General features: G+C 42.3%; 4 protein-coding genes and 2 pseudogenes across 9 annotated transcripts; 3 read left to right on the top strand and 3 right to left on the bottom strand.

The window, feature by feature from the left end:
• Positions 1-59870: 59870 nt before the first annotated feature.
• LOC311127431 (galactosylceramide sulfotransferase-like) lies at positions 59871-60687 on the bottom strand (annotated as a pseudogene). Its single transcript has 2 exons — positions 60475-60687; positions 59871-60338 (listed from the first exon to the last, which is right to left on the bottom strand). The product of its transcript is annotated as a galactosylceramide sulfotransferase-like (transcript).
• A 16490-nt stretch (positions 60688-77177) lies between these two features.
• On the top strand, positions 77178-80613 carry LOC311127655 (serine/arginine-rich splicing factor 9-like). Of its 3 annotated transcripts, none has more exons than XM_084159494.1 (5): positions 77178-77476; positions 78152-78635; positions 78814-79010; positions 79582-79754; positions 79874-80613. In XM_084159494.1, the coding sequence occupies exons 2-5, from the start codon at positions 78478-78480 to the stop codon at positions 80105-80107; spliced, it is 762 nt and encodes a 253-aa protein (XP_084015620.1). In that variant the 5' UTR covers positions 77178-77476; positions 78152-78477; the 3' UTR covers positions 80108-80613. The 3 variants fall into 3 exon arrangements, with proteins under 3 accessions (XP_084015620.1, XP_084015622.1, XP_084015621.1); XM_084159496.1 differs by having other exon boundaries at positions 77185-77476; positions 78456-78635; XM_084159495.1 differs by lacking the exon at positions 77178-77476 and having other exon boundaries at positions 77721-78635.
• Positions 80614-80798: 185 nt separating this feature from the next.
• On the bottom strand, positions 80799-82120 carry triap1 (TP53 regulated inhibitor of apoptosis 1). The gene is made up of 2 exons (XM_084159499.1): positions 81847-82120; positions 80799-81517 (listed from the first exon to the last, which is right to left on the bottom strand). The coding sequence occupies exons 1-2, from the start codon at positions 81991-81993 to the stop codon at positions 81440-81442; spliced, it is 225 nt and encodes a 74-aa protein (XP_084015625.1). The 5' UTR covers positions 81994-82120; the 3' UTR covers positions 80799-81439.
• A 176-nt stretch (positions 82121-82296) lies between these two features.
• On the bottom strand, positions 82297-102934 carry sgsm1b (small G protein signaling modulator 1b). The gene is made up of 23 exons (XM_084159199.1): positions 102878-102934; positions 102729-102772; positions 100617-100692; positions 97763-97925; positions 97481-97630; positions 91086-91153; positions 90578-90720; positions 90346-90477; positions 90079-90200; positions 89884-89951; positions 89630-89793; positions 88205-88334; positions 87596-87787; positions 87340-87485; positions 86997-87125; positions 86701-86877; positions 86490-86552; positions 84893-86338; positions 84486-84693; positions 84282-84391; positions 84066-84162; positions 83605-83772; positions 82297-83358 (listed from the first exon to the last, which is right to left on the bottom strand). Exons 1-23 carry the CDS (start codon positions 102882-102884, stop codon positions 83270-83272), a joined length of 4092 nt encoding a protein of 1363 aa, XP_084015325.1. The 5' UTR covers positions 102885-102934; the 3' UTR covers positions 82297-83269.
• A 1438-nt stretch (positions 102935-104372) lies between these two features.
• Positions 104373-131623, top strand: LOC311127362 (ARF GTPase-activating protein GIT2-like). 2 transcript variants are annotated; one of them, XM_084159201.1, is made up of 20 exons: positions 104373-104602; positions 105784-105917; positions 106529-106641; positions 106858-106963; positions 107095-107181; positions 107294-107424; positions 107734-107828; positions 107908-107953; positions 115043-115094; positions 115177-115249; positions 116287-116384; positions 116525-116636; positions 116766-116920; positions 119887-120039; positions 120593-120802; positions 121022-121111; positions 121865-121944; positions 122088-122267; positions 129098-129161; positions 129442-131623. In XM_084159201.1, exons 1-20 carry the CDS (start codon positions 104545-104547, stop codon positions 129649-129651), a joined length of 2247 nt encoding a protein of 748 aa, XP_084015327.1. In that variant the 5' UTR covers positions 104373-104544; the 3' UTR covers positions 129652-131623. The 2 variants fall into 2 exon arrangements, with proteins under 2 accessions (XP_084015327.1, XP_084015328.1); XM_084159202.1 differs by lacking the exon at positions 121022-121111.
• Positions 131624-131687: 64 nt separating this feature from the next.
• On the top strand, positions 131688-139978 carry LOC311127365 (glycolipid transfer protein-like; annotated as a pseudogene). Its single transcript has 5 exons — positions 131688-131883; positions 138200-138258; positions 138374-138507; positions 138664-138824; positions 139800-139978. The product of its transcript is annotated as a glycolipid transfer protein-like (transcript).
• The last annotated feature ends 4201 nt before the right edge of the window (positions 139979-144179 follow it).

Genomic DNA, 144179 nt, shown 5'->3' with positions numbered 1-144179 from the left:
GGATTTCTGGAGGATAGTTCAGGCCTTCATAGGGAAACAAGCATTCTGATGAACAAACAAACAAGCAAAAGAGCACTTGGAATGGAGGTGGGAACATTCTGAACATTGAGAGAGTATCTTAAAAAGAGACTGCCTTTAAAAAGCAACAAATCCCTTTGAAAACGGCCTATGTGGCATCAATATAGTTATTCTATTGTCAAAATTGACTACAAAGTGTAAATAGGATAATTTTGGTAATAAAGTCAGTTTAGTCTAAAACAGAGATTGGAACATCCGTGCGTCACAATGGGTAAATATGAAGGATGGGTTTTAATTTTACGATGTCCATTTGTCCACTAACATGGAGTGAACAGCTGCGGTGATTGTTCTCATTCCAATAGCATAGACAGTGAAACAGACCAGCCCAGCAACTCCGATGTTTACATAAGACAATATGTAGTAAATTTTTTTACTTGAGAAATACTGCACCAAACACCTTAGTTAGATGTAAAATTGTGCAACTAAAACATCCTCGGCAAAAACTTCAACATTTATTACAGATTTCTTGAGTTATCTTAGATTCATTCTGGAGATTTTGAGGAAGTGACTTAGGCTTCCACGTAGGGTTGGGCGTTATCCAGATTTTCACATCATCACACCGTCCTTCTCTCATCCTGGGATTTATGGTATTACCAGCTTAGTACACAAGGGGCACCAAAGAACGCAACAAAAAAAAGCCCAATGGGCGTCTATTACCAGAATGCTAACAGAATTAGCACAAGTAATAGCACATTTCCATGGAGGCTGCTAGCTAAAGAAGCTAACGAGCACAAACAAAAAAAGACAGGCAGTCCAGCTCATAACGTTATACATACATAGGTAGAAGCTACCGAATGTCATTTTGGGTGAGTTTGGACATTTACAAGCAAATGTGAACAAGAGACATTGTGTAAATGAACAGAACTTGCTCTGGAGCAGCACGTTTACACACTGTGTCTGTGTGGAGTCTCGATTCTCTAGGGAAATGGGCCTGCCTGCTCTGCTCCGAGAAGATATGGGAGGAGCAGACTGACGGAGAACTGAGAGGAGAAAAAATGCAAGGAAATCAAAAGATAGCAGTGGCAGCTGTACAGATAACTCATCCAAAGGGCTGACTTCTCGAACATGGCAGAAAGCCAACACCTTATTAATTTAGCCACTTACTTAGATAACTAGCAAATTAAACTTAGGGGTCGCGTTAACACAGAATTATTTTGTTTTTCACGCAGGAAAAAAGGATAAAACGCATTGGATGAGAATTCAGGAAAGGACATTCTATCAGCAGACAGCACTCTGACTGATGTGTAGCTACTTTTCTCCAGTACTTTTCTCGGTGTAGCCAGCCTACCTTTCTTCAATAAAATGAAATGAAGCTGGCTATATTCTTTCTATGAAAAATAGAAATATGATGGCCATGCATAGTTTTTGCAAAACAATGCCTTGCTTTTTCATTGTAAACTCATTTAACCTACTTGTGTGGCTGCCAGCCAAATGCTGTTGCGCTTCTGTTGTCATCTGATGAAAATGAAGCTATTTTCTGCTGAATGTGATACACTAATATATTTTCTGTGAAGGAAAACTATAGTTGCACTTCCCTGGTTACTCTATTGAAGCAAAAAAACACTGTTGACTTTTAATATACAACGCGAACCCTGTCAATACACAGCTGGACTCACCTGCTCCCGCTTTCTCCAGTTGTGCTATTTACAAATAAACACTTGATTTGCTCAACTGTTCTGGGGAACTACTGTAAGCTTCATAATGTTAAATAATGTGACAGGTGAAATGAAGAACACAATCTGCTTTATCTTTTCACATATTTTACAAGATGACTGCAGGTATTTACTTAAAAAGTAGCTACAAATATTAAATTGTATAGAAAAACTTCAAATAAATACTTTCAACGGTACTAAAGGTATTGAAAAACCATCCTGTGGCTATTTCCAAATACCCCGGTATACGGTATATACAGTATATCACGTCTACAGTGTCTCATGGGGTGCAAACATCATTAACCAAACGAGGAATCGGTCAGGATACAAACCTCCCAGACTGAAATCTCGTTTTTCGAATGAGGAACAGAAAAACATAAGTGCCAATCAGCGTGGTCAGTGGCTCTTTAAAGTGGAACTGACATCGTTTTAACTACTTTGCAGATACGAAAGAGACAATCATAATATCAGTCAAAAAGATCAATTCCCAGTTTATGCTACAAAACCAACTTTATAAGAGGTTTTAAAAATAACATATATTTTACAAAAACATCCATGATGTACAGTAAGGCATTGTTGGCAGAATAGATGGATGCAGTTCAATGCATGATTAATATAGCTAATTCACCAATACATTTCTTGGTAGTCGAACAAATATTGCTAACAGGTTGTAAATCACAGCTAGCCTATACCACAAGTCAGTCATAACGTCGTTAATAGGCAAGCTTATCTACAGTGGGGAAAAAAAGTATTTAGTCAGCCGCCAATTGTGCAAGTTCTCCCACTTAAAAAGATGAGAGAGGCCTGTAATTTTCATCATACGTACACATCAACTATGACAGACAAATTGAGAAAAAGAAATCCAGAAAATCACATTGTAGGATTTTTTATGAATTTATTAGCAAATTATGGTGGAAAATAAGTATTTGGTCACCTACAAACAAGCAAGATTTCTGGGTCTCACAGACCTGTAACTTCTTCTTTAAGAGGCTCCTCTGTCCTCCACTCGTTACCTGTATTAATGGCACCTGTTTGAACTTGTTATCAGTATAAAAGACACCTGTCCACAACCTCAAACAGTCACACTCCAAACTCCACTATGGCCAAGACCAAAGAGCTGTCAAAGGACACCAGAAACAAAATTGTAGACCTGCACCAGGCTGGGAAGACTGAATCTGCAATAGGTAAGCAGCTTGGTTTGAAGAAATCAACTGTGGGAGCAATTATTAGGAAATGGAAGACATACACACGCAAGATCTCACCCCGTGGGGTCAAAATGATCACAAGAACGGTGAGCAAAATTCCCAGAACCACACGGGGGGACCTAGTGAATGACCTGCAGAGAGCTGGGACCAAAGTAACAAAGCCTACCATCAGTAACACACTACGCCGCCAGAGACTCAAATCCTGCAGTGCCAGACGTGTCCCCCTGCTTAAGCCAGTACATGTCCAGGCCCGTCTGAAGATTGCTAGAGTGCATTTGGATGATCCAGAAGAGGATTGGGAGAATGTCAGATGAAACCAAAATAGAACTATTTGGTAAAAACTCAACTCGTCGTGTTTGGAGGACAAAGAATGCTGAGTTGCATCCAAAGAACACCATACCTACTGTGAAGCATGGGGGTGGAAACATCATGCTTTGGGGCTGTTTTTCTGCAAAGGGACCAGGACGACTGATCCGTGTAAAGGAAAGAATGAATGGGGCCATGTATCGTGAGATTTTGAGTGAAAACCTCCTTCCATCAGCAAGGGCATTGAAGATGAAATGTGGCTGGGTCTTTCAGCATGGCAATGATCCCAAACACACCGCCCGGGCAACGAAGGAGTGGCTTCGTAAGAAGCATTTCAAGGTCCTGGAGTGGCCTAGCCAGTCTCCAGATCTCAACCCCATAGAAAATCTTTGGAGGGAGTTGAAAGTCCGTGTTGCCCAGCGACAGCCCCAAAACATCACTGCTCTAGAGGAGATCTGCTTGGAGGAATGGGCCAAAATACCAGCAACAGTGTGTGAAAACCTTGTGAAGACTTACAGAAAACGTTTGACCTGTGTCATTGCCAACAAAGGGTATATAACAAAGTATTGAGAAACGTTTGTTATTGACCAAATACTTATTTTCCACCATAATTTGCAAATAAATTCATTAAAAATCCTACAATGTGATTTTCTGGAATTTTTTTTCTCATTTTGTCTGTCATAGTTGACCACTGGTTTGGTGCGGGAAGCAGGAACAGGCCGGACCGGGCTGGCGACACGCACCACAGTCTTGGTGCGGGGAGCAGGAACAGGCCGGACCGGGCTGGCGACGCGCACCACTAGCTTGGTGCGGGGAGCAGGAACGGGCCGGACCGGGCTGGCGATGCGCACCACTGGTTTGGTGCGGGAAGCAGGAACAGGCCGGACCGGGCTGGCGACGCGCACCACAGGCTTGGTGCGATGGACAGGAACAGGCCGGACCGGGCTGGCGACGCGCACCACAGGCTTGGTGCGAGGGACAGGAACAGGCCGGACCGGGCTGGCGACGCGCACCACAGGCTTGGTGCGAGGGACAGGAACAGGCCGGACCAGGCTGGCGACGCGCACCACAGGCTTGGTGCGAGGGACAGGAACAGGCCGGACCGGGCTGGCGACGCGCACCACAGGCTTGGTGCGAGGGACAGGAACAGGCCGGACCGGGCTGGCTACGCGCACCACAGGCTTGGTGCGGGGAGCAGGAACGGGCCGGACCGGGCTGACGACGCGCACCACAGGCTTGGTGCGAGGGACAGGAACAGGCCGGGCTGGACTGTGGAGACGGACTGGAGGTCTGGAGCGGAGAGCTGACACAACCCGTCCTGGCTGAATGCCTATTTCCACACAATCTGTGTGAGGCATCAGCAGAGGACGTACAGGGCTGTGCACTCGTACTGGCACTACAGCACGTGGCACTGGCGCAGGATATCCGGGACCGAGGAGGGGTACTGGAGGCCACGAGCATTGAGCCGGCACACTCCGTCCTGGCTGCATGCCCACCTTAGCACGACACGTGCGTGGTGCTAGCACAGGACGTACAGGACTGTGCCGGAACACTCGCGGCACAGTACGTGGCTCCGCATAACACGGAACCTACCCAGTCTCACGCTGCCTAGCCTGAGTACGGGGAGTTGGCTCTGCTCTACCTCTAGGCTCCGCCAACCACCCTTCCAGCCCCCCAAACCTGGTGGCCTCCTCTCCTAGTCCGCCGATTCGCCCTGTAGCTGCCTCCAGCAGCCCCATCGTCCACGGCGTGTGCCCCCCCAAAAAATTTTTTGGGGGTTGCCTCTCGCGTGTCCGACGTCGGCATGGTTGGCGCCGTTTCTCCTCTCCTGCCTGGGCATTTACTTTTGCCCATGGCCCTCTGCCCGCGAATATGTCCTCCCAAGACCACCATTCGCCCACCTGGGACATCGCCAACTTCTCCTCCTGGGCACGCTGCTTGGTCCTCTGGAGGTGGGATCTTCTGTCACGATCGTTAACAGATGAAGCGGACCAAGGCGCAGCGTGATAAGCGTACATACTTTATTTGTGTACACACACGAACCAAAACAATAAACCAAACGATACGTGAAGTCCTAGGTTATACACAAAACCTTACGGAACAAGATCCCACAAAACTAACATGCCAAAATGCTGCCTAAGTATGGTCCCCAATCAGAGACAATGAGCTACAGCTGTCTCTGATTGGGAACCACCCTGGCCAACATAGATATAAACGATCTAGAACAAAAGCATAGAAAATGTAACAGAAACTCCACACCCTGGCTCAACATTTAAGAGTCCCCCGAGCCAGGGTGTGACAGTGCTATGATTATGGGACAAAATACTTAACTTTTGACTACTTTAATACACATGTAAGTGAATTTGTCCCAATACTTTTGGTCCCCTAAAATGGGGGGACTATGTACAAATTTGTAATTTCTAAACAGTTCACCCGATTTGGATGAAAATACACTCAAATTAAAGCTGACAGTCTGCACTAACCTCATAGTCGTTGTATCATTTCAAATCGAAAGTGCTGGAGTACAGAGCCAAAACAACAACAATTTGTCACTGTCCCAATACTTTTGGAGCTCACTGTATCTATCGGTGCATTATTTAAATAAGTGCTTTCATCAAGAGGCACATACACATCATTCTAGAGCAGAGTGCATCGTTCAAGAGGTCACCATGGAGATGAAGATGGATGCATTCTCTAAGCATTGTTTCACAGACCTTGCCATCACTTATCCTGAAAATGTTACAAGTGAGTCAGGAAAAAATCAATTCAAAAATCAATTGCTAAGAGAATCCCAGAGACTTTGAGGGCAGACTTCATCCTAAAAGCGAACAAGGAAATGAAAGGATAACTTTTGTTCTACACGGATGAGCCTAATGCTGGGCACACAGCTCTCCACAAGCCCAACAATGAACTTAAAATATCAGAAAACAGAGCAATGAGGCAATTGTACATTGATTCCACCCCCAAATGTAAAATTTATCTTTATAATAACGGCACTGTGATGGTTCAAGGTTCGGAGGCCAGTCTGGATACATTTGTCCTGTACTTTAATCCAATTAAACCTCTTGTTGCCAAACTCAAAACCTGCACCAAATTGCCTACAACAGCCTCCATTTCCTTTGTGTCCCAGGATGTAGTCCCCAGTGTCCCTCTCCTTCCCCCGCCTGCAGCACACATAGCCCTCTGCATGCCACTCTCACATGTGACACCTGCAGTATCACAATATCTCAGAGAGGAAGAGATCAGCCTGGTGCGTCAGCATAGGGATGAAATCTGGGAGTGGCAGTAGGCTATCAGGTGCATTGAGGAGGACAACCAGTCCCTCAGGTTGGAAGTGCGCAGAGTACGAGAGGAACTGTCCACCACTGTCAATATAAGCTATCTCCAGGACCTGCAGAAGGAGCTACAAGATCTAAGGCAGGAATTGGTCAGCCACCACCCGTAAAAACCCATAAACCAACCCAACCAACCAATCTACCAACCCAGCTGACCCCCTCCACCCCAGTCTCACTCTCACAGCCTGTGATTGCTCCCACTCCAGCCATCCTCCACAGGCCTGATAAGACTTCTGACATTGTATGAGTGGTGGCAAAGTTGTGGTGCCCCACATCTGAGAGAGCCATGGAGCTCCTGACCATGGCCCAGCTTGGCTCACCAAGCCTTATCATTGTACATAACTGGAACCTATGACCTGCATGCTCAACAGGAAAGGTGGCCACATCACTTGGGAGGGTGATGGAGAGGGCCTCTACCACCTTTCCAGATGCTAGGATTGTAAATTCCACCCTGCTCCGGAGGAGGGGTTTTCACCCTGCCACCATCGAGAGGATAAATGCCAGCCTCTCCCAGTACTGTGCTAAATGGCCAAATGGCCCACCATCCCACCCTTAGTCTGGACTGTCTGTATGATAATGTACACTTGATCAAAGAGGCTGTTCCCACGTTGCTCTGGGTGGCCAGTCATCCTCACCCCACAGAAGCAGCAGAACAACCACCAACTCCCTGAGACAACTCAGACGCCCCTTTAGACCTGCATCCGGTGGTGCCTCACACTGCCCTCTACACCACCCACTTCAATTCCCCCACAACCTCCCTCCCATGTTACCAGACCAGGCCCGCCTCAGCAGAGCACAACCAGACCCGGCCCACCAAAGCACAGCTTTACCAGACCAGGCCCACCTCAGCACGGCACAACCAAACCCGGCCCATCACAGCACAGCTCTACTAGACCCGGCCCAGAACAGCACAGCTCTTCTAGACCCGGCCCATCACAGCACAGTTCTACTAGACTCTGCCCATCACAGCACAGCTCTACTAGACCTGGCCCAGAACAGCACAGCTCTATCAAACCAGGCCCACCTCAACTCAGCCCAGCTCTACACAGCACCGACCACTACCTTAGGGTCTGGCAAAACACCACATGATGCAGTCCACACCATGTATCATTCACATCATCAGCCCTCAAATGCTGAGAGTTTGGAGCTTTGCCAGCCACACTGCCCTCTACACCACCCTGCTCAATTCCCCCCACAACCTCCCTCCCAGGCTAGTTTTGGTTACCCTCCCTACTCCTATCCCTAGGACAGGCCTGGGACCCTCCTGCCCCCCCATGGTAGCCCCAACCTTGCAACAGGAGCTACGCCAAGTCCTCCTCTGCACACCCAGAATGGAGCATCAGAAGCCACTCCGGTCCCCTGCAGCAGCTCCACTCCTTTGGCGGGAGCTTCATCCATGTGGACTGAGCTCTGCCAACACTGCTCACCCAGTTCCCGCCCCAGCCACTGCATCCAGCGACATGAGGGAGGTCTGTTGAATGCTCAGTCTGCTCTACTCTCATGTGGTTGGCCAGGGACCTTGGCAAAATCTCAGCTCACTCAACAAATAGCTGCAGATGACTCTATGCCTGTTACCTCTTATGGGAATGAGCTGAATACCCCCTCTGACTTTACATTTCCTTGGGGAATTGGGCTAATGCACTTAGATGTGCCAAGTATGGTTTAAAAAAATGACACAATATACATTTGGGTACAGGACTCTTGTCCTGACATTCTGGTTCTCTCGGAAACATGGTTAAATGGTTCTGTATCTGATAAACACATTGAAGTAAATTATTAGAATATATTTAGATATGACAAATTACAGAAAGGGGGATGAGTGGCCATATACTGTATGTAAAATCTAATTTAATGGTGTCCCAATCTTTAAAGATTTATGTTCCTAAGAAATGTGAGCTCCTGGTTGTAGATGTGTCCATATTTATTTGTTACTGGGATTTACCGTCCCCCTGCTGCCGTGGCGATTACTATTGGTGCCACATCTGAGTGTTTTCCACCTTTTCTGTCCTCGGAGTTGGTTATTTTAGGGGATTTAAATCTGGATTAGCTATCCCCGGTCTCACATCAGTTTAAGAATATATGCATTGATTTTAATCTGACTCAATTGATCTCAAAACCCACATGGCTAAATGTGATAGACCCTGTTTATTCCTCATTGAGTGATTTAATTCTTACTAATAATCCCCATAAATATTTGTCTAGTGGAGTATTTGCATATGATATCAGTGATCATTGTTCCATAGCATGTATTAGAGATAACAAGCAGCAAAATACTAATCGTTGTTTAACAAGATGCATTTTTTTAAAGCTTTCTCCTCTGGGGTTTTTACATGACCTGTTCTACTCTGATTTAGCCACTGTCTCCTGTATTCCTGACTCTGAGTTGGCTCTAGAAAATGTATCCTCCATACAGTATAATAACTGATGATTTAAACATACAGTATGTACTTTGGATGATGTCCATATTGATCGTGTCCCTGCTTACACATATCTGGGCATCTGGATAGATTAAAAGCTGTCTTTTAAAAAGCATATTGATGAGTTAGTTAAGAAGCTGAGATTAAGAATGGGATTCTTCTGTAGGTCATGCCTCTCTCTAAATAATAGAAAGCAGATTATTCAGTTGATGTTCCCATCTGTCCTAGACTATGGCAACATCATCTACACTGAACAAAAATACAAACGCAACATGTAGTGTTGGTCCCATGTTTCATGAGTTGAAATAAAAGATCCCAGAAAGTTTCCATACCACATTTCTCTCAAATGTTGTGCACAAATTTCTTTACATCCCTGTTAGTGAGCATTTCTCCTTCGCCAAGATAATCTATCCACCTGACAGGTGTGGCATATCAAGAAGCTGGTTAAACATCATGATCATTACACAGGTGCACCTCGTGCTGGGGACAATAAAAAGCCAATCTAAAATGTGCAGTTTTGTCACACAACAAAATGCCACAGATGTTTTGAGGGAGCGTGCAATTGGCATGCTGACTGCAGGAATGTCCACCAGACCTGTTGCCAGACATTGAATGTTAATTTCTCTACCATAAGCCGCCTCCAACGTTGTTTTAGAGAATTTGACAGTACGTCCAACTGGCTTCACAACCGCAGACCGTTGTGTGGGCAAGCGGTTTGCTGATGTCATGGTGGCGGTGGGGTTATGCTATGGGCAGGCATAAGCTACGGACAATGAACACAATTGCATTTTATTCATGGCAATTCGAATGCACAGAGATCCCGTGACGAGATCCTGAGGCCCATTGTCGTGCCATTCATCTGCCGCCATCACCTCATGTTTCAGCATGATAATGTACGGCCCCATGTCGTTATGGATTTGTACACAATTCCTGGAAGCTGAAAATGTCCCAGTTCTTCAATGGCCTGCATAGTCACCAGACATGCCATTGAGCATGTTTGGGATGCTCTGGATCAACGTGTACGACAGAGTGGGACAACATTCCTCAGGCCACAATCAACAGCCTGATCAACTCTATGCGAAGGAGATGTGTCGCGCTGCATGAGGCAAATGGTGGTCACACCAGACACTGACTGGTTTTCTGATCCACTTCCTTACCTTTTTTTAAAGGTATCTGTATTACCAGTCATGTGAAATCCATAGATTAGGGGCTAATTAATTAATTAATTTGACTGATTTCCTTATATCGACTGTAACTCAGTAAAGTCTTTGAAATTGTTGCATGTTGCATTTATATTTTTGTTCAATATATATGAACGCAGCTACCAGTTCATTAAAGCTGTTAGATGCAGTTTATCACAGTGCATTGCACTTTAAGTACTGCATTCTCTACCAGAAAGTTGGTTGGCTCTCTTTGATGTCACGTAGGTTGATACATTGCTATGTTTTCATGTTGATACATTGCTATGTTTTCATGTTGATACATTGCTATGTTTTCATGTATAAAGACCATTTACAAAGACTTCCACTGTACCTAACATCATTACTAAACTTTAGACTTATGAATTACCACACCCGGTCTCAGGGATGCCTAACTCTGGAAATGCCTTTGGTCTCTACTGAGTTAACTAAAAGCTGATTTACCTTTCTTGCATCTTATTTGTTGAAAAATCTTCCAAATGTTCTTACATTTTATGTTTTGGTGCCTCTAGGGTAATTCAGAAGGCTGATTATTACTGATGAATGTGTTTGTTTTTTATGACCGTGTTTTTCTTTCTGCTTGCATTTTGTATTTATAATTTCTGTATTTTCTGTAATTTCTGAAATTCAGGGCTCTTCTGTAAAAGAGACCTTGGTCTCAGTATGACTCCCTGATAAAATAAAGGTTAAATAAAATTAAAAATTAAATGAAAGGTTAATGCGCTGTGTGACTTTCACAGCGGTGGGGGCAGATGTTTTGATTAAGAGAGACCTTTAGAAAATATGCAAATGTTCTCTAACACTAAACATACAAATATGTATTTTACAGTTATAAAGAAAGTGAAATCTTATAGTTAGTAATTTTATAATTTGATTATACTATATTTAGAAAGCATATAAGTCATTTCAAGCCTTACTCATTTGGTTTTGTTGAACAGGAAATACATAATATCAAATATTTCATATTTTCATATTTTTATCTTATTTGTACTTGAGCTTGTGTCCTCAAAATGTACTACACCTTAGCAATTTATAGTTATATTTATTGTTACCAGAAAGGTGAGATTTTAACCTATCTTGGAGTATGCAGCATTTAACTGGTTTAATGGTTGAAAACGTTGTGATAGACATTTGGTATAAACAAAAAATCTGACATTGTTTTCCATTGAAATTTGTTTTTGCTTTTAGATAGTTGGAAGCATAGCGATAACACATTTGAAATTCAACTAACTTTTGGGTGGGTGAATATAGGTTGTAATCTCATTGATCAAAGTTTCAACCAAATATTACCCAATAATCCATGTTGAAATGACTTGGTGTGCCCAGTGGGACAGTATTGTATTAAAACATATGGTAATAGCAACTAACTCATATGGAATGGAAGATGAATCACACAATACAGTGGCTTACGAAAGTATTCAACCCCCTTGGCATTTTTCCTATTTTGTTGCCTTACAACCTGGAATTAAAATTGATTTTGGGGGGGTTTGTATCATTTGATTTACACAACATGCCTACCACTTTGAAGATGCAAAATATTTTTATTGTGAAACAAACAAGAAATAAGACAAAAAAGTATACTTTGTAGAGCCACCTTTTGCAGCAATTACAGCTGCAAGTCTCTTGGGGTATGTCTCTATAAGCTTGGCACATCTAGCCACTGGGATTTTTGCCCATTCTTTAAGGCAAAATTGCTCCAGCTCCTTCAAGTTGGATGGGTTCCGCTGGTGTACAGCAATCTTTAAGTCATACCACAGATTCTCAATTGGATTGAGGTCTGGGCTTTGACTAGGCCATTCCAAGACATTTAAATGTTTCCCCTTAAACCACTCGAGTGTTGCTTTAGCAGTATGCTTAGGGTCATTGTCCTGCTGGAAGGTGAACCTCCGTCCCAGTCTCAAATCTCTGGAAGACTGAAATAGGTTTCCCTCAAGAATGTCCCTGTATTTAGCGCCATCCATCATTCCTTCAATTCTGACCAGTTTCCCAGTCCCTGCCGATGAAAAACGATGGTGTTCTCGGGGTGATGAGAGGTGTTGGATTTGCGCCAGACATAGCATTTTCCTTGATGGCCAAAAAGCTCAATTGTAGTCTCATCTGACCAGAGTACCTTCTTTCATATGTTTGGGGAGTCTCCCACATGCCTTTTGGCGAACACCAAATGTGTTTGCTTATTTTTTTCTCTAAGCAATGGCAATTTTCTGGCCACTCTTCCGTAAAGCCCAGCTCTGCGGAGTGTACGGCTTAAAGTGGTCCTATGGACAGATACTCCAATCTACTCTGTGGAGCTTTGCAGCTCCTTCAGGGTTAATTTTTTGTCTCTTTGTTGCCTCTCTGATTAATGCCCTCCTTGCCTGGTCCATGAGTTTTGGTGGGCGGCCCTCTCTTGGCAGGTTTGTTGTGGTGCCATATTCTTTCCATTTTTTAATAATGGATTTAATGGTGCTCCGTGGGATGTTCAAAGTTTCAGATATTTTTTTATAACCCAACCCTGATCTGTACTTCTCCACAACTTTGTCCCTGACCTGTTTGGAGAGCTCCTTGGTCTTCATGGTGCTGCTTGCTTGGTGGTGCTCCTTGCTTAGTAGTGTTGCTGACTCTGGGGCCTTTCAGAACAGGTGTATATTTACTGAGATCATGTGACAGATCATGTGACACTTAGATTAAACACAGGTAGACTTTATTTAACTAATTATGTGACTTCTGAAGGTAATTGGTGACACCAGATCTTATTTAGGGGCTTCATAGCAAAGGGGGTGAATACATATGCATTCACCACTTTTCCGTTATTTATTTTTTTGACTTTTCTGAAACAAGTAATTTTTTTTATTTGACTTCACCAATTTGGACTATTTTGTGTATGTCCATTCCATGAAATCCAAATAAAAATCAATAAATTACAGGTTGTAATGCAACAAAATAGGAAAAACGCCAAGGGGGATGAATACTTTTGCAAGGCACTGTATATAAATAAAAAATATCCACTTTCAAGCAAAAAAGTAAACATTACAGCGACTGCATGCTCATTGAATAATAAGTGTTGAACTCAATACACAGGATGTGATGGCAATGAAATGTCCCAACAACTGTAATGGGTAGTTCTGTCATGAATTGTTCCTTTTACCAGCTAATAGAAGTTATCTGATTCGAGTTCTCATCCCTACTTGACAACTAAACTACTGCAGCTTGCAGTTCAATGTTCTAAAATGGATGCAGGCAAAGAAAAATTGATTCATTGTGTAAATGACACGCCCATTATTTGGTACCTGTTAACTTTTGGTTGGATCTTTCATAAAAGTTCATGGTGGCAAGAGTTTATAAGGGATGTCCTCTTCTTTAAGAAGTGCTGTCTGCCTTTCATTTGTTTTTGCCCTGTTTATTCTATTACAGACACCTTAATGCATACTTTTAAATAATATGTGAGCTAAACATTAAAAATATATACAGTGGGGAGAACAAGTATTTGATACACTGCCGATTTTGCAGGTTTTCCTACTTACAAAGCATGTAGAGGTCTGTAATTTTTATCATAGGTACACTTCAACTGTGAGAGACGGAATCTAAAACAAAAATCCAGAAAATCACATTGTATGATTTTTAAGTAATTAATTTGCTTTTTATTGCATGACATAAGTATTAGATACATCAGAAAAGCAGAACTTAATATTTGGTACAGAAACCTTTGTTTGCAATTACAGAGATCAAACGTTTCCTGTAGGTCTTGACCAGGTTTGCACACACTGCAGCAGGGATTTTGGCCCACTCCTCCATACAGACCTTCTCCAGATCCTTCAGGTTTCGGGGCTGTCGCTGGGCAATACGGACTTTCAGCTCCCTCCAAAGATTTTCTATTGGGTTCAGGTCTGGACACTGGCTAGGCCACTCCAGGACCTTGAGATGCTTCTTACGGAGCCACTCCTTAGTTGCCCTAGCTGTGTGTTTCGGGTCGTTGTCATGCTGGAAGACCCAGCCACGACCCATCTTCAATGCTCTTACTGAGGGAAGGAGGTTGTTGGCCAAGATCTCGCGATACATGGCCCCATCCATCCTCCCCTCAATACGGTGCAGTCGTCCTGTCCCCTTTGCAGAAAAGCATCCCCAAATAATGATGTTTCCACCTCCATGCTTCACGGTTGGGATGGTGTTCTTGGGGTTGTACTCATCCTTCTTCTTCCTCCAAACACGGCGAGTGGAGTTTAGACCAAAAAACTATATTTTTGTCTCATCAGACCACATGACCTTCTCCCATTCCTCCTCTGGATCATCCAGATTGTCATTGGCAAACTTCAGACGGGCCTGGACATGCGCTGGCTTGAGCAGGGGGACCTACGTCGTAGTGTGTTACTAATGGTTTTCTTTGAGACTGTGGTCCCAGCTCTCTTCAGGTCATTGACCAGGTCCTGCCGTGTAGTTCTGGGCTGATCCCTCACCTTCCTCATGATCATTGATGCCCCACGAGGTGAGATCTTGTATGGAGCCCCAGACCGAGGGTGATTGACCGTCATCTTGAACCTCTTCCATTTTCTAATAATTGCGCCAACAGTTGTTGCCTTCTCACCAAGCTGCTTGCCTATTGTCCTGTAGCCCATCCCAGCCTTGTGCAGGTCTACAATTTTATCCCTGATGTCCTTACACAGCTCTCTGGTCTTGGCCATTGTGGAGAGGTTGGAGTCTGTTTGATTGAGTGTGTGGACAGGTGTCTTTTATACAGGTAATGAGTTCAAACAGGTGCAGTTAATACAGGTAATGAGTGGAGAACATGAGGGCTTCTTAAAGAAAAACTAACAGGTCTGTGAGAGCCGGAATTCTTACTGGTTGGCAGGTGATCAAATACTTATGTCATGCAATAAAATGCAAATTAATTACTTAAAAATCATACAATGTGATTTTCTGGATTTTTGTTTTAGATTCCGTCTCTCACAGTTGTGTACCTATGATAAAAATTACAGACCTCTACATGCTTTGTAAGTAGGAAAACCTGCAAAATCGGCAGTGTATCAAATACTTGTTCTCCCCACTGTATATACATACAGTATATATATATATACAAATATTTTATAAAGTTCTAATCTTACTGTCCCCACTTCAACAACAAAATACTTCAAAACATGTAATTTCCTCCTCATTATGTATGAGGCTAGTAGAATAGCATCTCTCCATTGAATACATGCGGTTGACGTCAACAACACTCATCGAATATTCAAAGAAGTATTAAAATAATGAGATGTATCCACCAATCCAAAGAAAGGATAGGCCGCTTTGTGGACAACGACTCCCATTGTCAGGGCGGAGAGACAAGTATCTTGTCAGTAAATCCATAATCTTTGCCAAAACATAGCATCAGCAATCCAGGGTTTATATGCATCATTGGTCATTAGTGGGTCGTAACTCTATGTCCAACGTAAAATGCGTTCTACACTGGACCTAAAAATTATACCTGTTGCATTATACCTAGTACATTTTAATTTTTACATTTTAATCGTTTAGCAGACGCTCTTATCCAGAGCGACTTACAGTTAGTGAGTACATACATTTTTCATACTGGCCCCCCGTGGGAATCGAACCCACAACCCTGGCATTGCAAGTGCCAGGCTCTACCAACTGAGCTAGTAGAGAGCAGACGTAGGGTTTTAAATTGGGACTATATTCATCATGTTAGGCACAGAAAATAATATCAATCTACAGTTGAAGTCGGAAGTTTACATACACCTTAGCCAAATACATTTAAACTCAGTTTTTCACAATTCCTTATATTTAATCCTAGTAAAAATTCCCTGTCTTAGGTCAGTTACGATCACCACTTTATTTTAAGAATCTGAAATGTCAGAATAATAGTAGGGAGAATGATTTATTTCAGCTTTTATTTCTTTCATCAAATTCCCAGTGGGTCAGAAGTTTACATACACTCAATTAGTATTTGGTAGCATTGCCTTTAAATGGTTTAACTTGGGTCAAATGTTTAGGGTAGCCTTCCACAAGCTTCCCACAATGAGTTGGGTGAATTTTGGCCCATTCCTCCTGACAGAGCTGGTGTAACTGAGTCAGGTTTGTAGGCCTCCTTGCTCGCATACGCTTTTTCAGTTCTGCCACAAATTTTCTATAGGATTGAGGTCAGGGCTTTGTGATGGCCACTCCAATACCTTGACTTTGTTGTCCTTAAGCCATTTTGCCATGACTTTGGAAGTATGCTTGGGGTCATTGTCCATTTGGAAGACCATTTGCGACCAAGCTTTAACGTCCTGACTGATGTCTTGAGATGTTGCTTCAATGTATCCACATCATTTTCTATCCTCATGATGCCATCTATTTTGTGAAGTGCACCAGTCTCTCCTGCAGCAAAGCACCCCCACAGCATGATGCTGCCACCCCCATGCTTCACGGTTGGAATGGTGTTCTTCGGCTTGCAAGCAACCCCCCTTTTCCTCCAAACATTTTTGTTAATTCAGACCAGAGGACATTTCTTAAAAAAGTACGATCTTTGTCCCATTGTGCAGTTGCAAACCATAGTCTGGCTTTTTTATGGCGGTTTTGGAGCAGTGGCTTCTTCCTTGCTGAGTGACCTTTCAGGTTATGTCGATATAGGACTTGTTTTACTGTGGATATAGATTATTTTGTACCTGTTTCCTCCAGCATCTTCACAAGGTCCTTTGCTGTTGTTCTGGGATTGAATTTGCACTTTTCGCACCAAAGTACGTTCAACTCTAGGAGACCGAACGCGTCTCCTTCCTGAGCGGTATGACGGCTGCATGGTCCCATGGTGTTTATACTTACGTACTATTGTTTGTACAGATGGACATGGTACCTTCAGCCGTTTGTAAATTCCTCCCAAGGATGAACCAGACTTGTGGAGGTCTACCATTTTTGTTCTGAGGTCTTGGCTGATTTCTTTTGATTTTCCCATGATGTCAAGCAAAGAGGCACTGAGTTTGAAGGTAGGCCTTGAAATACATCCACAGGTACACCTCCAATTGACTCAAATGATGTAAATTAGCCTATCAGAAGCTTCTAAAGCCATGACATCATTTTCTGGAATTTTCCAAGCTGTTTTAAGTTACAGTCAATTTAGTGTATGTAAACTTCTGACCCACTGGAATTGTGATACAGTGAATTATAAGTGAAATAATCTGTCTGTAAACAATTGTTGGAAAAATTACTTGTGTCATGCACAAAGTAGATGTCTTAACCGACTTGCCAATACTATAGTTTGTTAACATGAAATTTGTAGAGTGGTTGAAAAACGAGTTTTAATGACTCCAACCTAAGTGTATGTAAACTTCCGACTTCAACTGTATATATACAGGACCAGTTAGGGCTGTTGAGGTGACCATATTACTGCCACACCGGCGGTCACGAGTCATGAAGGCAGTCAAATTCCACATGACCATTTAGTCACAGTAATTAGGCTTCTCCAAGCTCTGATGCTGCTGCTGGTCATTAGTAGCCTACCAACCTTGCTAACTGCCTGGTACTCAGCACTCTATTGTCCCTCTAATCACTCTGACATCAATGCAAATGTGTTCGAAAATCTAATCAAAAACTTAATGAGAGCCCATGAGCTCATGTTTTGCAACATTTCTATAGGCTATGCAATTGAGTGATGGCTGCTAATAAAAATACTAGGATCAAATCAGCTTTCTATAGGCTAGGCCTACTGTATTTATTTCTCAACTTTCCTAATATTAAGCACATTGCTTATATTTATAGGAGTATAGCCTATTTGGCTGGCATGAAAATAAACCACGGGGGAAATCGTCCTCCATTCGCTATTTAAGTGCATAGATTACATGTATTTTTCCAGCTGCTTCTGTTTCGATAAAGGTGGATGATAATGGTCCATTCTAAATCAAAACAAATGTCACACATATATTATTTAGTATATGAAAAGACAAGATTACATCAAGAAAAGTCTGATGGGTGAATATATTAGCCTATCACTTGTGACTTATATATTATCACTTGTGAATGATGACCAGCATACATTTTTTTGCGACATTTTCGAATCATAGTCGCACACCTCATGTAGCCTAGCCCATAGACCTATATGTTTTAATCACAACTTAAAGTGGCCAAAGAACTTCTTAAAATTTAGCATATTAATCCGCTTTACAAGGGGTGTAGAGCCTAACTTGCATATATAAGCAACACGTGAGTTTCAAGTTTGGGGAAGATAATATTCACCATAAAAAGGCACCTTTATAATGAAAGCATTACATGCATAATTGCATTTGCGGTAACTTTTGATAATGGTGTTTTCCGCTAATGAAACATTTGCGCTTATAGCGTACTACCATGTGCGCATTGCTGCGCTTATAACTTGAAGAAATAGCCTAATAGTTTCAAAATTTTAAGGTAAACGTTCTGATCTGTTGCGTCAGCCACATTGCATAAATAAGGTTTTTTGATGCTAGTGGTTGTATTAATTTGGGATCTATCGCATCGCACAACTGTCGCAGACTATGTTTGGAATATAAACAAAGCAGAGCTCATTCCTTTCAAGCGACTTTTTTCAAATCATCATTAGAATCTCATCATGCAGCCTTACAATGTATTAAAAATCAAAACATATAGCCCAACGTTTGTAGAACAACTAAAGTTAAATTAATAAGTGGTCTAAGGCACTGCATCGCAGTGCTAGCTGTGCCACTAGAGATCCTGGTTCCAATCCAGCCGGCCGCGACCGGGAGACCCATGGGGCGGCGCACAATTGGCCCAGCGTCGTCCAGGGTAGGGGAGGGAATGGCTGGCAGGGATGTAGCTCAGTTGGTAGAGCATGGCATTTGCAACGCCAGGGTTGTGGGTTCGATTCCCACGTGGGGCCAGTATAAAAACGTATGTATGCACTCACTAACTGTAAGTCGCTCTGGATAAGAGCATCTGCTAAATGACGTAAAATGTAATGACTCTAAATTAAGCATAGGGGAGGATCTATTTATTTGTTAACCGCTCAACACAGAATAGCCGCATGTGCGCACTACCTCAAATTCTTTGTAGAAAATATTTAGATTTTATTCAGCTTTGTTCAATTGTACTCTTCATACTATAAAATAATATAAAATAATGCCACGGAATTATAAGCAAATCTTGTCTGCTAAATTAACTTGTGTAGCCCACTGCCATTTGGCATAGCCACATCAGGACCTAACATAAGGACAACTCGAGAGAATGCTATTCTTTTCTTCTGAAATAGACTACATTTTCTTCATATCATGCTTCTTTAGACCTGTCTAAAATAAATAATGTATTTATTGTGAAGGTGTAGGCTATATTACATGGATTTACTACTTTTTTAAATGGCATGTAGGCTATGTGTGGACGCCAGGAGATGCTGTCGTATCGAGTGAGTGGTGGCAATTATTGCTGATGAACAAAGGAGTCCGCTCATACTGAACGTTGATCATAAGGTTTATTCAGATCACAAGCTTCAGCATAAGTGACAGGTGACATGACACCCGGAGAACGGCGCCTCAGATTGGAATGGCCGTTCTGCCCTTTCTGTGTCTAGCCCCTATTTATAAACAATGCAAAAAGATGGTCCCTCTTCTGGCCAATCACCAGTCTCCCCTGTCTACAACACACTTCCTGTCTGTTGTATGTGACGTTACACTAAAACATTCCCTCTTGATACTAAAATCAACATTCTTTCAGTTCCATTTAAAAAACATAATCTCAATACACGACATATCCCCCCTTCGAGACGAACAGTCTCGAAAACAAACAGAATAGGATTATGACAAGTAACAATTTATCTTATTGAGTATCTTTAACATTAAACCAAAAACATTATTCTCTAGAGTGTAAATACCTTTCTATGAAATAACTGTTTATGAAGTGTGAATACATTACTATGAAATATGAACAAATCTCTATGGAGTGTAAGAGCGAAAAACTGTCCGGCAGCCATCTTTTCAGATATCCATCCATCAATCAAGACAGTAAAATTCTCTCACGGTCCCTCTGCCCCAGGCAACCACCTAGATACTCCAAATAAACTCATAAACCATGTAAATGCATTTGAAACTATGATGCAATTAAATACACATGTAAGCCCCTGCAAACAAAATCCTATCCAAAAGATATCCACTGTAAGGCTGGTCAACCCATTGGACCCTAAAGTGGAACTCTCCCTGCCTAAATTCCCTGTCCCTAAACATCACCGAAATAAACAAAAACATCTAAGATCCTCACATGTATTCAATAACATCAAATATCATTCTACAAAAATTAATACCTAAGAATATGACACAATTATGTATTACACATGTCTATATTTCATTGCAGACACTGGAATGTAGTCCACTACACTTCATCTCCCCGTAGTCTCGACTTCCAATGGATTTGTTGATGATGGAATCGGCCACACCCTCCTTGTTTCATCTCCTCCAGTCATATTGTCCCTTCCCATGTTCCCCCAAATGCTTCTGGAAGAAAAGAAAAAACCAAACAGTATCTTTTGCAAAACAACACTTTCAAATTAAACATCAATATCAACTAAGAATATAAAAATGCTATATAAATGATATATGAATCACATTATCCTCTTCCCCCCTTGATTCATAAAATCATACTAAAATCACCCCAATATTGATTTTTTTTTTTTTTTTTTAATGATCAAAACATCAAAAATGATATTTATCCATTCAGTTCCACTTGTCCATCTTCATCCAGATCAGGAACAGTCAACACCGGCATCTGAGTGTTGTCTCCAGGCATCACTCTCCAACCTATCTCAATATCATAGCTTTCTCAAAGGTCAGTAACAAATTACAAACATCACACACAGTGTTATCAAAGCTGCCATTAAATGTAACCCATCACTGCCCCTACTGGCCCTACCTGATCTTGCAACCAAGTCTTCTCAGATCTCCCAAACGCATCCCTTATATTCTTCAATGCATATATATAACCCTAGTGATAATATCTGAACTATCTGGACTCAAAGTATACCTAATATTATCAATATGATCTTCCCAAATGTTACACCATACCATGGAAAAAGTCCCCCCTTCTCCCTTAGATTTATCCTTCAATGATAGGCTTGAAGACTATGACATGTAGCCATGTCTCTTTTCATCCAATTTCAAATATAGCTTCAGATTTCTGTCCGGTGCTACCCCTCTTATAATGGTAAAAACCTCATATGGAAGCTTCAACGTTGACATGTAACAACATCCTGTCTATCCATAGGGTAAGAATATATATGCTTTATCACCACAAACCCTCAAAATATCTCTAAAATTCCCCATAGTCACATTGTCAGGCAAAAGCTAATATTTTACCATCAAAGTCCTGCTCTTCTTACTAACTGGTACATAAAAAGTAACATATTTCTCATTACTACACTTAAGGTCATGCATACCCAAAGTTATCATATAACATCACAATCTGATATTCCCATAAACATACCCCTTACCTCATATGTTTTATTAGAACCAAACAACTTTTAGCCCTCAATGGTTACACCTCAAATGCTTCAGGGTTTGCTGTTACCTGATTTTACTTTCCATCTACCAAATGCACCCAAGTTAATTCACTTAACCCAATACCACCTAACCCTAGGCTTAAACAAATGTTTTGACAACGACATTATTTTATCTGTTACTGATTGTTGTTGCTGATACCACAGTCATGACAACGCATAAGACTGACACATACTTGATAGAGGTCGAGCGACCGTCTCTAAATTCTCAACAGACATGGACCCTCAAGATTCCTCACTGATATTACAGAATGAATTAACCGCTGGAACCAAAGATTCCTACCTTCCCATCTCTAATTTTCACAACAGAAGAATCAAACTACATGCATTTAGTTTCTCTCTTCCCTAACGAGCGGTACTGATCAGATACCTCTCCTTGTCTGTCATTAAAATCAAAGACCTCATCCTGTACCTCCATGATGAATATATATTCTCTCTACTACTATCTGTTCTCCTATTTTAACCCTATTCGTCTTGCTACCCCCTTTAATTTCAGAAAAGTTGTTGTCGTTGTCATACTTCCTACATTTGCTATTGCCATCGTATCATTAATCCCTTCCAAAGTTACCATTAAAGTAGTTGATTTAGTTGATGTATCAACCTTAATTATTTCTAGTAGGAAAGCTACCGATATCCTATGTGTATTATTTACTGTTGGAGTGACTACTGTAACATATTCTTCCTGAACTCCTTTGGTGACTGTGAAACTTCAACAGATTTCAAATCTTCCATCATAAGCGTTACGTTATGAATTACATAGCCTTTTAACCAATAATTCTTAACCGGAACAAATTCTAATGCTTGCCCTAGATAAGTATACTTCTTCTCCATAATTATCTCTCCATGTGGGAGGAACGTCCCCATCCTAACCCTAATAAGTATTTTTTCCCCTAAAATTGGTGCTGGAGCTATTGGTTCCCTTATAATCAAATGCGATACATTTATGGCTTTAATAACTATCAATGTTGAAAGAGTTAAATTGCTTCTCACTGTTGTTTTAATAGACTGAAGTGTTAATGTCCTTAGTTACTTCTAGTTTTTTCCCAAAGCTTTGAAGTCTTTGCTTGTACTTCCATCTATCACCACTAGTGTCACTTTTTCCCAACTCTCAGTCCTATCTCTAATCCCTGACTTTCAAACTTTTGATTATAAAAAATACACCTATAATTACCTTGATCTCCCTGCTGGGAACTGTAACTATAGATACTCAATCACCCTCAATCTTCTCTTATCATTCAGCAACACATACTTTCTCAATGCATCTGCTCCTAACAGATCTAAACTCCTACCATATCTTCCCACTAAACTTTAAAATGTCCTTCACTACTGTTCTCTCTCTCTCTTACTACTAACTTTGAAACTTAGCTTACTGTCTTAGAGTTCCTTCAACCTAATTCTCCTAACTTATTTTAATCTAATCTTTTCTCCTAACCTTTAAAAACCTTTTCCACTGATTTATTCACAAAATCCCTTTACCACCAAATTTTTAGAATATGTGATTGGGAAAGTCCCCACCTGCTTCTGACTTTTTTACACACAGACTTGGCAAACGACTAAACACCTTTTAGCCTAGCCTGAAATCTCTTAGTGTAAGAATGTAACCCAGAATAACAGTCACCCCTTTTAACTTTATTTTCCAGACAGATTGTCTAATAGACAGTCTAATAGATTATCATCCTTCCTATGATATTATCTTTTTAAGCCAATATGATTCCCAAAAACCCTACTTTTTTAACATCTTCTACCAGACAGCCGTTTAGTGTACATCCTATTGTACAATTCAATTTAAACAATGCATCTCTTCCCAACAATGCAATAACAGTATCTTCTAATATTAGTACCTTAAGAGTAATTAACTGTTTTACTACCTCAAATCCCTATCCTAATTAGTTAATTCTACATAGTGAGATGTTTAACCTCTTTAGGCTGAACACAGATAAGTTTTTCCACTATTCACCATTCTTCTCATAGTCCTCCGGTTTTTACTTCAATTGTTAGATATTTTCTTCCTAATTGGTGCTACCAGCTGACACCCCCCTTTGTATCTTCTAGGCACTAACAGGTGATCTTCACTTGCTCCTTTATCTTCCTCTGTTGTTTTCCCCTGGCGCATTTCCATCACAGGTAAAGTGACCAACCTGTCCATAATTATAACAGTCTTCTGAAAGTTGCTGGAAGTGTAGCTGAAATCTTCCTCCTCCTTCTAAGCCTTCTCGTCCTCTTCCTCTCCAATTCTGTGTCTGTCCAGAAACTGGCTGTGGATATGGAACACCTGGTACCCCCCTTGGCTGGTACAATTGCATTTGATATTGTTCAGTTGAAGCTGTAACAGTGATTGTTGATTTGGTTCACTCTGATTCTTCCTAACCAAAGCTTCTCTTCTCCTTCTTCTTCTCCAATTCTTGGGATCCTTTTCTCAGCAGTTTCTCCTCTTCTGTATCTTCAGCTGTGTTACTTCTTCTAAACTATTTGCTTTATCCAGGCATGATAAGCATCGGTCTATATCTCCTTCTATTTCTTCTGTGCCAGTCCTTGTAGGACAAACTCCTTTTGAATACACAGCACCTTCAGTCTCCTCTTTCTCGCTGTCTTCATCTGAACTCGAATCTCTTGTATCCTTCTTCCTTCAACTTCCATCAGAGATCAAATCTCTAGTATCCTTCTTCTTTCCTCTCTTGCCAACTTCCTTCTGATCACAGAGTCATATCCACCCATGATCTCTTCTCAATCACTCTCATCTTCATCATCCTCGTCCTCTTTAACCTCACTCTTCTCTTCCAGACATCTCATTTTCTTCCTTCAGGAGTTTTGGATTCATCTTCAGTGTCGTTTCTGCTTGTCCTCTATCTATTATTCATCTTCATCTCTGATGCAACAATCACCCTCCTGGATGATCACTGGAAGCTGAGGATAAACATCCCTAAGCTCTACTTCCTTCTCGTAAGGTGGGTGTCTTTTTGCTGAATCCGTATGTGAGAAAGGTATACTAACTTCTGCCCTTAGTTTTTCTAACACTACTTTAGTTAAAGGATTACTAATTTTTCCCTATATCAACCGGTGTAATGACTTTTATAGCCTTGATGTCGTTTTTCCCCATTGTAACAACCCTTTTATATTCCTTTATCGTGAAATATTTTATTTTAGACTATATAGCCTATGGCTTCCCCCCTCTAATTATTAATATAAACCTAACAACTCCAAAAAAATAAATAATAATAATACTTTTTTTTCCCCCCCCCAAAATCAAATCAACTAAAATATGAATATTAAAAAATTCAATTAAATGTTTTATTCAAAAACCATTTCTAATTAAAATAAAAAATCAATTAAAAATTATGAATAATTTAAAACCAATTCTTTATTTCTATATCCTAACTTACCCATTTATCAATTAAATCAAATCAAATCAAATTTTATTGGTCACATGCGCCGAATACAACAGGTGCAGACATTGCAGTGAAATGCTTACTTACAATTAGTGGCTATCTTAATCCATCAAATGCAAGTAGTCAACTCCCTTGCTCTATAAGCACGTAATTATCTTAAATTTACAGAATAATGTCAGTCCTTGATTCCCAACACATCTGTAATTAACCCCCGTGATGCACATAGCCTCCAAAATGCAATTTTTATTCAAATGAGTATTTGCCAAGCCTATGTGAAATTGTCATACCATCACATATTTTGTGAACTAGCCTGATATCTGATCCGATCCTCTGCCGCGTCACGTGATGTCACGTCAGCACTTCCTGTATCTCCTCTCTCTCTCTCTCTCCTGTCGTATGTCCTATTGCTCCTCTCATATGACAAAAGAACATACACAGAAAAATATTTTAGTAGTTAATGCAATCACTGAGTATTTCCAACCATTCAATATTCGTTCGTTCTACATTCGCTCTAAGAATTAACTCAGGAATAATGATCGATCGCTCAAAAACATTTTATTTAATTTTAATCGTCTTTTAATTATTTAATTCAATTTATTATAATCCGTTACCATATATCTAATTTATAAATTCAATAGGTCACAAAACAAGTTTCATCTTTAACCATCCGCCGATGTAACAACTAGAAGATTCGTGTTAAAATCTCTCCTCTGTCTGTCTATTTCTCCCCCTGCAGGGTAACCCCAGATGGGACCTATGACCCTTACCCACAATGCCGTGTTTGTAGTTTTAGCAAATAACCTCATGTCGTAGTTTTAGCGCCGTAAAATCATGCACATGCGCACATCCATTCAAAAATACTTAATCACCGTGGAAGGGAGATTTTCTACTCCCTCCCCAAACAGACAGTTAACAGTCCCGCTTTGCCTCCGTTTTCCCCTCATAGTCAAACAACATTTAACAGCGCTCACAAAACATATAACCTGACTTACACACACAGAGACAAGTTTAAGAGACTTTAATCCATCGCAATGGGGTCTCTAAGGATATCTGTTAGCATGTAGCACGCAACACAATTAGCATTTAGCCTTAGCATTAACATTAGCCGCTATGTACAATGTAGCATGACCCACACTCCAGCATTTAGAATTAACCTTAGCCGCTATGTACCATGTGGCCTGAAACACAATCAAGCATTTAGAATTAGCCTTAGCCTTTAGCTAACTGCGGCCTACCACGCCATAAGTACCCTGCATTGTGCCCAAATCATTATCCATATATCCCCGTCTAACTTTATGCTGCCTTGAGCCATGAATATCATATCGAGCGGTTACCCCCAACATATCTCCCGTCGGCTATAAGAGGAGTATAACATACAATATAATCGTTCACGTCATAGTTCCAAGAACCAACCTGACAAAGTCTAATACGTCGCCCGGATTTGTAGCCCACTCCTGCGAGTCGCCTCGTTTCGAGGTCTTTCCAGATTCACAATGCCCTAAATATGTATACGTATTCCAGCTTTTATTCACTACCAATCCATTGTTCTAGACTTCCTATTATTTACCGTTTACCCATCAACCAAATTTAGAATATTTATTTCAGCCTCCTAGTCAACAGCAATAACGCCACCCGAGGCACGGTCGTATGGTACATCTCTCCAGTGTACACAAGCAGAATCCAATCTAACAAGCTCCAAAGCGGTAAGAAAAACTCACCCTTGTCTGGCCATTGCTTCAAAGCGAGTTAGCCTGGCGGCTGAATGAAACAAAGGAGATTTGCAGACCAGCCCCACGTTGGGCGCCATTTGTCGTATCGAGTGAGTGGTGGCAATTATTGCTGATGAACAAAGGAGTCCGCTCATACTGAACGTTGATCATAAGGTTTATTCAGATCACAAGCTTCAGCATAAGTGACAGGTGACATGACACCCGGAGAACGGCGCCTCAGATTGGAATGGCCGTTCTGCCCTTTCTGTGTCTAGCCCCTATTTATAAACAATGCAAAAAGATGGTCCCTCTTCTGGCCAATCACCAGTCTCCCCTGTCTACAACACACTTCCTGTCTGTTGTATGTGACGTTACACTAAAACATTCCCTCTTGATACTAAAATCAACATTCTTTCAGTTCCATTTAAAAAACATTTAACAACGTCATAATCTCAATACACGACAATGCTAAATGTGTTTATGTTAATTAAGGGTCAATTACTGTGAGACCGACAGTTATTTGCTTGACAATCACTGGCTGACGAAGTTTCGTGACCACCACAGCCCTAGTACCAGTCAAAAGTTTGGACAGGGTTTTTCTTAATTTTTACTATTTTCTACATTATATAAAAATAGTGAAGATATCAAAACTATGAAATAACACATAAGGAATCATGTAGTAACCAAAAAAGTGTTAAACAAATCAAAATATATTTTATATTTGAGATTCTTCAAAGTAGCCACCCTTTGCTTGATGACAGCTTTGCACACTCTTGGCATTCTCTTAACCAGCTTCATGAAGTAGTCACCTGGAATGATATCCGCATGTGTGGTTCCCACCGTGAAGCATGGAGGAGGTGGTGTGATGGTGTGGGGGTGCTTTGCTGGTGACACTGTCAGTGATTTATTTAGAATTCAAGGCACAATTAACCAGCATGGCTATCACAGCATTCTGCAGCGATACACCATCCCATCTGGTTTGCGCTTAGTGGGACTATCATTTGTTTTTCAACAGGACAGTGACCCAAAACACACCTCCAGGCTATGTAAGTCTATTTGACCAAGAAGGAGAGTGATGGAGTGCTGCATCAGATGACCTGGCCTCCACAATCACCCGACCTCAACCCAATTGAGATGATTTGTGATGTGTTGGACCACAGAGTGAAGGAAAAACAGCCAACAAGTGCTCAGCATACGTGGGAACAAACTCCTTCAAGACTGTTGGAAAAGCATTCCTCATGAAGCTGGTTGAGAGAATGCCAAGAGTGTGCAAAGCTGTCATCAAGACAAATGGTGGCTACTTTAAAGAATCTAAAATCTAAAATATATTTTGATTTGTTTGACACTTTTTTGGTTACTACGATTCCATATGTGTTATTTTATAGTTTTGATGTCTTCACTATTATTCTACAATGTAGAAAACAGTAAAACTAAAGAAAAACCCTTGAATGAGTAGGTGTGTCCAAACTTTTGACTGGTACTGTATGTCTCGTGTTCATATTTCACAACCTCCAGACTTTTCGAGTTGCCTATGCGCGAGTCAATAGCAAAATTATTCACTTGATTTATGATACATTATAAACTGGGTGGTTCGAGCCCTGAATGCTGATTGGCTGACAGCCATGGTATATCAGACCATATACCACGGGTATGTCAAAACATTTATTTTTACTGCTCTAATTACGTTGGTAACCAGTTTATAATAGCAATAAAACACCTAGGGGGTTTCTGTTATAGGGCCAATATACCACTGCTAAAGGCTGTATCCAGGCACTCCGCGTTGCATTGTGCTTAAGAACAGCCCTTAGCCGTGGTATATTAGCCATATTCCACACCCCCTCGGGCCTTATTGCTTAATTATAGTATGCTAAGCATTTCTGATCAGTGATAGATTAGCGAACTAATAGATTAGCTACCACCTCCACTTATTTTCCCAGCCAGAGATCAAATAATCAAATATACAAACGAAGATTCAGTGAAACAAAATCCATTGATTGATTATCAGGCAAGTTGGGAGCTTTTGGTTGGGATATAGGCTAGGCTACTAAGTTAACAAGTTACTTGTTATACTAGGCTACATAAAATGTAGCAAAACGTTCTGATCAGTGCTAATAGATAAGCAAACTAGGTAGACTAAAGATTATCATCATGAGCACTCACCTCAATATACAGCTAACATTTTTCTAACCTAATTGTAACCAAATATCCAAATGGAGATTCAGTAAAAACCTAAATCTGATATTGATTGATTTATCAATACAGGTCCCCACGCTTGTCTCAAAGCAGCGCAATGGCGCTGTCCCAATCAAAACGGTGCTGAAATTATAGTTAACCACACATGACTATTGGTTTAAATTATTTAAAAAGGTTGGATGACTTTGGGAGTTTCAGTAAGCAACAATATGATAAATGCCTTCGTTGGCATTAGCCTACTTTATTCAAATTATTTCGTCATTCAGTGATATTCTTTCCCACAGCAATTATTTATTGATCCATTCAGTTGTGGTTAAAGAAAACATGCATGCATACTGCTGGGCTTTGTGAAGTGATGGGGGATGTGACATGCCACGCAATGTTTCGAACTGCCATGAGGATGGTAACAGCCTAGTAATGGGCGCTGCTTAGCAACCATCATTATGAAGCATCAAATCTCATGAACGCGCATCGCTTACGATGGATTTAGCTACGACTAGTCTTATTTCTGGTTGGTGCAACAGGTGTAAATTCTGATCCTCAAGTCTGAATTAGCCTGGGTAAGCAACAATATATTTAGAAAATCCATTCACTGAAATTCTTCACGCTCTGTCGAGTTGGTTGTTGATCATTGCTAGACAGCCATTTTCAAGTCTTGCCATAGATTTTCAAGCCGATTTAAGTCAAAACTGTAACGAGGCCACTAAGGAACATTCAATGTCGTCTTGGTAAGCAACTCCAGTGTATATTTGAACTTGTGTTTTAGGTTATTGTCCTGCTGAAAGGTGAATTTGTCTTCTAGTGTCTGTTGAAAAGCAGTCTAAACCATTCCCATTGTCCCGCTACTGCAGGCCCCCGGGACGAGGCCTCCAGAGGGCCTGGAAAACACATCTCACACCCAGTCTGTCCCTCTCCACCTGGGAACCCAACCTTTCCCAGAGCCCCAGCCTTGGAGCGCAGGTGTGGACCCTGCTACAAGGCCCGAGTGGGGATTTTCAGAGCCTGATACAACACATCCATCACAAGGCAGTGTAGATTTGTGGTGGTTGGTACTGTAGTGTTATGGTTGTGTCTCTCTCTGGCGGGAGGTAAGCTTGGCTTATATGGCTTATATACATAGTTTAACCTTTGTCGAGTAAAGCTTAAACTATGTATTTAGATTGTAGTTAGGTATTGTAGGTAGTTATCGTGGGTTGTTGTATGTAATTATAGTGGGTAAGTGTTGTATTCGGCTGAGCCCGGTGAAGCATGAAGCTAGCTAACCCACTACCTGGACTAGCTAGCGGGTAGCTACTGGTAACTATTAGCAACTGTGGATAGTTGTTTCACGCCTGAGAGTACCTGTAATTACGCCAGCTAGCTGCCTACAATAATTACATACAATAATGCCTACAATTCAGCTGTTTTTCTAACTTCATTGTCTGAAGCGTTAACGTTAGGTAGTAACTACTACTACTGTGCTCGAAATGTAGCTAGCTTGTTGCTACCTGGATAGCTACTAAACAATAGCTGGAACGACCTAGCTAACAGACGCGAACTGGCCGAATCGATTCAGTGGCTAGCTTTGCACTTGGCTAGCTAACAGTAGCTGCTAGGGGTAAGTTATAACCTACATTTGTGTTTTGTTTTTACATACTGGTAGCCAGAGTCGTTCAAGAGAATTCGGAACATGGGTGACTAGTTAACGTTAGCTTGGCTCTCTCTGTGTGTTTCATGCCGTCGGAGGAGGGGTGGTTCATTGGCAGAGAGCAATGGCTAGCTAGTATGCTAACTATTCTAGCTAACTAACTGGCTGAATAAGTTGACGACGGACTCGCTCAAGCTGTCGGGACTAACCCACAACGTTAGACACGGACATGAATGATCTGCTTGGCGTGTTGACACACTGGTGGTTTGTTGTGGCCGAGTATTGGTGCTAAACTGTGTTGTTGGAGGCCGGCATGCTAGCTGGCTGTGGCGTCATATGACTAGGTGCCCTGGACGGTTTTCACGGAAGAATACTGTACCAAGTTAGCTAGCTGAATAAACTAAGTTAGTCTATTCCTAGAAAACATTCAACCGCTGTAGTTTACAACAATTATAGTTTCTGAGGTGGAAGTTGGGAGAGTTATATTTGGGTGTTTCAGTGAAACGTAAGTGAGGGAGGCCCCGCTCTCTCGCTTTCCCAGATGTTTAGTTCATTTCATTCCGATCTCCTTTTCATTATTGTAGGCATTTTCTGTAGCCTGTCAACTATGCCTCTGTCTATCCCTGTTCTCTCCTCTCCGCACAGGCTATACAAATGCCTCACACCGCGTGGCTGCTGCCTCTCTAACCTGGTGGTCCCTGCACGCACGACCCACGTGGAGTTCCAGGTCTCCGGCAGCCTCTGGAACTGCCGTTCTGCGGCCAACAAGGCAGAGTTCATCTCAGCCTATGCTACCCTCCAGTCTCTCGACTTCTTGGCGCTGACGGAAACATGGATTACCACTGAAAACACTGCTACTCCTACTGCTCTCTCCTCGTCTGACCATGTGTTCTCGCATATCCCGAGAGCATCTGGTAAGCGGGGTGGTGGCACAGGAATCCTCATCTCTCCCAAATGGACATTCTCTCTTTTTCCCCTGACCCATCTGTCTATCTCCTCATTTGAATTCCATGCTGTCACAGTCACTAGCCCATTCAAGCTTAACATCCTTGTCATTTATCGCCCTCCAGGTTCGATTGGAGAGTTCATCAATGAGCTTGACGCCTTGATAAGTTCCTTTCCTGAGGATGGCTCACCCCTCACATTTCTGGGTGACTTCAACCTCCCTACGTCCACAATTGACTCATTTCTCTCTGCCTCCTTCTTTCCACTCCTCTCCTCTTTTGACCTCACCCTCTCACCGTCCCCCTCTACTCACAAGGCAGGCAATACGCTTGACCTCATCTTTACTAGATGCTGTTCTTCTACTAATCTCACTGCAACTCCCCTCCATGTCTCCGACCACTACTTTGTATCCTTTTCTCTCTCGCTCTCTTCCAACACTACTCACTCTGCCCCTACTCAGATGGTAATGCGCCGTCGCAACCTTCGCTCTCTCTCTCCCGCTACTCTCTCCTCTTCCATCCTATCATCTCTTCCCTCTGCTCAATCCTTCTCCCTCCAATCTCCTGATTCTGCCTCCTCAACCCTCCTCTCCTCCCTTTCTGCATCCTTTGACTCTCTATGTCCCCTATCCTCCCGGCCGGCTCGGTCCTCCCCTCCTGCTCCGTGGCTTGACGACTCAGGGCTCCGGGCAGCCGAGCGGAAATGGAGGAAAACTAGACTCCCTGCGGACCTGGCATCTTTTCACTCCCTCCTCTCTACATTTTCTTAATCTGTTTCTGCTGCTAAAGCCACTTTCTACCACTCTAAATTCCAAGCATCTGCCTCTAACCCTAGGAAGCGCTTTGCCACCTTCTCCTCCCTGCTGAATCCTTCCCCCCCCCCCCTCCCTCCTCCCTCTCTGTGGATGACTTCGTCAACCATTTTGAAAAGAAGGTTGACGACATCCGATCCTCGTTTGTTAAGTCAAATGACACTGCTGGTCCTGCTCACACTGCCCTACCCTATGCTTTGACTTCTTTCTCCCCTCTCTCTCCAGATGAAATCTTGCGACTTGTGACGGCCGGCCGCCCAACAATCTGCCCGCTTGACCCTATCCCCTCCTCTCTTCTCCAGACCATCTCCGGTGACCTTCTCCCTTACCTCACCTCGCTCATCAACTCATCCTTGACCGCTGGCTATGTCCCTTCCATCTTCAAGAGAGCGAGAGTTGCACCCCTTCTCAAAAAACCAACACTCGATCCCTCTGATGTCAACAACTACAGAGCAGTATCCCTTCTTTCTTTTCTCTCCAAAACTCTTGAGCGTGCCATCTTTAGCCAACTCTCTTGCTATCTCTCTCAGAATGACCTTCTTGATCCAAACCAGTCAGGTTTCAAGACTGGTCATTCAACTGAGACTGCTCTTCTCTGTGTCACGGAGGCTCTCCGCACTGCTAAAGCTAACTCTCTCTCCTCTGCTCTTGTCCTTCTAGACCTGTCTGCTGCCTTTGATACTGTGAACCATCAGATCCACCTCTCCACCCTCTCCGAGTTGGGCATCTCCGGCCCGGCTCACTCTTGGATTGCGTCCTTCCTGACCGGTCGCTCCTACCAAGTGGCGTGGTGAGAATCACGTGCTCTCACCACTGGTGTCCCCCAGGGCTCAGTTCTAGGCCCTCTCCTATTCTCGCTATACACCAAGTCACTTGGCTCTGTCATATCCTCACATTGCTACGCAGACGACACACAACTAATCTTCTCCTTTCCCCCTTCTGATAACCAGGTGGCGAATCGCATCTCTACATGTCTGGCAGACATATCAGTGTGGATGACGTATCACCACCTCAAGCTGAACCTCGGCAAGATGGAGCTGCTCTTCCTCCCGGGGAAGGACTGCCCGTTCCATGATCTCGCCATCACGGTTGACAACTCCGTTGTGTCCTCCTCCCAGAGTGTGAAGAGCCTTGGCGTGACCCTGGACAACACCCTGTCGTTCTCCGCTAACATCAAGGCGGTGACCCGATCCTGTAGGTTGGTTGACGAAGTCATCCACAGAGAGCGAGGAGGGGGGGGGGGGGAGGATTCAGCAGGGAGGAGAAGGTGGCAAATAGCTTCCTAGGGTTATAGGCAGATGCTTGGAATTTAGAGTGGTAGAAAGTGGCTTTAGCAGCAGAAACAGATGAAGAAAATGTAGAGAGGAGGGAGTGAAAAGATGCCAGGTCCGCCAGGTCTCTCACGTCACCCCGCTCCTCCGCACACTCCACTGGCTTCACTGCAAATTTTTATTTTTATATATATATATATATATATATATATTTTTTGTAAAGTGGTTATCCCACTGACTATAAGGTGAATGCACCAATTTGTAAGTCTGGATAAGAGCGTCTGCTAAATGACGTAAATGTAAATGTAAATGTTTTCTTCTAGGATTTTGCCTGTGCTGAGCTCTGTTCCGTTTATTTTTATCCTAAAAATCTCCCTTGCCGATGACAAGCATACCCATAACATGATGAAGCCACCACCATGCTTGAAAATATGAAAAGTGGTACTCAGTGATGTGTTGTTTGATTTGCCCCGAACATAACACGCAAAACTGAAAGCGCAAACCACCGCATTTAACCATGGCAAGGTGACTGGGAATATGGCAGAATACAAACAGTGTAGCTACTCACTCCGCAAGGCAATTAAATTGGCAAAACATAGGTGTAGAGACAAAGTGGAGTCGCAATTCAACGGCTCAGACATGAGACGTATGTGGCAGGGTCTACAGACAATCACGGACTACAAAAGGAAAACCAGCCACATTGCCGACACCGACGTCTCGCTTCCAGACAAGCTAAACACCTTCTTCGCCCGCTTTGAGGATAACACAGTGCCACCAACGAGGCCCACTACCAAGGACTGTGGCCTCTCCTTCTCCGTGGCTGACGTGAGTAAGACATTTAAGCATGTTAATCCCCGCAAGGCTGCCGGCCCAGACGGCATCCCTAGCCGCGTCCTCAGAGCATGTGCAGACCAGCTGGCTGGTGTGTTTACAGACATATTCAATCTCTCCCTTTCCCAGTCTGCTGTTCCCACATGCTTCAAGATGGCAACCATTGTTCCTGTACCCAAGAAAGCAAAGGTAACTGATCTAAATGACTATCGCCCCGTAGCACTCACCTCTGTCATCATGAAGTGCTTTGAGAGACTAGTCAAGGATGATATCACCTCTACCTTACCTGTCACCCTAGACCCACTTCAATTTGCTTACCGCCCCAATAGATCCACAGACGATGCAATCACAATCACACTGCACACTGCCCTATCCCATCTGGACAAGAGGAATACCTATGTAAGAATGCTGTTCATTGACTATAGCTCAGCATTCAACACCATAGTACCCTCCAAGCTCATCATTAAGCTCGAGGCCCTGGGTCTGAACCCCGCCCTGTGCAACTGGGTCCTGGACTTCCTGATGGGCCACTCCCAGGTGGTGAAGGTAGGAAACAACATCTCCACTTCGCTGATCCTCAACACTGGGGCCCCACAAGGGTCTGTGCTCAGCCCCTTCCTGTACTCCCTGTTCACCCATGACTGCGTGGCCAAGCACGTCTCCAACTCAATCATCAAGTTTGCAGACGACACAACAGTAGTAGGCTTGATTACAAACAATGACGAGACCGCCTACAGGGAGGAGGTGAAGGCTCTGGGAGTGTGGTGCCAGGAAAGTAACCTCTCACTCAACGTCAACAAAACAAAGGAAATGATCGTGGACTTCAGGAAACAGCAGAGGGTGCACCCCCCTATCCACATCGACGGGACCGCAGTGGAGAAGGTGGAAAGCTTCAAGTTCCTTGGCGTACACATCACCGACAAACTTAAATGGTCCACCCACGCTGACAGTGTGGTGAAGAAGGCGCAACAGAGCCTCTTCAACCTCAGGAGGCTGAAGAAATTCGGCTTGGCACCTAAAACCCTCACAAACATTTACAGATGCACAATTGAGAGCATCCTGTCGGGCTGTATCACCACCTGGTACGGCAACTGCACCGCCCGCAACCGCAGGGCTCTCCAGAGGGTGGTGCGGTCTGCCAAAACGCATTACCGGGGGCAAACTACCCGCCCTCCAAGACACCTACAGCACCCGATGTCACAGGAAGGTCAAAAAGATAATCAAGGACATCAACCACCCGAGCCACTGCCTGTTCACCCCGTTATCATCCAGAAGGCGAGGTCAGTACAGGTGCATCAAAGCTGGGACAGAGAGAATGAAAAACAGCTTCTATCTCAAGGCCATCAGATTGTTAAATAGCCATCACTAGCACATTAGAGGCTGCTGCTGCCTACTGAACTTCACTGGCCATTTTAAGAAATGGAACACTAGTCACTTTAATAATGTTTACATATCTTGCACTACTCATCTCATATGTATATACTGTATTCTATTCTATAATATTCTACTGTATCTTAGTCCATGCCGCTCTGTCATTGCTTGTCCATATATTTATATATTCTTAAATTCCATTCCTTACTAGTTTTATGTTGTGAAATTGTTAGATATTACTTGTTAGATATTACTGCACTGTCGGAGCTAGAAGCACAAGCATTTCACTACACCCGCTATAACATCTGCTAAACACGTGTATGTGACAAATAAAATTTGATTTGATTTGTATTCAGGACATAAAGTTAATTTCTTTGCCACATGTTTTGCAGTTTTACTTTAGTGCCTTATTGCAAACAGGATGCAGGTCTTGGACCTTTCTGTACAGACTTCTTTCATTTCACTATGTCAATTCGGTTAGTATTGTAGAGTAACTACAATGCTGTTGATCCATCCTCAGTTTTTTTCTATCACAGCCATTAAACTCTGTAACTGTTTTAAAGTCACCAACACATGGTGAAATCCCTGAGCAGTTTCCTTCCTATCGGCAACTGAGTTAGGAAGGACGCCTGTATCTTTGTAGTGATTGGGTGTGTAGATACACCATCCAAAGTGTAATTTATAACTTCACCATGCTCAAAGGGATATTCAATGTCAGATTGTTTTTATTTTACCAATAGGTGCCCTTCCTTGCAAGGCATTGGAAAACCTGCCTGGTCGTTGTGGTTGAATCTGTGTTTGAAATTGTCAGCTTGAGTGAGGGACCTTACAGATCATTAAGGGATATTTTGTGTAGTAATGGGTTCCTGCTTGGAGAATGATGAGGAGGATGAGATGGCCATGGTAATCTTACATCCTTTCATCCTGAACGCCCTCCCAGGGGCTGCAGCAGGGCGCATGTAAGGGTTGGTGTGAGGTGTGACCCAGGTGCAGTGCAGGTTAGACAGTAGGCAGTAGGCAGAGATGGTGAAACAAGGAATTTTACTGATGGTCCCGAAGCCAGGTACAAAATTACGGACTTTACACACACAAAAAAGGCGGAGCAAATAAGACTCCAAAGAACAGGCAGACAGCCAAAAATACGAAATACTAACTATGACTGAAATAATAAATAAACAGGGAGAACACTTCTCACGTACCTGTCCATACGTCCCGCGATCAGACACTGATTAGTACTGCTTGTTAGTACTGCTGCACCTTCAGGAATGTGAAATTCTGTCTGCCCTTCTCTCTGTTTCTCACAACCAGCAGGACTCCCTGACTGTGCTTAGATCCCCCCTTTCATATCCAAACATTGACGCAAATTCACTGAGAATACATTACATAGGATGAAGATGAAGAAACAAGACTCCGGGCCGCAGCTCCATACTACTAGTCAGACATAGAGAACCTATACTATATACTCTTTGTTGGGGTGAGTTTGACGTGGGGGGTCCATGGGTGGCTTTTGACCATTTCTTTGGATTCCTCATTGCTAGAAAAAAGTTTGGTTAAACTGTAACAAGGTGAGTAGGACGGAGCCAGGCGCAGGAGGTGTGAATCCAAAGAATAAGGTATATTAGCCAATACAGCAGCAATGCGTAAACCAAATACAGTGCAACTTAAATGTGTACTGGGAAAACAAAACACACAGGTGAATATCCCGGCGATAAAAGTAACATAATGCTCAACACGAGCTAGCGACACCTACACACACACAATAACACACAAAGACATGAGGGAGCAGAGGGAATAATTATACAGAGACTGATGAGGAGATATGTACCAGGTGTGTGTGAAAAACAAGACAAAACAAATGGAATTATGAAAAGAGGAGTGGCAGTGGCTAGAAGGCCGGTTACGACGAACACCGAAGCCTGTCCGAACAAGGAGATGAGGCAGCTTCGGAGGGAGTTGTGAAATCAATCAGATGTTAGGTACTATAAATCCTATAAATTAAAATGGCCAATTTGGGTGCAATCAATTAGCTTAATTTCTCAGAGATCATTTATATACTGAACAAAAATATTAATGCAACATGCAACAATTTTAAAGATTTTACTGAGTTACAGTTCAAAAAAGGAAATCAGTCAATTCAAATAAATAAATTAGGCCTAATCTATGGATTTCCGATGACTGTGGATACAGATATGCATCTGTTGGTCACAGCTACCTTTAAAAAAAGGTAGGGGAGTGGATCAGAAAACCAGTCAGTATCTGGTGTTACCACCATTTCCCTCATGCAGCGAGACACATCTCCTTCACATAGAGTTGAAGAGGCTGTTGATTGTGGCCTGTGGAATTTTGTCCCACTCCACTTCAATGGCTGTGCGAAGTTTCTATATATTGGCGGGAACTAGAACACGCTGTCCAGAGCCAGAGCCAGAGCATCCCAAACATTCTCAATGGGTGACATGCCTTGTGAATATGCAGGTCATTGAAGAACTGGGACATTTACAGCTTCCAGGAATTGTGTACAAATCCATGTAACATGGGGCCATACATTATCACGCTGAAACATGAGGTGATGGCGGCGGATTAATGGCACGATAAAGGGCCTCAGGATCTCATCACGGTATCTCTGTGCATTGAAATTGGCATGAATAAAATGCAATTGTGTTCATTGTCCGTAGATTATGCCTGCTCATACCATTACCTCATCACCATCACGTGGCACTCTGTTCACAATGTTGACATCAGCAAACCGCTCACCCACATGTCACCATACACGTGGCGTGCAGTTGTGAGGCCAGTTGGATGTACTGCCAAATTCTCTATAACAACGTTGGAGGCGGTTTATGGTAGAGAAATTAACATTAATTTCTCTTGCAACAGCTCAGGTGGACATTCCTGCAGTCAGCATGCCAATTGCATGCTCCCTCAAAACTTGAGACACATGTAGCATTGTGTTGTGTGACAAAACTGCACATTTTAGAGTGGCCTTTTGTTGTCCCCAGCACAAAGTGCACCTGTGTAATTGTCATGCTGTTTAATCAGCTTCTTGATATGCCACACCTGTCAGGTGGATGGATTATTTTGGCAAAGGAGAAATGCTCACTAACAGGGATGTAAACAAATTTGTGTACAACATTTGAGAGAAATAAGCTTTTTGTGCGTATAGAACATTTCTGGTATCTTATATTTCAGCTCATGAAACATGGGACCAACACTTTACATTCTGTGTTTATATTTTTGTTCAGTGTATTTCAACAAAATAATGTTGCAGGAATACTAATCTTATCTGTTTCTAACGACAAACAATTTCAGAACAATCCGAGATGGTGGGTGTCGAAATCCTCTTTCTTGTGCTTTTTGAGGTGAAACAACCCTGTAATGAGTTAACATCATGCCATAAGCTGGCTGGGTGTCGTAGGGTGTTGTTGGACTTGCTATATTGCATTCATATCAGTTTTTCATGAATCAATTGCATAGTTCAATTAATTGAAGGAAGGTAACAAAAAGGTCAGAATTCAATTCACAATTCCATTGTAATTTTCATTTCCTGATTAAAAATTATCTTGGTCTTATGTCTTGTGCACTTCTGTGGACTGCATTGTTTGATTGGCTGATAAGCATGCATATATGGTTACATAAGCTCATTACTGGTCTGCAAAGGTGGAAACAATTAATCTCTTTAAAATCACTTAAGAATAATGGCCTGATGTAGATGAAATATATGTATTTTTTTCATTTCCGGTATCATGTCTATTTAACAGTCCATTTGTGCTAGCTTTTATATCTTAATTATCCCATGTTCAAATAACTCAATTAGTCATATCTATCTTCAGATAGCACAGTAAATCCTTATGCATTGCAACATGGTTTACATGGTCAAATTTGTCTCCATCTGTGCCCAGTACTTTACCAGTAGCCTACCTGAGTATCTGAGTATAACGGGTCCTGTTTTGTCTCTCTGAGGAGTTCAGCTGATTCAACAGAGTCAATATTTCCAAAGGTTACTCCACATTCCTTAGCTCACTCAGTCCTTGGACGTGGACAAGGTTTCTGTCCAAATATAAATGATTTATTGTCAGTAACAAATGCTCTGCCTAACGACTGCCATTTCAAACTAATTAAATGACTATCGGAAGGACAAGACCAGCTTGTCAAAGATATATTCATTGTTGCAACAAACAAACCCGCTGCCCAGGATAAGGGAAGAAATAATATATTTTCCCACTATTAGATTTTTCTTTAGTGTAGATTACCAGTCAAAGCATTCCTGGCATAACTTGAGTGATGAGTGATAAATTGGCGGCGGAGGAAATGGCATCCGTTTTCCTTACCAAATGTGATATGTTGTGTGTTTTTTTGCGCTGATCTTAACTTGTTTTTGTATATAATGTTTTAGTCATCGTTTCCTATGACCCAAAAAAACTTCTGGACATCAGAACAGCTATCACTAACCTTGATTTGGACGAGGACTTCAACTTCATTGAGGAGGCGACACTCGTAGAAGGCAAAGACAGTGCTATGGAGGAGTGTGTCTCTTTATTAACAACAGCTGGTGCGCAATCTCTAATATTAAGGAAGTTTCGAGGTTCTGCTCACCTGAGTTAGAATACCTCATGATAAGTTGTAGACCATACTATTTACCAAGAGAGTTATTTTTCGTAGCTATCTATTTATCACCACAAACCACTGCTGGCACTAGGACCGCACTCAACGAGCTGTATAGGGCCATAAGCAAACAAGAACATGCTCATCCAGAGGCGGCGCTCCTAGTGGTCGGTGATTTTAATGCAGGAAAACTGAAATTCTTCCAGCATGTCACCTGTGCAACTAGAGGGATAAAAACTCTAGATCATCTTTACTCCATACACAGAGACGCATACAAAGTTCTCCCCTGCCCTCCATTTGGCAAATCGGTCCATAACTCTATCCTCAGGATTCATGCTTACAAGCAAAAACTCAAACAGGAAGGACCACTGATGTGCTCAATACGGAAATGGTCCAATGAAGCGGATGCTAAGCTACAGGACTGTTTCGCTAGCACACACTGGAATATGTTCCTGGATTCATCCGATGGCATTGAGGAGTTTACCACATCATTCACCAGCTTCATTAATAAGTGCATCAGCTACGTTGACCCCACAGTGACCATACATATCCCAACCAGAAGCCATGGATTACAGGCAACATCCGCAACATACTCAAAGCATGCGCTGACCAGCTGGCAAGTGTCTTTACTGACATTTTCAACCTCTCTCTGACCCAGTCTGTAATACCTACATGTTTCAAGCAAACCACCATATTCCCTGTGCCTAAGAATGCCAAGGTAACCTGTCTAAATGACTACTGCCCTGTAGCGCTCACATCTGTAGCCATGAAATGCTTTGAAAGTCATGGCTCACATCAACGCCATCATCCCAGAAACCCTGGACCCACTCCAATTCGTATACCACCCCAACAGATCCACAGATTACGCAATCTCTATTGCACTCCACACTTCTCTTTCCTACCTAGACAAAAGGAACACCTACGTGAGAATGCTGTTCATTGACTACAACTGACTACAGCGTTCAACACCATAGTGCCCTTCAAGCTCATCACTAAGCTAAGGACCCTGGGACTGAACACCTCCCTCTGCAACTGGATCCTGGACTTCCTGACAGGCCGCCCCCAGGTGGTGAGGGTAGGCAACAACACATCCGCCACACTGACCCTCAACACAGGGGCCCCTCAGGGTTGCATGCTCAGTCCTCTCCTGTACTCCCTGTTCATCCACGACTTCGTGGCCAAGCATGACTCCAACAGTATCATTAAGTTTGCCGATGACACAACGGTGGCTTGATCACCGACGACGATGAGACAGCCTATAGGAAGGAGGTCAGAGACCTGGCAGTGTGGTGCCAGGACGACAACCTCTCCCTCAACGTGGGCAAGACAAAGGAGCTTATCACGAACTACAGCAAACGGAGGGCCGAACACGCCCCCATTCACATCGACGGAGCTGTAGTAGAGCGGGTCGAGAGCTTCAAGTTCCTCGGTGTCCACATCACTAAGGAACTGTCATAGTCCAAACACACCATCACAGTCGTGAAGAGGGCATGACAACGCCTCTTCCCCCTCAGGAGGCTGAAAAGATTTGGCATGAGCCCTAAGATCCTCAAAAAGTTTTACAGCTGCACCACTGAGAGTATCTTGACTGGCTGCATCACCGTTTGGTATGGCAACTGCTCGGCATCCGATCGCAAGGCACTACAGAGGGTCGTGCATACAGCCCAGTACATCACTGGGGTCGAGCTCCCTGTCATCCAGGACCTCTATACCAGGCGGTGTCAGAGGAAGGCCCTATAAATTGTCGAAGACTCCAGCCACCCAAGGCATAGACTGTTCTCTCTGCTACCACACGGCAAGCGGTACGTGAGCGCCAAGTCTGTGACCAAAAGGCACCTGAACAGCTTCTACCCCCAAGCCATAAGACTGCTGAACAGTTAATCAAATGGCTACCCGGACAATTTACATTGACCCTCTTTATTATTTATTGATTTATCTTAATTGTTTTGCACTGACTCTATGCACACTCACTAGACTCTATCCACACACTCACACATACTACACTGACACTCCAACACACACTCACACACACTATATACGCTCACACACACACACACACACATATTGACGCCACACACACACACACACACACACACACTCGCACATAGACACACTTTACATACGCTGCTGCTATTCTGTTTATTATATATCCTGATTGCCTAGTCACTTTTACCCCTACTTACATGTACATACTGTATTACCTCAATTACCTCAACTACTTCGTACCCCTGCACATTGACTCTGTACTGGTACTCCTTGTATATAGCCTCGTTATTGTTTTTATCCTGTTGCTATTTCCTTTTTTTAGGCAAATATTTGTCTTACTTTTTAACTCTGCACTGTTGCGAATGGGCTCGTATGTGAGCATTTCACTGTAAAGCCTACAGATGTTGTATTCAGCGCAAGTGACCAATAACATTTGATTTGGTTTTGATAACTTGCCAAACAACTGCATTGTGTATAGAAACTGTTGGAAAAATACTAATTTAGTCTTCATTTTTCATAGCATGTTAATAATGTAACTATGCGCTGTTCCATGACTACGACATTATTAGAAAATACTCACCATTGCAATTGTTCAGCTCTTAAGTTCTCCATTATGAGAATGTTTGCCAAATGTGTTGTTTTGTGGGATATCGTGGACTGAGTTCCTGTGTGAGAAAACATATAGTAGTTTTATTTTAATTTAATTTTAAAAAAAATAGTTTTTAGGGGGTAGATCAGCTTTAATATTGCTGATAAGATTGTAGCTTCCATCAATGTAATTGTCTGCATCATTTCCAATCCCCCATATATATTTTTTGTAAATATATATATACACACACACATCTTTTTAAAATATATTTTCCTTTATTATTTTCCACTAACCCTACCACCCCTCCCCTAATTGGAGGAAACTTGTGATAAGGTGGTGTTGAAGGAGTCAGGTTCAGGAGGGTAAATCACAGAAACAGGCTTTAAATCGGAAAAATACAGGTTTACGCAGAAATGCGTCAAATACACTCCAGGGCACAAAACAGGTGCACTGGAAAATACAAGACACACGGGAAAATACTCCCGTCGATACCAAATACAAGAGCTCCACCGAGCTACTAACCTCCACAACAAACAATCACCCACAAGGGCAAGGGGGCAGAGGGAACACTTATACATGGACTAATTAGGGGAATAGAACCAGGTGTGTGTGATTGACAAGACAATTTATATGATGATGCAGTGGTTAGTCCTCCGGTGACGACGAACGCCAAAGCCTGCCCGAACAAGGAGGGGAGGCAGCCTCGGCGGAAGTCGTGACAAAACTAATGAACAACAACACTTAGGCTTCTACTCCAGCTTATACATAATACATACATTTTACAGACACAATCTATTTTACAATAGTTTGTTTGTTTGTTTTTACTCCTGTCCTTCCTCTACCCTCAACCTCTCCCATCTACAGTGGGGGAAAAAAGTATTTAGTCAGCCACCAATTGTGCAAGTTCTCCCACTTAAAAAGATGAGAGAGGCCTGTAATTTTCATCATAGGTACACGTCAACTATGACAGACAAAATGAGAAAAAAAATCAAAAAATCACATTGTAGGATTTTTTATGATTTTATTTGCAAATTATGGTGGAAAATAAGTATTTGGTCAATAACAAACGTTTCTCAATACTTTGTTATATACCCTTTGTTGGCAATGACACAGGTCAAACGTTTTCTGTAAGTCTTCACAAGGTTTTCACACACTGTTGCTGGTATTTTGGCCCATTCCTCCATGCAGATCTCCTCTAGAGCAGTGATGTTTTGGGGCTGTCGCTGGGCAACACGGACTTTCAACTCCCTCCAAAGATTTTCTATGGGGTTGAGATCTGGAGACTGGCTAGGCCACTCCAGGACCTTGAAATGCTTCTTACGAAGCCACTTCTTCGTTGCCCGGGCGGTGTGTTTGGGATCATTGTCATGCTGAAAGACCCAGCCACGTTTCATCTTCAATGCCCTTGCTGATGGAAGGAGGTTTTCACTCAAAATCTCACGATACATGGCCCCATTCATTCTTTCCTTTACACGGATCAGTCGTCCTGGTCCCGTTGCAGAAAAACAGCCCCAAAGCATGATGTTTCCACCCCCATGCTTCACAGTAGGTATGGTGTTCTTTGGATGCAACTCAGCATTCTTTGTCCTCCAAACACGACGAGTTGAGTTTTTACCAAAAAGTTATATTTTGGTTTCATCTGACCATATGACATTCTCCCAATCCTCTTCTGGATCATCCAAATGTACTGGCTTAAGCAGGGGTACACGTCTGGCACTGCAGGATTTGAGTCCCTGGCGGCGTAGTGTGTTACTGATGGTAGGCTTTGTTACTTTGGTCCCAGCTCTCTGCAGGTAATTCACTAGGTCCCCCCGTGTGGTTCTGGGATTTTTGCTCACCGTTCTTGTGATCATTTTGACCCCACGGGGTGAGATCTTGCGTGGAGCCCCAGATCGAGGGAGATTATAAGTGGTCTTGTATGTCTTCCATTTCCTAATAATTGCTCCCACAGTTGATTTCTTCAAACCAAGCTGCTTACCTATTGCAGATTCAGTCTCCCCAGCCTGGTGCAGGTCTACAATTTTGTTTCTGGTGTCCTTTGACAGCTCTTTGGTCTTGGCCATAGTGAAGTTTGGAGTGTGACTGTTTGAGGTTGTGGACAGGTGTCTTTTATACTGATAACAAGTTCAAACAGGTGCCATTAATACAGGTAACGAGTGGAGGACAGAGGAGCCTCTTAAAGAAGAAGTTACAGGTCTGTGAGAGCCAGAAATCTTGCTTGTTTGTAGGTGACCAAATACTTATTTTCCACCATAATTTGCAAATAAATTCATTAAAAATCCTACAATGTGATTTTCTGGAGAAAAAAATTCTCAATTTGTCTGTCATAGTTGACGTGTACGTATGATGAAAATTACTGGCCTCTCTCATCTTTTTAAGTGGGAGAACTTGCACAATTGGTGGCTGACTAAATACTTTTTTCCCCCACTGTATAACATTCTATTGGTTGCAAGAATTTTGTATAATAATGACGTTTTGAATCCGGCGTCGTTTTGCGTATCATTTCATAAACCATCTACCATGGAATCGGTACATCGAAAATCTCTTCCCAACTATTTTGCAATCTATATGGCACAGCTGTCAATTTTTTGGTCCTTAAATGAAACTGGTATATATTTTTATTTATCACAATTATCTTTAACCAATTTTGGTCTTTAATGCAGGGCTGACAGACAAGTTCCTTACTTTTTCCCCCTTCCATTAGTAGTTCCTAATGTGTCCTACTGTATGAGTCAACAATCCTGTTTTGATGCTTTAATGCTTCTACCCCCTCCGGTGTCCCCCATGATTGATACTATATATCCTCCATTCATCAAACAATTTTGCACATGTTGCAGTTCACACAGAGGACAACTGGGACTCCTTCCTCTGAGCAGAACCCTGGAAGAAGAGGCACTGCAGTGATTGGTACATCGTTCCTTAGGAGACCTCTACTCCCACTCATAATAACACCTTTCTTAGCTGCCTGCAATCCCTACAAGAGCATCTGCAGGATGATATAAATACCTGCCCAAATTATTCTCCAGTCCATAGCACAAGTCTTCAACACAACCCCAAGCAGCTTAGGACTCAGAGTATACAGGATCCAAGTCTCCATCCCATCACTTTAAAAAATCTAATGGGGATTCTTGAATCCCTATAAAGCACACTGCAGATAATACTACACCCTGAAGACTGCTGCATCTGAAATGCTTTTAAACATGGCCAAGAATAAACTGTGCCTACTCTGCCCACAGTTTTCAAGATGCTGGATGGACACCTAGAACATGCAAGTAAGGGGTCAGGGGCATCAGATTAGACCAACATTGATTGGACAGATACTACATAGATTTAACGGATATGCAGATCTTATAATATGTGATTGTCACAAGACACGCTTCCATATGCAGTATACAGTATCTCATCTTCATGCGATTGTTCTCAGCATGTTGAGTTCTGAATACATACACCATTGTGTGTTTTCTTTTATTCAGCTAGTGTTTCTCACTTGCATGATTCAGTAGGTAAGACTTAATTTGGAATACAATGTATTCTACTCAATAGACAAACAAGCCGTCTCACTGGCAAGACGTTAGCACTGAGTCTCAGTGGAACTGAGCCGGTACTACACGCCTCACCTCAACCGTACAGACTGTATATATTTACTCTGTCTGCTCAGATGCAGTAAATAGCCACTAAACTGTCTGGCTGAGTAGAGTTTAGAAAATGAATAGTGTTCTTGGTTCAGAATGATTTCTTGTTATAGTCAATAACACCCACACACTCTGACATGTTATGGTTACACAACCCACCATTACGACTTGCACTTTGCCACCTTGGAAAAAACAACAACAAAACACCATTGAAATAAAGGCAGTAATAAATTGAAGGCACTATATCTGCACATTTCCACTGAATCTCGTGCAGCACCTAGAGGTCAATGAGGCAATACATCACCTGCCTCATGCCACCTTGGACCAGACATGTGAATTAAATGTGGTGTGTGTTAGCAATCAGGATTTTTCTTTGACTATGCGAGAGGTCAAACACCCTTTATAATTGGCCTCTAGCAAACTGGTGGAGAGAGAGAGTGTTTGTTGTAATAGGCGGCCAGATTATATTCTGTAGGCTACCAACATCTCTCACGAACTCACTGCAAAACTGTGTGTGTGTGTATGTGTTCAGCTCCTGCTTGCGTGGTTGCACCTCTACAACCTCTGCCCGGCTGCCCACCTCCATCTAAACCGATGGGGGAACCCACTTGCCTTTTAGCTTCCATTACTCCTCTCTCCGTTCTACCTCCTGAATCTTTCACAGTCCCTGAATTGTTTTTTATGCTTCCAGTGTTCTTCTGGTCGCTGTTATTATGCTATTTTTGAATGGGTACTACTGTTGTCTGCTGATTCAGTGGGCAGTATTGATGGTGATGGTGAACACATAATACAGTGCATTTGTGCCACTGTCATCCTCAATTTTACTCCTGGAATGTAGTTTATTCATCGTCATCAAGTATCATGGCATACATTATTCAATTATTGTACTTAGATGAACCTTCTCTACTGTAACTACAACATGACAACTGAGAGACGTTCTCAATGTTTGCTCTTTATTCTAGTTAGATCACGGTATTTTGACTTAACTGTTTTAACAATCATCTTCATTTAACCAGGTGAATGGAATATCGAAACTTGCTGATATTGTATTAAGACCAAACTTAAGTAATACTGAAATTGATATAAACTGGAACATTACTGCTAGAAGTAGGCCTACTGAATATCGACTGAAAGCACCCAACCTTGGTTCTAAACTGGCACCCTGACTGGACCACTGAGGTCATGAGACAACACAACAAGGTCACACACCAACATTATTCCCTCACTGAAACCTATAGTAATGTAATGCCATGTTCACTAAGCCATATGAAATATGACAGGCCAATTGAAATACTGCTGTGAGACCACAGTCTGATAATCCATGAGAATTAGATATGGCACCAGGATACTCTCTCCTCTCACCTTTTTTCACTCCAGTCCAGTCAGCAAAACATAGAATGTAAGGGGTGAAAAACAAAGGGGATTGCATTCCCCAAGGTCCATGAGAGTTTACCTGTATTTTGGTCTGGCTCTTGATTAGTGGACTTCTTCTGATTGGACAATCCCTTGGCAATGGTGTCATCCTCTAATAGCTCGAAGCAGCAGAGATTTGCATAGGCCTACTTGTACATTTACAAAAACAAAAAACTGTGGAAAATCTAGGATTGTTGTCAAATATAACTTCTGAGATTTGATCTCCTAGGCCTATCTACCCACTGGGCAAAGACGTCATTTCAAAGTCTAGTTTTGATTTACGTATGGTTGAGTTGTCAACTAACTTGAATTCAACTTGAAAACAACAAAAAATGTGCTAATGTTTGTTCATGTTGCGATTTCAAGCGGATATTCTTACTGCTAGACGTTATACAGAATATCACATGCGAGTTCAAATTTTAACAACGTTTTTTAGAGTTTAAATTTACATTGTATCATATCGCCGACCTGTAGGCTAAGCCTACACTCGCCACTGCTGTTTTGTGGACTCTGGACTGGATTGAAGAGTACGCGTGCAGGTCACAATAGTATATCCAGCAGGTGAGTGCGCTCAGTAATTAGAATGTTCTATGTTAAGGGGTATTTAATATCATCAGGCTATTCTTTGAATGTCTGTCGTATTATGTCCTCAGATGTTGAAATGTATTATCTATTGACCATTGAAATGACAACTATTGAGAACTACCTTATTGATTATAGCGTGATTGACTAAATACCTGTTTAATTGCATTTAGGATTGTCCCATTGTTAGGGCTGGGCATTTAACCGGTTGCTCATTCCAGGCAAGACCTTATATGTATTGAAAAAATATATAAACGCAACATGCAACAATTTCAAAGATTTTACTGAGTTACAGTTCATATAAGGAAATCAGTCAATTTAAATGAATTAATTAGGCCCTAATCTATGGATTTCACATGACTGGGAATACAGATATGCATCTGTTGGTCACAGATACCTAAAAAAGGTAGGAGGTGCATAATTGGCCCAGCGTCGTCTGGGTTAGGGGAGGGTTTGGCCGGCTGGGATGTCCTTGTCCCATCGCGCTCTAGCGACTCCTTGTGACGGCCGGGCGCATGCACGCTGACTTCGGTCGCCAGCTGTACGGTGTTTCCTCCGACACATTGGTGCGGCTGGCTTCCGGGTTAAGCGAGCACTGTGTCAAGAAGCAGTGCGGTTTGGCGGGGTCGTGTTTCGCCTCTCCCAAGTCCGTACGGGAGTTGCAGTGATGGGACAAGACTAGAACTACCAATTCGATATCACAAAATAGGGGAGAAAAAGGGGTAAAAAATGTTTATTTTTATTTTTTATAAATTGTCCGTAGCTTATGCCTGCCCAAACCATAACCCCACCGCCACCATGGGGCACTCTGTTCACAACGTTGACATAAGCAAACCGCTCGCCCACACGAAGCCATACACGTGGTCTGCGGTTATGAGGCCGGTTGGACATACTGCCAAATTCTCTAAAGCAACATTGGAGGCAGCTTATAGCAGAGAAATTTACATTAAATTCTCTGGCAACGGTTCTGGTGGACATTCCTGCAGTCAGCATGTCAATTGCACGCTCTCTCAAAACATGATACATCTCTGGCATTGTGTTATGTAACAAAACTGCACATTTTAGAGTGGCCTTTCATTGTCCCCAGCGCAAGGTGCACCTGTGTAATGATCATGTAGTTTAATCAGCTTTTCGATATGCCAAACCTGTCAGGTGGATGGATTATCTTAGCAAACAAAAAATGCTCACTAACAGGGATGTAAACAAATTTGAGAGAAATAAGCTTTTTGTGCTATGGAACATTTCTGCTCATGAAACATGGGACCAACACTTTACATGTTGCATTTATATTTTTGTTCAGATACATGTTGAATTGGGGGTCATCTGCTTCAGGTCCCTCAATAGGTTACATTTCTGTGTACATTTTCCAATGTTAATCACTTGACATGTTTCTTGGGTGTTGCATGTTTTACATCCATTCTGGCCTGATGAAAATTTGATCTTGCTGTATGTCATTCATTTATACATTAAATTATTGAATATCATGTGCTCAGCAGAGCAGTTTCACTGCCTGGTTGTGCTAAGACTGTCTTTGCACTGCCAAACACGTAGGCAGGTGAGGAAATGCCTTGGCAACATCTGCTTAACTGCTAGTGCATCTCAACTACTTGGTGTTTCTAATGTAACCTTTGACAATCTCAAGCCTCACTGAATTTTGAATTTCCACTTCCTCTCAAGCAAATCAACAGTTATGCCTGTTGGTGAATTTTTATGTAATTCTTTAAGGCGTAGCTGATATAATGGTTAACAGATTGATTATTTCAAACTATTCTGAAACAAGAATGGTAGAGGATAATCGTTATATATAATGGAAAACACTCAGGCTTAGATGAAAAATGAATGATCTCTGAGTTAGCACGAATTGTTTTGTTGAATAATAAAATGTATCTGAAATGCCTTAAGATGTTACAGAGGGTTCAGAAAGTTTTATTTAATTGAGAAAGCTTTCCAGGAAACCACACTTCTCCAGGTTATGCTGAATTCAGAGAGGCTGCTCCTTACGGGCTTCGATCCTTCCTAGAGATGGCATGTTTTCTCATGCTGGACCACTAGAATAAAATAAGAAAATAAAATATTGATGTCACAAGTTCACGCTGGGTGGAGGCGTTATTGCCAAACATTTTAAAGGTTGGTGGTTTAGAAAGGGGTTAATTATGCTTTTCAAATAAGATTGACACATAAACTAAAACATTCTGACACCTTTCAAATAAGTGTTGTGTTCCTTTGCCAGACATTCTATCCATTGTTTCAGGTTTCAGGGGTTAAAGTAAATCCACTCCCACCCACACTCTGAGGTGGTGCTATTTAAAGGGGCTGTATTGTATGGACAGCTTCCATTAGATTGAAGGTGAGAACGCTCTTTTATTTTCTATTTCTATAAATAATTTATGGCCTACCAATATGACAACTGCACATAAGAGTGTTGCAAGTTGCATACGCACACCCATTGCTGCTATACAGTATAACATTCGGATACTTTTTACAAATGATGCACTTCAGACAAAAAACGAACATTGCCACCCACGTACATCAGTAAATGTAGTAACATGCTCATTAAGGAAATCTAAATCAAAGACAGTATTAGGAGGTCTAAAACACTGTTCACTTCCCCCCAGACATCCTCTGGATCTTCCTTCAGATAGAGATTTCATGGCCAGGCCAGCATCACAGAACCTGCAGCTCTGCTGCCTAGAAACAACGAAAGCCATTCCTCTATTGTCTCATCTTAACTAGCCCTGGGGGACTGGGGAAAACGGAGGCTCAGTGGAAAAGCGAGGTGACAAATATGAAAACCCTTAAATCTCACTCTTATGTTTATCAGGCTGTAAAAGTCCACTGGATAGGTTGCTGTTGGCTGGAACTGTCACAAGATTGAGAGCGAAGAAAATATGTAAAGACAGAGAGAATAGGGGGAGAGAGAGCGAGAGAGAGAAAGAGAGAGAGAAAGAGAGATTGGAACTTTTGTGAGTGTAATGTTTACTGTTCATTTTTCATTGTTTATTTCACTTTTGTTTATTATCTATTTCACTTGCTTTGGCAATGTAAACATATGTTTCCCATGCCAATAAAGCCCCTTAAATGGAAATTGAGAGAGAGAGAGAGAGAGAAAGAGAGAGGGGAGAGAGAGGTAGAAGTTAACTGAAGAGCATCGACAGCAGTGAATTATAGAATGAGATGGGCGCTGGGGGTTTGTTTATCTAGAGTGAAAGTCAGAATATGTGTTTGTGAGTGGAATAGCAAGCAGTGTGAGGTGGTGTGTCGAAATCACTGATGCCAAGGGGGGTGGGGGTGGGATGAAGGGCAGAGCGTGGGTAAGAGACACAAATATTTCATTACCCCTCCTCACCATTAGCAAGAAATGAATTAAATAAATCAAGCTTTAATAGGTCAGGTATAGAAATCAAGCCATCATTCATTCAATATTCCTTATAACGCGAGGTGTGCACCACAGGAGTTAGGTGGCACTTTAATTGTGGAGGACGGGCTCGTGGTAATGGCTGGAGCGGAATTAGTGGAATGGTGTCAAATACATCAAACTCATGTTTTCAATGTGTTTGATGCCATTCCATTCGCTCCGTTTGAGCCATTATTATGAGCTGTCCTCCCCTCAGTAGGTTGATGACATTGCTTGTTCGTGACATGAAGCAGGTTCTAGGTATTGATTGTGTGGGTGTTGTTTTTCATGTTATCAGATGTGCTAGTCTCTCTTTGATCCCTGTCGTTCTGCATTCAGAGCACTACAGCACATCTGTCCCAATCACACAGACTCATGGCGTCGCAAGAAAACTCTGTATTATGAGTGGGGCTGCATGAACATGAGCTATAGACAATGGAAAATCACAGCCAAGTTGTCAGTTATGTGCCCAAAACATTACTAGACTACAGAACAAGTTAATATTCCTGGGCAAAATAAATAAATGCTGAATTGGTTTGTCTCACTTATTGTTTGCACACAAATAATTGCTAATCTCCTTCAGAGGTGTGAAAAGGAGCCTCTGGTTAGGTAATGTGTGGGAACTGCAAGAGCAATGTGTGAGAGCAGGTCTTCCATGGTAGCAATACTCAATGACCCCCCAAACCAAGTCAGCACAGATTTCACTCTAATGACCTTTGATAAGAGGTTGAGGCTGTCCGGGAAGTTCTCAGAAATCTGGTCCACTGTAGCGTTTATAGAAATGCATCCTGGTGGCCTATAGAATGGCAAATAGCAGTGGTCCTGCCATTTCATGGAGTTTAATTAGACAGGTGTTAAAAGACTGCCGGAAATGGTGCTCCCACAGGGATAAAAAGGCATAGGCAGAGTTTTCCATTCTATCTCAATGGGGATCGTTGTAAGATTTTCTATTAATCTACTGTTGAAGTCGGAAGTTTACATACACTTAGGATGGAGTCATTAAAATGTGTTCTTCAACCACTCCACAACTTTCTTGTTAACAAACATTCATTTTGGCAAGTCGGTTAGGACATCTACTTTGTGCATGACACAAGTAATTTTTCCAACAGTTGTTTACAGACAGAATATTTCACTTAAAATTCACTGTATCACAATTCCAGTGGGTCAGAAGTTTACATACACTAAGTTGACTGTGCCTTTAAACAGCTTGGAAAATTCCAGAAAATGATGTCATGGCTTTAGAAGCTTCTAATAGACTATTTGACATCATTTGAGTCAATTGGAGGTGTACCTGTGGATGTATTTCAAGGCCTACCTTCAAACTCAGTGCCTCTTTGCTTGACATCATGGGAAAATAAAAATAAATCAGCCAAGACCTCAGAAAGAAAATAATAGACTTCCACAAGTCTGGTTCATCCTTGGGAGCAATTTCAAAATGCCTGAAGGTACCACGTTCATCTGTACAAACAATAGTGCGCAAGTAAAAACACCATGGGACCACGCAGCCGTCATACTGCTCAGGAAGGAGACGCGTTCTGTCTCCTAGATATTAACGTACTTTGGTGCGAAAAGTGCAAATCAATCCCAGAACAACAGCAAAAGACCTTGTGAAGATGCTGGAGGAAACAGGTACAAAAGTATCTATATCCACAGTAAAACAAGTCCTATATCGACATAACCTGAAAGGCCGCTCAGCAAGGAAGAAGCCACTGCTCCAAAACCGCCATAAAAATGCCAGACTATGGTTTGCAACCGCATATGGGGACAAAGATCGTACTTTTTGGAGAAATGTCCTCTGGTCTGATGAAACAAAAATAGAACGGTTTTGCCATAATGACCATCGTTATGTTTGGAGGAAAAAGGGGAAGCTTGCAAGCCGAAGAACACCATCCCAACCGTGAAGCACGGGGGTGGCAGCATCATGCTGTGGGGGTGCTTTGCTGCAGGAGGCTCTGGTGCACTTCACAAAATAGATGGCATCATGAGGAAGGAAAATTATGTGGATATATTGAAGCAACATCTCAAGACATCAGTCAGGAAGTTAAAGCTTGGTCACAAATGGGTCTTCCAAATGGACAATGACCCCAAGCATACTTCCAAAGTTGTGGCAAAATGGCTTAAGGACAACAAAGTCAAGGTATTGGAGTGGCCATCACAAAGCCCTGACCTCGATCCTATAGAAAATGTGTGGGCAGAACTCAAAAAGCGTGTGCGAGCAAGGAGGCCTACAAACCTGACTCAGTTACACCAGCTCTGTCAGGAGGAATGGGCCAAAATTCACCCAACTTATTGTGGGAAGCTTGTGGAAGGCTACCCGAAACGTTTGACCCAAGTTAAACAATTGAAAGGCAATGCTACCAAATACTACTTCAGTGTATGTAAACTTGTGACCCACTGGGACTGTGATGAAATTAATAAAAGCTGAAATAAATCATTCTCTGTGACATTTCACATTCTTAAAATAAAGTGGTGATCCTAACTGACCGAAGACAGGTTTTTTTTACTAGGATTAAAAGACAGGAATTGTGAAAAACTGAGTTTAAATGTGTTTGGCGAAGGTGTATGTAAACTTCCGACTTCAACTGTACATTCTGAATTCCTTTTTTTTGTTAATTGATTATGTGACAATATACAGTATTTTTCATACTTCATGGGTGAGAAAAATCTGGTATAAGGAGATGTTCCATTTTACAAGACATTAACAAACATTATTTTGTCCACCTGGGATTCAAACTGGCAACAGATTTAATCTTCTCCATGGCAGACCGGATGGCTGTGTTGGCAAACATTTGAAAGTTAAGTGCAAATCACTTAAACTGCAGTTCCACCAACCAACAAAGACAATGAAGCTGCTTTGGAGCCCTAGCATGATTTCTTTATTACCACCAATAAAATAATCCTGCAGAGATACAATATAACACTAATAGTGTTCTATTTAATTATGTGAACACCTCATCAACACAACACTGTTGATCTTTGGCCAATGAGAGTCTATCTCTACAGTGAACACCTAGCATCAGCATACATTTCACTATGGCTTGGCTGATAACATTTTTTCAGGTGTTATTTACTCAGACTTGAAAGGGACTCTGTCAGGGAATCTTCTTGTCTGTGTCACTCAACCTGCATGCGTTCCCTGTCTCTCTTCTCTGAGCGAAGGATCACAGCCACCCATCAACAGCTCTGTTTTACCTGCATGTTCCAACTGAAGGTCAGGAGTGGAATATGTTTCCCCTGACGTGATAAGATTCATATTTACCTAACTGCCAAAACAAAATGGGATTTGCTTATGGTGTTTGACATCTGTAGGGGGCAGAAAACTTCCACTCTTCAAACAGATAGAGGTATATGAATATCAAGGTCCATGGACGTGAAGGAGTATACACACAATAACACAGAGATAGATATTGACATAGAGATTTTATAAATAGAAATGAATGCAGGGGAATCGATATGAGCACTAAAGACTAGAGGGAATGGGTTTGAATACAGGAATGAGGTGGGATATGAATGCAAACAGAATTGATATGAGTACCAGTGTTCTGGAATAGATCTGAACCCAGAGATGCAGGAGTGATATCTGACACTAGAATGCAGTGATGAATATTAGAGAGAGTAAACATTGTGGGCAATCGCTCTCTTAACAGCCTCACCCTGAAAACTCACTGAATGCATAAATTATGTTTTATCCGCCTCTCCAGCTTGATCCACTAAGTTCAGCTTCACAGCTCTTTAATAAGGAGCATCTATTAACCAAAAGAAAATGAATCCGTGAGTCATGTCATCCAGGGAAAAACATGGGAATAGTAATTTGTTGCAAAGCCAAGAATCAAGATGATTTCCTGCAGGAAAAAAACTCTGATGCACAACGAATGCAGGCAGAAAAGGAACCTACAGAGACTTATTTGAAACAAATAACTCTTAATAAATATAAAATGAGTGCAATTATTTGGGTGTCCCCCTTTAGATTTGATCATTTGCAGCAAATTGTGCGTTGTGCGTAACTGATCGATGTGGGCAATTAGGAATTTCTATCCAGGGCTGTCTGTTGATCCATGTCCTCCAGTAGTTTTCTTCCTGATTTAATGCAACAACAAAGGAAGTTGGCCAGAGGTCAGCCTTTGTTCAGGTAACATGTTAAGAGTGGAAGCAGGTAACATGTTAAGAGTGGAGGCACACACACTATGTCTGACAGTGACAGATGTAGTCAAATTCATGTATAATCCACTATATAAAGTGTATTAACTATTAAGATGTTATGGTCACAAATTATATGTCAAACAAAATAAAAGCATTATCAGACCATGTTGTTTTCTAATTTATATCCTAATCGATTATACATGGTCATTCATTTGTTTAAAATTGTTTCACACAGTTGAAGTCGGAAGTTTACATACACCTTAGCCAAATACATTTAAACTCGTTTTTTCACAATTCCTGACATTTAATCCTAGTAAATATTCCCTGTCTTAGGTCAGTTAGGATCACCACTTTATTTTAAGAATGTGAAATGTCAGAATAATAGTAGAGAGAATGATTTATTTAAGCTTTTATTTCTTTCATCACAGTCCCAGTTGGTCAGAAGTTTACATACACTCAATTAGTATTTGGTAGCATTGCCTTTAAATTGTTTAACTTGGGTCAAACGTTTCAGGTAGCCTTCCACAAGCTTCCCATAATAAATTGGGTGAATTGTGGCCCATTCCTCCTGACAGAGCTGGTGTAACTGAGTCAGGTTTGTAGGCCTCCTTGCTCGCACACACTTTTTCAGTTCTGCCCACACATTTTCTATAGGATTGAGGTCAGGGCTTTGTGATGGCCACTCCAATACCTTGACTTTGTTGTCCTTAAGCCATTTTGCCACAACTTTGGAAGTATGCTTGGGGTCATTGTCCATTTGGAAGACCCATTTGTGACCAAGCTTTAACTTCCTGACTGATGTCTTGAGATGTTGCTTCAATATATCCACATCATTTTCCTTCCTCATAATGCCATCTATTTTGTGAAGTGCACCAGTCCCTCCTGCAGCAAAGCACCCCCACAGCATGATGCTGCCACCCCCGTCCCTCATGGTTGGGATGGTGTTCTTCGGCTTGCAAGCAACCCCCTTTTTCCTCAAAAAATAACGATGGTCATTATGGCCAAACAGTTATTTTTTGTTTCATCAGACCAGAGGACATTTCTCAAAAAGTACGATCTTTGTCCCCATGTGCAGTTGCAAACCGTAGTCTGACTTTTTTATGGCGGTTTTGGAGCAGTGGCTTCTTCCTTGCTGAGCGGCCTTTCAGGTTTTGTCGATATAGGACTCGTTTTACTGTGGATATAGATACTTTTGTACCTGTTTCCTCCAGCATCTTCACAAGGTCCTTTGCTGTTGTTCTGGGATTGATTTGCACTTTTCGCACCAAAGTACGTTCATCTCTAGGAGACAGAACGCGTCTCCTTCCTGAGCGGTATGACGGCTACGTGGTCCCATGGTGTTTATACTTGCGTACTATTGTTTGTACAGATGAACGTGGTACCTTCAGGCGTTTTGAAATTGCTCCCAAGGATGAACCAGAGTTGTGGAGGTCTACAATTGTTTTTCTGAGGTCTTGGCTGATTTATTTTGATTTCCCCATGATGTCAAGCAAAGAGGCACTGAGTTTGAAGGTAGGCCTTGAAATACATCCACAGGTACACCTCCAATTGACTCAAATGATGTCAATTAGCCTTTCAGAAGCTTCTAAAGCCATGACATCATTTTCTGGAATTTTCCAAGCTGTTTTAAGGCACAGTCAACTTAGTGTATGTAAACTTCTGACCCACTGGAATTGTGATACAGTGAATTATAAGTGAGATAATCTGTCTGTAAACAATTGTTGGAAAAATTACTTGTGTCATGCACAAAGTAGATGTCCTAACCGACTTGCCAAAACTATAGTTTGTTAACAAGACATTTGTTGGGTTGTTGAAGAACAGGTTTTAATGACTCCAACTTAAGTGCATGTAAACTTCCAACTTCAACTGTAAATTTAATGTCCCTTTGAATAGGTCTTTAGTGACCTCTTTTGTATTGGCTATGTATAGAAGCACCTTACTATCGCTCATTGCCCACCGTGGTCATTTAGACACAGCTGCTTCATGGCTGAATGGGTTAATGCACACCCATGCAGGCATGATTATTATCTTGTCTGTGTTTTGAGCATGTATGAATCCCAGTTTACCAGCAATATACATTTTGATCATAAAATAACTATGCTGGGCTGGCCACTGTGCAAGTTTCCATGGTAACCAGCTCACGAAATGGGTTCTCTTCTTCCAACTTCCTTGTGGCAATACTATAGATTCCAGGAGATGGAGTCTCACTACAGAGGCCAGGGTCTACTGCCCTTCACAACATTCCATTGAATTTTATCAGACTATTCCTTTAGGATTATTACACTGCACCAGTGGGTTTGATGTACAGATAAGTTGTCCATGATGAGATTTGAATTCGCAAACTTTGAGTTGCTAGACGTTCGCGTTATAAGCCTACCCATCCACCCTACTTCCGTTTCTGCCTTAAGTAACCATCTGACTTATGTAACCATACCAAACGTAACATATCATACTAATTTGAGTGTCCCGGATTGACATTTACTATGTTACATCTAGTTTTTTTTTTGTCATTTAGCAGACGCTCTTATCCAGAGCAACTTACAGTTAGTGAGTGCATACATTTTCATACTGGCCCCCCTTTGAAACGAACCCACAACCCTGGCGTTACAAGCGCCATGCTCTACCAACTGAGCTACAGGGGACAGGGGGTTATCTAGCGTATGAGACAAGGCTGATAAGTGGGATGAGAGAGAACCTCTTTTATTGGAGATTCACCATGCATGTCATGCTTGCACATTTTCACCACCCCTAATATGAACTTACATTTTACAATTTGTGTATATTGTTTTATTATGCTATAAAGCAGTTGGAACTTTTTTGACTGATACAGATTCTGTATGATGTATATGAGGCTTCGTTATGAAGGTGCTATACTGCCCCCTAGCATCCAACAAATACACTGCTCCTTTTACAGCATCTGATATCATGATGACAACCAAACCACTAATGGAAATGTCCCATAATTTGATTTTATACCTCACTTCCAGCCACAGTTCTATCAGTATCAACAGCTGCAGTGAGATTGGAAATGTTTCAGACAGATTGACTTTCAATTACTCTAGTTCAGCACTGGCTCGGTGTGATTCTGCAATATGTGCAGAACTTCTGTCTGTCATTGAGAAGTATCCTCATTAGACAGTTCCATGGGCTTTGTATCCTTTCTCTCATTAGTGGGATAAAATAGTGTATTGCAAAAAGCACTGAATCTCTACATCATTAACTACAGCAGGCTAGCTAGTACGCTGGCTGGCTCAGTGGCTCGGGGAAGCGTGACTCATTTAGAAAGTAATGCTGATCAATGTCTAACTGTCACTGCGAGAAAAAGGGATTATCCGACCAAAGCACTTGAACCATGCACTGTTTTAATGAACATCGACTGTCATTACGACTGTAAATGACGATTTGCACACAAATTTATACGCCTTAATCTACTGAATAACATACATTTGGCATCTTCAGTATGAGAGGAGGGGATAAAGGATTTGATGCAGGCTTCGAGAGTCAAGCTCTGAGATTAGTTTTCTGATTTAGACAAAATATAAAAAATTCTGAGAATAAATTAAACATCTTAGATGTCTGTAATCAGCTCATGGCTGTTATGATCTTCTCTTTCAGTCTCAGACATCAATGCAATAAGACAACATTGCATTAGGAGTAAGTAACATATCTGTATGTGCTCAGCCAAGTTGTTTAATCCAAGCTGTTCCATGAGTCCATTTGTAGCTAAGATATAGTATCCTTTAAGCAACCCCATAAGCGTGTGAGCCACAGGATGACCCCTAGCTCTGAGGCACTGTATTTCAGGTGTGAACGTTTTCCGACAGAGTTCCCTGTATTTGGGGTCAATATTTTTCCTAAAGTTGTAACCCAGGATGGAGTCCTCTCCAACTGGCTGCCAGGGAAGCAGATCGCTGTCCCGAATCATCCCAGCCTCCACTGCTCTGACTCTCACCCTCAATGCACATGGCAGCCATCTCTGCATTCCACCTCCTCAGCTCCATCACGTCCTGCTCCAATCCCTGTCTGCCTGTACGCCTCCACCTTGGCCCAGAATGTAGCGTTAAAATGCTGGCAGAGCCTCCTGTCAGCCCCATTCCACTCCAGGCCTTGGCCCTCAGCTCATATCCAAAGTCAAAGAAGAGCAGGTTCATGGTGTAGAATGAGTTGTAGTTCCCTGGGGTGAAGTAGGTCCTGCGGTCACACAGAAACTCAGCCAGTTTGTCGTCTCCGCAGATCCCCCGAGTGAGGGGAACCGGCAAGCAGTAATAATGGAAGAATGACTAAAACCCCTCTGCCAGGTCTCGTAGGATGCTTTGCCACCTCATGCCCATCAAAGCGCATGTGGTTACATACAATGTTGAAACATGCCCCAGGCTGGTAGTCTTGGACCTGGGAGCAAAGGAAAGGGGATGGGTAGAAGAAGTCATTGCAGCCAATCAGGAAAAGCCCATTTTATACCGTGCTTGTCACTGAAGCGGAAGAGGATGTTGAGTAATGTACTGCTGGCAGTCTTCTGGGTCTTCATGAACATAATGTCCATCGTGGGCACCCACTACCCTGACAGACTTGTTCAGATGTCAATTCAATGTCTATTCCACATTAAAATGATGTATGAATATGATCAACACTCAACATTTTACTTCAGAGCGAAACCAAGTAAGCATGTTGTCTATACTTTTATTTCCATTTAATTCCATCTACCTGTGAATACCTATCCTAACAACCTTTGACATAGATACATTGGAAAAACTCTACTTGTAAAATAGAAGCAAACCTTGCAAACTGAAGACAAGCTCTAGATCCAATCCTAAATTGAGAAACCTCTCCAAATGAAAGTGTGTAAAGGTGTAGGATAGGGCTGTGGTGGTCATGAAATTTTGGTCATTACATTTTGTCAGCCCATGATTTTTTATTTATTTAAACTTTATTTAACTGGGCAAGTCAGTTAAGAACAAATTCTTATTTACAATGACGGCCTACCAAAAGTCAAAAGGCCTCCTTTGGGGAAAATATAGGACAAAACACACATCACGACAAGAGAGACACCACAACACTACATAAAGAGAGACCTAAGACAACACAGCATGGTAGCAACACCACATGACAACAACATGGTTGCAACACAACATGGCAGCAACACAACATGGCAGCAGCACAAAACATGGTACAAACATTATTGGGCACAGACAACAGCACAAAGGCAAGAAGGTAGAGACAACAATACATCACGCGAAGCAGCCACAACTGTCATTAAGAGTGACCATGATTGAGTCTTTGAATGAAGAGATGGAGATAAAACTGTCCAGTTTTAGTGTTTTTTGCAGCTCGTTCCAGTCACTAGCTGCAGCGAACTGAAAAGTGGAGCAACCCAGGGATGTGTGTGCATTGGGGACCTTTAACAGAATGTGACTGGCAGAACAGGTGTAGTATGTGGAGGATGAGGGCTGCAGTATGCATCTCAGATAGGGGGGAGTGAGGTCTAAGAGGGTTTTATAAATAATCTTCAACCAGTGGGTCTTGCGATGGGTATACAGAGATTGCCAGTTTACAGAGGAGTATAGAGTGCAGTGATGTATCATATAAGGAGCATTGGTGGCAAATCTGATGGCCGAATGGTAAAGAACATCTAGCCACTCGAGAGCACCATTACCTGCCGATCTATAAATTACGTCTCCGTAATCTAGCATGGGTAGGATGGTCATCTGAATCAGGGTTAGTTTGGCAGCTGCAGTAAAAAAGAGGAGCGATTACGATAGAGGAAACCAAGTCTAGATTTAACCTTAGCCTGCAGCTTTGATATGTGCTGAGAGAACGACAGTGTACCGAGTACTTTGTTTGAGGTGACTACCTCAAGCTCTAAACCCTCAGAGGTAGTAATCACACCGGTGGGGAGAGGGGCATTCTTCTTATCAAACCACATGACCTTTGTTTTGGATGTGTTTAGAACAAGGTTAAGGGCAGAGAAAGCTTGTTGGACACTAAGAAAGCTTTGTTGTAGAGCGTTTAACACAAAATCCGGGGTGGGGCCAGCTGAGTATAAGACTGTATCATCTGCATATAAATGGCTGAGAGAGCTTCCTACTTCCTGAGCTATGTTGTTGATGTAAATTGAGAAGAGCGTGGGGCCTAGAACCAGAGAGAATACTATAGACATCAAGAAAGCCAGTCAGTTGATTATTGACAAGTTTTTCCAACACTTTGATAAACAGAGCAAAATAGAAATTGGCCTATAACAGTTAGGATCAGCTTGATCTCGCCCTTTAAATAAAGGACACATCGTGGATGCCTTCCAAGCAATGGGAACCTCCCCAGAGAGGAGAGACAGATTAAAAAGGTCAGAGACAGGCTTGGCGATGATAGGGGCTGCAACCTTAAAGAAGAAAGGATCTAAACCATCTGACCCGGATGGTTTTTTAGGGTCAAGTTTAAGGAGCTCCTTTAGCACCTCAGACTCAGTGACTGCCTGCAGGGAGAAACTTTGTAGCGGGGCAGGGGAAAAAGAGGGAGGAGCATTGGGGCTAGTCGCATTAGAAGGCCTGTAGCCATGATTGTCAAGCAAATAACTGCCGGTCTCACGGTAATTGACCGTTAATTAACATAAACACATTTAGCATCTCCTGGCTTCCACGCATAGCCTACAAGCCACTGATGTAGATATTTGGAACATCTACATTTAAAAAAGTCTAATAAATCCATGTAATATAGCCTACACCATCACAATAAATCCATTATTTATTTTAGATAGGTCTAAAGAAACATGATATGAAGAAAATGTAGTCTATTTCAGAAGAACAGAATAGCATACTCTGAGTTGTCCTTTTGTTAGGCCCTGATCTGGCTATGCCATTTGGCTGTGGGCTACACTAGTTCATTTAGCAGACAAGATTTGCTTAGAATTCCGTGGCATTATTTTATAGTATGAAGAATACAATTGAACATAGCTGAATAAAATAGAAAGGATATTTTCTCAATAATTTGAGGGAGTGCGCACATGCGGCTATTCTGTGTTGAGTGTTGCTTAAAACCTGTTTTAAGCAATGAGCCTGACGCAACAGATGAGAACGTTTAGCTTAAAATGTTGATAAAATATTAGGCTATTTCTTCACATTATAAGTGTAGTGTCTGAAGGTCTATTGATTTTGCTGATGTTTGCAAATGGTGTAATAGATGAACTTTACTCTTCTTTGCTGAAGCATTTGGAAAAGCATTGCTACATAGGTTTCTTGGAATAGAGGACATTTGGAGATATGTGAAAGCCGGGGATTGGTTTATTAAAATCACACCATACTATGTCACATAGGATATAAATACCATGTCTTAAACAAAGAAGGAGAGAAACAACATATTAACAGATTGGGCCGTTGTTCTCCAGATATCTGCAGATGTCTGTAAATTGATACTGTGATCTTTGATACAATAAACCTTTATAATCAAAGTACAGTGTAAGCGGACTTCTTATCATCACAGCATAATTAGCAACATATTTTGAGACACCACATAAATGGTGACGAGGATTTGGGACGTGCTACGTCTTTTCTCAGCATTCCATTCCTGGGCTACGAAGTGACTCCCGCTCAAGACGCAGATAAGGTGAGATTTCTCACAGTTCTTTGGGCGCTGGTCGGTTCGTGTGCTTGTGTCTGTGTTTGTTCAGATGTACCGTCAAAGGACTTGTGTGTGCACTTTGCTGTTATTTGCTGTGGGATGAGAGTCCGTTCTAAATTTCTAACTTTGTTTGCGTTGGAAACAATGCAAACAGGGGGGAGAGTCTATAGAAATTATTGACACTGGGCACACATATTTTGGCTTGGAAAAAGTGTGAGAGAGTGTCCAGGAAAAGCATGAAGGAATAAGGCCAGGAAATAAGGAAAAGTATACTTTTAGGACGCCGTTAATTTAAGGAAGCCCTTGAAACAAGGCGATCTTTAGGATGGGCCATAAATCCTATGACAGTCATTAGATTGACTGTCGGGTCAGTTCTGGGAACTGCAGATTGTAGAAGATATATTCAATTGTATGTTACCTCTCAGAATCTATTTGACAAAGTATTTGTCTGAAGTAATCCTAATAATAATAATAATAATAATATGCCATTTAGCAGACGCTTTTATCCAAAGCGACTTACAGTCATGCGTGCATACATTTTTTTTTTGTGTATGGGTGGTCCCGGGGATCGAACCCACTACCTTGGCGTTACAAGCGCCGTGCTCTACCAACTGAGCTACAGAGGACCACATCCTCTCATTGAATGTCTACAATCTGAGGTAGCAGAAATTTAGGAAGGAATATAAAGGAAAATAGGAACGGCGGTAGCATGCTTATTTTATTGTATGAACGGATGCATTCTTGTTTAAACTGTGTATGCGTGTGTGTATGAGAGGAACGGAGCCTGCGGTGTGTGTGAGACAGAGAGAGCCGCTGCAGGTCTGTACATCTGATGAGTTCCAGCTGTGTGTCGACTAAGGCTATGACAACAGGGGTTTTAGTCTTTTGTAAGGAAATATGTTAGTTAAGGTTAAAACCTTATGAGTCTCTATAAAAAGAGAACGTTCATTAACTATTAGAATAGCATGACCCTACAGGGAGGACTTTTTAAGAAGTGTATAGAGATGTTTTGTAGTTGATAACAACATAACTATAAATCTGCAGATTAGGATAAGTGAAGATAAGAAACTTGGAAGTAGGATTTGTGTTCTATGTTCTATGTGTTCCGTGTTCGTTTGTGAGTTTTGTTAAGTGTTATTGTTTGACTATGGGAGGAGAGAACGGAGCGACAGCGGGTCTGTCTACTCTGTTGTTTGGCTTGGAGAGAGAGCTTTTTAGGAGGGCTCTGTTCACTCTGAAATCGCATTGGTGACTGAGCTGCGCACGCGTGGGATTTTATGAGTTTAGAGTTACGTACAACAGATGTGCCACTCCCCTGCCTCCACTGAACTGCTGGGAGACGCAGTCTTAGAGCAGACCAAGAGGGAGGGGGAAACTTGCACACAAGTGGAATGTTCTGCTTGTTGAATTAACTGTTGCTTGACTGTGAAACTGTTTGGTTGATATCGGTTGAGTTGGTGAATGAGAGATATATTGACGGATTAAAAATAATAATAATAATTAAATAAATAAATAAAATAAACTGTTATTGTGCTATTGTAATATTCATGAGTTAAGCTGTTTGCTTATTTCTTAGCGTGAATGTGAACATAAGTATGCATAAAAAACTAAATTCTGAGAGACGAGAAGGAGGAGACAGAGAGAGAGAGAGAGAGAGAGGAGGTGCTGACCAGTACATCAAGCGACAACAATCAAGTCCAATTAAAGGCCAGTACTGTTCTTATCCACAAAACCTACTTTCCCTTACAGGATATAATACATACATTGTGTATACATAGAATATTTCATGTTGTGACCATTTCGCAGGAACTTGGCAACAGACTGATGAATTGATGTAAATGATAATTGCACATTAGAGTTTTTGTGAATGACTTGTTTTGATTAGAGTTGTGTTGGAAATCCAGCATTGACATTATTCTGTAAAATTAAGGTAATTCAACAATAAGCAATTGGTTTGTGAGTGCTGTAGTGTTGCTGGATTACAGGTCTTTTATTTTTGGATTGCTCTGAAGTTGACTACTTTCCTTTACTTTTCCTGATCGGATGTGGTAAGACTGCCACTAATCAATAATTTGGTAAAATAAAATTCATAAAATAAATTGATATATTGATTAATTAATTAATTAATTAATTATTTTTAATTTAAAAAGAAAAAAAATATTATTTTTTTTCATAAAAAAAAAAAGAAAAAAAAAGAGGGAAACATATAACAGAGTCGTTACAATGGGGGAAAAGGACATCAAAACTACAAAAGCAATTACAGAATAGTAATCCTCTAGTTAATGGTATTGCAAGATTATCTGAAAAATGGAATAAACGTTGGCCTGACATTGAACAACCATGGCCAGTGGAAGGGACTCTTAACCCAGACGTCATCAAGATAATGCAAGGGCTTGTATCCACGTATAAGGCAGATCAAAAGAAGGGGAAAAAAGCACAACAACGTAAAGAAAAGAGACAAAGAGAGCTGGGTGTTCTTAAGCTGTTTGAAAATGAAGGACAAAAACTGATAAAAGATACAAAAGATAAGAGAGACAGAGGTACAGAGAAAATGGCAAAAGAGGTGAAGGTGAAAGAAAAACTAATGGCAGAAGTCAATACACCTTTCTCACATATGGATTCAGCAAAAACACCCCCACCTTATGAGAAAGAAGTCAAGTTTAAGGACGTCTATCCTCAGCTTCCAGTGATCATTCAGGAGGGTGATTATTGCATCAGAGATGAAGATGAACGAATAATAGAGAGAGGACAAGCAGAAACAACCATAAAGATGAATCCAAACTCCAAAAGTAGGAAGAAAACGAGATGTCTGGAAACTAAGGGTAGAGTGAGGTTCAGGAGGATCGAACTTGATGATGATGATGATGATGATGATGATGATGATCAGAGTGATTCAGAAGAGATCATGGGTGGATATGACCCTGTCATCAGACAGAGGTTGGCCAGAGAGGAAAGAAGAAGGATACTAGAGATTTGATCTCTGATGGAAGTTGAAGGAAGAAGAAGGATACTAGAGATTCAATCTCTGAGGAAAGTGAAGATGGAGAAAGTGATGAAGATTTGGAGATTAAAGGTGCTTCATATTCAAGAGGATTTTATCCTACAATGACTAGCACAGAAGAAATAGAAAGAGATATAGACCGATGCGTATCATACCTGGATAAGGCCAATCATTTAGAAGAAGTAAGAGAGCTGGAAGAACAACTCAAGAAGCTGAAGATACAGAAGAAAAAACTGCTGAAAAAAGGATCCCAAGAATTGGAGAAGAAGTATACATTGAGGCCAAGGAAAGAGGGCACCAGTAAGAAGATGATGCAAGGTGATCATTTGAGGACAAAACTTAGAATATAAGCCTTTGAAGAATACCGATATGTCAACAACAAGAAAGAACAGGACCAAGAAACTCTCAGAAAACTACAATCACTGCTACAGCTTCAACTGAACAAGGTCAAATGCAACTGTACCAGCCACAACTAGTGGTACAAGTTGTTTCATATCCATAGATAGTTTCTGGAAAGAAATAATTTCAGAGGAAGATACAGGAGCAAGTGAAGATCATCTGGAGGACAGGTGAACCCTTATAGGAGCAAGGATTCTAGAGGTGCCCAGAAGATCCGAAAGGGGGGTGTCAGCTGGTAGCACCAGTTAGGGAAAAAGACCCAACAATTGAAGTGAAAATAAACAATGGACTATGGGAAGTGATGATGGATAGCGGAACTGCTTTTATCTGTGTTCAGCCTGAAGAGGTTACACATCTCACTATGTGAAATCAACTAATTAGGAGAAGGATTTGGAGGAGTGAAGATCAGCGATTTCTGAAAATGATGATTTCGGCTCAAGGACAAGGAGAGCCACAAGCTGTATGGATGACAGATGAATCTATTTGCAGTGTGAAGATGGATTCAGACCCTATTAAAGAGAAGATGTTGCAAAAAGTTCAAGAATGTTTGAGATATCAAAGTAGTACTGGTATTGGATTTGTGAAATCAACCCAATTGAGGTGAAAGTTGAACTTCAACCAGGAGCCAGACCTCCTTGGAAGAATCAGTATCCATTGAAAGATGAAGCAATCCAAGGGATTGAACCAGAAATTGAAGGACTTTCAAAAGGAGGTGTTTTGAAGACAATAGAAAAAATCCTTAGAGTAGCAATCAATTATTGTTTTGGAGAAACCATGATGATTTAGGAAGCTATGGGTTAGCTAATGTTGCAAGAGGGGAGATTAGGATAAAGATCACAAAGGAGTAGGATTTTTGGAATCATATTTTCTTGAATAGGTTGACTATGTCATAGGCAGGTGCACAATCTGTCTAAAAATATTGTGTGACTGTTATTCTTGGTTACATTCATATACCAAGAGGTGCATAAGATGTCCACCTAAGCTAAAAGATGTTCATTCGGTTGCAAAGTTCTTGTGTAAAGAAGTCATAAGCAGGTGGGAATTTCCCGATTTAATATCCTCAGAAAATGGGAAAGAGTTTTGTGAATAAATCAGTGAAATGTTTTTTGAGAAGAAAAAAAAAATTTGAGAAAAAGAAAAAATTGGAAAAAAAGTCACACTAAAATGTTATGAAAACTAGGGTTGAAATAACTCTAGGAAATTTGGAATATCTGATTGTGGGATAATTATATTATTGTGATATTTAGTATTTTCTTATGAATCAAAGGGGGGAAATGGAATGTGATTCATTTTATATCTAATTTTATATATCATTCTTATATTATTGCTGATATTGATGTTTTAATTTGAATGTGTTGTTTTGCAAAAGATACTGTTTGGTCTTTTCTTTTCTTCCAGAAGCATATGGGGGAATATGTAGAGGGACTCAAATACTCAAACATGGACAATATGAATGGACTGGAGGAAGTGGAACAAGGAAGGTGTGGAAATGTTCAGATTCCATCATCGACGTCGCATTGAAAGTCGACACTGTGGAGGAGATGAAGTGTAGTGGACTACATTCCAGTGTTATATTCTTTCTGTATTAATTTTTGAATAATTATGTTTTTTGTTGTTGGGTACATGTGGGGACCTCAGATGTTTTTGTTTATTTTGTTGAAGCTTAGGGATATTGGGTCTAGGCAGGGACAGAGAGAATCCACAGGAGGGTCCGATGGGTCGACCAGCCTGAATGTGGACATTTTGATTGTATTTTGTTTGCTGGGGTTTTCATATGTATTCAATTGCATCATAGCTTAAAATGTATTGATAAAGATTTATAAATTGATCTGGAGTACTTAGGTGGTCGCCTAGGGCAGAGGGGCCGTGAGAGAATGTTCCTGTCTTGATTGACTGATGGATATTTGGAATGAAAGCTGCCAGACAGGTTTTTCGCTCTTACACTCCATAACAATTTATTTACACCCCATACAAAAATGTGTCTATATAAACATGTGTTTACTCTCCATAAATTATGGTTTATTGCTGAAGTTACTCAAGAACAAAAATTGTTATTTGTCATAATCCTATTCTTTTTGTTTTCGGGGGGAAATATGTAGTGTCTGAAGGTCTATTGATTTTGCTGATGTTTGCAAATGGTGTAATAGATTAACTTTACTCTGCTTTGCTGAAGCATTTGGAAAAGCATTGCTACATAGGTTTCTTGGAATAGAGGACATTTGGAGATATGTGAAAGCCGGGGATTGGTTTATTAAAATCACGCCATACTATGTCACATAGGATATAAATACCATGTCTTAAACAAAGAAGGAGAGAAACAACATATTAACAGATTGGGCCGTTGTTCTCCAGATATCTGCAGATGTCTGTAAATTGATACTGTGATCTTTGATACAATAAACCTTTATAATCAAAGTACAGTGTAAGCGGACTTCTTATCATCACAGCATAATTAGCAACATATTTTGAGACACCACATAAGCACAGCAATGCGCAAACAGCAGTAGGCTATAAGCACGAATGTTCCATTAGCAGGTAAACACCATTCTCAAAAGTGACCACAAATGCGATTATGCATGTATTGCTTTTATTATAAAGGTGCATTTCTATGGTGAAAATTATCTTCCCTGAACTTGAAACTCACGCGCTGCGTATGTATGCCAGTTAGGCTCTACACACGTTGTAAAGCGGATTAATGTGCTTCATTTTAAGAAGTTATTTGGCCACTTCAGTTGTGATACAAACCATATCAAAACATATAGGCCTATGGGCTAGGCTACATGAGGTGTGCGACTATGATTTGAAAAAGTCACCCAAAAAAATAATGCACTGTTTGCCTTAAGCTGGGCAATATTCACAAGTGATAATATATCATTCACAAGTGATAGGCTAATATTGTCACCCATCACACTATACTTGATTTAATATTGTCTTCATATATACTAAATAATATATGTGTGGAATTTGTTTTGATTTCGAATGGACCATAATCATGCACCTGTCTAGAAACAGGGGCAGTTAAAAAAAATAGGTCATCCATGCACTTAAATAGCGAATGGAGGACGCTTTTCCTGTGGTTCATTTTCATGCCAGCCATGTAGGCTATATTCCTGTTGTAAAGAGAAGCAATGTGCTTAATATAAGGAAAGTTGAGAAATAAATATAGTAGGCCTAGCCAATAGAAAGCTGATGGGATCCTCTTTTTAATAGAGCCCATCACTCTGTTCTCACGCAATTGCATAGCCTATAGAAATGTTGCGCAACATGAGCTCATGGGCTCTCATGAAGTGTTTGATTAGATGTTCAATCACATTTGCATTGATGCCAGAGTGTTTAGAGGGACAATAGAGTGTTGAGTACCAGGCAGTTAGCAAGTTTGGCAGACTACTAATGACCATCAGCAGCATCAGAGCTTGGAGAAGCATAATTACCGTGACTAAACGGTCAAGTGGAATTTGACTGTCATCATGACTCGTGACCACCGGTGTGGCGGTAATATGGTCACCGTAAAAGCCCTATTGTAGGATCTCATCTTCACTTTGCATACTTACAGTGGCTTGCGAAAGTATTCACCCCTCTTGGCATTTTTCCTATTTTGTTACCTTACAACCTGGATTTTTGGTGGGTTTGTTTCATTTGATTTACACAACATGCCTACCACTTTGAAGATGCAAAATATTTTTTGGGTGAAACAAACAAGAAATAAGCCAAAAAAACTGAAAACTTGAGCGTGCATAACTATTCACCCCCCCCCCCCCCCCCCCCCCCCCCCCTATAAGCATGGCACATCTAGCCACTGGGATTTTTGCCCATTCTTCAAGGCAAAACTGCTCCAACTCCTTCAACTTGGATGGGTTCTGCTGGTGTACAGCAATCTTTAAGTCATACCACAGATTCTCGGCTTAAAGTGACAGATACTCCAATCTCCGCTGTGGAGCTTTGCAGCTCCTTCAGGGTTATCTTTGGTCTATTTGTTGCGTCTCTGATTTATGCCCTCCTTGCCTGGTCCATGAGTTTTGGTGGGCGGCCTTCTCTTGGCAGGTTTGTTGTGGTGCCATATTCTTTCCATTTTTTAATAATGGATTTAATGGTGCTCCGTTGGATGTTCAAAGTTTCTGATATTTTTTTATAACCCAACCCTGATCTGTACTTCTCCACAACTTTGTCCCTGACCTGTTTGGAGAGCTCCTTGGTCTTCATAATGCCGCTTGCTTGGTGGTGCCCCTTGCTTAGTGGTGTTGCAGGCTCTGGGGCCTTTCAGAACAGGTGTATATATACTGAGATCATGTGACAGATCATGTGACACTTAGATTGCACACATGTGGACTTTATTTAACTAATTATGTGACTTCTGAAGGTAATTGGTTGCACCAGATCTTATTTAGGGGCTTCTTAGCAAAGGGGGTGAATACATATGCATGCACCACTTTTCCGTCATTTATTTTTTAGAATTTTTTGAAACAACATATTTTTTTCATTTCACTTCACCAATTTGGACTATTTTGTGTATGTCCATTACATGAAATCCAAATAAAAATCAATTTAAATTACAGGTTGTAATGCAACAAAATAGGAAAAACGCCAAGGGGGATGAATACTTTTGCAAGGCACTGTATGAGTCCCATTTCTGTGTCACCATTTAACCCAGATTCATAGAATTCGTAAAACCTGTCGCACAGGCATAGAGTGCCTTTTATCGTCCCTGTGATATATTAAATAGAAATTGTACACCAATATAGAATTTTAAAAGCCTGTTATTGTCACGGAATCAGCCGAGGCTGCTCCTCCTCCTTGCTCGGGCAGGCTTCGGCGTTCGTCGTCCCCGGAGTACTAGCTGCTACTGATCTATGTTTCTGTGTTTGACTTGTTTTGTCTTGATTGTGTACACCTGTTTCCTATTATGTTGTATTGTATTCCCTATATAACCCTCTGTCGTTCATTGTGTGTTGTGTGTGATTGTTCTCGTCATTTTCGGCAGTTGCTATTGTGTGGGTTTTCTCCTCCCTGTTTGGAGGTTGCTTTGTACTCTGGTTACTTTGTTAGTAAAAGTATGTTTCCAGTAGCTCGGTGTCCTGCGTTTGACTTTGCCTACCGCATTCACGTCGCACTTTGACAGAATCACACACCACTCATGGAGTCAGCAGGAGCGGCGGTGCCAGCTGGATCTATGGAGGCACGCGTCGAACACCAAGCGGCCATGATCCAGGCTCTTGGCCCGCCATGGAACGGATGGTGAACACCATTGAGCGATGGGAAAGAGGGGGTCTACCTATGCCCCCTCCAACGATACCACCACCATCGGCGATGCCCATCGCTTCACCTCCGGGGTCCAGTGGGATTCGGCTCTCGCTCCCGAGGGCTTTTGATGGCACAGCGGCCGGGTGCCAGGGTTTCCTACTCCAGGTTGAACTCTACCTAGCAACCATTCACACGGCGCCCTCGGGATACGAGAGCGTGTCCGCCCTTATCTCCTGTCTGTCTGGCAAGTCGCTGGAGTGGGCCAACGCCAAGTAGGGTGGGATAGACGCCACTACGGTCAACTATGCAGAGTTCACCCGCCGCTTCCGGGCAGTATTCGATCATCCACCAGAGGGTAAAGCGGCGGGTGAGCGTCTATTCCACCTTAGACAGGGGAGGTGGAGCGCGCAGGAGTTCGCGCTGGACTTCCGGACGCTGGTTGCCAACGCGGGATGGAATGAGAGGGCCCTCATCGACCACTATAGATGTAGCCTGAGGGAGGACGTGCGTCGGGAATTGGCCTGAAGGGACACCAACCTCAGCTTTGATCAACTGGTGGACATGTCTATTCGCCTGGATACCCTGTTGGCTACCCGCGGACGTCCGGATTCGGGGCCGTCCATTCCATCCCCCAGCACTTCCGAGCCGACCCCTATGGAGCTCGGGGGTGCTGGTGCTAGGGAGACCAGGAGGGAGACCAGGAGCGAGGCCGTCCCCTGCACCAACTGTGGCCGCAGAGGACACACTGCTGGTCGGTGCTGGGGAGGGTCTCCTAGGAATCGAGGCAGTGGGCGACGCACTGATGAGTCATTCCAGGTGAGTAGGCACCCAACTCACCCAGAGCTCTCTGTTGCTCATATTTGTATTAAAGTGGTGTACTATATGACACAGAGGAGAGGTCCATTGAGCCCACTCCCATCCTCCCGGAGTCTTGTCTGGTGGTGTGGGAGGTTGATGCGGAAATCAAGCGGGCGTTACGTTCCGATCCTACTCCTCCACAGTGTCCAGAGGGTCGGAAGTACGTGCCGCTCGAGGTTCGCGATCGTTTGATATACTGGGCTCACACGTCACCCTCCTGGTCATCCGGGTATTGGTCGGACAGTGCACTGCCTTAGTGGGAAGTACTGGTGGCCTACTTTAGCGAAGGACGTGAGGGTTTATGTTTCCTCCTGCTCGGTGTGCGCTCAGTGTAAGGCGCCTAGACACCTGCCCAGGGGGAAGTTACAACCCCTACCCGTTCCACAACGGCCGTGGTCTCACCTATCGGTGGATTTTGTCACGGACCTTCCCCCCTCCCAGGGGAACACTACGATCTTGGTCGTTGTGGATCGGTTTTCTAAAGCCTGCCGTCTCATTCCCCTGCCAGGTCTCCCTACTGCCCTACAAACTGCTGAGGCCCTGTTTACACACGTCTTCCGGCACTATGGGGTGCCTGAGGATATAGTGTCTGATCGGGGTCCCCAGTTCACCTCTAGAGTCTGGAGGGCGTTTATGGAACGTCTGGGGGTCTCGATTAGCCTTACCTCAGGTTTTCACCCCGAGAGTAATGGGCAGGTGGAGAGAGTGAACCAGGATGTGGGTAGGTTTCTGAGGTCGTATTGCCAGGACCGGCAAGAGGAGTGGTCGGGATATATTCCCTGGGCAGAGATAGCCCAAAACTCACTCCGCCATTCGTCCACTAACCTTACGCCTTTCCAGTGTGTGCTAGGTTATCAGCCGGCCCTGGCACCTTGGCATCAGAGCCAGACCGAAGCCCCTGCGGTGGACGAGTGGTTTCGGCGCTCTGAAGAAACTTGGAACGCTGCGCATGTCCATCGGCAGCGGGCTATCAGGCGGCAAAAGGCGAGCGCCGATCGCCACCGCAGTGAGGCTCCGGTGTATGCACCGGGAGATCGGGTCTGGCTCTCGACCCGAAACCTGCCCCTTCGCCTGCCCTGCCGGAAGCTGGGTCGGCGGTTTGTGGGGCCATTTAAAGTCCTGAGGAGACTGAACGAGGTATGCTATAGGTTACAACTGCCCATTAATTACCGCATTAACCCCTCGTTCCATGTGTCTCTCCTCAGGCCGGTGGTGGCTGGTCCACTCCAGGAGAGTGAGGTACGAGAGGCTCCTCCGCCCCCGTTGGACATCGAGGGGGCTCCGGTGTACTCAGTCCGTTCCATCTTGGATTCGAGGCGTCGGACGGGGGGCCTGCAGTATCTCGTGGAGTGGGAGGGGTACGGTCTGGAGGAACGGTGCTGGGTCCCCAGGAGGGACATCCTAGATCCCTCCATGTTGAGGGACTTCCACCAGAGTCATCCGACTCGCCCTGCTCCGCGTCCTCCTGGCCGTCCCCGAGGCCGGGGTCGGCGCACGGCTGAAACCGCGCGTCAAGGGGGGAATACTGTCACGGAATCAGCCGAGGCTGCTCCTCCTCCTTGCTCGGGCAGGGTTCGGCGTTCGTCGTCCCCGGAGTACAAGCTGCTACCGATCTATGTTTCTGTGTTTGACTTGTTTTGTCTTAATTGTGTACACCTGTTTCCTATTATGTTGTATTGTATTCCCTATATAACCCTCTGTTGTTCATTGTGTGTTGTGTGTGATTGTTCTCGTCATTTTCGGCAGTTGCTATTGTGCGGGTTTTCTCCACCCTGTTTGGAGGTTGTTTTGTACTCTGGTTACTTTGTTAGTAAAAGTATGTTTCCAGTAGCTCGGTGACCTGCGTTTGACTTCGCCTACCGTATTCACGTCGCACTTTGACAGTTATATTAAATAAAGTGCCTTATAATATAAAACACATGGAACTTGCTAAAGTCATACAGTGAGGGAAAAAAGTATTTGATCCCCTGCTGATTTTGTACATTTGCCCACTGACATAGAAATGATCAGTCTATAATTTTAATGGTAGGTTTATTTGAACAGTGAGAGACAGAATAACAACAACAAAATCCAGAAAAACACATGTCAAAAATGTTATAAATTGATTTGCATTTTAATTTGGGAAATAAGTATTTGACCCCTTCTCAATCAGAAATATTTCTGTCTCCCAGGTGTCTTTTATATAGGTAACGAGCTGAGATTAGGAGGACACTCTTAAAGGGAGAGCTCCTAATCTCAGCTTGTTACCTGTATAAAAGACACCTGTCCACAGAAGCAATCAATCAATCAGATTCCAAACTCTCCACCATGGCCAAGACCAAAGAGCTCTCCAAGGATGTCAGGGATAAGATTGTAGACCTACACAGGGCTGGAATGGGCTACAATACCATTGCCATGCAGCTTGGTGAGAAGGTGACAACAGTTGGTGTGATTATTCGCAAATGGAAGAAACACAAAATAACTGTCAATCTCCCTCGGCCTGGGGCTCCATGCAAGATCTCACCTCTTGGAGTTGCAATGATCATGAGAACGGTGAGGAATCAGCCCAGAACTACACGGGAGGATCTTGTCAATGATCTCAAGGCAGCTGGGACCATAGTCACCAAGAAAACAATTGGTAACACACTACGCCATGAAGGACTGAAATCCTGCAGCACCCGCAAGGTCCCCCTGCTCAAGAAAGCACATATACAGGACCGTCTGAAGTTTGCCAATGAACATCTGAATGATTCAGAGGAGAACTGGGTGAAAGTGTTGTGGTCAGATGAGACCAAAATCGAGCTCTTTGGCATCAACTCAACTCGCCGTGTTTGGAGGAGGAGGAATGCTGCCTATGACCCCAAGAACACCATCCCCACCGTCAAACATGGAGGTGGAAACATTATGCTTTGGGGGTGTTTTTCCACTAAGGGGACAGGACAACTTCACCGCATCAAAGGGACGATGGACGGGGCCATATACCGTCAAATCTTGGGTGAGAACCTCCTTCCCTCAGCCAGGGCATTGAAAATGGGTCGTGGATGGGTATTCCAGCATGAAAATGACCCAAAACACACGGCCAAGGCAACAAAGGAGTGGCTCAAGAAGGAGCACATTAAGGTCCTGGAGTGGCCTAGCCAGTCTCCAGACCTTAATCCCATATAAAATCTGTGTCAATTATTGGGGAATAGACTATACAAAGTGTTGAAAGCGTTCCACAGGGATTCCGGGCCATGTTGACTCAAATGCTCCCCCCAGTTGTGTCAAGTTGGCCGGATGTCCTTCAGGTGGTGGACCATTCTTGATACACACGGGAAACTGTTGAGCGTGAAAGACCCAGCAGCGTTGCAGTTCTTGACACAAACCGGTGCGCCTGGCACCTACTACCATACCCCGTTCAAAGGCACTTCAATATTTTGTCTTGCCAATTCACCCTCTGAATGGCACACACACACAATCCATGCCTCAAGGCTTAAAAATCATTTTTTAACCTGTCTCCTCCCCTTCATCTACACGGACATCAATAAGGGATCGTAGCTTTCACCTGGATTCACTTGGTCAGTCTACCTCATGGAAAGAGCAGGTGTTGATAATGTTTTGTACACTCAGTGTATATTGCATTATAAATAGTAATTAAGTATATATTGCTACAAATCTCGATCTTCATAAAAGTATTAAGTAGGCCAGTTAATTAAATTAACATGACATTGGGTAAATTATCTGACATTCTTGTCAATTTCATGGACTGTCCTTGCATCCATAGCTTGAAGTGTGATTATTTGCCAGGCCCATCCAACCCTCAGTTTACCAAACAAAGTAACAGGGTCAGACTGTTGAAATTACCGATTGTGCCTTGCTTCCAAATGAAAGATTATATTGATTAGCCTATGCAAATCATTTCCTGTCTCAAAAGTGGGCGGGTATTTCTGACGTAGAGAACCTGCGACAGCTCAAACTGACTTCCTGTATTGAGGAAGAGACTGCTAGATAGCGTTCCCGTATTTTACATAAATTACACTGAGGTACGTCTGGAATTAATTATTTTTTTATAACAAATAATTCGCTACTCATAAACATTCATAACCGATCAAAGTACCTGTTGCTATTTACAGTTTAAAATTGAAGAGGAGAGTAGATTTTAGCGTTAGTATTTCTGACGTAGAGATCGAGCGACAGCTCGAGCTGACATTCTGCATTGAGGAAGAGACTGCTAGATAGCGTTCCCGTATTTTACATAAATTACACTGAGGTATGTCTGAAATTAATTATTTTTTTATAGCATATAATTCGCTACTCATAAACATTCATAACCGTTCGACGTACCTGTTACTATTTACACTTTAAAATGGGAAGAGGAGAGTAGACGATAGCATTAGTTAGCTAGCGTTAGCCTAGCTGGCAAGGATGGAATCAACAAAGAAGAGTACTAACTAACGAGCTAAATTAACGTTTGCTAGCTACTACTGTAGCGAACATCACCTAGTCAATCAATCACTTCCGTGTTGTTAGAACACGTTTGCGGATCTAGTTAGCTAGCAAACTAGCTAATATTAGCGAATCGAATTTGATTGAGAAAACATGTCCATTCACTGTATTTCAAATACAAACACATTGCTAGTTAGCGATGTTGATAGTTTAGCACGCTAACTTTAGCGTCTTGTTTCTGACTGCGTTGTGTACCTGAAGTGCCAGCCCTCTTTGCAGTGTGTTTAGCTAACTGTAGCCCGCCTCTCTTTGCTACGAAGCCTAACTATCGAAGTGGTTTGTAAATGATAGATTACGTCACTTTGAGGGAAGGTCAGCAGTACCAGAGTAGTACTAGCTAGCTAGCTAGCTAGCCACTAATTAGCGTGTGTTCAAACGACTTCTGATGGCTGTATGATTTATGAGTCCAAGGCATTCATCATTATCCTGTGTTTTAAAGCTTTCAGACTGGTCCAAGTTGCTGTGCAGATTGTCTTGAACTGAACATGTAACGTTACTTCTACTACTCCTGCTCCACAAAGATTCTAGATTTTTCCAAATTAAAGCATTAGAAGAGAATGGACAAAAATGTGGATTGGGACTAGGATTAGGATACGGATTCTAGATTTTTGGGGGGTAAATTAAAGCATTAGAAGAGGATGGATTTGGATTGGGACTAGGATTAGGATACGGATCACCTCCACCTTTGTTCTTGGAATGGATCAGTGAGTTTGAAGCCTGCAGGTGCCTTCGGTTTATTTTAGCAGGGCCTATCCAATACCAACAATGACTGATGGAAGGATCTACGTGGGAAATCTTCCAATGGATGTCCAGGAGAGGGACATAGAGGATCTCTTCTTCAAATATGGAAAAATTCGGGATGTCGAACTAAAGAATAACAGGGGAACCATCCCTTTTGCTTTTGTTCGCTTCGAAGATCCACGGTGAGTTCCTGGGATGAGTGTACACGTCCAATCACAATACCTGGCTGTTTGGCTAGCTGTTCTCCTCTGATTTAGTAACATCGCCTGGGACTGACCTCAGTGAACGGATGGAGAAGGCGTTGCCAAGTGTATATCCCTTAGGCAAGTAAGTAAGGAGTTCTGTGCTCTCTTCTCTTAGGGATGCAGAAGATGCTGTCTATGGAAGGAATGGATATGGATTCGGAGACTCCAAGCTGCGTGTAGAATACCCTCGCTCCTCTGGCGCCAAATTTAGTGGCCCTATGGGAGGCGGAGAAAGAGGAGGAGAAGGAGGGGGTCCTAGGGGGAGGTTTGGGCCCCCAACTCGGCGATCTGAGTTCCGGGTGATAGTGACTGGTAGGTGGACGTTCTGAGTCGTAGGCAGTGTTGTTTTTGTTTCTCTCTCTCTCTTGGCGGACTGGAGGTCAACGGGACTAAGTGGAGGTCAAGTCAGCTGCCCAAATCAAACAGGAACAAAACAGTAAAAACTCTAACTGATCATGTTGACTGCATATACCCAAACACCGGCCATAGTGACTGGTAGGTGTATGTTTTATCATTCATTTTTGTTTTACCCATTGTTTGGGGGTATTTCTCTATTGTATCTGTGTTGTATGTCCTCTAATATAGCTAGACGTTCCTTTTCTTAGCTTTCAATCTGGCAGTCAGATCATACGTCACTTTTCTTTCAAATCAAAGGAAAATATTAGTAGAGACTGACAGTATTTACATACTTATAGTATCCCTCAGCTTTGCATGAAATTTAGACACGTGAATTGGGGATATGCCACTTGAAACAGGTCTATTGTAAACTGTAGATGAAAAGGCATAGTTGATGGTATGAAAAGAATCACTCTTCCACTCCAATAAGCATTATGCAGAGTTGGCAGCTTCTGGTAAAATGACAATGTGCTGTCTCCTCTCCCAGGCTTGCCCCCAACAGGGAGCTGGCAGGATCTGAAAGACCACATGCGTGAGGCAGGGGATGTGTGTTTCGCTGACGTGCAGCGGGATGGTGAAGGGGTGGTGGAGTTTGTCCGTCGGGAGGACATGGAATATGCCCTGCGCAGACTGGACAGGACTGAGTTCCGTTCCCATCAGGTGAGTACACCTCTCCACAGCAAAACATGTCAAAAATGAGTGCATTTGCGAGTTACAAGCTTATTCAAGCTCATGACGGAAGATGGTCTCCTCAGACATTTGCTCTGTATGTCCCTCAGGGAGAGATGGCGAATATTCGTGTCCACGGAGAACGGGGTGCCAGTTATGGTCGCTCGCGGTCCCGCTCCAGATCCCCCCGGGGGCGTGGCTACTCACCACCTCCTTACAAAAGCAGAGGGTCCCCTCCACAGCGCTACCAGTCACCTCCACGGCGCCCTGTGTCCCGCCATAGCCCCCCAGCGAGGCGACATCCAGTAACGAACCACAGCCCGCCCCCACGGCACTATCGGTAGACCAGCCAGCCATTCACAAGAGGGCACTGATGATTAGGGGCAGTTTAATTATGTTTTGTTTATCACAGATATCCTCCCTGATACACACAAATAATTGTCCCCCTTTTGCTTGCTATGTGCATTCCATGGTCAGTCACCCCTGCCTTCTTGTTGGCCTTAATATGGTTGATTTATTTTCCTGTTGATTTGATGTAAGCATCAGTTCCCTGTGTCAGCTCACTGTAGTCTGCTCAGTTCTGATGTCTGGTGAGACCATTTGTTAACTTGTCAATTTACTAGGTCATGTATGAACATGATCCATTTGTGATGAACATTGCCCTGAGAATAGTGTGACACTCAACAAAAACTAAATGTGAACATCTGCCTGCATTGTCTATTTTTAAATGAATTGTAAGTGTGAACCTCCTAAGTGTCTGAATACATTTGGAAATTGTTTGATTGTAATCTGCTGGTAAACCTGAAATCCTTAAATTTGTTTTATTTTAAATAAATGTTGAACTTTTTAATCAGTTCATTCCTTTACTTCCCCTCACAATGTTTTGGTAACCTGTGGTGGCTGTATGCAAGATCAGTTAGTTTTTCAATTAAAGCACTGAAACAAACCAAACACCTGCACTCACTCAATGGGTTGTCACATTGCAGATTGGGGGGTGTCCACCCGCAGAGCTGAAAATATGAATTGGTAGTAATGTAACATGATTATTCTATTTATTGCTTTGTCAATGTATATGTCAATCACAACATTACATCACACTGAACTAAATAAATGCCAGTAAAAAAAAAAACACGGGGCGAAGAGAGACTCACAAAAATTATAATCTTGCACAGTGTAAACCAAATGAATGTCCTTGTATGATGTTGACCTTTCTCTTCAAGCCTAATGCATCCACATTGATGCCATCTTCAGTTGTCTTGTGAGGGACATTAAGCCAGGGCCCTCTAATAGACATCGACAATTCCTGAAATGAAAAGAATTCACACAAAAAATCCCTTTGCAAAGCATCATAGTCCTTTACAATGATTATCTAATGTGACCACCACATTACATGCATCTTGTGACCATGGATGTTTATTGGTCTGACCCAAATGTCTGGATTTATAGGTTCCTCTTGTAATCAATGCCCAACATACAAAGTCCAATCCCAATTGTCATTTAGCACTTTGGATCCTTCATATGAATGCTCATTAGTCTCCACACTAGAGGGACAGCGACCTCAAACAAAACCCAATCCAAGCTAAATTGGTGGAAACCCTGTGCATGTTCCATTGCATGCCCAGTAAGCAATGCCAGTGAGTCACAAGGCAATGTTGTTGGGGAGATCCTCTATCTCCTCATCTGTCAGCTTTCTCTTTATTTGGGCCCATGAATTCTACGCCATCAATGGGAATGTCCTTTTCTTTTATGGCCTTCTGCAAATCCAAGCACAACATATGTAGCTGTATCATTAGACACTTGCATCTGACATTTAAAAAGACAATGGATTGAGAGGATAGGCCTATTTCATGAAATGAGGATATTTATTTCCAATAAATAAAATGATGCCCTTTAGTCAAAGATTGTTATAACAAACTACGTTTCCCCTTTTATCTGTGTTTCAGTCCTTTGAAGAATATACTTCTGGGGCCTGACAAGCTAACAGTACGTCGTACAGCAGTTATCAATGCGTGGTGTAGATGAGCAAACAGCAGGCAGATAGCTAGCTAACAACATACGTCCGTGTTTGATATAATGTATTTACCTGGACACAATGCTGATATTTCTTGAACATTTCGGTACAGGGATCACCGCTTCGATCTCCCTTCAAGAATTTCTCAGCAAACCAACGGTTAAAGCACTGGTCATATTCCCGTTTTAGGTCAGTGCAGCCCTCTCCAACACTATTCATCTTCAATGCAGAATAACCATAGACCGTATGAGGATAAAAAATACTGAAAGAATAAAGATAACGATCAATTATTGAATTTATTGCAACCAAACTTCTCTTCCGTACAGTTCTCTTGACTTTCCTTGAACCATGTGATCTGATTGGCCAAACAGCATGGCGTATGTTCACGACGTAGTTAAACAAGCGACACATTGTTAAAGCGAAAGAACACTTTGGCTACAGGCACAAAATGTGATAACATGGCTTCACGAAAGACAGCACAGAGTGAGATGCAATGAATTAAACCAAACTTTGCACAATGCTGAATCCAAAATATACTGATTGTTTAATACACAGCAAAGTAATAACAACAATAAACAATTCAAGAATACATTGAAAAAATAAGAATATTTTTCTCATATGTTTGTCGGTATATTTATCTATTGTCGCCAAGCGACAAATCACATGTACAGTGGCCTACGTGTGTGTACATATCTGATATTAAACAGTATAGCTACATTGTTATAATCACAGATACCTTTGAATATTAGCCTATGTGTGTTACAAATAATTGTACAGTTACAATTACAGTACAACAGCAATACACACAGACATTTAGCCGATAAAGAGAAGATAATGAAGAGACAGATTTAAGCACTTAATACAAAAACATTGGAATACATGGGGGACCATATGTTTGAGATACACCTAGGGGTTTCAGCAAGTGTTCCTGCGATGTTGGAGGGGTGCAGGCTTTTTGGTTGCACCTTTACTCTGTGAATGGTTCTAACTGATGGGAAGTTTATGACAGCAATGTACGAACAAGATCTCATTTGGTTATCATATTGAGAATATCCCTGCACAAAATAGCTAAATTTAAGGCAAAACAAATACAAAAACATTCTGAAGCAATATGCAAAGAGTTTTTGTTTTTAAAAAGGGTACATTCACTAAGTGAACAATTACATGTATTCATAAACATATTGATTATAATGTTAATTACCTGAACATAGGAAAGTGCTTTTAGAGACTGAGACAGAAATACTGCATTGTGCAATTATTGTAGTGTGACAATTGTTTCAGTATGGGTCACCTGATGATTTCAAGAATAAACATAATGATTGAGAAGCGTGATTTTAAAATACTGACTACTCTGTCTGCATTTGTCAATTGTTGGTTTAGCTTTCATACAAATACAAGTTACTATTTTCAGAATACATTAATTTTATGTGACTTTCTCACAATTTTCACAATTTTGCACACTGAGTGAAAGGGAGAGGAACAGACACATGCTGGATCACTTGTTTTCTATGAGTGTTTGTACTTTGAGGACCAAGTCTCGAGCCATCGTTAGGACCTGCGGGACGTTGTGATGCTCAGCCATTTCTGAAGAGGGAAATCAAATCAAACACACTGTGTCACTCGAGCCTAGCTGCTTGTGCTGATTTACATATGATTGCAGTCTATGGAGGTAGCTAGGCTTTTTGCCTTTGTCAGCAAGCACAGTAAAGGCAGTTGGTACCTTCAGATCATACATTTAGCAAGCAAACACTCAGTGGCAATGAAATGAATTAACTGAATTATCAAATATTCCATTCCATAACAACATCTAACGTCATCCTTTAGACTCACCGTTGAAGAACTTGATGATGTCAGTGAAGTCCATGTTGTTCTCCAGGATGATGTCTCGGTACATTTCCACCAGTGCCAGAGCGATGAAGAGGACAAAATGAGTGGAGGAGGTATACATGGCCGCCCAGATGGTCTCCCACACGGAGAACACATCATCATACAACATCTCTGGAGGAATAATGGCACATCAGGTTATACACTGAGTAGGACTGTCAGATGTGACCTACCTGCAGAACAGTCATGTTACTGAAATAAAAACATCAGAAAATACTAGTAATGACATTTTCCAAAATCTATACAGGTCCTTCATATTGTATACCTAGAACACGATTCATTTAAGTTTAAACATCATCAGCATTAACTATTTCCTCTGGTTCTAATGTGAAATCCCCCTTTCTGTTTGATTCCATCACCATACAGATAGTATAGGTGATCTAACACACCCATGCAAATGCCAGTACCTCTTTTGAAGTCTAGTAGGAACCAGCGGTAGCAGAAGTAGAAGTGAGTGTAGTCTCCATTCATCTGCATCAGTTCAAAGAGCTCTGAATCAAGGATCTAGCGGAAAAAAAGGGCAAGTGCCTATCTTTTACTACAATGTAATATCACTGTACTTATAATAATGTGCATGTGTGATTGTGTATGTACATTCGTGTGTGCATGCGCGTGTATGGTACCTGGATGAGGGAGCGCATGTTGGCAAAGTGTGAGTCCATGGACCCTCCATGGGGGAAGTTCTGATTCATCCTCTTCATTAACTCAGAGAAGCAGCTAAAAGCCATGACCTCTGAGAAACACATCAACAGCAAATGATTCATCTTATCTTACTCACGTCTGTGAATAATGCAGTTATAAGAGAGCTATTTTTCATGCAGACTGACCGTCATCCAGAATGACCAGTAAAGGAGCCAGTAGATCACACATGCCCTGGACATAGCCAATCTCCAGATGCTGCCACACATAACTGCACATTATGTTGCGTAGTTTCTCCAGGTTAGCAGGGGTGAAGTACCAGTAGGTTCTGTCACAGCGTCTCACATCCTTATCAATGCGATGCAGGTTGAGCAAGTACAAGTCCAGCTGCTCTTGCTGAACAGAGTGACGAAAGGGACTAAGGTTAGTTAAAGTGGTTCATGTTCAAATGGCTACTGTTTCATGATTCATTCCAGCATTGTGACAGCTCTGTAGGTAGTTGGGTACTGTATGTTGAACCAACCCTTACCCAAGTAACCCTAAAATCTGCAACATGCATTACAGTGCACACAGGTAACTCATTTGGAGTACTTACAGAGTAGGTAGTCCCTGCAGGGGACACTACCACTGGTGAGACCTCAGGTTTGAGTTCCTCTGTCACAACCAAAGAGTCAGACTGGGGGTAGAGACTCTCCATCTCAGGCTCCTCCTCAGACAGTGCTGGCTCAGTTCCATCGAGACTGGTGTTGGAGCTTGCATCCAGGACAGGTTCCCCTGAGACAACTCTCCTCAAGGCCAAGAAGGGGGCAGCTGGGGGAGCCATCAGGCCGGACAAGGGTCTTGCCCAGGCAGTGGGAATGTCCTCCATCTCTAAGGCGGATGGCGAGTCATCAGAATCTAGTGTATCAGGAGAACGCATAGAGTGGGCTGTAACTGTAACACTGGCCCTGGCCTCTGGCTGAGGTGGCTTCAGTACAGGCATGGAAAGTGCATGTTTCTCTGAATCTATGGCTACTGTCATTTCTGCAGCTTTAGTATTGTTTTTCTCAGGGACACTGGCCTCCACAGTGTCTAATGTTTTGATTTCAGCTATTTCTGAAACCTTTTCTTCAGTACTATACATGTCTTTCTCACAAACACAAGCTTCGCTGGTTTGAGGGGTTTTCATCTTTTGCAATTCAGATTCTGTGATTTCTTCAATGTCAGAGAAGTTTGGGTCCTCTTTTTCAGCAATACCAGCCTCCACTGCCATTGTTGAATCTTCATTTCCTTCTGTTAAATATGGCTCTGTGGCACAGAATGGTCCTGTCCATGGGGCCTTGCGCTCTTGTGTTTTAGTAACTGTGGCCTCACCTAGTGGTGGAGCTGGAATATATACATTAGAAACCTCCGTTTCTAGTTTGAGAATATCAGTATTCTCAGTTGCGTACGCAGCTCTCACAGGGAGCTTTGCGTCTTCTGTGGTGGAAACTTCAGACAACCCATTTCCTGCAACTTTGTTTTCTTCGGTTTCAGTATTTCCTAAGGACTTCACGTCTTCTTTGTCAGAATCCCTTTCTTTAACCCACTCTGGTATTTTTATGATTTCTACCGATTCAGAGCATTCAACCCCTTCACTCTCTGGGGCTTTGGATTCCTGTGTTGGAGCCTTAGGACGCTCCTCTCCTGCCTTGTCATCAACTGTTATCGTGACCTTTGGTTCCTCTGTTGATCTCGAGACAGGGAGATCCTCTGTTAGCGTTGACACAGCCTGGGCCTCTGCCACTGGCCTAGACGCAGCTCCCTGGGGCTCTGGTGATGGCTGAGTGGCTACTGTTTTGACAGTTAAATTTGTTGCAGGGCTGTTGTTGTCTGTGCTTTGGGGCTGTTCTAGAAGACCTGAGCCAACAGAGATGTTTTTGGGTGGGTCGCCAGATTCTGAGGTAACATTTGGGTTGGCCACATCTGGGCGGACTTTCAATGGGATTTTGGACACCTCTTTGCCTTCCTCTGACTTCGTCTCAGATTCTATCTGATCCACCTCCTCCACAGACCCAAATGCCTGCAACACCGGACAACAGACAGTGAATACCAAGCATTATAAAGTGTCCCTACTATTGGAAGGCACAACTTCTCAAGTATTCAGTATTAAGGATAATTGTATTATGGTATGTGGTGATGTGTTATGCCCCAGAAAGGAAAACATCCTGTACCTGTGTGCTACTGCTGGAGTCACTCTGGGCAATCTGTTTCTCTGAACTGGTGCTCTGTGAGGACTGGTGTAGGATAAGTGGTCAAATGCCAACCAGGAAGAGAACACCATGAATAAACATATGTTAGTACAGTATGTTAACCATATGCCAATGAGTCAGAAACTCTATCATGTATTGCCCTCATCAAATGTGACAGGTAGGACCCCCTTACATCAGTGCTGATGGTGGAGTCTCGTTGCACTGATCCTGGTCTGTCCACACTGGCCACAGAGTTGCACTTGGCTATGGCTTCAGCATGCTTCTCCCCCTCCCTCTGCTTGACGATGGCCTCACAGCCCAGCCACTCCTTCATAGTCTGCTCATAGCAGGCCCGAACCTGCTCATCCACCTATACACACAGATGAACACACAGGGTCACTAGTGTGTAATGGTATTACACATGACCCACCTCCCTACTTGGATTCCAGAGATAGTAGTTATACCTCATGACAATATAACAGTACTCACCTCCATCCTACGTTTCTCGGTCATATCGAATTGGTAGTGTCCCAGCAGGAATGGCCAGACCTCCTTGCGTATTGTAGGGGCCACTCCACCATAGTACACCAGCCGCAGAAGCTCATGCTCATCATACGCCTGAGAAAAGGTTGTGTACGTGATTCCATACTGACTCAATACAGAAACCCACCAGTTCAGTACTGTCATCGGTTGCAGTGGGATGTTGATGTTGATGAATGCAGATACATTCACGCTGTGACCTGTTAGCTAAGCTATAAAGAACATACACAGTCACTGCAGGTTGTGGTTGTGTGTATAGTATGTTTAGAGCAGATGGTACAGTAGATCTTACAGAGTAGTCCTGGAGGAAGCTGCTCCAGACATCCACAGTGAGCCCTCCACGGGCATCATGAGGCACGTTAGGGTCAATGATGGTGGGGTTGACCAGGCCAGAGAGGTGGATACGAACGGTGGACAGGTGACGGCAGTAGGCAAGCCCTTCAATAAAGAAGTGAAGAAACGTGCATGGTTATCAATCCAGCCATAACATGAAGACTATAGCATTTGAATCAGTCTTTCCTAAAGGAATGAATGATAGATGTACTCACAGCCATAGAAAGCACGGGAAATGATCTGGTACTTCATGGTGTCACAGAGGAGTTTCAGGGGAGCCCTGTCCTGGTTGCAGCCGTTGGGTAGTGAGCTATCAGGGGATCCGTTCTGAGAGCAGGAGAAACAGGAGGACTTCCTGGGGGTGGGGTGCCACATGTTCACCGCCTGGTCCATCAGCTCTGGAGCCACTGGACACCAAACAGGATCAATGTTATCATCAGCATGAACATCGTCGTCATTGTCATTAGCAACAGCTACATGATCATCTAGAACTGATGGAGGATTTGGGTGACCTTCTTTAATACTATATAAGTATTTTTTTAAACATGGAACCATTGACAAACCAAGCCAGAAGATGGAGGTGTGACAAAGACAACTTGATGCCCATGCATGGTCTCAAATCCAGGGTAACCAATGTAAGTTGTTCACAGGTTCACAGGGCTACAGGTACAGGCAGAGACACAGGGGCTGGACAGAGAGGGGCTGAGGGAAGGACAATGGTCAACAAAATGAACAGTGAGAGAAACATAAATAATGAAAAAGTATATTATGTACAAATTTAAACAGAAAATTGATACACAATAAAGAGATCACAAGTGACATACCAAAGTCTGACGGAGTACCAGGGAGCAGGATCCGAAAGACATAATCAGTGGCCTCGTCCTCCTCTTTATCCGACACAGACTCCACAGACCCCTGCGGACTCCTCTTCCGCAACTTAGGGAAAACCTTTCCCTGTAGGCAAAAGAAAGTACTGCACTCAGTATAAGACATAACATGTTGTTATGATGATGATTCACGAGAGTGATTAAAGTTTATTTTATCTCACCCTAAAACTCAGATCCCCATCATTGAATTGTGATGCAAGACTAGGCTAGATGTAATTAATGATCCAGCCAAAGAAGGCCAATCTCAAATCAATAACATCTTATTCAATTGTTTTATATTTCAGTAATGTATTCTTATTTAGTAAGTAACTCTTATTCAGAATGACTTACAATAAGTGCACTTATCTTAAGATAGCTAGGTGAGACAACAACATATCACAATCGTAACAAGTAAATAATTTTCCCTCAATAAAGTAGTTAACAGCAAAGTCAGTGCTAGTAGGAAAAAACAAGTGCATTGTTTATGTATTTTTTTGTATCCTTTTTCTTGGGCCTTGTCCTTTCCTTCATGTTGCCCAGAGGACGTATTAAGACCCCACTCACACCTAGACTCTCTGTGCCACTCCAACTTTTATAGTCTTTCACTGCCCCGCCGGGTAATATACCACAACCTTTACAAAGCTATCTTCTACTGCAGCCTGTAAATTATAGTCTCAGCTCTACTATGATTACCACTTTTATCATCACAACCCCTCTAAAAACTTCCTCATGTTGTTCCCTTTGCTTTGGCAGGTCAGGGTTAATATTATCTACTTGGAGGCTAAATTGGTGGATAAGATCAATGAAATTACACAGTGGCAGTGTAAAAGTATCCCTCTGGCAGCAGTGTACTAACACAGAGATCAGAGTTACCCTCAGTCAAACCACATCCACTCTGCTATTGTCACGTCTCCTCCCGGTGCTCCCCTCCGGCGCTCTGATTCGCCGGTCTACTGAGCCACCGGTCTGAGCGCACCACCTCGGCAACACCGGAATGGAAACCCAACGCACCCTAATCACCTCCAGCGCACCTGCACCTCATCATCTCATCACCGCCCCTATTTAGCCCTGGACTGTTCTGGATGATGTTGTGTGTGATTGTTTAGCTTCGTGTCGTTCTACTCCATCTTTGTTATTTGTCATTGTTAAGTAAACCTTGACCTTGTTAATTCCTGTGTCTGTGTCCTGCCTCTTCGTATACTCAGTACTCGTCACAGCTATAGATTAGCCTATTTCTAATATTACAAGAAACAACTAGCTAAATCATACCATCACGCTTCAATTGGTTTAGTGGATGTGGACATAATAGCTACAGTAAACATTCATTGAGATCTGAATCATTGTCATGGGGCATTTTAGGCCATTTCTATGTTCCATGCCGACCTTTCCCCTCTGGGACCACAGAGGGGGGTCGAGTTGTCCGTGTGGCAGCAGGCCTGTCTCCAGGCAGGTCAGGAACTGGAGCAGGTGTCCTCCCCGGGGGAACCGCAGTGGAGGCCTCTGGATCCCATCCTGACTCACCAGAACCACTGTCCCACCACTGTCCACTGGGAAAAAACGTTATCACAAGTTCAAGAACACAAACACATAGATACAAAGCTATAGGCCTACATAATTAAAAGAGGTTCCTCCTGTACCTTGCTGATGGCAGTGCAGATAAACAATCTCCTCCAGGCGAATAGTCATGGCAAAGTCCCAGTAAACACTGTGGGACAATCAATATGTGATTGCTGAGATTTAAACAATATCCAATTATATAAATTGGCATGTTCTTCATAGACACCTATGAGTGTCAGAATAGGTTTCTTTACTGTGATTTGATATTACATTACCTTTTTTCAGTGTCATCTGCCACAGTGCCATTCATGAGCTGGTTGGGGGTCCATTTCAGGGTCATGAGATCTGCAGTCTGGTGGAGAGACAGGTACCCTGGGATAGCCTCCATGTCATCCCTCTGTTGACCAAGACAGGAGATTTGTACAAAGCATTCCTTGCTGTTTAAACAGTGATGAAAAGCAATGCCAAGTCCTTTAACACGCAGAAAGAGAGAGAGAGAGAGAGAGAGAGAGAGAGAGAGAGCGAGACACACACACACACACCGGCTGCACCAAGACGTTGTTCTTGCCAAACAGCAGTGTAGCCTTGTTGTTCTGATGGAGGGACTCAACGTAGTCCCGAGCCCACAGGATGGGCCGATCTTCCATACTGCCACTCGACTGCCTCTTCTGGATCTATTCGAAAATATAATTGTATTCGAGACCATTGGGAAAAATGTATACATCATATATAACACACACATCATTCATTTAAACACATCACCCACATACTGACCAGGGCAGGTCGCCTGGAAGGGGAGTCCTGGCGACAGTGGCTACTGTGGATACGGTGTCTCTGGACTAGCTCATCAGCAGAGGGGTCTGTCCAGAAGTGGTCGGCTGTCTTCACCTTAGTGTACTCCAGAGCACATGGGCCAACTGCAAGGGATAAGGGCAAGACAACACTGAGATCCACAACACTTTCATTTTGTAAGGTGTAGTCACCTCTAAAGCACTGTACTGAACCATCATCATCCAGAGTGAAAGAGGTACCAGCAATGTCAATGTTACCCTCACAGTAAGAGGTAAATGCACTTGTATATTTATCTTCTAAACCACAGAATTATGGCCTTATCTGAAATAAGGCAATTTCCACCGTAAAGCACTAGTCTCCTGTGTAATGTTTTATCTACAGATTATCTGAGGGAGTCACATTCACTGTAATGTGCCATTCAGTGTGCTATTTCTTATCTTATCAGAGATCTGTCCGGCCACATCCTGACAAGAAGAGGTTCCATCAATACCTAACAGAGAGGCAAGGATTGGTCCATCCACAGGATCCATTAGAATGGCCTCACTGTCATAGAACGTACTGGAAGAGAAAAAATCATGTTTACTCAAAAAAGAAGAACCATTGCTGCGTGTTCACTGAAAAGTGACTATAAGTATAGATGTCAGATCTTAATTTGACCCATTTCATTGCAGCAGGAAAATAATCTTGCAGCAGGAGGATTTGAATATCTGAAGAAATATTTAGAATCGCCGCCAGGGGGCAGCTGGAAGTGGTGTTTGTATACAATGCAGTACCGTACCTACATTGTACCTTAGACTGGAGGTCCACTGGGCGCCAGTTCAAGTAGCCTATGTAGACTAAGTGCAGGCTACAGCGCATCTCGTGTAAATTATTCTGTGGATTATAATAAATTGACATATTTGATATATTTTTTGTTAGGTAAAAATTTTTTTTTAGATCAACTGTTTTATTATATGTTGAAGGCAAGTCATAGGCAGAATCAATTATTGGTGGCCTCAGTGCCTGTGATGACGTGGACGAAAGGCAGCCTCCCCCGCACCTCTCTGATTCAGAGGGGTTGAGTTAAATGTGGAAGACACATTTTAGTTGAATGCATTCAGTTATACAACTGACCAGGTATCCCCTTTACCTTCCCTTTCCATATGCCAGAGTCGGCATGGGTTCTAATCTGGCCCAATGTCCTTTGACTCACCCTCCCACTATCCTCCCCATCTTTATAACACTATTCTATCTCTTCAAATTTACAAAAGGCGTGGGACTGCCCCACTCCTTCAAAAATACCTTTAAGAAACAATAAATCATTGGACAAATAATAATTTGATTGTGAGTGCACGTCCAACATAAAACATGATTATAAATAATACACGGTATGCTAAATTGATTCATAGAATATGCACAGACCTAGCAAGCAACAACAGATGCTATGCTAACTGATTCCACCATTGAAAGAGAAAATAAACTCTATATGCTGAGATTTTGAGGAGGAAATTAAAAACTTCAGAGGACTTTTAAGCCTTGAATACATTGCAAGTTTGCCTTTGGAGTTCCACCATCGGATAGTACACTTTTTTTATTAATTTAGATAGCCAATAGCTTAAATTAGGCCCACAAGTTAATTGAATTATTTTCAATGTTTTCAAGAAGTAAAACAAATAGTCTGATAATTTACACATCAAAAGAAAAGTGTCTCAGCTCAACGAAATCGTCTTTGGATAAGCTCAAATTCATAAACATCTTGACAGCTTTACGAAATAAAATGTTAAAGCCACACAATACAGGCTTTCAATCCACAACAAGGATGACTTCAAATGCCGGCATCAAACTGAAAGTACAGTTGGCATATGCTACTGTAGATGACGCATAACAGCTTAGCAATGACAATCTCACCTACTGTAAGGGCCATCCACACCAAAGACCATAACTATATTGACAAATTATACATAGCCTAACTATAAAACGTGGGCGAGCATGCACATTGGAGGAAAGTTTATCATTCTACAGTAGGCCTACATCTGTCAATCAACTGATGGCCCAAATCAGCTCATCAACTCAGACAGGGAAACACAGTAGCCTATTATCCGTTTTCACACCTTTCATTATGTGACAATGGATAGGCTAACGGGTAGCCTACAGAACGTATTGGAAAATAATCAAATAACAAGAGGCCTATTGCAACCATCGATGGCACTAGATTATCACCAGCTGATCTCTCATTAAACCATCAATATGCTCTAAATTCACCCGCACTGCTGATCTCAATTGCAACCATTATTGGTCACCTCATTACCGCTCCCTGAAAGATGATGTCAGTGTTACCTTAGTCCTGGTTTCTACCAAAGTCTTTCAAGATATGTTCACCCTCTGGTTGGTATTATCATCGGAACTTAGTCCTTTTTGAACATACTAAGGGAGCTGTATCTATTTGACAAGCATTCCGTACAATAGAAATAAAGTATTTCCTTGTTTACCACAGCAAATCTACTGTGGCAAATTATCCAACACTTTGTATGAATGGAAACTAATGTTGGTGTAGCCTGTTATTATTTTATTCATTTCCCATTAAATACAACTGTCTTTATAATAAAAGTGTCTGGTAAGGTCATTTCTTATCAAGATCGGGGGTAGAATATCCCTGGACTGTCCATATTTGAAATGTGTAACTAAGTCAAGTCAATCGGGGTGATTTAGTTATTTGTTCCATAAGGGCATGGGCCAGAATCAAACCCACACCGACACGGTACTGTAGACCTATGTGTGCGCCTATGTGTGGGCCCTAACTATCAGACCACCACAGGCCACGATTGAAATACATTTTTACAGTTGATTCGTAACCTAGAAACCTTAAGATGTCATATATATATACAGTGGGGAAAAAAAGTATTTAGTCAGCCACCAATTGTGCATGTTCTCCCACTTAAAAAGATGAGAGAGGCCTGTAATTTTCATCATAGGTACACGTCAACTATGACAGACAAATTGAGGAAAAAAACCCAGAAAATCACATTGTAGGATTTTTTATGAATTTATTTGCAAATTATGGTGGAAAATAAGTATTTGGTCACCTACAAACAAGCAAGATTTCTGGCTCTCACAGACCTGTAACTTCTTCTTTAAGAGGCTCCTCTGTCCTCCACTCGTTACCTGTATTAATGGCACCTGTTTGAACTTGTTATCAGTATAAAACACACCTGTCCACAACCTCAAACAGTCACACGCCAAACTCCACTATGGCCAAGACCAAAGAGCTGTCAAAGGACACCAGAAACAAAATTGTAGACCTGCACCAGGCTGGGAAGACTGAATCTGCAATAGGTAAGCAGCTTGGTTTGAAGAAATCAACTGTGGGAGCAATTATTAGGAAATGGAAGATATACAAGACCACCGATAATCTCCCTCGATCTGGGGCTCCACGCAAGATCTCACCCCGTGGGGTCAAAATTATCACAAGAACGGTGAGCAAAAATCCCAGAACCACACGGGGGGACCTAGTGAATGACCTGCAGAGAGCTGGGACCAAAGTAACAAAGCCTACCATCAGTAACACACTACGCCGCCAGGGACTCAAATCCTGCAGTGCCAGACGTGTCCCCCTGCTTAAGCCAGTACATGTCCAGGCCCGTCTGAAGTTTGCTAGAGTGCATTTGGATGATCCAGAAGAGGATTGGGAGAATGTCATATGGTCAGATGAAACCAAAATAGAACTTTTTGGTAAAAACTCAATTTACCGTGTTTGGAGGACAAAGAATGCTGAGTTGCATCCAAAGAACACCATACCTACTGTGAAGCATGGGGGTGGAAACATCATGCTTTGGGGCTGTTTTTCTGCAAAGGGACCAGGACGAGTGATCCGTGTAAAGGAAAGAATGAATGGGGCCATGTATCGTGAGATTTTGAGTGAAAACCTCCTTCCATCAGCAAGGGCATTGAAGATGGAACGTGGCTGGGTCTTTCAGCATGACAATGATCCCAAACACACCGCCCGGACAACGAAGGAGTGGCTTCGTAAGAAGCATTTCAAGGTCCTGGAGTGGCCTAGCCAGTCTCCAGATCTCAACCCCATAGAAAATCTTTGGAGGGAGTTGAAAGTCCGTGTTGCCCAGCGACAGCCCCAAAACATCACTGCTCTAGAGGAGATCTACATGGAGGAATGGGCAAAAATACCAGCAACAGTGTGTGAAAACCTTGTGAAGACTTACAGAAAATGTTTGACCTGTGTCATTGCCAACAAAGGGTATATAACAAAGTATTGAGAAACTTTTGTTATTGACCAAATACTTATTTTCCACCATAATTTGCAAATAAATTCATTAAAAATCCTACAATGTGATTTTCTGATTTTTTTTCCTCATTTTGTCTGTCATAGTTGACGTGTACTTATGATGAAAATTACAGGCCTCTCTCATTTTTTTAAGTGGGAGAACTTGCACAATTGGTGGCTGACTAAATACTTTTTTCCCCCACTGTACAGTATACACTGTACAATATACAGTGGGGGAAAAAATTATTTAGTCAGCCACCAATTGTGCAAGTTCTCCCACTTAAAAAGATGAGAGAGGCCTGTAATTTTCATCATAGGTACACGTCAACTATGACAGACAAAATTAGAAAAAAAAATCCAGAAAATCACATAATTTTTTACATTGTAGAATAATAGTAAAGACATAAAAACTATGAAATAACACATATGGAATCATGTAGTAACCAAAACAGTGTTAAACAAATCAAAATATATTTTATATTTGAGAGTCTTCAAATAGCCACCCTTTGCCTTGATGACAGCTTTGCACACTCTTGGCATTCTCTCAACTAGCTTCATGAGGTAGTCACCTGGAATTCATTTCAATTAACAGGTGTGCCTTCTTAAAAGTTAATTTGTTGAATTTCTTTCCTCCTTAATGCATTTGAGACAATCAGTTGTGTTGTGACAAGGTAGGGGGGGTATACAAAAGATAGCCCTATTTAGTAAAAGACCAAGTCCATATTATGGCAAGAACAGCTCAAATAAGCAAAGAGAAACGACAGTCTATCATCACTTTAAGGCATGAAGGTCAGTCAACACAGAACATTTCAAGAATTTTGAAAGTTTCTTTAAGTGCAGTCGCAAAAAAACCATCAAGCGCTATGATGAAACTGGCTCTCATGAGGACCACCACAGGAATGGAAGACCCAGAGTTACCTCTGCTGCAGAGGATAAGTTCATTAGAGTTACCAGCCTGAGAAATTGCAGCCCAAATAAATGCTTCACAGGATTCAAGTCACAGACACATCTCAACATCAACTGTTCAGAGGGGACTGTGTGAATCAGGCCTTCATGGTCAAATTGCTGCAAAGAAAACCACTACTAAAGGACACCAATAAGAAGAAGAGACCTGCTTGGGCCAAGAAACACGAGCAATGGACATTAGACTGGTGGAAATGTGTCCTTTGGTCTGGAGTCCTAATTGGAGATTTTTGGTTCCAACCGCCGTGTCTTTTTGAGACGTGGTGTGGGTGAACGGATGATCTCCGCATGTGTAGTTCCCACCGTAAAGCATGGAGGAGGAGGTGTTATGGTGTGGTGGTGCTTTGCTGGTGACACTGTCTGTGATTTATTTAGAATTCAAGGCACACTTAACCAGCATGGCTACCACAGCATTCTGCAGCGAAACGCCATCCCATCTGGTTTGGTCTTAGTGGGACTATCATTTGTTTTTCAACAGGACAACGACCCAACACACACAAGAAGGAGAGTGATGGAGTGCTGCATCAGATGACCTGGCCTCCACAATCCCCCGACCTCAACCCAATTGAGATGGTTTGGGATGAGTCGGATGGCAGAGTGAAGGAAAAGCAGCCAACAAGTGCTAAGCATATGTGGGAACTCTTTCAAGACAGTTGGAAAAGCATTCCAGGTGAAGCTGGTTGAGTGCAAAGCTGTCATCAAGGCAAAGGGTGGCTATTTGAAGAATCTCAAATATAAAATATATTTTGATTTGTTTAACACTTCTTTGGGCAGTACATTATTCCATATGTGTTATTTCATAGTTTTGATGTCTCCACTATTATTCTACAATGTAGAAAATAGTAAAAATAAGGAAAACCCTTGAATGAGTAGGTGTGTCCAAACTTTTGACTGGTACTGTATATATAAGATATATACATATACACATATATATACACATACATACATATATATATATATATATATATATATATATATATGGGCTGCATTTTTGGGGGGGTTTAAAATCTGAGTCACTCTTTCATGCACCATTGCACTCCATTCCGTAGGATACCTCACTATTCTCAGTTTCATCTCGTCTTTACATCTGATATTACAGGCCTATGTGTGATTAGTTTTGATAGTCTACAGTACGCTATAGTTTAGGTGTAGCCTACCGTACGGCTGCACTTCGGATACACTTGACACTTGTATGTCATAGTGGAGACCAATATCTATTTTGTTTTATTAAGCTATATACAACGACGGTTGTTGATGTGTATGGATGCATTTCAGATACATTTTTGTACATTTGAATGTTGTACTAATAGGAACAATAGGCCTACAGTAACAGTAGGTCATGTATTCATATTCTGTCTGGTGCTTTTAGCGTTTGAGCGAGCGAGAGAGGGAGGATGATTTTGATGGCTGGCACTGCTCCAAAAGGACTCAACTGTCCCCGCATGGAGATAAAGAGAACTGCGGGTTTTCAGTGAACGTATCTAAATCACAAGGCTCATTTGAAATGTCCTGGTGCGTAGGGAAAAAATGTGACAAAAGAGTGATCAAATTAAGATCGGACATCTGTAGTATACATATTGAGCAGCTACAGCTGTTGGTATTTGTAAGATCAAACACAATGTCAGACTTTCAGCTGGAAGCTGATCTGTTGGTTGATTGCTAACCTGCTGTTTTCCACTAGGTACATGACAATCTTGTCCAGAAGCTTCTCCATGAGAGCAGTGCGGATCCATAGGTTCCTCAAGCCCTGAGGGGGGAGGTTGGTCACCCTGGGTTGCTTCTGAACACTGCCATTATTTAGTTGAGCCTGTCTGCTGGAGAATACAGAGAGGAGAGGAGTGTTTGATACACATTTTGTATTCATTTGATGGCATATTGGTGTGTGTGTGAGGGGGGATGGGGGGTGGGGGCTTAGGAGGAATGACTAGCCTAGATCAATGTCTTACTTGGTCTCGATGAGCTGCTCTAGTTCCTGGACCTTTTGACAGAGTTCCTCCGCCGGGGTGAAGCTCTTACCCACCTTCATGAAGAGTGCTGCTACCTTATTACTGCAAAGGAGGCCCGCTGCTCGCCTCTTCAGCCCATGGAGCACACATGCCTCCACTACAGCTGTAGATACACAAACACACATAGTACTGAATATACAGACACCAACAGTACATACAGAGTTTGGTTTCAAAACCAACTTTCCCCAAAGCGATATTCACTAAGCTATGATTGCATACACTGTAAACAACAAGTAAACCACATACTGTTTATGGATTTCCCATGCAGAGTTTGATAATTAGATTTGCAGGCGCACCCAGTGAAAATGAAGTGAGAAACCCTTGGACAGTCTGACTGCTACTGCAGGGAAGCAGAGATGGGTTAGAGGGCAGGCGCAGGTGGCTCTCAGCAGGAGCAGAAGTAAACTGAAAACCGACAAACGCTGTTTACTGTTGCTAGGATATCCGTGGATGTGTGGAGGTGTAGTATCAACACCTTTGCATAGTGTCTACTGTCAGTTCAATTTAACACAGGTGGGCATACATGGCTCTTATTCTTTACTATGGCTGTGGCCGGTGCCAACCTAAAATCCAGCTGTGTTTGGTTGAGAATGTGACCGTACACAGATTGGGGTAGTAGGAGGTGGCAGGGCTTGACATTTCAACTCCACAGGATGATGCCCAATGTCACTTGCTCTGTAAATGTCAATGTTCTGACTCTATGCAATCAGTTCAGATTTTTTATGTGAAATAAACGGAATGTCTATGGCATTTACCTCTGTTCAATTCAACCAGCAATAATCGCCCTGCTTTTGATTCCATAATCTTACTGCTGTGCTGTTAATGTAACAATAATCCTGTGTCACATCACAAGTGTGAAATGTGAGGCTGTGACATCAGAGGAATGGGGTGGAGGATACTTGTGAAGAGGTTACAAAGCACTGGTTCAAACCAACAGTGATTCTTCAGTTGACCGAGAATAGCAGCATTGTTTGGGTCTGTGATAAGCGAGAGAAAGGTGCTCTTTGTTTTTAGTTTTTTAACATAGATTTGTAATATTTTTCAAGCATAGCAATTCCTAATAGAGGGAGTGGAAACATAATTATTAGCATCATCATTATTATTGTCCAGCTCCCAAACCCATTCCCCAAACTACCTTGAGTCAGTATGTGTGATCTCCGACAGCAGCGAGGTCTGGGTCGCTGTGTGTCCAGCCCCCATACCCTTTCCCAACCACTGAGGAGATTCCCACTTGCACTTTGCAGAGTATTGCTCTATGTCATGACAGCAATAGATTGGTATAGTTTTGAAATTTGTTTACTGCCAGTTGCCCTTTTCTGAGTATTGATAATAAGATGTTTTTCTTTGGGAGAGGGCTAACCCTTCATTTTTACCCAGTTGGGGTGTTTCAGTAAATAGTCTCTTAGCTGTAAATAGCTAAAGAAATCTGACATTGTCAAATGGAAGTCTGAACTTAGTTCACCAAATGATTTATTTTGGTTGTTCTTCAAGACATCGTGTACATATTGCAAATTAAGTAATGACCACCTTTGAAAACCTGAATCTAGTGATAATGGGGAAAAATTGGTATGATATGGAATACCAGTTAGGGATGATATGCCCATAGGCAGATGGAGACTACGTTGCACTTTCCTCCAAATCTGGAGCGTATGCTTGGACCACGGGTTCTTACTTTCACGGTCTGTCCTCTTTCCCAGGAAAGATCTTACTGCTAGTGGGTATTGACCACCTTAGTTTTTTTCTATTTCGAGCCATCTAGATTAAGCTTTTATCAAATTAATCATTGGTGGCATTTAAGTACCACCTACAGTTTGGTAATCCTAGGCCACGAAAGGTGCTCTTTGGAGATAAGGTTACTTTCATCTCACCAAAAAATGTCATTTCTTTCTTGCCACAATCGCTTACTTCTTTCTATCCACACTTCTCTGGCTCTCATTACAAATGGCAATGGTATTTGGTCAAAGGTGAAAAAACATGTAGGTATGCATCTGTTACACATACTGTAAGCCAAGCAGTCATTAAATCAACACTTAGACCCACCCAGACCAGCTATGCAGCTAGGCCTGCCCATCAACCATGGCATGCACCCTCCCTCCCTCCCATCCAGTCACTGGAGCACAGTCCTTCAGTAGGCTTGTAATAATCTTAATCTTTTCTTTTTATTGGCCAGTCTGAGATATGGCTTTTTCTTTGCAACTCTGCCTAGAAGGTCAGCATCCCGGAGTCGCCTCTTCACTGTTGACGTTGAGACTGGTGTTTTGCGGGTACTATTTAATGAAGCTGCCAGTTGAGGACCTGTGTGGCGTCTGTTTCTCAAACTAGACACTAATGTATTTGTCCTCTTGCTCAGTTGTGCACCGGGGCCTCCCACTCCTCTTTCTATTCTGGTTAGAGCCAGTTTGCGCTGTTCTGTGAAGGAAGTAGTACACAGCCGTTTCCAGCTACAATAGCCATTTACAACATTAACAATGTCTACACTGTATTTCTGATCAATTTGATGTTATTTTAATGGACAAAGAAATTGATTTTCTTTCGAAAACAAGGACATTTCTAAGTGATCCCAAACTTTTGAATGGTAGTGTATATTTAAAACACAAGAATATCACCGTTTTGACTGCACTGGGCCTTTAATTGGGGGGTAACAAATCATGCAAAAAATATAAAGGCAAGTCAAAACTCCAATGAGCAATATGAACTGTCAATACTTCTGTTCACAATCAAATTGACCTTGACACACTGTAAAATATGTAACACAAATTCAATAAGTAATATACTACTACATGTACACACTCACCACAGAAGGATATGATATGGCTGCTGTCTGCATGCACAAACTTCCGAGTCACTGACTCCTCCATGATCTGTTTCACCTGAGAAGAAAAGAGAGAGACATAAAGGTGAGGTGGGATTTGATTTGACAGGCAGATAAAGAGACCTGGTCTGACATGAGGAGGCACAGAAAGAAAATAAATCAAAGCACAGAGGGAGGCAAGGATGGGGAGTGATTTTGCAACAAAATCACAGGTAAGCGGAGGGAAGGTGGCGAGGGAATGCAAGAGAGTGTGCAGATCCTGAGTGACAGACTAGATACAGACAGGGTGGGAGATGTTTATCACTTCAGACAAGACAGAGCTTGACCAGGGTAAAAGGAGCGACTAAAGTGTATATTTTCAATGATTTTCCAGTAAAATGACTCTGAGATAGCTTTTAGGTTGATTGATGAAGCTTATGTTATTTTAGTTTTTCTCATACAACCACAAAATAAAACACAACACACACACAATAGTGAAATATGGTGTGACCAATTCCCAGATTATGAAATTATACAGTGCAGAGAAATTGTGAATACTGCGAGAAAATTGATAGAAATTGAATCAAATCTACTAGAAACGGAAGGAAAAAAAGTCAGAGTTTGAGATACAGTATATATTTACTATCACCAACTAGGACTCTCTTCCTTGCTGCACGACCTGGTGCTAGTCATGTCCCCGGTGTGATGAGGCCTCCACAGGCAACCCTCACACTACTGAGAAAAACATCCTGTTTACACTCCCAGGGGGCATGTGACCAATGATTGCCTTCACAAGACGAGAAGAATTGCTGCCAATAACTTGGCAGAATAAGAGTCTTTCTCTTGCATGTTCCTGTGTGCATATGTGTGTGAGTGCCTGTTTACTTTTGTGTTCATGCGCGTGTGAGAGACTGTTTTCCCTCATCTAAAAATGTCACAAAGATGGACAGGGCTATCCACACAAAACAATCTGCTGCTAATAATGCCCTTTTAGTTTTTGTTTTCGATCAGGGCAAAATAACGAACTTGCATCTCATAAATGGAGATAGGACACACCAGTATGCAGCTACAGCTAAAAGAAGCCAGACAGGGAGGTGGTCTCTTCTCTCTCTTTCAGGTTCCTGTAGTGCTGCAGCCCAACTATACCATAAGCCAATTTTCCTTTGAAGTATGATCTGGCTGTAGCTAACAGAGCCGGTGGGGACAGATATCTGTGAGGAGTCTCCAAATAATAAACTGTGACTTTATGGCACAAGAGCAACATCCTTAACACTTTATTTGGATAGTCCATCTGTATAAGCTCTACAAACTATCAGTAACATTTCAACTAACTATCTACTAATCCTAACCCTAGCCATAACCCTAACCCTAAATTTAAGCCTTACCCTTACCCTAACCCTTACCCTAATCTTTATTCTAAACCTAACCCTAACCATTATCTTAGCAAGCAGTTTCTTATCAACAGATAGTTTGTGGATAGTATGACCATCTGTAGAGCATCTACAGATGTACTATCCAAATAAAGTGTGACCACATCCTTTAGGCCTACTTTCTAGACACAGGATATAGCAATATATAATCTGATCAATTGATATAATGTTTTTTGTATGTATAAGAGAGAGGGACAATAGGCTATCTGAGATATGAGCATGCCCAGTGAATTGAGAGGTCCTCCATTACAGCATTAGCATTCAGATAAAATAAATCACACGTAAGAGCGGTTATCAATAATCTTAATGATGCTGCTCTTGGCTCTGCACTGTGACATGCACACATATTCACGTCATGCACATGTAACAGATCCGTATACTGTTACATTGATCTTGACGTTATTGCCTAGGCCTACCTATTGATACCAAATTATTATTTCTCTGCATATAAAAGTATTTCAATCCAAGTCGCCCCTGAACGCATCCTTTATAATAAAATGACGATCCCAAAGAATAGAATAGCCTATTAGGCTAGCATATACATTTGGTCAGACTTCCCGGTGTCTCCATTTTACAATCTTATTTTGGGCATCCAAATAAAACAGAACTGCTGCCACCGATCCATGACCAACGATTGCTTCTAATAATTTGTCATTATAAACATTTCAAATATAGAGGCACCCACCTCTTTCTTCACATTGCGCAGCAATTTCTGACGCGTCTCAGACTCTGGAATGAGAAAACATAACGGTATCATTGAAACCTGGTGAGGCATTCAAACCTATTTTGATATTTTATAACATAGACTATTCAAATCGAAAAACCTAATTTTACCTCCCATTACGCCCCGCTGTTGCTGTTGATTCAATCGCACAAGGACGGCTATTTGCTTCAAATGAGTCCCTCTCTTCAGTTTACACTCAAGCAGATTGTGAATATGCGACACCGTGCAATACACAGCCAATTATTGATGATAGGGCCTGTATTTGCAGTCTATGGTCGATAAAGAATGCATGGACTCACGCAGGTAGACTACACACGCGCATGCTCTCTCACTCTCTTTCTCTCTTTCTCACTCACTCACTCACTCACTCACTCACCCACACACACACACACACACACTCACACTGTCCACTGTTTATTTTGCAGGGTAATCTGTGATTATCTCCACCTCATATATTATGAGAGTATACCTAATCTGCATTAGATTTACCAATATTGTCAAAATTATAGCTAATGGAAATTATGATATATCAGGCCTACAATTATCTTCAATTTAACACTATCTCCATTGTAGTCAATGTCAACATTTGACAAATATAATAGGCTAAAATCACGCGGTGTATCAAAATAAATTAGCAGTACCACAATTTGATGTAAACATATATAGAATTTTGGTGTTTGCGTTTTCAATGACAACACAGATGGCTCTCACTTTCCGTCGTTGACGTCAGATAACGGGGAGGGAGCCAGGAAGGGCTATTTGGAGAGCTGATTGCCATACTGTTGGCCTTGCAGTGGGTGGAGGAAGTCAAACAAGACAGAGTAGTTATTTGCTCTGATTCATGTGCAGTGTTAATGAGTCTCCAGTCCTTTAGCTCACATAGCAGACAAGACCTGCTTTATGAGGTGCTACAAACCCATGGCAGGATTAAACAGATGGGTATTCAGATACGATTTACTTGGGTCCCAGCCAATGTGGGGGTGGAGGGGAACGAGGCTAACCAAGCACTTAGTAGTGGGGATGTTGATGTTGAAGTTTCAATGAGCAAGGCAGAGGCAAAAATACTGATATATACAGTGATGGTGCAGAGATGGCAGCAGCAGTGGAATAGAGATAATAAAGGAAGGCATTTATTTCAAGTACAGAGGAAAGTCGGGGAGGGGAGGACGGCAGGAAGGGACAGAAGAGAGGAGGCTATTTTTACAAGATTAAGGGTGGGACACAGCCAGTTGAATAAGACATTAAATGTGATAGGAAAGCATCCATCAGGAAAGTGTGATTATTTTCAGGAAATAGAGACCGTGGAGCATGTATTGCTACAGTGTGGGCAGTATCAGAGGGAAAGAGAGAGGTTGAGATCTAGTATGATGGAGAAGGGGATACAGGAAATTAGTTTAAAGAGTATATTAAGTAGAACGTCATTAGATATAGTCTCAAATATTTTGTCATCTTTTTTAAGAGAAACGGGCTTGGCAGGTATGATTTAGTTTCTCCCTGTCTCTGGCCCACACTCCAGTACAGTAGAAAGCGGTAATGCACCATAACGTTGGATGCCAACCGCCGAAAAACCCCACTGAAGAAGAAGAAGAGGGCTCTTTGGGGAGGAGATCTTGATGATAATGAGATAGCTATACAGTTAGCATTCCTTATCAAATTGTCTGACCTCGTCGTTGTAGCTACAGTAGATACTTGCATAGTGTGTCTCATGAGTTTCCGTCTGAATCGGATAGTTTAAAGGGCTTTCTTTATACAACCAGCTAGTTTACGCACCAAAGGGATGTCAAAGCGGCTGCGCAACAGAGACTGTCAGGTCTGCGCTGATTGTAGCGCCCCGGGTAAACTAAACGATGGCTGGCTAGCCTTCTTAGGAATTTAGCTAGCAAGCTAGCTATCTTATGCTAGCAATTGTATTTCATGGAATGATAACCTAAGCCCTTTTACTATTTGCTTGCTTGATTTTCACTTTCAATGGGATTCACATTCTTGAAACGTTAGTTCCATCAATGCACAGCGTTGCTTGCAACTAGCTCCAGACTAGCTGCTATGACAATGATATCTACGTTAACTAAGAAGAATGGGGAAGTCAGCTACAGTAACCTTAGCTTTCAACGTTATTATTGTTCCTAGCTAGCTAGTTAGCTAATGGCTATCTAGACTTTACAAGTCTTTGTTTTGTAAATGTAGCTTGCATGCTAACGTTAGTTGGGGTATATCTCGTTTGTAGTGTGTAAAAGTAAAGTATTTAGCTATGACATTTGTAGCTAGGTAGTTTCTGTCTGAAATATGTGTGCACTCTATCCGTTCTCAGAACATTTCGTATTATTATGTACGTAAATCAGGGAACTATTTTAAGTATGATATGTTAAGTTTCTTATGGTATGTATTCATTTGTGGATGTCTTTCACCCATTTCGTATGATATGTTACGAATTACAATTCATATTATACGTTATGAATTTTCAAACGTACAATATGTTAAGAATTTTCAAAAACGTATGATATGTTACACATTTGCAAAAACGTATATGTTATGAATTCTAGCTAGGTTGTTAACGTTAGCGAGCTAGGGGTTAGGGTTAGAGTTGAGTTAGGTTAAAGAGTTAAGATTATGGTTAGGTGAAGGGTTAGCTAAAAGGGTTAATGTTAGGTGAAGGGTTACCTAAAATGGTTAGGGGAAGGGTTAGCTAAGTAGTTGAAAAGTTGCTAAAATGCTAAAGTTGGCTCAGATGAGATTCGAACTTGCAACCTTTGGGTTGCTAGATGTTTGTGTTATACATCCACCCTGACCAACCACCTTACTTTAATTTTTGCCTTAAGTAACCATCTGTTTTATGTAACCATACCAAACGTAACATATCATACTAAATGGAGTGTCTCGGATTTACGTACAGAATAATATGAAATGCTCTGAGAATAGGCTGGTGCACTGGATGCATGACTATTTTAGTCTTTATGGTGTTTTTTGTGGACTTGGAGCCTTTGTGGTAATATTGAGTGTAACCTGGTGTGTGTTCCAGGCCCATGCTGGGCCTCAGTGAACAGGGGTGTGCTGGTCTGTGATGAGTGCTGCAGCATCCACCGGGGTCTGGGCCGACACAGTTCCCAAGTCCGACACTTGACCCATACTCCATGGCCCCCCTCCCAGCTACAGGTGAGCATCTCACACAAACTCACACAGTTGTACTGACACTCAAGAACAGTCAGTGGTGTAAAGTACTTGAGTAGTACTTTAAAGTATTTTTACTTAAGTCGTTTTGGGGGGTATCTGTACTTTACTATTGATATTTTTGAGAACTTTTGAATTCAGTACATTCCTTAAGAAAATAATGTACTTTTTCATCCATACATTTTCCTTCATACCCTAAAGTACTCATTATGTTTTGAATGCTTAGCAGGACAGAAAATGGTCCAATTCACGCACTTATCAAGAGAACATCCCTGGTCATTCCTACTGCCTCTGATCTGGCGGACTCACTAAACACACATGCTTCGTTTGTAAATTATGTCTGAGTGTTGGCGTGTGCCCCTGGCTATTGTGCCGTCTGGTTTGCTTTATATAAGGAATTTGAAATGATTTATACTTATACTTTTGATAAAGTATATTTTACTGGGTGACTTTTACTTGAGTCATTTTCTATTATGGTATCTTTACTTTTACTCAAGTATAACAATTAGGTACTTTTTCCACCACTGAGAACAGTCGACTTTTTCAAATGTTGTTTTTCCCCTACCAATTGGTTTTATTGTTGGCTTCCTTTATAGATGGTTCAGACATTGTACAGCAATGGGTCCAACTCCATCTGGGAGCACTGCCTTCTGGATCCCTCATCTATCTCGAGTGGGAAACGCAAGGCCAACCCCCAGGACAGAGTCCAGTGAGTGGAGCACATTTCAGGCTTTTGGTTGAAGGTTAAACAATGGAACTTTAAACAATGGAACTTTAAACAATGTGATGACAAAGCATAAGCATCCAATCTCGCCATGATCTATCACCATCAGTGTGGGACTCTCTGTTGTATTAAAGTGCCATTGGGGGAGGTTTGTCTGGACAGTCTCAGAGGTTCATAAGTGTGTGTCTGTTCCCTTTCCAGTCCCCATAAAACGGAGTTCATCAAGGCCAAATATCAGATGCTGGCTTATGTCCATCGGCTGCCCTGTCGAGAGGATGACAGTGTCACTACGAAGGACCTCAGTAAGGTGAGAGATTGCAGCCAGAACACGCCCAGGATTGCAGGCTTCATTGCCAATGAGCTCATTCATTTGCTAATTTATCAACTGTTTTTTATTAACTGTTAGCTAACCAAACCTCTCTTTGGTGTTCCCTCTAGCAACTCCACTCCAGTGTTCGGACTGGGAACCTGGAGACGTGCCTGAGACTGTTGTCTTTGGGAGCCCAGGCCAACTTCTTCCACCCAGTATGTAAAATATGGCCAATTCCCTGAAACGTATCAATACATAATAGAATGATTACACCAGTGCCCACACATTGTCTTATTGTGTTGGGGTGGTGGCCTGTTTGTCCTTCAGGAAAAAGGAAACACTCCGCTGCATGTAGCAGCTAAGGCAGGCCAGGTGTCACAGGCAGAGCTGCTGGCTGTGTATGGGGCGGATCCCGATGCCCTAGACATGGGGGGTAAGACCCCTATTGACTACGCAAGGTAAAGCAGTCTTCATACTCTTTTATACTGCACTGGAGCAATCCATTACCCCTGATGGTTGCACAACTCTTTCCCAGAGAACGGGTTACGAGGCTGCCTAGTACTAAAGTTTATTAGAATAATCTAAATGATTACAGATATGTCAACTCACTGAATATATTACAACTTTACCACCCTTGGTTTTATTGTAGAGAGGTCTTAAAAATAAATAGTGCTATCGTTGGCATTTACAGTAAACATACATTTACCTCACCGCCACTAATATTGATGTGGAGAAGACTCATGACCTTTTATTCCTGTTCCACTCAGACAAGCAGGGCACCAGGAGCTGGCAGACAGACTGGTAGAGATCCAATATGAACTCACCGACCGCCTGGCATTTTACCTCTGTGGAAGAAGGCCAGGTAAGAGTGCAGAGGGGGGATTTATAGGGAATTGAAGAATTATGTTGGTTGTTCTAATCTGACTGTGTTTGTCTACTAGATCATAGGAATGGACAACACTTCATAATCCCACAAATGGCTGACAGGTAAGAACTGAACCCAACACCATGGCATGCTTATGGAGTTATGGAATGCTGTTCAGACATCTTTGTGACATTTTACAAAAACCTCTTCTCAAAGTCTGATGAGCCAAAATGAAATGCATCTGTGTGTATCCATCCAATGGCTAAGTAACTGAGGTTAAAACATAATGCCTTTATCACACCATCGTTTATCTCCCTTTGCTGGCATATCTTGATGGAAAAGAAATGTGTAAGTATGTCAACTGTTGGCTATAATTTATTGTCTTGCATTTACTATATAAACTGATGTGTTTTATTTATTATTTTATATATATATATATATATATATATATATATATATATATATACAGTCATGGCCAAAATTGTTGGCACCCCTGAAATTTTTCCAGAAAATGAAGTATTTCTCACAGAAAAGTATTGAAATTACACATGTTTTGCTATGCACATGTTTATTTCCTTTGTGTGTATTGGAATAACACAAAAAAAACAGGAAAAAAGCAAATTTGACATAATTTCACACAAAACTCAAAAAATGGGCCGGACAAAATGATTGGCACCCTTAACTTAATATTTAGTTGCACACCCTTTGGAAAAAATAACTGAAATCAGTCGCTTCCTATAACCATCAATAAGCTTCTTACACCTCTCACCCGGAATTTTGGACCACTCTTCTTTTGCAAACTGCTCCAGGTCTCTCATATTGGATGGGTGCCTTTTCCCAACAGCAATTTTAAGATCTCTCCACAGGTGTTCAATGGGATTAAGATCTGGACTCATTGCTGGCCACTTCAGAACTCTCCAGCGCTTTGTTGCCATCCATTTCTGGGTGCTTTTTGAAGTATGTTTGGGGTCATTGTCCTGCTGGAAGACCCATGATCTCGGACGCAAACCCAGCTTTCTGACACTGGGCCCTACATTGCGACCCAAAATCCTTTGGTAATCCTCAGATTTCATGATGCCTTGCACACAGTCAAGGCACCCAGTGCCAGAGGCAGCAAAACAACCCCAAAACATCTTTGAACCTCCACCATATTTGACTGTAGGTACTGTGTTCTTTTCTTTGAAGGCTTCATTACATTTTCGGTAAACAGTAGAACGATGTGCTTTACCAAAAAGCTCTATCTTGGTCTCATCTGTCCATAAGACGTTCTCCCAGAAGGAATTTGGCTTACTCATGTACATTTTGGCAAACTGTAGTCTTGCTTTTTTATGTCTCTGTGTCAGCAGTGGGGTCCTCCTGGGTCTCCTGCCATAGCGTTTCATTTCATTCAAATTTCGACGTATAGTTCGCGCTGACACTGATGCACCCTGAGCCTGCAGGACAGCTTGAATTTCTTTGGAACTTGTTTGGGGCTGCTTATCCACCATCCGGACTATCCTGCGTTGCAACCTTTCATCAATTTTTCTCTTCCGTCCACGTCCAGGGAGATTAGCTACAGTGCCATGGGTTGCAAACTTCTTGATCATGTTGCGCACTGTGGACAAAGGAACATCTAGATCTCTGGAGATGGACTTGTAACCTTGAGATTGTTGATATTTTTCCACAATTTTGGTTCTCAAGTCCTCAGACAGTTCTCTTTTCCTCTTTCTGTTCTCCATGCTTAGTGTGGCACACACAGAAACACAATGCAAAGACTGAGTCAACTTCTCTCCTTTTTATCTGCTTTCAGGTGTGATTTTTAGATTGCCCACACCTGTTACTTGCCCCAGGTGAGTTTAAAGGAGCATCACATGCTTGGAACAAACTTATTTATCCACAATTTTGAAAGGGTGCCAATAACTTTGTCCGGCCCATTTTTTTAGTTTTGTGTGAAATTATGTCAAATTTGCTTTTTTCCTGTTTTTTTTTGTGTTATTCCAATACACACAAAGGAAATAAACATGTGCATAGCAAAACATGTGTAATTTCAATACTTTTCTGTGAGAAATACTTCATTTTCTGGAAAAATTTCAGGGGTGCCAACAATTTTGGCCATGACTGTACATACATACATACAGTGGGGAGAACAAGTATTTGATACACTGCCGATTTTGCAGGTTTTCCTACTTACAAAGCATGTAGAGGTCTGTAATTTTTATCATAGGTACACTTCAACTGTGAGAGACGGAATCTAAAACAAAAATCCAGAAAATCACATTGTATGATTTTTAAGTAATTAATTTGCATTTTATTGCATGACATAAGTATTTGATACATCAGAAAAGCAGAACTTAATATTTGGTACAGAAACCTTTGTTTGCAATTACATTGATCATACGTTTCCTTTAGGTCTTGACCAGGTTTGCACACACTGCAGCAGGGATTTTGGCCCACTCCTCCATACAGACCTTCTCCAGATCCTTCAGGTTTCGTGGCTGTCGCTGGGCAATACGGACTTTCAGCTCCCTCCAAAGATTTTCTATTGGGTTCAGGTCTGGAGACTGGCTAGGCCACTCCAGGACCTTGAGATGCTTCTTACGGAGCCACTCCTTAGTTGCCCTGGCTGTGTGTTTCAGGTCGTTGTCATGCTGGAAGAACCAGCCACGACCCATCTTCAATGCTCTTACTGAGGGAAGGAGGTTGTTGGCCAAGATCTCGCGATACATGGCCCCATTCATCCTCCCCTCAATACGGTGCAGTCGTCCTGTCCACTTTGCAGAAAAGCATCCCCAAAGAATGATGTTTCCACCTCCATGCTTCACGGTTGGGATGGTGTTCTTGGGGATGTACTCATCCTTCTTCTTCCTCCAAACACGGCGATTGGAGTTTAGACAAAAAAAGCTCTATTTTTGTCTCATCAGACCACATGACCTTCTTCCATTCCTCCTCTGGATCATCCAGATGGTCATTGGCAAACTTCAGATGGGCCTGGACATGCGCTGGCTTGAGCAGGGGGACCTTGCGTGCGCTGCAGGATTTTAATCCATGACGGCGTAGTGTGTTACTAATGGTTTTCTTTGAGACTGTGGTCCCAGCTCTCTTCAGGTCATTGACCAGGTCCTGCCGAGTAGTTCTGGGCTGATCCCTCACCTTCCTCATGATCATTGATGCCCCACGAGGTGAGATCTTGCATGGAGCCCCAGACCGAGGGTGATTGACCGTCATCTTGAACTTCTTCCATTTTCTAATAATTGCGCCAACAGTTGTTGCCTTCTCACCAAGCTGCTTGCCTATTGTCCTGTTGCCCATCCCATCCTTGTGCAGGTCTACCATTTTATACCTGATGTCCTTACACAGCTCTCTGGTCTGAGGTTGGAGTCTGTTTGATTGAGTGTGTGGACAGGTGTCTTTTATACAGGTAACAAGTTCACCTAGGTGCACTTAATACAGGTAATGAGTGGAGAACAGGAGGGCTTCTTAAAGAAAAACTAACAGGTCTGTGAGAGCCGGAATTCTTACTGGTTGGTAGGTGATCAAATACTTATGTCATGCAATAAAATGCAAATTAATTACTTAAAAATCATACAATGTGATTTTCTAGATTTTTTTTAGATTCCGTCTCTCACAGTTGAAGTGTACCTATGATACAAATGACAGACCTCTACATGCTTTGTAAGTAGGAAAACCTGCAAAATCGGCAGTGTATCAAATACTTGTTCTCCCCACTGTATATACACACACTCTACCGGTCAAACGTTTTAGAACACCTACTCATTCAAGGGTTTTTCTTTATTTTGACTATTTTCTACATTGTAGAATAATAGTGAAGACATCAAAACTATGAAATAACACATATGGAATCATGTAGTTACCAGAAATGTGTTAAACAAATCAAAATATATTTGAGATTCTTCAAATAGCCACCCTTTGCCTTGATGACAGCTTTGCACACTCTTGGCATTCTCTCAACCAGCTTCACCTGGAATGCTTTTCCAACAGTCTTGAAGGAGTTCCCACATAAGCTGAGCACTTGTTGGCTGCTTTTCCTTCACTCTGCAGTCCGACTCATCCCAAACCATCTCAATTGGGTTGAGGTCGGGGTTTGTGGAGGCCAGGTCATCTGATGCAGTACTCCATCACTCCTTCTTGGTAAAATAGCCCTTACACAGCCTGGAGGTGTGTTGGGTCATTGTCCTGTTGAAAAACAAATGATAGTCCCACTAAGCCCAAACCAGATGGGATGGTGTATCGCTGCAGAATGCTGTGGTAGCCATGCTGGTTAAGTGTGCCTTAAATTCTAAATAAATCACAAACTGTCACCAGCAAAGCACCACCACACCATAACACCTCCTCCTCCATGCTTTACGGTGGGAACTACACATGCGGAGATCATCCGTTCACCCACACCGCATCTCACAAAGACACGGCGGTTGGAACCAAAAAAAAACAAATTTGGACTCCAGACCAAAGGACATATTTCCACCGGTCTAATGTCCATTGCTTGTGTTTCTTGGCCCAAGCAGGTCTCTTCTTCTTATTGGTGTCCTTTAGTAGTGGTTTCTTTGCAGCAATTTGACCATGAAGGCCTGATTCAAGCAGTCCCCTCTGAACAGTTGATGTTGAGATGTGTCTGTGACTTGAACTCTGTGAAGCATTTATTTGGGCTGCAATTTCTCAGGCTGGTAACTGAACTTATCCTCTGCAGCAGAGGTAACTCTGGGTCTTCGATTCATGTGGCAGTCCTCATGAGAGCCAGTTTCATCATAGCGCTTGATTGTTTTTGCGACTGCACTTCAAGAAACTTTCAAAGTTCTTGATATTTTCCATATTGACTGACCTTCATGTCTTAAAGTAATGATGGACTGTCGTTTCTCTTTGCTTATTTGAGCTGTTCTTGCCATAATATGGACTTGGTCTTTTACCAAATAGGGCTATCTTCTGTATACCCCCCTACCTTGTCACAACACAACTGATTGTCTCAAACGCATTAAGAAGGAAAGAAATTCCACAAATTAACTTTTAAGAAGGCACACCTGTTAATTGAAATGCATTCCAGGTGACTACCTCATGAAGCTGGTTGAGAGAATGCCAAGAGTGTGCAAAGCTGTCATCAAGGCAAAGGGTGGCTATTTGAGGAATCTCACATAAAATATATTTTGATTTGTTTAACACTTTTTGGCTTACTACATGATTCCATATGTGTTATTTCATAGTTTTGATGTCTTCACTATTATTCTACAATGTAGAAAATAGTAAAAATAAAGAAAAACCCTGGAATGAGTAGGTGTGTCCAAACTTCTTATATATACACTGCTCAAAAAATAAAGGGAACACTAAAATAACACATCCTAGATCTGAATGAATGAAATAATCTTATTAAATACTTTTTTCTTTACATAGTTGAATGTGCTGAAAACAAAATCACACAAAAATTATCAATGGAAATCAAATTTATCAACCCATGGAGGTCTGGATTTGGAGTCACCCTCAAAATTAAAGTGGAAAACCACACTACAGGCTGATCCAACTTTGATGTAATGTCCTTAAAACAAGTCAAAATGAGGCTCAGTAGTGTGTGTGGCCTCCACGTGCCTGTATGACCTCCCTACAACGGCTGGGCATGCTCCTGATGAGGTGGCGGATGGTCTCCTGAGGGATCTCCTCCCAGACCTGGACTAAAGCATCCGCCAACTCCTGGACAGTCTGTGGTGCAACGTGGCGTTGGTGGATGGAGCGAGACATGATGTCCCAGATGTGCTCAATTGGATTCAGGTCTGGGGAACGGGCGGGCCAGTCCATAGCATCAATGCCTTCCTCTTGCTGGAACTGCTGACACACTCCAGCTACATGTGGTCCTCTGTAGCTCAATTGGTAGAGCATGGCGCTTGTAACGCCAGGGTAGTGGGTTCGATCCCCGGGACCACCCATACGTAAAAATGTATGCACGCATGACTGTAAGTCGCTTTGGATAAAAGCGTCTGATAAATAGCATATTATATTATTATTATTATTATAGGTCTAGCATTGTCTTGCATTAGGAGGAACCCAGGGCCAACCGCACCAGCATATGGTCTAACAAGGGGTCTGAGGATCTCATCTCGGTACCTAATGGCAGTCAGGCTACCTCTGGCGAGCACATGGAGGGCTGTGCAGCCCCCCAAAGAAATGCCACCCCACACCATGACTGACCCACCGCCAAACCGGTCATGCTGGAGGATGTTGCAGGCAGCAGAACGTTCTCCACGGCGTCTCCAGACTCTGTCACGTCTATCACTTGTGCTCAGTGTGAACCTGCTTTCATCTGTGAAGAGCACAGGGCGCCAGTGGCGAATTTGCCAATCTTGGTGTTCTCTGGCAAATGCCAAACGTCCTGCACGGTGTTGGGCTGTAAGCACAACCCCCACCTGTGGACGTCGGGCCCTCATACCACCCTCATGGAGTCTGTTTCTGACCGTTTGAGCAGACACATGCACATTTGTGGCCTGCTGGAGGTCATTTTGCAGGGCTCTGGCAGTGCTCCTCCTGCTCCTCCTTGCACATAGGCGGAGGTAGCAGTCCTGCTGCTGGGTTGTTGCCCTCCTACGGCCTCCTCCACGTCTCCTGATGTACTGGCCTGTCTCCTGGTAGCGCCTCCATGCTCTGGACACTACGCTGACAGACACAGCAAACCTTCTTGCCACAGCTCGCATTGATGTGCCATCCTGGATGAGCTGCACTACCTGAGCCACTTGTGTGGGTTGTAGACTCCGTCTCATGCTACCACTAGAGTGAAAGCACCGCCAGCACTCAAAAGTGACCAAAACATCAGCCAGGAAGCATAGGAACTGAGAAGTGGTCTGTGGTCACCACCTGCAAAACCAGTCCTTTATTGGGGGTGTCTTGCTAATTGCCTATAATTTCCACCTGTTGTCTATTCCATTTGCACAACAGCATGTGAAATGTATTGTCAATCAGTGTTGCTTCCTAAGTGGACAGTTTGATTTCACAGAAGTGTGATTGACTTGGAGTTACATTGTGTTGTTTAAGTGTTCCCTTTATTTTTTTGAGCAGTGTATATATATATATACACACACACACACACACACACACACACACACACACACACACACACACACACACACACACAACCGTTCAAAAGTTTGGGGTCACCTAAAAATGTCTAGGTGACCCCAAACTTTTGAACGGTAGTGTATGTATGTATGTATATAAATTATTGTTGTTTTTGTCCACAGCAGTCTGGATTTGTCAGAATTTGCAAAAGCTGCAAAGAAAAAACTCCAGTCTGTGAGTGAAATTATATATTTTTTTTATTATGGTCCTTTTAGACATACCAGTGATGTGATTTTACTGTGGCTTGTGATTTCAGCTCACTAACCATCAGTTTGAAGAGCTTGCCATGGATGTTTATGATGAAGTGGACAGAAGAGAAACTGATGCAGGTGAACAGATACAGTGACATTTGATTGTGTTTGTAGTAGGGTCGTTCTTGAATTGCGGTGGCATTTGGTGGCCCTTGCCTATGCAACCATAAAAAAAACACTTTAAAATGACAAATAGTTACACATCACATTGTCACTGTTTATATTGAACTGTTTATCAATGATAAAACATAATGCAAGTATTTTATACTGCAAAACTTTGTTTAAAGTACTTGGGGTAAGCAAATTGGTTGTCCCAGTAGTCACGTGTAGAGTTGTAATGACATGTTTTGGGGGTTTAGAGATATCTATTATTTTGAATGCTAGAAAGTGAACAAAATAATTTAATATATTGTGTATATCAATAAAAACTATTTTTTTACTAGTATGGCTGTCCCTCAGTTTTATGTAATTGGTGTTACCGCCTTAAAAATCACTCATTAAAGATATACAAGCATTCCCTACAGTGGCAAACTGTTATTGGGGGAGAGGTCTATATTAAAGAAAAATATTAGCTAATCACACTGTTAGTATGTCATACATTTTAGGATTCCGTTGATAATTTGGTGTGTCTAAATCCGAAGTGTCACTTGGTGTTACTCAATTTGAATGAAGGGAAATAACAATGTGAGCAAAATTATTAATGATATCATTTAGTAAAGGGACCTTTTAGATTTGGGCATCTGTGGCCTCCATTTAAGAAAATCTTCAATAACCTAAAATGTCTCATTGGCGTTATCATCATTAGTGTTACTACTCCTACTGGTGGCACAATGTTATTTAAAGTCATTAAACTGCCATATCAGTTGATTTAGAATGGGAAGACTTACCCAAATACATTTTAAATTAAAACAAATCTAGAAAAAATATATGTTTTTCTATGCCCAAATGCCACTACAATTCAAGACTGACCCAGTAGGTTTAGCAGAAATTGTGATTGCTTGTATGTGTTTGATATAGGTATCACTAGGTGTGTTTAATATATTATTATTATTATTATTATTATTATTAATATGAAACAAATAATGTATATTTATGGTCCGTCTTTGCTGTATCAGTGTGGCTGGTGACTCAGAACCATAGCACTCTGGTAACAGACACAACTGTGGTGCCTTTCCTCCCTGTCAACCCTGAGTACTCATCCACCAGAAACCAGGCAAGTCAGCTAAAAATGTAATTCAATGTTATGTCAAATTGGTGGGTCTCTTTCCCAAGCCTTTAGCTGAGTTTTATGTATTTGATTGAAGAGCCTAAACTTCCAAAACAGCAGCTTCATAATATTGTCTTGTTTTGCAGGGCCGGCAGAAGCTAGCGAGGTTCAATGCACATGAATTTGCAACACTCGTCATTGATATATTAACTGACGCCAAACGTCGGCAACGGGGGAACTCCTGTAAAAGTCCAAGAGGTATAGTACAGTAATTTGAAGCTACACTTATTTACATTTGGTACTTTAGAACAAAGCTCCTTACTGTACCCACCAGGGCATGGTTGTTGCGTGGTTCACTCCCCTAACTGTTGTTATCTCTCTCCTCAGAGGACATAGAGCTCATCCTGAAGGGAATCAGCAGCCGTCATGGGAGTGAGAGCCAGGATAATGAAGACCAGCCAGATTATGACAGTGTGGCATCTGATGAAGATCCAGAGCGGGAACCAGCCTCTGGGAACAATGGGAAAGATGGCAGGACCAAGGTAACACCATATTTATCGTTTTTTAGTTTAGTTTTTCATTAACATAGTATTGGCATAGCCATTATGTGAAACTGACACAATTTTAACTACTTTGCCGATATGAAACAAACAACATTCAAAAATATCAAATTCAGTTTGTTACAAAACCAACATTTATAAGACATTTAAAAAATTGGTTCTATTTGCATAATTAATATAATTCACCAATACATTGCTTGGGAGTCTAATAAATATTGCTATTAGTTGTAAGTCACGGCTTGTACATTGTTTGCTGCCTTCAGCCATTCGGTTATGCACCGTTTCAGTTTCACTCACTCAATATATATAAAAACGGATGAAAGTAAGGTGCGGGTCTCAACACAAACTAGCCAGGGCAAATATCCCAAGTCATAACGTGGCTAGCTGATCTATTTAGCTATGTATTTATTTAGCTAGCTAAAAACACGGAGCCTCATAGCTAGCAAGTTGCTGGGATGTCATGTCATACAAGCTTGAACAAGTGGGTGAGTGGCAGCTTCGGTGGCTAGCTACAAGTTGCAGGCGTCATTTGGTTAGCTTGCATGTGACTCACTTAGCTAGTTTTGCTGAACTTGAACATTTTACATTTAAGTCATTTAGCAGACGCTCTTATCCAGAGCGACTTACAAATTGGTGCATTCAACTTAGGAACTTGAACGACTGTTATCCACAGTTAGCGCATATCCCTTAGTTGTCAATCAAATGTATTGGGAATGTTATTTTGATAGGGGGTGCAGGACCTATGTGTGCACATGCTTTCATATTTTATGGGCATAATAGTAAAGATGTCATTTAACTGTAAAAATGTAGGCTATAATACCTTTTAATGTGGCATGAACACAACCCGGCAAGTTTTCATCAAATCACTTAAAAAAGTAGGCTACCTGCGCATGTTCGATCCACTCCATAAGGATTCCAGCATCTAAAACAGTGCACTGTGCACCCGCCATTCATCTTAAAACACCAAAAGTGTAATGATATTTGTCGATTGTCATTAGGCACACTTGTAGCCTGAATTGATTGATTGCGTCCACTACTGTCCGCACACGTCATGGTCCAGGCTCATCTCTGCCTACGCAGGCTACTTTCACCCCTATTTTAGATATTTTTCTGCATATCATTTCTGACATTTGGTAGGCTATTTGTTAGCCAACTTGTCTATAATTAGACAGGCCTTCATGCAACTTCTCTTCTGTCACTACTTGTTGCTCTATAAGACAAAAAAAACAGAATGATAGAATGAATGCATCAATAATAATAAACCTAAAATAGTTGACATCAGTAAAGTTCTCTTCCATTTCTGCTCTGAGTGAGGACGTGTAGGGACCAGGGGGAAAATGCAATAGCCTGACTAAAACAGCGGAAAGATTTGTATGCAACAATATCAAAGATTTTACTGAGTTACATTTCATATAAGGAAATCAGTCAATTGAAATAAATGACCTTTTAATAAAATGCCTTTAAAAAGAAAAAGGAGGGGCGTGGATCCAAACTAGTCAGTATCTGGTATGACCACCATTTGCCTCATGCAGCGCAACATCTCCTTCGCATAGAGTTGATCAGGCTGTTGATTTTGGCCTGTGGAATGTTGTCCCACTCCTCTTCAACGGCTGTGCGAAGTTGCTGGATATTGGCTCGAACTGGAACATGCTGTCGTGCACATTGACCCAGAGCGTTCCAAACCTGCTCAATGGGTGACGTGTCTGGTGAGTATGCAGGCCACAACTGGGACATTTTCAGATTCCATGAATTGTGTACAGATCCTTGCGGCATGTGGCCGTGCATTATCATGCTGAATCATGAGGTGATGGCGGCGGATAAATGGCACGAAAATGGGCCTCAGGATCTCGTCACGGTATCTCTGTGCATTCAAATTGCCATTGATAAAATGCAGTTGTGTTCGTTGTCCGTAGCTTATGCTTGCCCATACCATAACCCCACTACCACCATTGGGCAATCTGTTTACAACGTTGACATCAGCAAACCGCACGCCCACACGACTCCATACACGTTGTCTGCGGTTGTGAGGCCGGTTGGACGTACTGCCACATTCTCTAAAATGACGGAAGCGGTTTATGGTAGAGAAATGAACATTCAATTCCCTGGCAACAGCTCTGGTGGTCATTCCTGCAGTTAGCATGCCAATTGCACGCTCCCTCAAAACCTGAGACATCTGTGGCATTGTGTTGTGTGACAAAACTGCACATTTTAGTGGCCTTTTTTATTGTCCCCAGCACAAGGTGCACTGTGTAATGATCATGCTGTTTTAATCAGCTTCTTGATATGCCACACCTGTCAGGTGGATGGATTAACTTGGCAAAGGAGAAATGCTCACTAACAGGGATGTAAATAAAATTGTGCACACAATTTGAGATAGATAAGCTTTTTGTGCGTCTGGAAAATTTCTGGGAACTTTTATTTCAGCTCATGAAACATGGGACCCTTTACATGTTGCGTTTTATATTTTTGTTCAGTATATCTTATGCTACATGTGAAAGTAATTGGCCTACAGTCAGTGTCCATATTTCCGTTACTACAGTTGGCTAAAACTTCAGTGTACAAATATTTATTTTTTGTTCAAAGCAGCTACCGCAACACTACTTCCGCCGTCAGCCATGGCGAGTAGGCTACTATTCCCCATCGTATCAGTACAATTTTGACGTTTTTATTTATTGCAGTGTCTATTAATTTCCCAAACGCACGGAAGCTTTCCCATTCATATTACCATAGAATTTTCACAAATACCCAACTCTACGTCATTTCCAAACATTCGATTTAATGTTTGAAAACATTAAAGTTAGCATATCTATGTGCTCGCTTGTCACAAAATGAGGAAAAAAATCTGTCATTGTTCCCAAGGGTGTATATGAACAGATTTTAATAAAATGTAATGGTGCAAAATCTGTGTCTTTAAAATCTCCATCCCACCATGCTTCCCCATTCTTCAGAGCTCTGAGTCGTCGGACTTGTCTGATGGACCCATCACATTACATGAGTTCATGGAGGTGAAGAGCGCCCTCACGGCCTCCGAGACCAAGATACAGCAGCTGCTCAAGGTCAACTGTCACCTGAGTGAGGAGCTCCGGTTGATGCAGAGCAAGGTACATGTATGACTTGGGCATTATAACAACCCACCAATCCCACAGTAAGTCTAGTGGCTTTGTGCTGATTCAGTTTGCAGCCACACAAGAAAGCAGAACAGCACCCTTGTTGTGTTGGTCCTTCTCATGTTTCTTATGTTGTCAGTGCAAATAAAGGCAAGCTGTTTTACAGCATTGTAGAACTGGAGGTGTTTGGGTGAACACATTCAGATTGTAATCCATATATGACAGGAACATTTAGCTCATTCAAGGAAGCAGCTGGTTTGTTGTTTTCTCAAGAGAAGTTGAACAATAGTCTGGGAGTGTCCTTCGTTACCAGACCAGGTCTATTAACAGAAAAGGAAGTGAAAACACAGTGGAAGTGCAGCTGTCTGACCATCGAGAGATGGGTTCCCTCTTTTACAGTCTGGATAGAGAGATTTTTCTCCATCCAAATCTGCACTGATACTCTCACATCCTCCATGGTATGATCACCCTAGGTTTCACACATAGGCCTTTATTTACGCTATTACAAAGAAATAAAGCTGATGTTCTGAACTTCTGTCCCGTCCAGCTGAACTCCATGCAGACTGAGAAGTCTTCCCTGCGATGGCAGACACCCAGTGGCCAGCAGCACCCTCAGGACCTCTCCGGCCGCCCCCCTGTCCCCGGAGGCCGCCCCATGTCCATGTACGAGACGGGCTCGGCCATGAGGCAGTATCCCCACAGGGGCGAGCCCCCTCGTCGTGACGACGGCCTCACTCTCCAGCCCCTCCCTACAAACGTAAGTTCAGAAGTCACTAACACCGCTCCCTCCTGGACTGTTCTATGCCATTCACTGTGGACCAGTGCCATCAGCGGTGTTGGTTTGTGGTAATTCTTTTTCAGCATATTGGGTTTTTGTTTGTCGCAATTCAGTTTTTGTTTGTGCATTTATCCCCACCCCCCTCCTCTAGAATATAGTCAACTCCCTTTGTGTAAACTTGGTTTGACCCCTTTCTAGATTGGGAGGGGTCCTTTGGGGACCGCCTCGTCCTCCCTCCCTACCTTCCCCTCCTCCCTGTCCTGGTCGTGGGACGAGCGAGCTCGAAGGGTTAAGTACCGCATCTCCCCTCTGAGAGGATGGGGGCAGCTGCCCCAGGGAAGGGGTGCTATCCCCTCTGCTTGTCCACTTCCTTTCCTCTCCTCCTGTACCTCCTCCTTATACTCTGTCCTGTGCTCATGTACCTCACTGCCTCTCCTCTCAGCATCGCCTGGCTGGCTGGCTGCATGCACCACTTTGCTGCTGCTGTTCTTCATTAACCCTTATTCCCCCAGCCAGCACTGCCGTGTAGAGTACCTGAATAAACTTTTTTAGAAAGGCAGAGCTATACATGGGTGTCTGTGTGTTTTCAAAGGCCCCAAAACACTACATGTACAATGTGGTGTTTCCATACATCCTGTCAGGAGGCTACAGGGTTGTTGAAACTGACAAGGAATACAGAATGTTAATGTAATGTGAACAGTAGTATTTACAAGCCATAGGGGGTAGACAACCATCTCTACTGAAGCCCTTACCCGTACCACAGGATTCCTTGATCTCATTTACACACAGAGCTGGTCCCTGGTTCAAACTTCCTACCTCTTTTTACTCTCTGCCTTGAAACCAATTGAGGTCTGTTTAATATGAAATGGCTTTTTAGGTTCAGAGAGCATGATTCTGACCCGTCTGCTTCATCAAGCACGTTCAGACCGCGGTAACATGTATGTGCGGCTGTTCAAATGCTCTCTCACCAGATTCAAAGGTTGTCTGCAAACTAAACTAAGAGACGACCCTCATCTTACTGTATCATTCATCCCATTGTAGGGTTGCAGCCTGGAGGGACAGAGCAGCATGCTGGAGAGTGACTATGACAACACACCAAAGTACACAGGACTGGAGTCTGGGTAAGACTTTTGATTTAAGACTATAGGAGAAAAATATTGACTTCTGTATGTAAAATGTAGAAACATTTAGCATTCGCTAATATACAAAGTGATCTACAAGTGAGGGAGAGCCTAACCCTAGAATATCTTCTCTCCCCATACAGTATGGGCAGGAACAGCAGTTGGCTGGGTGATGGCAGTACAGCAGAGCAGGGTGAGAGGGAGGATGAGACTGAGGCTGACTCCACCCTGCCCTGCACCGAGGACGTCATCTGTAAGACAGAGCAGATCACCAAGAACATCCAGGAGCTGCTGAGGGCCGCACAGGAGAACAAACACGAGAGGTAAGGTCAGGAACACAGACAACGCCAATCAGATAGAGAAAAGGTATCTTGACTTAAAGGTTGTGCGTTGAAGTAAAACTTGCCCTTTCGGTTCTAAATATGGGAAACGGTGCTGCTCATATATTATTCCTTCACCTATCCAACCTTCAACCTACAGTAATTGTGTTATTCAGAGGATGTATCCTGTTTTTCTATCTTTCTGTCCTCCTCCTGAGTTCTGTTTAGACGGTCCTGTATTCCCACTCTGTCCTCCCCTCCCTGTCCTTGTGTCTTCCTGTCTGTCTGACTTTCTTCCTCATGGTGTGGGCTAGCTCCAGGCCAGGAAGTCTAGGCTGCTTCTCTGCCCTGCTGCCCTGCTGTGACCGCGGACGGGCCTGTCTCTACAGCCTGGTGCCCAGCTCTGACAGGGCTGCCCAGGGCTGTCTATCTACCCTGCTGCCCTGTTCTGAGAATGTGTTAGAGGCCCCGTCTTCCGCTCTCCAGGCCCCCCCCCCCCCCCCCCCCCCCCCCCCCGGCTCTGGCTCCTGGTATTCTGGCCTCTGTCCCTGTCTCCCAGGCACTGTCACTGTCTCCTCTGTCTGTGTGCTGAGGGACGGGGGCATGTGTCAAACGCAGCTGGCAGGAAACAAAGGGGACAATGTCTCAGATTCCCTTATGGAATGCCATATACAGTGCATTCAGAAAGTATTCAGTCCCCTTCCCTTTTTCCACATTTTGTTACGTTGCATCCTTATTCTAAAATTGATCAATCATTTTTTTCCCCTCATCAATCTACACACAATACCCCATAATGACAAAGTCAAAACAGGTTTTTAGAAATGTTTGCAAATAAAAAACAGATACCTTATTTACATAAGTATTCAGACCCTTTTACTATTAGACTCGAAATTGAGCTCAGGTGCATCCTGTTTCCATTGATCATCCTTGAGATGTTTCTACAACTTGATTGGAGTCCACCTGTGGTAAATTCAATTGATTGGACATGATTTGGAAAGGCGCGCACACCTGTCTATATTAGGTCCCACAGTTGACAGTGCATGTCAGAGTAAAAACCAAGCCATGAGGTCGAAGGAATTGTCCGTAGAGCTCTGAGACAGGATCGTGTCGAAGCACAGATCTGGAGAAGGGTACCAAAACAGCATTGAAGGTCCCCAAGAACACATTGGCCTCCATCATTCTTAAATGGAAGACGTTTGGAATCACCAAGACTCTTGGTCAGGGAGGTGACCAAGAACGTGATGGTCGCTCTGACAGAGCTCCAGAGTTCCTCTGTGGAGATGGGAGAACCTTCCAGAAGGACAACCATCTCTGCAGCACTCCACCAATCAGTGGCCAGACGGAAGCCACTCCTCAGTAAAAGGCACATGACAGCCCACTTGGAGTTTGCCAAAAGGCACCTAAAGGACTCTCAGACCATAATAAACAAGATTCTCTGGTCTGATGAAACCAAGATTGAATTATTTGGCCTGAATGCCAAGCGTCACGTCTGGAGGAAACCTGGCACCATCTCTACGGTGAAGCATGGTGGTGGCAGCGTCATGCTGTGGGGATGTTTTTCAGTGGCAGGGACTGGGAGACAAGTCAGGATTAAGGAAAAGATGAACGGAGCAAAGTACAGAGAGATCCTTGATAAAAACCTGCTTCAGAGCGCTCAGGACCTCAGACTGGGGCGAAGGTTCACCTTCCAACAGGACAATGACCCTAAGCACACAGCCAAGACAACGCAAGAGTGGCTTCAGGACAAGTCTCTGAATTTCCTTGAGTGGCCCAGCCAGAGCCCAGACTTGAACCCTATCGAACATTTCTGGAGAGACCTGAAAATAGCTGTGCAGCGACGCTCCCCATCCAACCTGACAGAGCTTGAGAGGATCTGCAGAGAAGAAAGGGAGAAACTCCCCAAATACAGGTGTGCTAAGCTTGTAGCGTCATACCCAAGAAGACGTGCGGCTGTAATCGCTGCCAAAGGTGCTTCAACAAAGTACTGAGTAAAGGGTCTGAATACTTATGTAAAAGTGATATTTCAGTTATGTTGAATACATTTTTAAAAATGTCTAAAAACCTGTTTTTGCTTTGTCATTATGGGGTATTGTATGTAGATTGAGGGGGGGGGGGGGGACAATTTAATTCATTATAGAATAAGGCTGTAACGTAACAAAATGTGGAAAAAGTCAAGGAGTTCGAATACTTTCCGAATGCACTGTATAGGCCTATGGAGCTTTTACATGTCAACACACAGGCAATCCTTGATCCTTATCTTTTAGTCTGTGTTTGGGGGGGTCTGTTTTTATTAAATACTGTTTCACACTGGCTATTCATTCAGTGTTTATACAGTCCACTTGAATTCAAACTGCTGTCTTTAACACAAACCCTCACTATTGGCCCCCATTTGACTAAAGCTGTGTCGTATATGCTTAGCTTTTTCGCTTGTGTGCCAAACCTCACTCCAGCTGGTGACCACAGAACACTGCTGAAGAATTTCACCCTGTCAATTTGTATGCGTCCTCAGTCTAGTGGGTAATAACGGAGACATTGTTATTGATTGAAACGGTGGAAAGTTATTATGTATTCCATTATCTGATTTCTAAGCCGTGTGTGGTGTTGGTTTCAAACAATGATTCATTGTTGATTATATTTTCAGGGCTTAACAGACTCCACTACATTATATTGTCTATGGCTTTGACTGGGCTGAGTGGGAACTGTGCTTCCGTAGAGGTAGGGGAGCTAGCAGGCCAGAGGTGGATGAACGTAGTGCCCTCGTTTGGGTGTAGGGTCTGATCAGAGCCTGAAGGTAAGGAGGTGCCGTTCCCCTCACAGCTCCGTAGGCAAGCACCATGGTTTTGTAGTAGATGCGAGCTTCAACTGGAAGCCAGTGGAGTGTGCGGAGGAGCGGGGTGACGTGAGAGAACTTGGGAAGGTTGAACACCAGACGGGCTGCAGCGTTCTGGATAAATTGCAGGGGTTTAATGGCACAGGCAGGGAGCCCAGCCAACAGCGAGTTGCAGTAATCCAGACGGGAGATGACAAGTGCCTGGATTAGGACCTGTGCCGCTTTCTGTGTAAAGTAGGGTCGTACTCTGCGAATGTTGTAGAGCAGGGGTGTCAAACGTCCGGCCCACGGGCCGGATCAGGCCCGCAAACGGGTTTAATCCGGCCCGCGAGATGACAATTTTATATATATATATATATATATATATATATATATATATTTTTTTTTTTTTTTTTTTTTAAGTATAAAAATGCACTGCAATTTTTCAATAAAATAAACTGCTGTTCCAATTGCGTCCACTGGATGGCGCAATAGCAATTGTGTTAAGCAAGCAAACTGTTTATACCGGGGCAGAGCAAGTAGGTCAAGCACATGCAGCCAATGAGCTACTTTGTTTTGCCCGCGATATTTATTACGGCTTCTACTTTTAACATTATGTGCTTTGGCACCCTCATTGCCCCAATATGTCTCTGTCAAAAAAGAGAAAAGTGGACGCAGAGTGCAGAGTGTTCCAAGAAAAATGGTCATCCTATTTATTCACGGAATTGAATGGGAAAGCTGTATGTTTGGTGTGTTCAGAGCATGTTGCAGTGCTGAAAGAATATAACCTTCGTCGCCACTATGTGAGTCTTCATGCCGACAAATATGACAACTTTCAAGGACAGCGGAGATGAGAGAAGGTGAATGAACTGTTGGCGGGTCTGAAGAAACAGCAGTCTGTGTTTACTCACAGCCGAGACATCAGTGACGCTGCAGTGAAAGCTAGCTACCTCATTGCTAATGAAATCGCAGTTGCTTCAAAACCATTTAGTGAGGGTGAATTTGTAAAAACATGCATGATGAAGGCAGCGGAGATTGTGTGCCCTGAAAAGCGGCAGGCTTTTGCAAATATCAGCCTGACAAGAAACACAGTTGCAGACAGGATTTCTGATCTTTCAGTGGATTTGGACAGCCAGTTGAAGCAAAAAGTAAAGTCATTTATTGCGTTTTCGGTTGCAATTGATGAAAGCACAGACATTACAGATGTTGCACAACTGGCCATTTTCATCCGCGGAGTTGATGACACATTGACCGTCACCGAGGAGTTCGTGGAGTTGGTGCCGATGACAGATACAACGACAGCAGCTGATATTTTTACCGCACTCGTCGGCGCGCTGGACAGGGTCGGAGTGGACTGGTCCCGCACTGTCAGCCTGGCTACAGATGGTGCGCCCTCAATGATCGGGAAAAAAGCAGGCGTTGTGACAAAGTTCAGAGAGAAAGTGCAATCTGCAAATGGAGGACGTGATTTTTTGACTTTTCACTGTATTTTTCACCAGGAGGCTTTGTGTTGCAAGTCATTAAAGATGGATAACGTCATGAAGGTGGTCATCCAAACTGTTAATTTCATCCGATCCAGAAGCCTGAATCACCGTCAGTTTGACAGCCTTCTCAGAGAGAAAGACCACATCTATGGCCTGCCATACCACACTGAGGTAAGATGGTTAAGCCGAGGTGCTGTACTGAGGCGTTTCTTTGATTTACGAGAAGAAATTGAACAGTTCATGGAAGAAAAGGGCAAACCAGTGTTAGAATTTCATTCCGCAGAATGGATGCAGGACCTTGCATTTATGGTGGATGTTACAGAGCACCTGAATAACTTGAACAAACAGCTGCAAGGGCGCAACAAAGTTGTCACGCAGTATTATGACAGCATACATTCTTTCAAGTTGAAGCTGTCATTGTGGGAGACGCAACTTGCCGGTGGTGATGCAGCTCACTTCCCCTGTCTGAAAAATGTGTGCGCGACCCAACATGTGGCAGACATGAAGCGGTTCAAATATAAAATAACGGGACTGTTACGGGAGTTTGAGCAACGCTTTCAGATTTATGTTTATATGTTTTTATGTTGATGTGCTATTGTTTTTAATTGATTTTATTTTATTTGTATATTTAACCTATTCTTGACTCTGTGGTTCTTGCACTTGTTTGGGGAACAGGATTTCATTATTTTTATCTACATTTCTGCCTGCGAAATGACACCCTGATATAGTTCTGTGATCTGTGATATACTTCTGTGAATCACTGAGGCATTGTGTGTTTGTGTGTTCTTTGTCCTCAGAACTTTCAAATAACTTGAGGTGTTTTATGATTAATAGTGATGTTGTGCTTTTGGACACTGTCCTCAGGCTCCAGCTTTATGTTTATATGTTTTTATGTTGATGTGCTATTGTTTTTAATTGTTTTTATTTGTATATTTAACCTATTCTTGACTCTGTGGTTCTTGCACTTGTTTGGGGAACAGGATTTCATTATTTTTATCTACATTTCTGCCTGCGAAATGACACCCTGATATAGTTCTGTGATCTGTGAAACAGTTCTGTTAATCACTGAGGCATTGTGTGTTTGTGTGTTCTTTTTCTTTAGAATTTTCAAATAAACTTGACGTGTTTTATGATTAATAGTGATGTTGTGCTTGTACTATTTTGGACACACTGTTCTCAGGCTCCAGCTTTATGTTGTATGTTGATCGTATTAAAACAAAGAAAACAATCTGAAGTTGTTGTTTTTAAGTTACATATACCATGATTTTTCCGGTCCGGCCCACTTGGGAATAGATTTTCCTCCATGTGGCCCCTGAGCTAAAATGAGTTTGACACCCCTGTTGTAGAGCATGAACCTACACCGCTTTGATGTTAGCAGAGAACGACAGGGTGTTGTCCAGGGTCACGCCAAGGTTCTTTGCACTCTGGGAGGAGGACACAATGGAGTTGTCAACCGTGATGGCGAGATCATGGAGCGGGCAGTCCTTCCCCGGACTGAAAAACTTTAAATAGTTTCAACGATATTTACGGTATTGAATAACTGTCTCGTGCACATTTCCAAATACCCCGGGTATATACGGTATACCGCCCAAGCCTAGTCACTATACCTCTACACATCACCAGTGGGACAAGGCCAACCTGCTAGCCCCCAGTATTGTCTACAATGCATACAAATATATGTTTTGCAGTATAAAGGACTGTTTTCATTTAATTTTTGTACTTTTACCCTGTTTTTCTCCCCAATTTCATGATATCCAATTGGTAGTTACAGTCTTGTCCCATCGCTGCAACTCCCCTACAGACTCTGTAGAGGCGAAGGTCGAGAGCCATGCGTCCTCCAAAACACGACCCTGCCAAGCCGGAAGACAGACGCACCAATGTGTCTGAGGAAACACTGTCTAGCTGGCGACTGAAGTCAGCTTGCAGGTGCCCGGCCAGCTACATGGAGTCGCTAGAGCGCGATGGGACAAGGAAATCCCGGCCGGCCAAACCCTCCCCTAACCCGGACGACGCTGGGCCAATTGTGTGCCGCCTCATGGGTCTCCCGGTCACGGCCAGCTGTGACACAGCCTGGGATCGAACCCGGGTCTGTAGTGACGCCTCAAGCACTGCGATGCAGTGCCTTAGACCGCTACGCCACTCGGGAGGCCTCTTATTAAATAAGCTAAATAAAACAGAAAATATATTAGTCTTACAGTACCGGTGTTCAATTTCCTCAAATAGTGCACATGGTTGCTATATTGAACACACGTCAGTATATTCTCTCTTTTGTCTGCTCCACGGTGGACATAACCAGGGGTGCTCATTCTCTCACTTGTCCACAAGTAAACCTCCACCAGGACATCACTGGCTGATTTGCTCTTTAAGAGGTGTCTTATGTAGTAGGGGGATCAATGGCTTAGCAAGCTTCTGTAAAAAGTATTCTACATATTTGTTTAACGATCTTATTGAAAAAAACTGGGCCTGAGTTTTCTACAAACATCTATGTTGGAAAAAGGATCACTCGATTACTTAACGTTTTCTTCCTCCTCCCCCCTCAGCTTTGTACCATGCTCAGAAAGGATCCATGTGGCTGTGAGAGAGATGGCCACCCTGTTTCCTAAGGTAAGCTGGGATGACCTCCAACAGACACTCCTCCTTTGTATGCAAGAGCCAGAGGGTTGTTTGTTTGGTAAACATGGGTGGGAAATAAATGTCCTGCATCTTAACTCAACTGGTGTTCTTTTGTTAGATGTTGCACTCTTTCTTCCGGGTGGGGAGATGTGGATAAACAAACAGACACATAATGCCAGTAAATCCACCCCTTACACTGCAGTGTTAAGAGGACCGTTAATGGCCTATGTTTTGCTAACCGTACCCCCTGCCTCCTCTCTCCTTTCCTCAGAGGCCTTACTCAGACACAGTGCGAGGGTCTCTGCGGCTGCTCACCTCTAGTGCCAGCCGGCTCCAGGGGGAGTGCCAGAAGGCCACGCCCCACGACCCTTGCCCCTCCGACATGCAGCTGGTCACGCAGCAGGTCATCCAGTGTGCCTATGACATTGCCAAGGCTGCCAAGCAACTCGTCACTGTGACAACCAAAGAAAACAGCAACTGATTTTTAACCCAAAGACTAACATCCCTCTTGGACATTTGATAATATATATTATCAGTACTAATTTCAAGTTAGTGTTTATCAGTGTTACCATTGTGTTATTTGTATGCAACCATTTCTTATTTAAAGTACTCAAATGGTCATAGTAGATTTCTAGTGAAGAACGTTTACAGAAAGTGTACCTTGCGAAATGTGGGTCACCCCAGGGATTTGTCCATGGGTTTGTCTGTTAGATATACTCATACTGCTAGTGTGTGACGACCTGCCTATCTGGACTTACCTCAAAAGGAGACATTCTAGTTACATTGAAGTTACTAAACAGTTCTGCAACGTTACACATTTAAACAGCCTTGGATCAATTTCAGGTGGCTGAACATTTGTGGTTGCTGGGAGTGCTTGTCCTTGGTGCTCTCTGCTATGCAACAAGGACACGTGGCTGTCCAAAGCTTTCAAACAGTTTGCTTTTAGCTTCTTATTCAAGGCTAAACACATTGGGATCTTGAACATACAGTCCGGTACATAATTATTGGCACCCTTGATCCCCATTGAACACTTGTGGTTTGAATTGAAGAGGGCAGTCCATAAGAGCAGGAGGAATGGTCTAACATCCCTCTCAACGTGTTCTCCAATCTCATAATACATTTTAGAAAAAGGCTCAGTGTCATCCTCACAAGGGGAGGGTGATAGAGTATTGAAAACGGGTGGCAATAATTTGGAATTTTTTCTTAAGCAAAATCTCTTTCTGAGTATATTATAAAATATATATTTTTTTTTTAACATACAATACACCTCAGTATTTGTATTTATTTTATACAGTATTTTCTGCTCATCTTTATCAAGGGTGCCAATAATTATGGGCCTGATTGTAGCTTAGTGGAATACTGAGCCATGATGCGTCCATTACAATATTTTCCTGAAGGTATTTCCCATGAATGCCATTTTTATGTTTCATGCCAAAGCCATAAGGGTGAGGACAACTGCCAAGTCAGGTTTCCATTGTTTAGTTTCTTTTTGTAGTTGTTTGAGCTCAAAAGGGAAAGCCATACCTCCAATGTAGCCGTACCTCACACACAAGCCCAATATCAATTTTGTTTTAGTGTAGTGTGTATTTTAAGACATTTATCCCAAAGGGATACTCAAAACAGCCAACCCAAACTCTATTTGTTATATTTTTTTACGAAAGTATGAAAATGTACAAACCATCTATTCTTAATTCATACGACCCTTATCTATATTCTATGTATGAATACAATATCTCACACCTAACAAATTGTCAACATTTATTTTCATAAAATGTATGTTTAACAGTTAAAGTTCCCTCCTATATATTCTGTGCTGTTTTAAGGCATGCAAGTTTTCATCTTGGGGATGTCTTCTATACAGCATTTGTATTTCAATATATCCACAGGAAATCAGTTGGGCTTGTGATCTCTCTCTCTCTCTCTCTCTGTCTCTGTGTGTGTGTGCGCAAAACCTAGCCTGTGTGTGTCCCGTAATTTACATTGTCTTTATTGTGCTGCTAGTGGTATAACATGTGCATCTAATAGGGTTTTAAGATGTGTTAAAAGCATTTGTCATGTTATATGTAATATGGGCATACAGGGGGTCATGTGTTTTCCAGGGATGCATTTGTGTGCTATTGCGTGTTATGAGCCAGACAACAGTCATAGAGTTATTGACATTGCGGTTGAAATAAAGACCTGCCTTTTTAAAGTAATACACTTTCATTTATAACTAAACTATTACAGTTTGTTATATATTACTCAATGTATAAATAATGAATAGGCCTACCTATTAGGCTACAGTTTGTTCTGTCATATATCCTTCTGATTTTCATGTTCCATTTTTTTGTTTGTTTCGTTTATTGATAATTTTATCAAACGGTGATGTTTTGTACAGTAGCGTTGCCCATTGAATAAACCACAGGTGTGTTCCGTGTCTAAACGTGACATGCCATTCGCGTATTTAACTCAGACATGTTTATTTATTAATTTTTTATAACACTTGAAGGGACATAAAGCGATCAGCGCGCCCCCACCATCTTGGTGCGCCTTGCCAAAGTATACAGTTCAGTTGCCTTGCACAGTGAAAACGGAAGAAAACAATCGTGATCATTCTGTAGTTAGTCGTATTATTTCAGAAAACGATGGCACTTTTAATGGATAACCAATTCGGACAACGCAGTGAATACAAAGTTGTTTCTGGAGTCAGTGGCATATCTTCCACCTTTTTTTGGTGAGTAGACCACCTGCCTATCCTTGGTCTTCATGACTTCATGAAATTGTAGAGACGCTCAAGCTGTCTCACCGTCACCGATACCTTTGTCTAGAAAATATCGTCACGTCATTTTCTTTCTGTCTCACTTTCCATGGTTGTGTAACAACTATAACGACATTTTGAAATAAACTAACTGAAAAACAGAACTTACATTGTTATTTAGTCTAACAAAACACAGGTTTGATATGCTGCGTTCATGTCATGTCGGAAATGTCCGACTTGCTAAACTAGGCGTAAGAGTCGGCTCAAATGATGTACAGTGGGGAGAACAAGTATTTGATACACTGCCGATTTTGCAGGTTTTCCTACTTACAAAACATGTAGAGGTCTGTAATTTTTATCATAGGTACACTTCAACTGTGAGAGACGGAATCTAAAACAAAAATCCAGAAAATCACATTGTATGATTTTTAAGTAATTAATTTGCATTTTATTGCATGACATAAGTATTTGATCACCTACCAACCAGTAAGAATTCCGGCTCTCACAGACCTGTAAGTTTTTCTTTAAGAAGCCCTCCTGTTCTCCACTCATTACCTGTGTTAACTGCACCCGTTTGAACTCGTTACCTGTATAAAAGACACCTGTCCACACACTCAATCAAACAGACTCCAACCTCTCCACAATGGCCAAGACCAGAGAGCTGTGTAAGGACATCAGGGATAAAATTGTAGACCTGCACAAGGCTGGGATGGGCTACAGGACAGTAGGCAAGCAGCTTGGTGAGAAGGCAACAACTGTTGGCGCAATTATTAGAAAATTGAAGAAGTTCAAGATGACGGTCAATCACCCTCGATCTGGGGCTCCATGCAAGATCTCACCTCGTCGGGCATCAATGATCATGAGGAAGGTGAGGGATCAGCCCAGAACTACACGGCGGACCTGGTCAATGACCTGAAGAGAGCTGGGACCACAGTCTCAAAGAAAACCATTAGTAACACACTACGCTGTCATGGATTAAAATCCTGCAGCGCACGCAAGGTCCCCCTGCTCAAGCCAGCGCATGTCCAGGCCCGTCTGAAGTTTGCCAATGACCATCTGGATGATCCAGAGGAGGAATGGGAGAAGGTAATGTGGTCTGATGAGACAAAAATAGAGCTTTTTGGTCTAAACTCCACTCGCCGTGTTTGGAGGAAGAAGAAGGATGAGGACAACCCCAAGAACACCATCCCAACCGTCAAGCATGGAGGTGGAAACATCATTCTTTGGGGATAATTTTCTGCAAAGGGGACAGGACGACTGCACCGTATTGAGGAGAGGATGGATGGGGCCATGTATCGCAAGATCTTGGCCAACAACCTCCTTCCCTCAGTAAGAGCATTGAAGATGGGTCGTGGCTGGGTCTTCCAGCATGACAACGACCCGAAACACACAGCCAGGGCAACTAAGGAGTGGCTCCGTAAGAAGCATCTCAAGGTCCTGGAGTGGCCTAGCCAGTCTCCAGACCTGAACCCAATAGAAAATCTTTGGAGGGAGCTGAAAGTCCGTATTGCCCAGCGACAGCCCCGAAACCTGAAGGATCTGGAGAAGGTCTGTATGGAAGAGTGGGCCAAAATCCCTGCTGCAGTGTGTGCAAACCTGGTCAAGACCTACAGGAAACGTTTGATCTCTGTAATTGCAAACAAAGGTTTCTGTACCAAATATAAAGTTCTGCTTTTCTGATGTATCAAATACTTATGTCATGCAATAAAATGCAAATTAATTACTTAAAAATCATACAATGTGATTTTCTGGATTTTTGTTTTAGATTCCGTCTCTCACAGTTGAAGTGTACCTATGATAAAAATTACAGACCTCTACATGCTTTGTAAGTACGAAAACCTGCAAAATTGGCAGTGTATCAAATACTTGTTCTCCCCACTGTATATAAACCTTGGATTGCTGATTATATGTATTGGCCAATGAGAGGCTTTGAAGCCACCGGTCGGCCATATTGGCACTCCTCAGAAAAGCAGTCCTCCATAGGAAGGAATGGAGCTCTACAGTATTTCATTTAAATGGACAGTCAAAACTGTTCGCTGCTCTGGCACCCCAATGGTGGAACAAGCTCCCTCACGACGCCAGGACAGCGGAGTCACTCACCACCTTCCGGAGACATTTGAAACCCCACCTCTTTAAGGAATACCTGGGATAGGATAAAGTAATCCTTCTAACCCCCCCCAAATTGTAAAGTGGTTATCCCACTGGCTATAGGGTGAACGCACCAATTTGTGAGTCGCTCTGGCTAAGAGCGTCTGCTAAATGACGTTAATGTGCCCTTGAGCAAGGCACTTAACCCTAATTGCTCCTGTAAGTCGCTCTGGATAAGAGCGTCTGCTAAATGACTAAAATGTAAAATGTAAATGTAAATGTTTCATGTAGGCTGTTTAAGTATTTTGTTGTAGTGTGGACAGTAACATTAGTACTTTATAAAAGTTATACAGTGGCTTGCAAAAGTTTTCACCCCCCTTGGCATTTTTCCTATTTTGTTGCCTTACAACCTGGAATTAAAATTGATTTTTGTGGGGTTTGTATCATTTGATTTACACAACATGCCTACCACTTTGAAGATGGAAAATAACTGAATAAGACCAAAAAAAACTGAAAACTTGAGCGTGCAAAACTATTCAACCCCCCCCCCCCCAAAGTCAATACTTTGTAGAGCCACATTTTGCAGCAATTACAGCTGCAAGTCTCTTGGGGTATGTCTCTATAAGCTTGGCACATCTAGCCACTGGGATTTTTGCCCATTCTTCAAGGCAAAACTGCTCCAGCTCCTTCAAGTTGGATGGGTTCCGCTGGTGTACAGCAATCTTTAAGTCATACCACAGATTCTCAATTGGATTGAGGTCTGGCCTTTGACTAGGCCATTCCAAGACATTTAAATGTTTCCCCTTAAACCACTCGAGTGTTGCTTTAGCAGTATGCTTAGGGTCATTGTCCTGCTGGAAGGTGAACCTCCGTCCCAGTCTCAAATCTCTGGAAGACTGAAACAGGTTTCCCTCAAGAATTTCCCTGTATTTAGCACCATCCATCATTCCTTCAATTCTGACTAGTTTCCCAGTCCCTGCCGATGAAAAACATCCCCACAGCATGATGCTGCCGCCACCATGCTTCAATGTGGGGATGGTGTTCTCGGGGTGATGAGAGGTGTTGGGTTTGCGCCAGACATAGCGTTTTCCTTGATGGCCAAAAAGCTCAATTTGAGTCATCTGACCCGAGTACCTTCTTCCATATGTTTGGGGAGTCTCCCACATGCCTTTTGGTGAACACCAAACGTGTTTGCTTATTTTTTTCTTTAAGCAAGGGCTTTTTTCTGGCCACTCTTCCGTAAAGCCCAGCTCTGTGGAGTGTACGGCTTAAAGTGGTCCTATGGACAGATACTCCAATCTCCGCTGTGGAGCTTTGCAGCTCCTTCAGGGTTATCTTTGGTCTCTTTGTTGCCTCTCTGATTAATGCCCTCCTTGCCTGGTCTGTGAGTTTCGGTGGGCGGCCTTCTCTTGGCAGGTTTGTTGTGGTGCCATATTCGTTCAATTTTTTAATAATGGATTTAATGGTGCTGCGTGGGATGTTCAAAGTTTCAGATATGCACACACCACTTTTTTGTTCTTTTTTTTTTTGAATTTTTTGAAACACGTTTTTTTATTTTTTTCCACTTCACCAATTTGGACTATTTTGTTTATGTCCATTACATGAAATCCAAATAAAAATCAATTTAAATTACAGGTTGTAATGCAACAAAATAGGAAAAACGCCAAGGGGCACTGTACTTTAAGGAAAAAAGTTTTATGTTTAGTTCACATATAATTTAAAAATATGCATTAAGGTGTCTGTAGTAGAATACATGTGGCAAAAACAAATGTAGACATTAATAAATGCATTTCTATAGCTTCCAAAATATTTTTTACAATGGTGGGGGAGTGCCAAGATGGAGGCGTGGTGGCTTCAAAACAGAGTCCCGTCAGTCATCTATACTGAACTAAAATATAAACACAACATGTAAAGTGTTGGTCCCATGTTTCATGATCTGAAATAAAAGATAGCCGAAATGTTGGATACACACAAAAAGCTAATTTCTCTCATTTTGTGCACAATCCCTGTTAGTGAGAATTTCTCATTTGCCACCTAACAGGTGTGGCATATCAAGAAGCTGATTAAACAGCATGATCATTACACAGGTGCACCTTGTGCTGGGGCCAATAAAAAGCCACTCTAAAATGTGCCGTTTTGTCACACAACACAATGTCACAGATGTCTCAAGTTTTGTGGGAGTGTTCAAGTGGCATGCTGACTGCAGGAATGTCCACCAGAGCTGTTGCCAGAGAACTGAATGTTCATTTCTCTACCATAAGAGAATTTGGCAGTATGTCCAACCGGCCTCACAACCGCAGACCACGTGTAACCAAGCTAGCTCAGGACCTCCACATACTGCTTATTCACCTGCGGAATCGTCTGAGACCAGCCACCCGGACAGCTGATGAAACTGGGTTTGCACAACCGTAGGATTTCTGCACAAACTGTCAGAAACCGTCTCAGGGAAGCTCATCTGCGTGCTCGTCGTCCTCACCAGGTTCTTGACCTGACTGCAGTTTGGCGTCGTAACAGACTTCAGTGGGCAAATGCTCACCTTCGATGCCCACTGGCACGTTGGAGAAGTGTGCTTTTCAAGGATGAATCCTGATTTCAACTGTACCGTGCAGATGACAGACAGTGTGTATGACGTCGTGTGGGCGAGCGGTTTGCTGATGTCAACGTTGTGAACAGAGTGCCCAATGGTGGTGGTGGGGTTATGCTATGGGCAGGCATAAGCTACGGACAATGAACACAATTGCATTTTATCGATGGCAATTTGAATGCACAGATATACAGTGATGAGATCCTGAGGCCCATTGTCGTGCCATTCATCCTCCTCCATCAAATCAAATCAAATTGTATTTGTCACATTCGCTGAATACAACAGGTGTGAAATGCTTACTTACACCACATCACCTCATGTTTCAGCATGATAATCCGTGTTGCAAGGATCTGTACACAATTCCTAGAAGCTGAAAATGTCCCAGTTCTTCCATGGCTTGCATACTCACCAGACGTCACCCATTGAGCAAGTTTGGGATGCTCTGGATCGACGTGTACGACAGTGTGTTCCAGTTCCCGCCAATATCCAGCAAGTTTGCATAGCCATTGAAGAGGAGTGGGACAACATTCCACAGGCCACAATCAACAACCTGATCAACTCCATGCAAAGGAGATGTGGCAAATGGTGGTCACACCAGATACTGACTGGTTTTCTGAATCACGCCCCTACCTTTTTTTTAAAGGTATCTGTGACCAACAGATACATATCTGTTTTCCTAGTCATGTGAAATCCATAGATTAGGGCCTAATGAATTTATTTCAATTGACTGATTTCCTTATATGAAATGTAACTCAGTAAAATCTTTGAAATTGTTGCATGTTGCGTTTATATTTTTGTTCAGTGTAGTGTATATATAAATCATTGGTCAGATCCCGAGTTTCCCACTTGGGTGGTAACAGAATTAACCAATAGGAAGCTCTACTCAAATAACTTTTATTCATTTTAACTCTGAGTTCCCGAGTTTCTGACATGACATGAACGTAGCAATAAAGTGGGCTATTCCTTGTCTTTGACCTAGTTGAATAAATAACAAATGATGTGGAGTGAGTACAGCATTATAATTACTTGATCAAAGTCAGACTTGCAAAGGTTACCATCACCCATACTAATAAAGTACCATAATAACCTTTTATGCAATTTTGAATGAGCCACAAATAAACTATCTTTGTGGATGGCTCAATCATAGGCTCATCTTGGGATTTAAATGGGCTATTGTCTGTTAAGTGTTGTAACAACCTTGCACAATGTTGTTTTGACATCTTGGAAATGTCAATGAATAGTCTAGGCATAAAGCTTACGAATCTGATTTTAAAACCAAGGAAGATATTGTAAAAAGGTAGTGAAACTAAAGGAGTGAAACCCCAGGGCAAGAGGAACCATGTGAATGTGGGTTTGTATGGAGCTGCTGTAGCCCCTCTCTTTCCTCCCACACTACACGCTGCATTGGCCTCCTTGTGACGTCAGACTATATGATTGGACCCTTTTCTCTATTGATTGCCCAACAAGAAACAATCATAGAATTACCATAATTATTGTCTGATTTCTAAATCTTTCCTCCCCCCAAGAAGGCGTCCAGCTACGTCCAAGATGCTGAGTCTGCATATACTCACAACTGCTTGGTTGCATTTCGATTAAATGTTTAATTCCTCTCCTTTCCAGGCTGCCTGGGGTCAAAAGTATTTGTTCCTATCAAATCAGACATCAGTGGCAATATAACAGTAAGCATGTTTCCCACTCTCTAATTGTGCCTTGTGTGTAAGTAAACCTACTGCAATTTATGTCTATAACTAATGCCTAAGCTCATACATTTGGATGGTAATATTTTTCTTCCAGAACATCTGAGGTGTGTTTGACAAGGACCCTGCCAAGTATGCAACACTACAGCAGATAGTGGAGGCAGAGAAGGAGGCACATGGCACAGAGTGGCCCAAAGAGGGAGCCACCTTGGCCCTAATGTGGCTGAAGAGGTGAGCTCAGAATCATCATGTGAATGTGTTAAAGCAGAGGTTTGTGCAGCCTAAAGGCCGTGAAATTGTGTGCTTATGTCTAGATCGAGATCTACATATCATGAATAATGGTGCGACTGAAATCAGGTGAGTTAAGCTGATTGTCCTCTCCCACAGAGGTCTCTGTTTCATCCAGATCCTGCTGAAGAGCTTGGCAGACGGAGTGAAAGACGAGAACAACCCTGACCTCATCCGTGTCAACATCACCAAAGCCTACGACCAGGCCCTGAAGAAATACCACAGCTGGCTAGTGCAGAAGATCTTTAAGGTAAGACCATGTGACTAAAGTCATGTGGTAGCATAGTCTTGACCTCCTTTGACCCTTGACCTGGTTTTCTACTTAACCCTGGTTCTCAAGCACCTCTGAGTGTATTGATTTCATATTGAACTTCATTCTCCCAAAGTAAAACATTTATAAATGTAATAACTGAAAACTACATTGTTGAATTTGAATGTAGATTAACTGCTCAGTGAAGGTGTACTAACTATGTAACAGACCTGGGTTCAAATACTATTTAGGGTATTACTTTCAAAGACATTTGGAAGTAGGTATTTAGAAAAGTTTTATTTGAAAAGACAAGTAGTTGAATATGGGAATATATTTGGAAATAGACTTGGAAAGTATTTGAAAATACTCAAATACACTGACTCAAATAAAATATACAATCTTCCGAAAACATCTGAAACCCTTCAAAGAGTGTATCTTAAATAATACATCGGTCATAACCATGTCATAATATCATAACTGACATAAATTGTCATAACCTGTCATAATATGGTCATAACACTGTCATTACCCATATATTTACACCTGTTGTGACTTATATTGCATTATTTTATGGCTGGTTATGACACCTACATAAGAGTGTCAAAACCCACATTGAAAGTGGCTAATATTGCGTTGATTCGAGCACAATTCCCACAGTAGAGCGAAACATTGATAGTGTGAACTAAAGGGGAAAAAACTAGAAAGTTAAGTGAAGTTCAATCTCGTGCTTCTCTGCGCGGGCTGATATTTCTTCTAAGCCTGCAGCTTATGACACTGGGTGTCAAGTTAAGTGTTACCGAAATTATTTGATAATACTTTCAAATACTTCCAATATAAGTAGTTAATTCATGCCATATTATTTGAAAATACTCAAATAAACTAAAAATACGTATTTAAATAACATGTACTCAAATACACACGTACATGTATTTGAACATAGGTCTGCCATGTAACAACTGGATTTCTCCCTGTCCCCTCCAAGCAGCTTTGCTTGCAGCACCCTACAAGTCAGACTTTATCAAGGCCCTCTCAAAAGGTAAAGAGGTCACAGAGGAGGACTGCATGGCTAGTGTACGCCAGTTCCTTGTCAATTTCAAGGCCACTGTGGATGCCATCTATGAGATGTACACAACACTGAATGCAGAGCTGGACTATAGCGTTTGATGTTGTCCCCCAAACCGGACTGCAGCAGCATCCTGCATGTTACTTTCTTCCAGTCTTCTGTATTTCGTCCTTTCTCTCAGGTGATGGAACATTCCAGCTTTTGAGGATTTTATTTCAAAGAAGATGATTTTATCCGTGTCACCATTTTTATTATTACTTTTCTGTCCCTCCTTTTAAATTCCTCCCTGAATGTTGATAGTTTGGCCGATGATGAGTTGCTACTGGACAGAAAGTGTTGAGTGTTTTCTAAATTGTACAGGTGTAGCACAGCTCTTGGTGTGTAAACCTATTGTGCAGTCTGCTGCTGTTACACGTGATTCACCAGAGGTAAGAGACATTCAGAAGTGATATCCTGAGACCTGGTCAGTGTTATTCTAGTACTGCATCTCTCTCTCTGTGGGAGGGGGAGAGTATTTCTGCTATTGATTGACAATGCACACGACTCATGAAATCCCTACTGTAACTCTGCTCAGAAATGTGAGATAGTGCCCTCTAGCTTCTGGGAAAGTCAACTATCCCATGCCTTTAGAGATTATAACCACCATTAGTGGTTTTAGTGCCTTATGTTGTCTATCAAGTGATGTTTTGTTTGCGTGGCTTTTGCATGCTTGTTTGAACAACTGAACGTTTAGTTGAGTAGGGTTGCACTTCTTACATGTATTTTTGTGTTAACGATTTAAGTCTGTAAGAGTTTCCATCAGTGGAATCCATATTTTAAATTCCTTCAATTTTGTCAACACAATGCCAAACAGTATTTGGCACATACATTTACATGTCAGTTTCATTCACTATTGGGTTGTCGTACTTCATACTATTTTGAAAGCATTTATTTTTTATTTCCAAAAGGTTATTTCAGAAATGGTAATGTATTTGCTAATTGTTGGAAACTGAGGGGAGTCATTCTATAGTGCTGGTGACATGGTTTTGGACCAATCAAAAGAACAAAGTCAATGCATCTATTTATTCATTTGCAAGAGACATGCTTTGGTTTGTACTGTGTATATACCTGGAATATGGTTATGTGCATTGCTCACATTGCAGTGATTTGTTTTTTTTAAATCTCTAAACAACCTGTAGATTTCAAATTATGAACCTAATTTATATTGCATTTTTAAGATTAAATGGTGAATTGAAGTCATGGTGTATTTCATCACTTTATACCACAAGCCAATGGATTAAACCAGCTACTGCCTACCTGTCATAAGAGGCAATTCACTTGTCAACCTCATGGAGGGGACATTTACTAAATAAATGTAAATTCATTGATTTGTGCCCTTCTCAAGGGATGCAGTTGCAACTTTTATCCAACAGAGGTCACCTTCTGTGTATTTACACACAACATAAAAATTGTGTACATACTTCATGTGCTGTAAATAAAAGGGCATATATTTGATAAACATACTGCAACACTTTCACCCTATACATTTACTCAGCATCTTTATTACCAATAGCATTACACAGTCAAGGTAATAGGGTGACCGCTTTAATGAGAGATCCTTCCCCTTTTCACCGATCCCATCTCACCCATACCTTCCCCATATTCCACTGACTCTAATCCCAATTTCCCCCCCATTATCTCCCCTCTCTGTCCCTGAGGGACTGTGGTGGTGCTAAAGGACAGAGTGGCTCCTGTCCCTCTAATCCTTTGTGAGTGTGTGCTGTGCAGGGTGAACAGGCCTCTTAATCCTGCAGGTTTATCAGCACAGCTGCCTCAGAGCCCAGCCAGGAGCCAGGACACAGACAGACAGCCAGGATAGGCAGACAGACAGCATGGGAGGAACAGGAAGGGAAGCCTCCTGGCAGGGCAGACGAAACACAAAAAGACCAGACGGGGCCTCACCGACAGCTCCACCTTTACGACAGGCCTACTCAACACCTAAACACTGAAGAAACAAAGCTAAATCAACAGCCCCTATTTACAGCAGTAGTGTCAAACATGCCGCCCCCGATCTGATTTATTGTGGCCCCATTTGTGCGCCTAACAGGAATGAGCTTTTTACATACAGGGCCTTCAGAAAGTATTCATACCCCTTGACTTATTCCACATTTTGTTGTGTTAAAGTCTGAATTAAAAATGGATTAAATATTATTTTTGTATCACCCATCTACACACAATACCCCATAATGACAAAGTGAAAACATGTTTTCTGAAATTTGTGCAAATTTATTGAAAATGAAATACATCAATATCTCATTTACATAGGTCATCACACCCCTTTGCTATTACACTCAAAACTGAGCTCAGGTGCATCCAATTTCCTTTGATCATCCTTCAACTTGATTGGAGTCCACCTGTGGCCAATTTAATTGTTTGGACATGATTTAGAAAGAAACACACCTGTCTATAAAAGGGTTCACAGTTGACAGTGCATGTCAGAGCAGGAACTATACCATGAAGTCCAAGGAACTGTCTATAGATCTCAGAGAAGATTTATGTTCCAACAGGACAGTGACCGCAAGCATGCAGCCAAAGCAACGCTGGAATGGCTTCAGAACAAGAATGTGAAAGTCCTTGAGTGGCCCAGCCAAAGCCCAGACTTGAATCCCATTGAAAATCAGTGGAAAGACTTGAAGATTGCTGTTCACCGTCACTCCCCCTCGAACTTAACAAAGCTTGAGAAAATCTGCAAGGAAGAATGGGAGAAAATCTCCAAATACAGATGTGCAAAGCTGATACAGACATACCCAAGACGACTCAAAGCTGTAATCGCCACCAACTGTGCTTCTACAAAGTATTGATTCAGAAGGGTGTGAATACTTATGTAAATTACAAAATACAGATTTCTGTATTTCATTTTCAGTAAATTTGCAAACATAAAAAAAAAACTTGTTTTCACTTTGTCATTATGGGGTATTGTGGGTAGATGGATAAGAAAAATATATATTTTGAATTTGGGCTGTAACAACAAAATGTGGAATAAGTCATGGGGTGTGAATACTTTGAAGGCACTGTACAGTATATGTAAGCAGAAGTGTTTTCTTTCTATTTCAGTTTAACCCTTCTCCTGATGTTTGAGTTAATAGAAATGGCCACTCAGCCAAACTGACTGACATCCCTGATATACAGGTATCATCAGACCTTTTCTGAGCTGACATTTTGGGAATGATGCAGAACCAGGACTGAAGGCACAGAACCTCTGGCTCCAGGCTAAATATTCAACAGCTCAGAGTTGGATAGCCCATTTCTGAATAATGGGATGATATACATTATTAAAAGTAATATATTCATGCGCATTTATCCTGAAGAGAGCATGTATTTTTCACACAAATGCAACACTGCAGGGAGAGGAGTGAGGGAAGGTCTATGGATTCCTCTTTCCATATATATATATATATATATATATATATATATATATATATATATATATATATATATATACACTGTATATATATGACTCTTTTAAGGTTCCACTAGCTCCAAGCTACCCCAATCTTTACTAGCCATTGTAACTACTGTAATAAAAGCCACTGCAGAGAATAGAATCCCCCCTTCCAAAATTTACAAAAAAGCATCCCATTTCACCAGTCCACAGTAAATCCTTAGACAGTGATGCTATAATCATGTAATAGACATGCCGTTAAAAAAATTATTGGTTAAATTTAATTTTTAATGGGTTCACACTCAGTGATAGAACCTCAGTGGCCAGCAACAGTCCAACCACTTCCAATAGTACTATACTCCCGCTTTCTCCAAAGCCTAGTGTTATGAAACCAATAACTAGCCCACTGATTTTGCTGCACTCATTATGTCTAAGGCCTAGCTACAGTGCAGTCGGAAGGTATTCAGACCCCTTGACTTTTTCAACATTTTGTTACGTTACAGCCTTATTCTAAAATTGATTAAATTAATTTTTTTCCTCATCAATCTACACACAATACCCCATAATGACAAAGTGAAAACAGGTTTATAGATATTTTAGCAAAGTTATTAAAAATGAAAAACAAATACCTTATTTACATAAGTATTCTGACCCTTTGCTATGAGACTTGAAATTGAGCTCAGGTGCATCCTGTTTCCATTGATCATCCTTGAGATGTTTCTACAACCTGATTGGAGTCCACCTGTGGTAAATTCAATTGATTGGCCATGATTTGGAAAGGCGCACACCTGTCTATATAACGTCCGACAGTTGACAGTGCATGTCAGAGCAAAAACCAAGCCATGAGGTTGAAGGAATTGTCCGTAGAGCTCCGAGACAGG

The sequence above is a fragment of the Coregonus lavaretus genome (genome assembly GCF_964263955.1).
Source record: "Coregonus lavaretus genome assembly, chromosome: 4".
NCBI lineage: Eukaryota > Metazoa > Chordata > Actinopteri > Salmoniformes > Salmonidae > Coregonus > Coregonus lavaretus.
This window is presented reverse-complemented; position numbering and strand designations above follow the sequence as displayed.

Coding starts and splice junctions, on each gene's coding strand:
- LOC311127655 (XM_084159494.1), top strand. CDS start 78,478: ATGACTGATGGAAGGATCTACGTGGGAAATCTTCCAATGGATGTCCAG. Junction 78,636..78,813: donor GTTCGCTTCGAAGATCCACG/GTGAGTTCCTGG, acceptor CTCTTCTCTTAG/GGATGCAGAAGATGCTGTCT. Junction 79,011..79,581: donor GTTCCGGGTGATAGTGACTG/GTAGGTGGACGT, acceptor CTCCTCTCCCAG/GCTTGCCCCCAACAGGGAGC.
- triap1 (XM_084159499.1), bottom strand. CDS start 81,993: ATGAATAGTGTTGGAGAGGGCTGCACTGACCTAAAACGGGAATATGAC. Junction 81,518..81,846: donor AATATCAGCATTGTGTCCAG/GTAAATACATTA, acceptor TTGGATTTGCAG/AAGGCCATAAAAGAAAAGGA.
- sgsm1b (XM_084159199.1), bottom strand. Junction 89,794..89,883: donor TCTGCACTGCCATCAGCAAG/GTACAGGAGGAA, acceptor GTTTTTTCCCAG/TGGACAGTGGTGGGACAGTG. Junction 83,773..84,065: donor CCTACTAGACTTCAAAAGAG/GTACTGGCATTT, acceptor TTATTCCTCCAG/AGATGTTGTATGATGATGTG.
- LOC311127362 (XM_084159201.1), top strand. CDS start 104,545: ATGTCAAAGCGGCTGCGCAACAGAGACTGTCAGGTCTGCGCTGATTGT. Junction 107,425..107,733: donor ACCCCTATTGACTACGCAAG/GTAAAGCAGTCT, acceptor TGTTCCACTCAG/ACAAGCAGGGCACCAGGAGC. Junction 115,095..115,176: donor CAAAGAAAAAACTCCAGTCT/GTGAGTGAAATT, acceptor TTGTGATTTCAG/CTCACTAACCATCAGTTTGA.